The sequence below is a fragment of the Malaclemys terrapin genome, chromosome 12 (assembly GCF_027887155.1).
Source record: "Malaclemys terrapin pileata isolate rMalTer1 chromosome 12, rMalTer1.hap1, whole genome shotgun sequence".
In the NCBI taxonomy this organism is placed as follows: domain Eukaryota; kingdom Metazoa; phylum Chordata; order Testudines; family Emydidae; genus Malaclemys; species Malaclemys terrapin.
This window is the reverse complement of record NC_071516.1, coordinates 36,874,340-37,018,518: the sequence shown is the minus strand read 5'-3', so window position 1 is coordinate 37,018,518 and position 144,179 is coordinate 36,874,340. Positions and strand designations below refer to the sequence as shown.

The following is a 144,179-nucleotide window of genomic DNA, read 5'->3' as shown; positions in this document are numbered from 1 at the left end:
GAACTTTAAACAATAACTCCTAGGAATCCAGATAGTCTTTCATCCATGTAGGTTTCCAAGTTGGTCTTCCTACTCCAGTCCTATATTCCGTCACAGAGACAACACTCATAGTTGTATCTAGATTATCAATAGGTGCAAGATTCATGTCCTCTAGGTCAGATCTATCCATTTTGGACAGACTGTTTGTTGAAGACGGCAGTGTGTTGAGATCCTGGGAACACACTGACAACCCCACCTCCCCCCCACCAAAAAAAAAACCATATATGCAGAAATACATTGGGAAAATTGAGTCTCAGCTTTTAATTTTCTAATTTTTTTTTTGGTAGTTGTTTTCCTCAGCTATCCATATCAGCTGCACTGATCTGTGGTTCAGAAAGCCAACTGACATGCACACCACTATGCAAGAATGAGGCAGCATATTTCAGCGCAGGCCCAAGTGCTGATAATACAATGCTTTCACCTGGAAGAAAACCTGAGCCCCTTCCGCAGGGCAAAGCTTCAGAAAAGGGCAAAGGATTTAAAGGAATTAAACCAGGGATTGCCAACCTTTGGCACGCAGCTCACCAGGGTAAGCACCCTGGCGGGCCGAGCTGGTTTCTTTACCTGGCGTGTCGGCAGCTTCAGCCGATCACAGCTCCCACTGGCCACGGTTCGCTGCTGCAGGCCAATGGGGTTTTGGGAAGTGGCATGGGACGTGGGATGTGCTGGCTGCCACTTCCCACCACCCCCATTGTCCTGAATCACTGAACCATGGCCAGTGGGAACCTGCGGACGCGGCAGGTAAACAAACTGGCCTGGCCCGCCAGGGTGCTTACCCTGGTGAGCTGCGTCTGAAAGGTTGCCTATCCCTGAATTAAACCTTTCCATTTAAACATCAGACAGTCCCTTTTGAATCAGGTGGCATTCCTCCCTCAGGATTGCTAACAGGCATCCCGGTCACTTAATGTGAGGAACGCACAAACCAATCAGGAGAACCATGCCACATGAAGAAACAACATAAACACATGACTGTCATGTCCTTACTCCAGCCAGAGAGACAATATTCACATTAATAAATTGTGAGGCAGTGTGACTGAGTGAATAGAGCACTGGAGTGCAGGTCAGGATACCTGGGTTCTAATGGCTCCTTTGCCTCTGTTTAGTCTCCCACCTCCTCCCTGTTTAGATTATAAACTACTCTAGAGCAGGAGCTGTTTCTTATTTTCTATGTAAAGAACCTGGCAGAGTGGGGCCCTGATCTCAGCTATAGTATCAATAATGCTCTAATACTCGCACAGGGAGTTATTGGAAACAGGCTGGGCGAGGCTGGGTTTCTACCAAGCCTGGAGGTTGAGAGCAAGAGGGGTCTTTAGGAGGAGATCTGAAGTCACTCCGCAGAGAGAAAGGGAGTTGTCTAAGGACAAAGAGGAGGTCTAAGGTCTGGTGATGTCATAACTATAAAGGGAAGGGTAACAGCCCTCCTGTGTACAATACTATAAAATCCCTCCTGGCCAGAGACTCCAAAATCCTTTTACCTGTAAAGTGTTAAGAAGCTCAGGTAACCTGGCTGACACCTGACCCAAAGGACCAATAAGGGGACAAGATACTTTCAAATCTTGGTGGGGGGAAGGCTTTTGTTTGTGCTCTTTGTTTTGGAGGGAGTTCGCTCTTGGGACTAAGAGGGACCAGACATCAATCCATGCTCTCCAAATCTTTTTGAACAGGTCTCTCATATTTCAGACTTCTAAGTACAGCCAGGCAAGGCGTGATAGTTTTATCTTTGTTTTCTCAAATTTTAAATGTACCTTTTGCTAGGGTGTTTACCTCTGTTTGCTGTAACTTTGAACCTAAGGCTAGAGGGGGTTCCTCTGGGCTCTTTAAGTTTGATTACCCTGTAAAGTTATTTTCCATCCTGATTTTACAGAGATGATTTTTACCTTTTTCTTTAATTAAAAGCCTTCTTTTTAAAAACCTGATTGATTTTTCCTTGTTCTAAAATCCAAGGAGATTGATCTGAACTCACCAGGAATTGGTGGGGGGAAAGAGAAGGGGGGAATGATTAATTCCTCCTTGTTTTAAGCTCCAAGGAGTTTTGGATCAGTGTTCACCAGGGAGTTGGTGGAAGAGTCTCTCAAGGCTACCCAGGGAAGGGAGTTAGCCCATTGGGAGTGGTGGCAATGGACCAGATCTAAGCTGGTAGTTAAGCTTAGAAGTTGTCATGCAGGTCCCTACATCTGTACCCTAAAGTTCAGAGCGGGGAAGGAGCCTTGGCAGGTGAGAAACAGATGGCTAAAGTAGACACAGGGAGTAGAGGAAGCTCAGGCTGGTGAACTCAGAGGTGGGCCAGGATATAGAAAGGTGAAGTAGGAAAGAGCCCAGGGGAACAGCAACAGGATCTGAGACTGAGGAGACCATGGTTGCTGGGCATAGGATCCCATAGGGCTGGAACCTGGAGTAGTGTGCGTTGCCGGGTTCCTCTTACCAGCCACTGGGAAAGTGGCTCTGGACCTGGCTTGGACTGGAAGACTACCTGACACGGCATATGGACAGCTTGTCCAGTGGGATTTTGACACCCCAGAGAGAAGGACTATTTAGTGACCTGGCCATAGAGTTGAGTCACAATGGGGAGCACCTCGAGACCCAGAGATACAGAGAGACCATGGTGAGAGCAACTGCTGGGATGGGTGCCAGACGACGTGAGTGCTAATCCTCAGAGCCAGCCACAAGGCCACATGCCAGTGGTGAGTGATCCCTGTTACATCGTCTCCAACACCTGATCTAGAAGCCCAAAATTTGGTCCAAGACTTTGGATTTGGAAGATAGTTTTGTTTTGTTTTTGTTATTTTGTATTTTATTAACTCATGTATCCAGACTTATTCTGCTGCAAAGACATGTCTGGCAACTCTTTTATGTGATATCCTGACATGTGGGAGAGGATGGATGCTCATAGCTCAACATAAAAATGGACATACTGGGTCAGACCAATGCTCTATCTGTCCCAGTGACCCGTCGTCCAACAGTGGTCAATGTCAGATGTTTCAAAGGGAATGAACAGAACAGGGCAATTATTGAGTGACCATCCTCCGTTGGCCAGTCCCTACATCTGGCAGTCAGAGGCTTAGGGACACCCAGAACATTGGGTTGCATCCCTGACCATCTTGGCTAATAGCCATTGATGGACCTAGACTCCAAGAACTTATCTAATTCCTTTTTAAACCCAGTTATTCTTTTGGCCTTCACAACATCCCCTGACAACAAGTTCCACAGGTTTACTGTGCATTGTGTGGATAAATACTTCCTTATGTTTGTTTTAAACTAGGGTGACCAGATACCAAGTGTGAAAAATCGGGACGGGGTGGGAGACCCAAATACCAGGACTGTTCCTATAAAATTGGGACATCTGGTCACCCTATTTTAAACGTGCTGCCTGTTAATTTCATTGAGTGACCCATAGTTCTTGTGGTATGTGAAGGAGTAAACAACACTTCCTTATTCACTTTCTCCGCTCCAGCCATGACTTTACAGACCTCTCTCATATTCCTCCTCAGTCATCTCTTTTCCAAGCTGAGCAGTCCCTGTCTTTTTATTGTCTCCTCATAAAGAAGCTCTTCCATACCCTTAATTATTTTTGTTGCCCTTCTCTGTACCTTTATATCTTTTTTTAGCTGGGGCAACCAGGACTGTGCATCAGACTCCTTTCACGCTGATATTGTTTCTTTTCCTCTCTATGCCTCAGTTTTTAATCCTTTAATGTTGTTGTGTTTGTTCATTTGTTTGTTTGTTTTGCAGTGGTGGGTTTTGAGAAGGGATTTGAAGCAGGAGAGAGAGCTGTAGGTTTGGTAAATTGAAGGCCTGGGCATTCCCTTAGGTTTATCATGCCAATACAAAGGGAAGTTCTGCTGAGCTGTCTTGAGACCTTCCCCTGACCTTTGCAGAAAGGTGAAAAAAAAAGAAGCCCTTGGCATGTATAATCTTGTGAAAAGAAGACTGGGGGTGGGGGTGGGGGACAGACCTGATAGTCTACAAATATCTTACAGGTTTATAAAGAGGACATGGAGCAAGGGTTCTCCATGTCCACTGAGGAGAAAGATCAAGAAGTAATGGGCTTAATCTCCAGCCAGGGAGATTTAAGTTAGATAGTAGGAAAAACCTTTTAACTATGAGGTCTCAACCTAACTACCAGAGTCATGACTTAACCACCAAGCTATGGACTATTCTCTTAGTCCCTCCTTTTGAAGTTGTTCTCTTGCATGTAAATAATTAAATATGCAGTAGGCCAGATATAAAGCAAGAAAGACTTCACAGTGTTGTGGTTAGGGCATGCAAGAGTGGTAGGAGACCCTGTTGAAGTCCCTTCTTTATATTGCACAGAGAAAGGAATTCTCTCCTAACTCCCTGGAGAGGTTCTAACATAATTGTGTGCATCTAGGTGCTGTAACTTTACCATAAAACAGCAAATACCAAAAGAAGCAAGATAAAGTTGCATGAGTTGGCATCTCTGCTGTTGCAACACTGACTTTCTAACCCTGAGAACTTTTGAAAGGTTGGTCACTACTTCTGAGAAACAGCTTTTGAGAACAACTTCTGAAAACATCCTGAGAACTTTTGAAAGGTTGCTCACTCATTGTGGTGCTTAAATGAGAGCCAGGCCCTTCAGGACATCTGGCCTCGACTGTGGAGCCTGAAAGTCTGTCTCTAAATGCACAATTTACCCCAACAGAGAATCATGTGGAATAACAAATACAGTTGAAAAGATCATCATTTATTCATCTGCCATTCAGATGAAAAAAGGAGGTGACATCTATCGAATGAACAAATCAATGCAAACTAATCACTCAGCCACACTGCTTCATTTTCACCTGGATTAGCCAAATGGCGGTTCCAAAGGAATCATATGTACTCTACAGATCAACTCTAACCACTTCCATTTTGTTGTATCCAAACCAAATCTAGCGATGTTTTCTATGGGAAGTTTGAAATGTATGGACTGGCATCCATAGGGCCTTCTCTGTCTCTTTGTTTCTCAGGCTCTGTAGGAGGGGATTGAGCAGGGGTGTCAGGGCAGCGTATCAGACAGAGAACATTTTGTTAAAGGGTCTCAGATGGTTGCTTATTGTTAACATATAAACAATCATGATGATCAAGTAGAAAATCAGTCAGGAGACTGGCCAGCCTCCTGGGCAGCATGATCAAGGTGTAGCATAGAAGTGACATCTGTGCTTAATGTCAGCGAAGGTTTTACAGCTCAGAGACGGGTGCCGGCTGGCACTTGGGGGCTGAGCTCCCTGATGGCAGAGCTGCTTAGCATTCTGGCTTTTATGAATCCCATTCCCCGCCATTCATTGTTCAGAGAGCCTGAATGTGGCAGTCAGGCCTGGTGAGACCCACTGATTTTCTACATGCCTCAAAGTTAGGCACATCATCACTGCTTCTTCATGCCACATCAATGTGACAGAGAAATCTGGGCAGGGCAAGTGGGCCTACAATGAGGAATGCACTCTTGGGTGGTCAAAGAGGTCTATGCATAGCGATGGCATTGGGTTTGCCCTGATCCTCTCAGCCATTCTGGCTGTAGCATCCTCACGACGGGTGTGTGGAGCAGAGATGTTGCTTGGCACAGGCAGTCACGGGGCTGGTATGGGTTGAATCATCCCAGGGCCCTGTGGTCTGTGCGTGGAATTCAGGGCCCACCCAGACCAGTGCCCTGTGGTAGCCCCTTACAAAGCATAACACAGGATGCCTGTGGAGATGGATTCACAAACTTTCTTAATTAACATGCACAGCTCCCCATAAACCTGAAAAGCAAAGTGTGGTTGTGGACACTCTCAGCGGGGTGAGGGCCGTGAGAATAGGCTCGGGCTGGTTTCGGGAGGACATCCGGCAAGAACAGTCTAAGGCCCCAGAGTTATGTTTGGTGTCAACAGATCTACCGAAGGAGGCCCAGAATGGAGTGGGCTGGCTCAACACAGTCCTTTGATCCAGCTACCAACTTGCTGGTGTCTGAGGGTAACAGGACTGACCTGCCAGCAAGCTTTCAGAAAACAATACTGGAGAGTCCTCATGATAATGCAGCAGCAGAACACCTGGGGTATGAAAAGACACTGACACATTATTTTGCATAAGGGTGTCCGCAGATATTAAGGACTAGGTACTCTCCTGTCTTACCTGTCAAGTCTGCAAAGTATCAGTAAGTGGAGGCAGAACTCCTCTGGGGGAAATGCTCCAACCTAGTAAGCCCTGGGAGTTCATACAGATTGACTTGAAATCCCGGCTACCAGAGGCTCCAGTTGATAATTAGACTCTCCTTCTAGTGTACAATGCCTTCTCAAGGTGTGTGGTAGTACAGACATGGACAGATAGAAAGACTGAAACAATCACAGATAATTGATGAAATATGTAGTGTTACAGTTCCACTCACCCAGCTGCATTTGAGGTGCTCAGGGGAGGAATTTGAAGCTTAGATCATACAAACGGTTTGTAGACAAGGATTTGGATGCCCCTCAGCACCAGTATCTGTTGCTCATGGTGGCACACTGGGTATGGAGGAGGAATTGTCAGAGTGTTCCCTGGATCTCAACACACTGCCGTCTTCAACCAACAGTCTGTCCACAATAGATAGACCTGACCTAGAGGACATTAATTTTGCACTCACTAATAATCTAGATACAACTATGCGTGTTGTCTCTGTGATTGAATATAGGACTGGAGCAGGCAGACCAGCTTGGAAACCTACATGGATGGAAGACTATTTAGATTCCTAGGAGTTATTGTTTAAAGTTCTTATTTAACTAAAAGGGAGGGGGGGATTGAATTAATCAGCACATTTTTATCTTAGTGCTAATTTGTTGTCTGGTATGTTATTCTGTTTTTGTAAATGATCTGGGGGGTTTAACAGCCTGTGTGTGCTGGAGTTGGTACTTGACTGTTCCAATAAATCCCTGTGCAGGTATTAGAGTATTATTGATACTATAGCTGAAGTCAGGGCCCCACTCTGCCAGGTCCATTACATAGATAGTAAGAAACAGCTCCTGCTCCTAGTAGTTCATAATCTAAACAGGCAGGAGGTGGGAGACTAAACAGAGGCAAAGGAGCCATTAGAACCCAGGTATCCTGACCTGCACTCCAGTGCTTTATTCACTCAGTCTCACAATTTATTAATGTGAATAATGGCTCTCTGGCTGGAGTAAGGGCATGACAGTCTTGTGTTTAGCTTGTTTCTTCATGTGGCATGGTTCTCCTGACTGGCTTGTGCGTTGTGGCACTCTGGCCGCCGGGGAGAGCAGAGAGCCCCAGCCGGGCTCTCCGCCCTCCCCCCGGCGCTCTGGCCGCCGGGAGCTCTCCGCCCTGCTCCTGGTGCTCTGGCCGCCAGGGAGAGAGGAGAGCCCAAGCCGGGCTCTCCACCCTCCCCTGCCGCATTGGGGGGTGAGGGGGGAGGGGTGGCGCGTGGCTTTTCTGCCTATGGCGGCAAAAAAGCCAGAGCCGGCCCTGTTCAAAAGGGGCTGTCTGATGTTTAAATGGAATAGTTTTAGTCCTTTAAATCCTTTGCCCTTTTCTGAAGCTTTGTCCTGTGGAAGGAGCTCAGGTTTTCTTCCAGGTGAAAGCATTGTATTATCAGCACTTGGGCCTGCGCTGAAAGATGCTGCCTCATTCTTGCATAGTGGTGTGCACATCGGTTGGCTTTCTGAACCACAGATCGGTGCAGCTGATTTGGATAGCTGAGGAAAACAACTTCTGAACAAAAATTAGAAAATTGAAAGCTGAGACTCACTTTTTCCCCTTGTATTTCGGCATAAAGGTTGTTTTTGTTGTTTTTTTTTTTAAATGAACATTTTCACAAAAACAACTAGAAAATGTGGATGTTTCATTCTAAAACCAAATATCCCCCAATGATATTTTTTTTAGTTTGGAAAGGTTATCTCAGTACTACCCTGGGGCTGTAGGCAGTGGTATCTCATGCCCCCAGTCTGCCCAATGGGCCACGTTCCCCAGCTGAACTACATTTCCCATGATGCACCATGACCAAGGACACCCATTATGCATCATAGTGGCTCAGCAAGAGGTGCATCTTGGGAAACAGTCTGCCCAGGGAACGTGGTCCATAGAGGAGAATGACCCGCAAGCCAACTCCCATGAGGCATCAGGCCACATTTCAGATTTTTGTTTTGTTTTGTTTGCGGCTGAAAGGTTTTGTTATTTGTTTGTTGTTGTGATTTTGTCAAAACTTAAATTTTCCCTCAGAAAAACAAAACAGGTCAGATTGGGGAGCAGCTACAACTCCCCAATCTATCCTATACGGAAACCGGAAAGCAAATGGTATCCCACGATTGATTATAGAAGAATTAATGATGCTACAGTACTTATGGCCCCAATTGTAGTCAGCCTTCCATCTATAAGGGCCGGAGTTGTAGCCATGGCTAAATGATTCGCTGTCGCTGGACATTGCTAATTGTTTCTTTGCTATCCCATTAATCTCTGTAAATTAATAACAAGCTGAGTTATGAGAACTCCTGAGTTCCTCTTAACACCAAAGAGACAAATGCCTGAGCGGGTACAAAAGAAGGTCTGGCTGGCAAATTTGGTGCAAACAGTTACGAATTATATTTGCCAAGGGACTAGATATAAGAATTCACAGAAATAAATGCACAGTATGTATTAACATATAGGGCCAGGTTACAGGCATTGCATTTTTGTTTTTGTTTGCTTATATTTTTGCAGGTTAATCTATGCATTTATGGAAGGAAGAATTACACAGTAATGTTTGCTTCGTTTTGCTGCTTGTGGGCTCAGTTGCTATGTGACTACTGGATCTGTTTGTGTCATAGAACCCTATCTGAAGAATAAGCCATAAAATTGTTACATTATACAATGCACAAACATAATAACATAAGAATGGCTATATCGGGTCAAACCAAAAGTCTGTCCAGCCCTGTACCCTGTCTTCTAACAGTGGTCAATGCCAGGTGCTTCAAAGGAAATGGACAGAACAGTCATTCATCAAGTGATCCAGCTCTTGTTGCCCATTCCCAGCTTCAGGCAAAGAGAGGTTAAGGACAGCATCTCTGCCCATCTTGGCTAATAGCCATTAATGGACCTATCCTCCATGGCTTTATTTGGTTCTTTTAAAAAAAAATAGTTATAGTCTTGGCCTTTACAACAACCTTTGGCAAGAAGTTCCACAGGTTGACTCTGTGAAAAAAATGTTTCCTTTTATTTTAAACCTGCTGCTTATTAATTTTGGTTGGTAACCCATAGTTCTTATGTTATGAGAAGAAGTAAATAACACTTCCTTTACTTTCTCGACACCAGTTATGATTTTATAGTCCTCTATCGTATTCCCTCTTTTCGTCTCTTTTCCAAGCTGAAAAGTCCCAGCCTTGTTAATCTCTCCTCATATAAAGTTGTTCCAAACCCCTAATCATTTTGATTCCTTTTTTTCCTCTGCCTTTTCCAATTCCAATATATATCTTTTTCAAGATGTAGATGAACCAAAGATTTATATAAAAGCAATATAATATTTTCTGTCTGATTATCTATCCCTTTCCTAATAATTCCCAACATTCTGTTAGTATTTTTTGACAGCTGCTGCACATTAAATGGATGTTTTCAGAGAACTATCCACTGTGATTCCAAGATTTCTTTCTTAAGAGGCATCAGCTAATTTAGACCTCATCTTTTTATATGTGTAGTTGGGATTATGATTTCCAATGTGCATTACTTTGCATTTATCAAGATTACATTTCATCTTCCATTTTCTTGCCTAGTCACCCAGTTTTGTTAGATCCCTTTGAAATATTTCACAGTCTGCTTTGGAATTAACTATCTTAAGTTGCTTTGTATCAGGTGCAAATTTTGTCACCTCACTACTTACCCGTCTTTCCAGATCATTCATAAATATGTTTAATAGTACTGGTCCCAGTACAGACCCCTGGAAAAAGATTTGTTAGCAGATTGGGAAATCTCCCTCACATCCTCAGCTGTAAAGACGGATGTAAAAAAATTATTTATTTTTTCCACAATGGCCTAATCATTCTTTACTGTTCCAAGGTGCTAAAGTGGCCCCACTGATTGTTTAGCAGACTTCTTGCTTCTGATTTACTTTAAAAAAATAATGGAATTCTCCTGGGGGAAAGTGTATATAAAAGCCCATGAAATCTTGGAAAAACATGGGAAAATATTTTGTAACAAAATCGGAGAGATAGTGGGCCAAAAACACTTAACTGGGCATTAAGTTATTATTCCTATATGAATCAATCATTCCAAGATACCTGGAAAAGTTCAAGTGCATACATATACCATACGCCAGTGCACCCTTGGCCTTTCCGGTATAGCTAACCGAGAACTACAAGAAGTGTATCAGGTAATATATTCAAATATATTGGGAAATAAAACAGGGTATTATGAAATAGTGCCAAAAGAAAATGTGTTGAGGTTGATACTCGGAAAAGGATGAAAACAAATAAGAGAAGCCCAATTGGATTTGGGCACCTTAATTTAAAAAGAAAATTGGAATTTCAAATGAAAATTGCTATGAATTTACAAAAACAACAAAGAGTCTGGTGGCACCTTAAAGACTAACAGATTTATTTGGGCATAAGCTTTCGTGAGTAAAAACCTCACTTCTTCGGATGCATAGAGTGAAAGCTACAGATTCTGTAGCTTTCACTCTATGCATCCGAAGAAGTGAGGTTTTTACTCACGAAAGCTTATGCCCAAATAAATCTGTTAGTCTTTAAGGTGCCACCAGACTCTTTGTTGTTTTTGTAGATACAGACTAACACGGCTACCCTATGAATTTACAGTAAAAAAAAAAAGGTTAATGGGAATTCCATAAAATAAGTCAAAATATATGTTCTCATCAGCAAAAAAGGATAACGTCACAATAATCAACCAAACCTGGCTCATGAACCAAGAAATGTGGTGTACACATGGAAAAATAATTAATTTCCAATATAAACAATACCAATAGCACCCCAAAGATGACTATAACCTTTATAACTTACTCTAGATTAATATCACCAAATTTACAGGAAATAGAATGGAATGATACTGTGACAAAGTGGGACTCACCATGGTCTGCTCAATCTCAGATCCTGTTGCTGTTACCCTGGCCTCTTTCCTACCTCGCCTTTCCATCTCCTGGCCCACCTCTGAGTTCACCAGCCTGAGCTTCTTCTACTCCCCATGTCTATTTCAACCATCTCTTTCTCACCAGACCTTAGACCGCCTCTTTGTCCTTAGACAACTCCCTTTCTCTCTGGGGAGTGATTGCAGATCTCCTCCTAAAGACCCCTCTTGCTCTCAACTTCCTCGCTTGGTAGAAACCCAGCCTGGCCCTGCCCAGCTGCGCTTCCTCTTCAGTTACACTTTATCAGGCTCCAGCTCTCCTCCAGGTGCAGTGTATGAGGTTAATTGGCCCTTTTCAACCTGCTCAGGCCTGCTGGGGCTTGGAGAAGTGGACCTCTAGGGAGAACCTCTGTAGTACTTTTGCTGTAACAGTTGATTTTTTGTGTCCCCCCATGAAATTAACCATTTCTTCTATGATTTCACTCCATTGATTATACTGCCCTGCTTTTATACATGCCTGACAGAAACTGTAATATCTATGGTATCGCCTATGGAAACTTTGCCCCCGTTTCTACTGACCCTGGCATCCTATGTTTGAATCGTCACCATCATCTGGAGGATTCCTTCCACCACAGGGAGACAAAAGGCCTTTGTTACCTGCTCCTTGCACCTTATTGGGGTTACAATTCTCTACTTCCCCCTCATGATTGTTGGTTTTGGATTTTTTTATTATTATTATTATTATTTGTATATCCACGAGCAACTGAGAACCTTTAACAAAGTGTTCTCTGTCTTTACTTTTCTGGTCAATCCACTCATAACACAACAGAGGAGGAGGGGAGATATGGCTTCTCTTTATAAATACATCAGAGGAACAAACACCAGGGAGGGAGAGGAGTTATTTAAGTTAAGGGCCAATGTTAGCACAAGAACAAATTGATATAAACTGACTAGTAATAATTTTAGGTTTGAAATTAGATGAAGTTTTCTAACCATCAGAGGTTTGAAGTTCTGGAAAAGCCTCCCAAGGGGAGCAGTGGGGGAAAAATCCTAACTTCTTTTAAGATTGAGCTTGATAAATTTATGGAGGTGAAGGTATGATGAGATTGTCTACAATGGCATATGACCCATTCACAACTGCTATTAGCAAATATCTCTGGTGGCCGGAGATGGGACACTAGATGGGGACAACTCTGAGTTACTACAGAGAATTATTTCTGAGGTATCTGACGGGTGGGTTTCACTGATGTGCTCAGGGTCTTATATATCACCATATTCGAGGTTGGGAAGGAATTTTCCCCCAGGTGAAATTGGCAGAGATCTTTGGGGGTTTCACCTTCCTTTTCAGCATGGGGCACAGGTCACTTGCTGACTTGAACTAAAGAAAATGGATTCTCTGTAATTTGAAATCTTTAAATCAAGATTTGAGAACTTAGTAACTCAGCCAGAGGTTATAGGCTTATTGCAAGAGTGTGTGAGCATAAGAATATACGAACTGCCATATTGGGTCAGACCAATGGTCCATCAATCCCAATATCCTGTCTTCTGACAGTGGCCAATGCCAGGTGCTTCTGAGGGAATGAACAGAACAGGCAATCATCGAATGATCCATCCCATCGTCCACTTCCAGGTTCTGGTAATCAGATGCTAGGGACACTTAGAGCATGGGGTTGCATCCCTGGCCATCTTGGCTAATAGCCATTGATTGACCTGTTTTACATGAACTTATCTAGTTCTTTTTTGAACCCCATTATATTTTTGGCCTTCACAACATCCCTGGCAATGAGTTCCACAGGTTGACTGTGCGTTGTGTGACGAAGTATTCCATTTTTTTGTTGTGAACCTGCTGCCTATTAATTTCATAGGGTGACCTTTGGTTCTTATATTAGGTGATGGAGTAAATATCACTTCCTTATTCATGTTCTCCACACCCATCACTCTTTTATAGACATATATCATATCTCTTCTTATTTGTCTCTGTTCCAAGCTGCTTCAGACAGGGAGCAAGTATTGTAAGAGTTGTGACTTATATCGGAAGTGTAAGAGATTATTGGGACCCTGCAAAGCATGGCTGCAACATCTGCCCATCATTAAAGAGGTGTTTGCCAGAGCATCTGTAGCTATTGTGGGGCCCCCTCACTAAACCACCTAGAACTGGCAAGAAGTACATACGTGTGGTGGATTCTGCCACCAGGTGCAGTGAAGTCACAGCACTATCACTGGTGGTGGAATGGACCTTTCTTCACCTGGCTCATTTACCTGGATGCTCTATCTCTATTTGCAGTTATGTTTGCTAGTCTGTATATTGCTTCTCTTCTGCTTGACCCTACATCTAGTTTGCTATTTTCCTGGACTTGACCCCTTGCCACATTCCCCTGCTGGTCTGCTGTGCGACTGGACTCTGCAAACTGCAGCCACTTGAGCCCTGACTCTACACTGAGGGTCAGCAAAGTATTTCTGATCAGCAAGTCCTCTCCAGGTTGGATCGAAGTGTAAGGCAGTTTCTAGTTCACATGCATAACTGTTGTTTAGTCCAATTTGAATCAGATGCAAATCTGGGCCTCACTCCTTCTTGATGTGCTCATGGGAGCTCAGCAGAATGTCTCTTGTGACTGATGTGAGCAAAGGTGGGCCCATTAGATTGCAGGCTGAGGTCCTTCCAGGATAAGGACCAATAATTTCACACCCTAATTGTAACTATTTGGTTAAATTTTCTCTGGCTGCAGTGGTGGTGAAAGAGGTCCTATGCAGCCCTGCCCCCCTTTCTCCATATAGAACCTGAAAAACAAGAAAGTAGAGGAGGGTGTGAGGAAAGTTCTCAGGAAATAATCCTACCCATACATGTGTCCTTTTCCTTCCCCACTTGTTTTTTCTTCTTTCATATCTTTCTATCCTATTGCCTTCTCTCTAAGAAGAGTCTTATTTACATAGCCAAGACTGCACATTTTGCAAAACTCCTGTGAACCTGTGACCACAAAGAGGCAGCTAAATGCAGTTCCCTAAATTGGTACAAGTTTGTCAGGTCTCAGAGTGGCTGATAAATGCATGCACTGAACCTCTGTTTTACCAGAAGCGAGTCTACAAGTGAGAGTCAACACCAGAAACTGCATTTTTAATCTTTGCAGTTCTCTTCTTTCCCCTTTTGTTTTGCCTTCTTGGAAAGGCATCACCATGAGATAACAAGAACATCACCACAGGATTTGGCCCATCTCAACTAACCTCTTCCTTTTCCCCCACAAAGGACAGCCATTACTGTCTTTAATACCATCCAACAGAGTGTCAGAGCAAGTAGTAGTGGTGGGGTTCCATCTCAAAAAACTCCCTGTAACTAAAGGGAAAGGGGACAAAGGACGTTGTTAAAATGAAAGCCTGATTTAACACTTTACATCTCAAATGCTTTAACTGTTCTTCCTTCTTTCTGCATCTTTAATAAAAGGTGAGAAAAACAATGAAACAAAGAAGAAAAAGAACTTTCCTAACATTGGGATGTTTTAGTCTGTGGAATTGCCTATTTAGAGAAAGGAGGGAATCTACGTTACTAGGAATTTATAAAAAACTTGACTGGCATGGATCACCCGATAATTGCCCTGTTCTGTGCATTCCCTCTGCGGCACCTGGCATTGGCCACTGGCAGAAGACAGGATAATGGGCTAGATGGACCATTGGTCTTACACCATATGGCTGGTCTTATGATGAGCATAAGTCATAATCTCATGTGGAAGAACATGTTGCTTATAAAGTAGAGATGCTTGCTCATATTGGTACCTTTCCAGAAGAAGGCTCTGTCTCCCCTCACAGCGCTTGTGAAATAGATTTAAATGACTGAGTCTGGGGAGTTATTTCTGTGTCTTGTGTGTTGATGGCATAAACAACAGCTCTGATGCAGACAACTCTCTAATCTCCCTGCTGACATCTCATCACTGGCGATGGTCAAAAAGTTTTTGTGAAATCTTTTTCTGAAGAAAATTCTAATGGACAATTTCACACAAATTGTTGGCTTTCCTCAAAAGGTTTTGATTTTTTTACTGGAAAACCTAAAAAAAAAGTCCCAACATTAGTTTTTGGACCAATAGATAGTGGGTTAAGTAAGTATTCAGCTGAAGTTGTTTGCCTTTTGCTGACATTACAATTATGATGTATTATTTGCATTGTGCAATCAGTGAAGATCCCTTGTCATGGCCCAGAACCCCATTGCGCTAGGTGTGTTTAAAGACAGGATGAGCCGATTGCTCTCAATGGCTGAAATGTAACTCTGAGCCCTGTTATGTCCCAGTGCAGGCTAGCTGGCCTCAATCCAGCATCCTTATTCACACCAGCACCTCTAACCCCCAGGCGACAGACTCATTTTCTTTGTGATTGCTCTGTCTCTGTCTCTCTTTCTCTCTCTCTGGCCCACGGGCTCTTCATTTATTTATCCTCCGTGGAATAGCTTCAACAGGAGAGAATTCATTGAATGCTGGATCACAGCCAAAGTGAAAGGAGAGCTGTGGCCTCTAGCTTCAGTGGAGTTAACTCCTGAGTTATTTATGCCCAGTGAGGAGTCTCACACCTGCTCCATTTTACTGTTTGATATTTTCTCCTACTCACAGTCACTTGCTGCTTTACCTCAATGAACGCAGGCAGGGCTCGTCCAGAGGGGAAGGGATCTGGGGCCACCCTGGAGATCATTCCGCTCACAGGGTGCTGAAAGCTCTGTGTTTGCAATCCCACCTCCAGTTGGATTGAGCCCACAAGTGTGAGGCTACCTGCCTGAATCGGTGGGTAGAAATCGATCTCTCGGGGATCAAATTATCGCGTCTCGTTGGGACGCGACAATCGATCCCCGAATCGATGCTTGTACTTCACCAGGGCAGGTAGGAGTAAGCGCCGTCAACGGGGGAGCCGCGGGGGTCGATTTGCCGCCGTCCTCACAGCGGGGTAAGTCGGCTCGGATACGTTGAATTTGCGCATCTTAAATCAACCCCCCCCCCGTAGTGAGGACGTAGCCTCAGATCTATGAGAACATGCCATACTGCCGGTGCTGAAGAACCAGCTCCCACAGCTGAAAGTCTGCAGAAGACTCATCATTTATATGTGATCTAGTCACTAGAGGGGGACAAACAGCCTGACAGGGCTACCATGGGTTATGCAATGCCCCAGACTGCAGGAGCTCGTCCCAAGCCGCAGAGATCAATGTCAGTTCAATTCCCCATAGGGGCCAGCACTTTGTCATTCCGCTTGCTCCTTCTCAGCCAGATGGATGAAGAGGGTCAGACTTGAGAATTTGCAACATGCGGCTCTTCACATCATGAATATTTGAATCTGCATGCTCGTATAGGTACCCTTCAGCCAGGGAAAATTGGAAAATTTGGAAAAAAATTGGAAACAGAAAAAAATTGTGGACATGATTCTGTTCCCATTACATCTATATGAAACTGGACTGATTCCAGTGGCTAGAATGGATTGGAACAGAAAACTCATCATTACACCTCTTCTTTTCTTTCATTTTTATCTATGTTATTTAAATCAGAATTTACCAGCAAAAATCATGATCAAAATGTTCCATTTATCCAAAATATTGGTTTCTGTTTAAAAAGGTGCTAACTATTTCAACTACGTTTTCACAAAACGTACACCTAGAACTTAGAAATGAAAATGATTCTTCTCCCCCAAACTTGGTTCTCATTTTTCTAACTCCTCTATGTATCAAAGGTCTTATAGCGTGATAAGAGCTAGGGGAGATGGCTTTTACCACAGGTGTTAGGTGCTTGTGCCTTTGCCGGCTATTTCTAGGATGGAGGCACTGTATGCAAATGCTGTGATGTTATAGGCTTTATTGATTGAACATTAATTGTGTGGCAGGAGACAAAGGCATCTGGCATCACATAGAGCAGAGACTGATTGAACAATAATTCACAACAGCTAGCAAAGAATGATTTATATCAAGAGAGAACTTTTCTTTGACTAATGCTCAGAATCAGAATTGCTGGACTAAATAGCAATCAAGTTATGGGATTAACTCACGAGCTAGGTACTAGTGCTTTCATAGCAGAAGCTGAGATTCCTCTCCCCACAGTGATCCCAAATAATGACATTTTCCAGCCAGGTGACAATTCTGTAGTTTTCAAAATCTACTGTATGACTTCAACGTATGCAGGGCTTCCAATGGTGGCATATTGCTTCACTGCTAACCCAGCATTCATCCTGTAAGAGCGATGAAAACAATTATTTGAGTCAGAAGTTCTTCTTTCCCCATGACCTTCCCTCAAGGTTGTTTCACTCTATTACCGCTGATGTTTATTTGTCTAAAAATAAAGTCAATCCTTATTCACACGCTCTTCTCGATAATTGAAGATGCTCATTAGCAGAGGTGCCGAGGGAGATTTCACTTCTTGTTTGTAGCATAAATGATGAAAAAGAAGAGACATTCACCCTTTGCTAAGAGATACAAGGCAATTTGCACCAAGGATGTCAGCAGCACCAGAGTGTTCCATCTGATGCAGGCAGGTCTTGTTATGGAGAGAATGGTAGCCCATGAAGTAGGTGGGAATAGAAGACTGCAGGATCTGAATATTTGTCTATGGATCACTGAATGAAGCAGTCACAACAGAGATTTGGGCTTCTTATGCACCTGTGTTAAGATAAACAAACTTCCCCCATGCTTTTAACCTACAAGAAAATTACGCAGTAAAGAAAACCTTTTCCACTAAGCCTGCACGATGTAGGATTTTTCTGCTCGTGAGCTCTACGTAAGTCACAGGGTTATGTAAAGACTGAACTAGTTTGGTCCTGTTTTAGCTCTCATGAGCCTAGGTCCTACTGAAGTCAATAGGAATTAGGCACATGCATAAATTTAGACAGCACTAAAGTGATGTGCAGAAGAAGGAAGGAGTTAAATATGTTCTAAGGTGCCTAACTGAACTGGAGCCTTAATATTGTAAAATAGTTTGAAGAGGAAAAGGACTCTATACATGCAAATTGTTCATACTATTTTAGTGATAAAATGGGAAACTATCTCCTAAGAGATTCAGGCTTGTTCTATAACAGTCTTATGGTGAATGAAACTTCAACCCTCTAGCCCAGTATTCTGTCTTCCAACAGTGGCCAATGCCAGGTGCTTCAGGTACAGAACAGGACAATTATGGTGTGATCCTCCCCTGTCTTTCATTCCTGGCTTCTGGAAGTCAGAGGTTCAGGGTCACCCAGAGCATAGGGTTGCATCCCTGAAAATCTTGAGTGATAGCCATGATGGATCTGTCATCCATAACCGTATCTAGTTCATTTTTAACCCAGTTATACTTTTGACCATCACAACATCCTGTGGCAATGAGTTCCACAGGTTAATTGTATTTTATGTGGGGAAAAATACTTCCTATTTTTTGTTTTAAACCTGCTGCCTATTAATGTCATTGGGTGACCCCTGTTTTTTGTATTACAGGAAAGGGTAAATAATACTTCTTTATTCACTTCATGCACCCCATTCATGATTTTATTGACCTCTATCATATCCCCGCTTAGCCATGTCTTTCTAAGCTGAACAGACCCACCAGGTCCAGTTGATCACCAAAGTCACAGAAGAATTCATAGGCAAAGGATCTCTACAGCTGATATTTGACAGCTGGCTAAGTGATACAGATGCCAAATTTCCACCGAAATTATTGAGAACTGGTCGTCTAAATCCCCTGTGAAGATTCCAGCCTTCAATTCCGTTTATTTACTTTATTTTGATTTATAAGTTGCCCATGATGGAGTATCCACCACGAACCTCGGTAAATTGCTCCAATGATAAATTTATGCCTTATTTCCTTTCTGCATGAAGGGGCATCTGCATCTTAGAAATAGAAGGGAAAGCACATGTTGCAGGACAGATTGGGTGATTCTGGCACCTGCATTTCTCTTTAGTGAGTAATTAATTGTGTGAGAAAAGAGAGAGTGGAATCGTAATCACAGTTTGAAATATTCCAGCATTTCAGGTAAGCATCATCATCCATATTTAACAAATGTTTTGTTATATGTCAATAATTCCTATTTCCTAGAGTGAAGAAATAAATTAGAACATTAAAACTACTGGGTGAAATCACAGTCTTGTTGAACAACAAACTAAAAGAGCTTGGCTTGTTAAGCCTAGCAAAACAAAGGCTAAGATTGCTCTCTATAAATTCATCAGGGAGGTAAATGCCCGAGATGGGGTATACCTATTGATGTTGGCACTGTAACAAATGGGGATAAACTGGTCAGGAATAAATGTAGTCTAGATTTATGATTTATATTTTCTATATGAACATTGAGTTCATGGCAAGCTGGGTGTGAATTATCCCAAGCTACCCTGCTGTGGATTAACAGTCTCTGTGGACCCTGCTGACACACACTAACAGTTCATTAATGTGCTTTGATCTAGCCCTCTTTGAAAGGGGATTAGATCAAAGTGCAGTAATGCACTGTTAGTGCCCGTCAGCAGGGTCCACTCAGATAGCTAGTCCACAGCAGGCTAGTGCGGAGTAGATTCACATCAGTTTGCTGTGAACTAGTTGTTCACCTAGACAAGCCCTTAGATGAAGATTTCTAACAATCAGAAGAGGGAGGTTCTGGAACAACCTCCAACAGAAGTAACAGTTTAAGTAGATTTGAAATGGGATTTGATCAATTTATGAATGGGATTATGTGAAGGGGCTGCCAATGACAGCAGGGGGAATGGACTCCATGACTCAGTAGGGCCCTTCCAATCCTATGTCCTATGTTCCTAAGTCAATGGAAAAACTCCCCTTCTCTTCTACGGGGCCATGATTTCACCCAGCAGATGCTGGATATGAGATATCGATGAGCCACCTGAATGAGGGATATCTTGGCTGATAAGGCAGGAACCTCTAAGGGGTATGAAAGGGGCTTGTGTGACACTGATCAGTGTAGCTGTTTGGCTAGACGGGGGATATCGGTTTGTCATTCAATAACAGTGTTTGAACATGGACGTTAGGAACACCTTCTAACATGTGTGCTGGTTGTGGTTAACCCTAATGGAAAGGGGAAAAGTCATGGTTGACATGTTTTTACCTATATCCCACTGTGTCAAACCATGACTTCTTTTCTCAAATGAAGGAAGCCCTGGGATACAACATGACTAGCTCACGTGAACTTATGTGTAGTGCTGGGGAGGAGCTGGTGGTCATCATACATGTAGGTACTAATGACATAGGAGAGATCCTGGAGGCCAAATTAAGCTGCTCGGTAAGAGATTGAAGCCCAGGACCTCCATAGTAGCATTCTCTGAAATTCTTCCAGTCCCAGGTTCAGGGCCAGTAAGATAGACAGAACTGCAGGGTCTCAATACGTGGATGAGACAATGGTGTAGGGAGGAGGGGTTTAGATTTATTAGGAACTGGGGAAACTTTTGGGAAAGAGGGAGCCTATACAGGAAGGATGGGCTCCACCTAAACCAAAATGGAACCAGATTGCTGAAACTTAAAATTAAAAAGGTCATAAAGCAGTTTTTAAACTAAGGGATGGGGGAAAGCCAACAGGTGTGGAGGAGCAAGTGGTTCGGACAGAGACATTCCTTAGGGTAGTATCTATTAATAGAGATTCTCTATGTCCTAGTAAGGAGGAGAGGATGGAAGATGATAAAATACAGGTAGGATCTAATGAGAAACAGTCAAATGAAAAAGACTCCCATTCAATTACATCATGTAATGGCAGACAGCTAAAAAGTGATAAAATCTTAAAGTGCTTATATACAAATGCTAGAAGTCTAAATAATAAGATGGGTGAAATAGAGTGCCTCATATTAAATGAGGATATTGATATGATAGGCATCACAGAAACTTGGTGGAATGAGGATAATAAATGGGACACAGTAATACCAGGGTACAAAATATATCGGAAGGACATAACGGGTCGTGCTGGTGGGGGAGTGGCACTATATGTGAAAGAAAGCATAGAAACAAATGAAATAAAAATCTTAAATGAACCAAACTGTACCATAAAATCTCTATGGATAGAAATTCCATGTTCTAATAATAAGAATATAGCAGTGGGGATATATTACTGACCACCTGACCAGGGTGGTGACAGTGACTGCAAAATGCTCAGGGAGATTAGAGAGGCTATACACATAAAAATAAAACCCTCAGTAATAATGGTGGATTCCAACTATCCCCATATTGACTGGGTACATGTCATCTAAGGACGGGATGCAGAAATAAAGTGTCTTGACACCTTAAATGACTGCTTCTTGGAGCAGCTAGGCCTGGAACCCACAAGAGGAGAGGCAATTCTTGATTTAGTCCTAAGTGGAGCACAGGATCTGGTCCAAGAGGTGAATATAGCTGGACCACTTGATAACAGTGACCATAATATAATTAAAATTAACATCCCTGTGATGGGGAAAACACCACAGCAGCCCAATAATGTAGCATTTAATTTCAGAAAGGAGGACTACACAAAAATGAGGAAGTTAGTTAAACAGAAATTAAAAGGTAGAGCACCAAAAGTGAAATCGCTGCAAGGTGCATGGAAACTTTTTAAAGACACCATAATAGAGTCTCAACTTAAATGTATACCCCAAATTAAAAAACATGATAAGAGAACCAAAAAAGTGCCACTGTGTGCAGGGGTGGATTAACAAATTTGCCGCCCCTAGGCCGTCAAAAAATTGCCGCCTCTCCCCCTGCCAGCTCACCTCCGCTCCCCCGCGGCAAGCCAGGGAGGGAGGGGGGAGAAGAGGAGTTGTGGCATGCTCGGGGGATGGCGGCAGTGGAGCAGGGGTGAGCTGGGGCAGGGAGTAGTTCCCTGCCCCCCCACCCCGCAAGAGTTACTCCCCGCGCCCACCGGCCCCAGCTCACCTCCGCTATCCCCTGAATGCGCCGCTACTTGCTTCTCCTCCTTCCCTCCCAGTGCTTTCGCGCAGCAAGCCTGGGAGGGAGGGGGGAGAAGAGGAGTTGCAACACGCTCGGGGGATGGCGGCAGCGGTGGAGCAGAGGTGAGCTGGGGCGGGCCAGGGAGCGGTTACCAGCCCCCCGTTACTCCCCTCGCCCGCGGGCCCTAGCTCACCTCTGCTCCGCCTCCTCCGAGCGCGCTGCAACTCGCTTCTCCCTCCCTCCCAGCGCGGCAAGCCTGGGAGGGAGGTGGAAGGAGGGAAGCGCGGCGCGCCTGGGGGAGGAGGCGGGCCGGGGATATGGGGAAGGGGCAGAGTTGGGGAGGGGGCAAGAGCAAATTTGACGCCCTAGGTCTAGGCCTTGTTGGCCTAGGCGATAATACACCGCTGACTGTGGGTAAACAACAAAGTAAAAGAAACAGTGAGAGGCAAAAAGGAATCCTTTAAAAAGTGAAAGTTATATCCTAGTGAGGGAAATAGAAAGGAGCATAAACTCTGGCAAATGAAGTGTAACACTATAATTAGGAAGACAAAAAAGAATTTGAAGAACAGCTAGCCAAAGACATAAAAAGAAATACCAAAAATAAAAAAGTACATGAGACGTGAGCCATCTCAACATTTTAAACCAAATATATATTCAAATGCATTTAATTGCTCTCTATGGCAATAGGTTATTCTTTCTCTGACTGTTAACTCAGATAGGTGTGAATATCACTGGTCTACTCTTTCATTTTTGCAAAATCCTCTGTGTGATGATCACTGCAGCCCACAAAAACCAAAGTCTTTGTGGCGGGGTTAAACCCAGCATAGTAGTTGAATAACCCAGGATACATTCCATTTACCCACATTTACCCTCAAGTACACAGCAGGTAAGGGGCAAAATCTGACCTAGGAATAGTTTTATTGGCTACTCATGTCTCATTTTGACTATTGTTCTGATTATATAATATTATATTTATTATAAAATGTTTTGGCTGTGATATAATATAATATATAAACATTGGGCCCTAAATGTCTTTTCCCAGGTCCCACAGGAAATCTCTCGCAGAACCAGGAATTGAACCAGGCTGTCTTAAGTCTCAACCACTGAACTGTCCTACCACATAGACTATTCCCTGAGCTCAGTGTAGGGCAGAACACTTGCTTCTATTGCTACCTTTGTGTTGCCTTGTGCTCTCAATGCAATCCATGAAAACAACAACAAAAACTCATAGAAATGTCAGGCTAGAAGGGACCTCAGGACACCATTGAATTCACCCCCCTGAACCAAGCACTCCTAGACCATCTCTGACAAGTGTGTGTCTAACCTGCTCTTAAAAATCCTCCATGAGTCAGGATTTCACAACCTCCTTGGTAACCTTCTGGTAAATTGCCTTATGGTAAAGCTACAACAAACCTAACCCTGGTGAGGCTGACTCTTGAACCCCTGTCGCTCTCTGTGCATGGAACTCCCATTAAAGCGAGGATCTGTACCTCAGACAGAAAAAAGTTCCTCGGCTTGGGATTTCCAAAGGGCAGTTGGAAATGTAGGTGTTAGGCAGCCTGCTCTCCTTAGGAGCCAACCCAAAGAGACATGCCAGTCTATCACCCTATTCTTCAGAGGAAGTGTCTGTGAGCTTTGGCTGATGAGTCCTCCTGGGCAGGGGAAGAGAGCTGAAATACTCCAGTTCTATCCACAAACAAGTCCTTAGCCAGCCAGGAGAATGGTGCCTTTCTCAGAGTGAGGCGCCAGAATCTGAGCTGGCTTGGCTTCTAAATAAGCGGGACAAGGGAAGAGCTAGGAGTAGAAAGGGACAGTGCTCACAACCCTGGGTTCCATGACTAGGGCTCCTACACACTACGATAAATAACAGTAGCTCAGCCTCATTGTATTGGGGATGCAGCTCTCTGGTCTGTGTTTTCAGACTGGGTGGTCACAGTGGTTCCTTCTGGTCTTAATATCCATGAAATATCTATTTAGTAGAGAAATGTTGAAAACAGCCCTGTAGACCCTTCGGGCATGCTGCAGAGAGGATCTATGTGACAGGAAGTTTGGGAAACAAGATCCAAGGGCAAAAAACTCAAACACCACAAATTCAAATGAAAAATTAGCCACATTTGTTAACAGCAATGGTGATTAACTATCAGAACAAACTACCAAGGGAAATGGTGGATTCACTTTCTCTTGATGTCTTCAAATTCAGATTGGATGCCTTCCTGGAGGATACGATGTAGTCAAATGTAAGTTATTAGATTCAAGACAGGGCAACTAGGTGAAATTTAATGGTCCCTGTTATACAGGAGGTCAGAATAGATGATCTAGTGATCGCTTCTGGGCTTAAAAATCTGTGCATCTAGGCCACATAGACAATCAATGTGAGTTAAGCTTCCAAATCATGTGGGCACTTTTGACAGCTCTCTCTCTCTCCTCTCTCTCTCTCTCTCCCCACAGATACCCCTCTATCTATCTATCTATCTATCTATGTGTAGGATTCAGGAAAGACTTACCCATTGACTTCTCATTACTAAATTTAAACACATGCATACTTCATGAGTGCTCCAATTATTATTCTGATTATTTCCCCTCAATGTTATATCCTCAGGATGTTTGTTTGTTTAAAAATAGTCTTCATAACATAAAAGGTCTTTAAGAATAAATAAGGGAAAGCTACTGTCTGCAATGTATTCCCATAAATCACCAATAAATCCGGACCATAGGTTTGGATAGTCAGCAGTTGTTGCATTTTAGATGCTCAAATGCACTCATTCTCCATTGACTTTCCTTACAATTCCCACAGTGCCTAAAAGCGCTTTCTGCCAAAGGTCGTGGATCATGAGGTCTTATACTCCTAATGTGTTCCTGAGCTGCTCATTCACACCAACAGAGTATATTAATTATTATTATTAAAAGGCCCTGTGGGGTTAGGAAGCATTTTTTATCCCCATTCTCTCTGGGTCATCCCCATTGCACTAAAGGGGACTGACGCAAACATGTCCAGATTTTTGTAGGAATTTAGGCTCCTAATAATCCAGATCGACACCTAGTAAGATTTTCTAAAGTGCCTGTCTCCAACAGAAATCAAAGAGAGTTAGGGGTCAGGTTTTAAAGGGCATTTGTGTGCCTAAAGATGTAGATTGGTGCCTAAATCCCATTGATTTCAAAGGATGTTAGGTTCCCTGGTGCTTTTGAAAATCCCACTAGGTGCCTAATCATCGTTAAAAATCTGGCCATGGTTGCTTAACTTGCTTAGGCACTTGTGAAAATCTGACTAGGAAGCCGTATGCATCTTTAGATACCTAAATGCCTTTGACAATCTGGACCTACAGGACTTTATTAAAAAGGATTTATACTCCTAAATTAATTGGATGCATTTGAAATTCTTCCCATAAGTGACTCACCCTGGAAGTTTTTACTGGAGAAAGGAATTGAATCTTGCTTTTTTTTTTTTTTTTAAATCTCAGGATTGGGTGAGAACCATTGCATTATAGTTCCTCCAAACTACTAGATTATCTTACCTCTCTGTCTTAGATTGGGCATGTGAAATGTAGTTGCTCTTGCAGTCAAGGGGAGTGCTGCGATTGACTTCAGTGGCTTCAGGATTGGGTCCTAAATCAACCTGAGGCAAAACCCTTATTGTAATTGGGACAACCTCTTTCCAGCCACCCACCTTCACAATGCCCCCTTCATCTCCTCGTTCCTCAGGTTGTAGATGACGGGGTTCAGCATGGGGGTGACCATGGTATAGAAGAGGAACAGCAGCTTGTCATTCTCTGGCATGTGGCTGGATCTGGGACGCAGATACATTATCATGCTGGAGCTGTAAAAGAGCGTCACAATCACCAGGTGCAAGGAGCAGGTGGAGAAGGCTCTGTGCCTGCTCCCCAGGGAGAACATTTTCAGGACATGTGTGGAAGCAGAGAAAGAACTGACAGGAAGGGGATTGCAATGCATGACAGTTTGTTAGCAAGAGTCAGGCTAACTGTAACCCTAATAATGCGAGATTTGTAGAAGCGAGGAATGTGTGAGGCGAGTGGGAAAGAACTGTGTGAGAAGTTGTTGCAACCTTGTGTAGATAATATGGAATGTAGACTAAGAGTCTACATTAGTGAGCAAAACAAGATATCAGAATGACCTATGTATAAACAAAATGCAGCTGTTGCTCATTATTGTCTGTAACAAAAGGTATAAATGCTTGCTGTAATTGTTTACCTGTTGAGAGACCTGCTTAGCTCTCTCCCTCTATGTAATTGATAGAGAGAAAGAAAATAAAGTATCTGATTTGCTGAACCCAAACAAAAGTGAGAACTCTGTTATTCTCTGACAGTGGTGATGATGCGGGCATAGGAGGTGAGGATGAGGGTGAAGGGGGTGGCGATGAAGACCACGGTGACCGTGATGTTGGACATCTTGTTGCGGGATGTGATGGTGCAGACCAGCCGCAGCACTGGCACCACAGTGCAGATGAAATGGTTGATTTTGTTGGGGCCACAAAATGGTGAGGTGAAGACCAAGGTGGTTTGGATGAAGGAGATGGGAATCCCACTCAGCCAGGAGCTGGCCACGAGCCAGGTGCAAGACCTCCTCTCCGTGATGGCCACATAGTGCAGAGGGTGGCATATGGCCACATAGCGGTCATAGGCCATGGCAGCCAGGAGATGGCACTCAGCAGAGCCCAGGAGAAGGAAAAAAATACATCTGTGCTGCACAACCAATGAAGGAGATGGTTTTATCCCCAGTGAGGGAGATGGTCATCATCTTGGGCAGGGTGACTGAGCTGTAGCAGATCTCCAGGAAGGACAAGTTCCCCATGAAGAAATGCATGGAGATATGGAGGGCAGGATCAGCCAGTGTGATGAGAACAATGAGGCTGTTTCCCAGCAGGGTGAGAGTGTAAATAGCAAAACACACGAGGAAAGCAGCACCTGCCCTAATTGGCTACTCAAAAATCCCAAGATAATTAATGCACTCACGACAGTGCTGTTTCCCTGTGCCAGCTCCTCACAACTTGTGGTAGAGTTCATCTGTAAATTAACAAACACAGGATTGGATAAGTGACTTAGAAATAGCACAGAATAGCAGAGAGAGAGAGAGAGAGAGAGAGAGAGATGGGGGTGTATGGGGCTAGATAAATAGATTAGATTAGATAATGTTGGAATCAGGGATTAGAAATGGTTAAATCAACATACTAAGATCTAGAGAGATAAAAAGATGGGTGTGTATGGAAACAGAAAGAAAAACAAAGGTTAAGATCGATAGATAGCTTGCACAGTAAGATCTAAACGTAGATAGATAGAGCATATGTTTATGTAAGTAAATTTTTCTCTCTTCCTTTCCAATTCACTGACTTCTTTCTTTCTTTCTTTCTTTCTTTCTTTCTTTCTTTCTTTCTTTCTTTCTTTCTTTCTTTCTTTAACAAATGTAATTGCTGTGGGAAAGCTAATGCTATTAAATGAAGTTTGTAATTTCCTCCGAGGTTGAGGTAAAACTAGGAAATAAAGAATCAGGCAAGCCAAGAATGATGATCTGTTGAAAATTTAATAAGGATACTGCAGGTATTTTAAAGATAATTGAGAAACATCAGGCAAGAGTATCTAATGTACCTTCCAAATCAAGAGCTCTCCTCTTATCATATTCCAGGGATCTATTCTATATAGTTTTGTAGACAGTGCTCATCAATGTGGTAGTACTAATCAATGAATATGTATGTGTTTAAATGCTTCTTTTTTTAAGGCATCTTTTCCTCCTTGTGGGATGGCCTCCCCAGAGGTGTAACTCAGTTAATTAATGGATGAAAAGAACTAAACAGTAATACTGCTTTCAGAGTCATTGGGATCCATCAGACAAATACACTCTCTCTTTAAATATTCTGTAGGCTAATGATTTAGTACCTCTGCTGGAATTTCTCTCGGTAAATAAGCAATGGTTTAATTTCCATACCTGATGCTGTGTTTCTCCTTGTAGTACTCCTTGTCTCTCCAACAAGCTGGCCAAACACAGCCACTTGGTTATAGGACTGTTCAACTTTCTTAACAGCTTTCACTCCATCTGAAACCTCAAAGCTATCCACACTGGATCTTTCAAAAGGAAAGTCAGTGGATCTATTCACAACAGAAAATTTCTGGCTGTTAGGAACTGAAACTTTCTTGATTAAATCATGTTCACACCCTTCAGTTGCAGTAAACTGCTTGCAAAAACTACCATGAGGACTCCTTTCCCTAGGCCTAGGGGCTTTTCTATGCAACAATTCACCCTTCACAGAAATTCTGCCATTATCCTCTTCACCTAGGGCTTGCTCTAAAGGAACGCTTTCCTGAGCAACAACAGACTCTTTCTGGGTCTCACTTACATCCAGAATCACCTCTGGCCCATCAGGCAGATTCCTACACAGGGAGATTCCTCCCCTTTCAGGCAAACATATAGACTTCCTAGATAAAAGGTTAGAAGCATTCTTCTTCCCTTTGCCACACACAAATTCAGGAATCTTTTCCTTCAAGTTTCCACACCATCAGTAGGTAACACAATCAAATCACCTTTATGCTCTCCTTGTGTGCTAGTTAGGATATCACCCTGATTAGACAGAGTTGCTACACCCTTTCCCAACAACACACTAGCAACAGGCAAAATGCAAACACCAGAATTGTCTGGTCTCTGGGATTTTGCATAGACACTAACTGGATGTGACCTAGTTACAATGCCATTCTCCCTAGCAGACACAAAGTTAGGACCATTCCCTTCCGGGGCTTTAGTTGAATCCAGAACCAACTTTGAGACAACTGCACTATTCTCAACCATCACAGGCTGAAAGGGACCTTCTGTCTGCTCCACAGACAAAGAAGAGCCGGAGACACATTCTCCTTTACCAGATACACAACTTGGGATCTCATTTCCCTTGTCCCAGCACACATTCACCGACAACTGCTTGGAAACTGGGGTAGCTCCCTCCATAGGCAAGTCCAATACCCCTGACAGGCACAGGCACATTTCCTTCACTGTCACCATTCTCCACACAGGTAACAGGTAAGGTATAGGGACACTCATCTTCCACTATCCTTGCCTTCCCAAACTGCTGACTAGATAAAGCCATCAGCTCATAAGGCTGCCTAGGCTCATCCAAACTTTCCTTACCAGGCACATTGCCACTCTCCACAGATAAACTGCTGCTCTTCTCACTACACTGAGCCACTTCCAGCAAATAACAGTTACCCTTTTCAGGTTCACTTTTACAAGTTGTACTTGCCAATAATCCATCACCCATCAAAAATCTACACTTTCCTTCCTCAGTTAAGGTTTCAACCTGACCATCCACTTTAATCTGCTCCTGAGAAACATTTTCCTGACCAATGAGTTACTTCTGTGCTTGATTTAATTCCAGATTCACTTCTGAGACATTAGACAAACATTCAGAAACTCCATTCTTGCACAGACAGCTATTTCCCACCAGGTTAGGGTACATCTACACTACAGGGGGGAGTCGATTTAAGATACGCAAATTCAGCTACGTGAATAGCGTAGCTGAATTCGACGTATCGCAGCTGACTTACCCCGTTGTGAGGACGGCGGCAAAATCGACTTCTGCGGCTTTCTGTCGGCGGCGCTTACTACCACCTCCGCTGGTGGAGTAAGAGCGCCGATTCGGGGATCGATTGTCGCGTCCCGACGGGACGCGATAAATCGATCCCCGAGAGGTCGATTTCTACCCGCCGATTCAGGCGGGTAGTATAGACCTAGCCTTAGAATCCCCCTCTCCATGGCCATAGCAAAACTGGTTAAACACAGAAAACTGCTCAGAGTAATACAACATATCAACATGGACTTTCAAGAGGATACAATTTCTGCTGTTCTTCCATTGCTTTTTTGACTTGGAGCTGAAATCTGTCTGTCTCCTGTTGCACCTGGTGAGCTTTCTTCTTCCTTTCATCAGCTTCTCTCTCTATCTCAGCTATCTTTTGCTTTTCCAGCCATCGAATTTCTGCTAGCTTCTGTTTATGCTCATGTTGCGGTTTATTTGCTGCCTTTTGCATTCTAATTGCTTCTGCAGCTTCGGTAGCATCAGGTAAGGGCTGTGCTCCTGCCTCCTGATCTCTGGCCATTAACAGATCTCTCTGTTTTTGATTTGTAGCTTTCTTTCTAAAGCTTATCCCCCTTTCTGAACACAAATCTTTTAGGGCTTTTTTCTCAAGGCCCTCGTATGCTCTTTGCTCACCCATTGCAACTGCTCTTTAACCAACCAAAATCTCACTTCTAAAATTCAAATTTGGATAGCGTGGGGTTGTGATCCAAAGCTTAATTGACCTGGTTCTGTGGATCCAAGCATGACTCTGCCACTGTAACGATGCTGGTTCTGGTGAGACCCAACTGAGAGCGTCAATTCAGGACAAATTGTTTAAAGCAGGGCAGTTGCAGCCCAAGGCTGGGGTTTCTATGCACACCAAGGGAAACCAAACCAGCCAAACAGAGAAGACTTTGGTTTTACCCCACTGGCTATCCATAAGTCACACAAGCAATTTCCTTAGATATTCCAGTTTCCCAGTATCACCACCAGTGCCACTCGTTATGGGGATGAATGGTTATGACAAGCAATGCCTCAGTAAATGAAAAAAAGGTTCTCTCAATCCCAAAGGACCAAGCCCCAGACCCAGGTCAATATACAAATCAGATCTTACCCACAAATCACGCCATTGCCAATCCTTTAGACTCTAAAATCTAAAAGTTTATACATAAAAGGAAAAATATATAGATGAGAGCTAGAATTGGTTAAATGGAATCAATTAAATACAGTTATGACAAAGTTCTTGGTTCAGCCTTGTAGCAGTGATAGAATAAACTGAAGGTTCAAATCAAGTCTCTGGAGTACATCCACAGCTGGGATGGGTCATCAGTCCTTTGTGTGGAGCTTCTGTTTGTAGCAAAGTCCCTCCAGAGGTAAGAAGCAGGATTGAAGACTAGATGGAGATGAGTCATCAGCCTTTTATAGTCTTTTCCAGGTGTAAGAACACCTCTTTGTTCTTACTGTGGAAAATAACAGCAAAATGGAGTTTGGAGTCACATGGGCAAGTCCCTGCATACCTTGCTGCGTCACAAGGTGTGTTTGCCTTCTCTCAATGGGTCAGTTGTATAGTTGATGGTCCTTAATGGGCCATTGAGTAGGCTAGGCAGAGCTGACACCAACTTGTCTGGAATGTCACCCAGAAGCATAACATAAGTTTGAAATACAGACAGTTTAGAGCCAATATTCATAACTTCAACTACAAAAATGATACACACATTTAGACAGCATAATCATAACCAGCAAACCATAACCTTGTCTTAGACACCTCATTTGACCCACTTTATACAAGATTTGGTGTCACTACAGGACTTTGGCTGCAACAATGATCTATACGGTCCCAGTTCATGTCAATAATGTCACAGGGGGCCCTGTGTCCTTACAACAGGGAAGGAGGCTCAGTCAATCTCCCGCTCCTATAGGTGACTCATCATGGCCACTAAACTTTCAGCATCTCTGTCTTTTCTACTCCAGTGAGGGGCGGTGTGAGGTTTATGTCTCTATAAGCCAAGGGCGTTTGGTAGGGGATCTTGGGCTCTTACACTCCACCGGGATCTGACCATGGCACTGTGTCAGGCACTAGCAAGTGTCTCAAGACAGCTTCCCTCTGCCATTTCCTACCATCTGTTCCCCTCCACAGTCTCAGAGTCCAACTTGAGATAGCAAAGGGGGAAAAATAGGGAGCAACTGAACCTTCAGCTCAGCTGGGCTCAGCTCATAGTCCCTTCCTCCCCAGAGGAGACTTCTGTGGCAGCTTTGGTCACAAGTTCTCAGGACAGAGCTGCCTTGTTCCCCATCTGCCCCACTGGAGTTGTCTGGCTCCTCTTGAGCCTGGTGGGATTGTCAACAGCAGCCTATGCTGGTCTAATTCTGCTCCCACTGATTGGCGGTTTATCCATTGATGCTAGTGGGTCCATGCCCAAACTGAACCAGGTTAAAATCCTATCCCCTGTGTTCCTTTTTGCTGGGTCATGTTCTAGGTCCATTTCTTGCTCCCTTTGAACTCAGTGGAAAATAACCTTTGCAGTTAACAGGTCAGGAATGGGTCCTACAGCCATATAAGAGCTGAAGGAGAGGACAAGAAAAAAGAGAAGGAGACAGGAAGGTCAAGAGAATAAGATGGATCAGTAGAGATATGTGGACCTGATTTGGCATCACCAAGCACCCGTGGAGTCCTTTCCAAGTGCAAAATAAGCTCAAGATAGCTTGAATGGCCATGTACTATTTACACTCTCCTTGCACAGGTGCCAAGTTACCAATGTGAAGGAAGAAATAGACTAGCCTAGACTATATGAGACTAGACCCGTGTGTTCTTGTTTGGACTAGACTTGACTAGAATCAAAATGAATAAAATAGAATAGACCCATGTGTTCTCATTTAGACTAGAATAGAACCTGTTTTAGAAGAGAAGAGAAGAGAAGAGAAGAGAAGAGAAGAGAAGAGAAGAGACCCATGGATTCTAGTTTAGAATAGAATATAACCTATTTTAGAACAGAATAGAATAGAATTGAATCCATGTGTTCTAGAATACAATAGACTCTTCTGTTCTAGTTAATAGAATAGAATGTACCCACCTATTCTAATTAGAATAGAATAAATAGAATAGAACAGACCCATCTGTACCGGTTAGTAGAATAGAATAGAATACTGCACAAGGTGCAAGGCAATAGACTATCAACCTCTTGATCCTATGAATCCTAATCCTTGGATGTCCAGCCATTGACGCTATGGTGTTATGCCTGAAACGTAACATTTACAGTCTAGAGCAGCGGTTCCCCCACTTCTTTTCCCTGAGGCACAATGGTGCAGCTGCAATAGGCATTGCGGCCAACTGTTAACACTTTTTGAGGAAAATTATTGATTTTAATTATTACATACATATAACTATAACACTGTAAGTAACCAATGTACATCTTTCCTCTGCATTTTAATATAAACAATTATAATCTTTCCACAGCTAAAGAGAGAGAACGTCTATTGCCCTCTCCCCAATGGTACTGACCAGCTCCCCTCACATCTGACACCCTATGGCACCCCGGGAGCAACTGCCCTAACCCCCAACTGCTGCTTGACCCAGCTCCCGTTTCTGATAAGTTCAATTGGTTCCCTGCTGCCTCTTTTACTAGCCCTGGGAAGGAGCACAAAGAGGGAGAGCAGTGATGGGGAAATGCCCCCAGCCGCTGCCTATGTGTAGGGAGCTGGTTGGGCAGCCTGACATGCTCTGCTTAGGTTACTATTGTTAGGCCCAAAAATATGGAGTATAGAACATTGTTTGGCCAGCTTAGCCAAAGTTAGGCTAACAGTAGTTGCTGGGCCATTCCTGTCTCTCTGTGAAACCTGAGGGCATGCTTGCTTGAGCTGCAGAGAATGAGATAAGAGGTGGGGGCCGCATTCTTGTACCAGAAGTGCTAGGAACAATTTGTTTGGACATATGGAAACTTGCAGTCTCCACTCCCTGTTTCTGTTCTTCATCTGTTCTTAACTCCCTCCTTTCTCCTAGTTTCTGGTGCATGACAACAAAGCTCATAAGAAGTTGCTGAGGCATCACGAATTGTTTGTAGTGTCAAAGAAGATAGATATGCATGAATATTAGAAGCTTTCTAACTAATAAAGAGGGCCTGGGTTGTTTTAACTATGACGCGACGGAACTGTCTATATAACCTTACTAGTTATTGTAATCAGGGCTGGTTCTCAGTGGAGACGGGCCGCTCTCTATTGTTGTGTGCGCTCTACAATAAAGAGCTTGTATTGGACCTTGCTGGTGTTGCCTGTCTCTCTCTCTGCGGTCAGACAACAAACGGTGCTGTCTGGGTTAAATGTCCCCGACACTATCAACCCAGCAGGCATTTTGCCAGGTGCTGGAGAGAAGCTGTTTTGTGCTCCCAGGGACTGCAGCTGAAACTCCATCTTCTCCCAGTGCAACCATCAGGACCCAATGAAACCAGTACAAGCTACACACATTTGTGGGGAGGTAGGAGGTGTTGCAGGGCCATTTTCCCATCTCCCTCTAGATTGTTCCCTAGGAATTTGCACTAAAAAAAAAAAACAGTTTCCAGTGCAAACTCTTCTACTAAAACTACACTTTAAAAAAATGTCGAGAGCAAAATTTACTGGTCAAACTGGGAGAACACAATTTTGTATAAAATTGAACAATAATCATCACAACACTGTTAACAAAATTGTTAAAAAACAAATATTGTGTTATTATTTGTTGTTTTTGAAACAAAATAGTTGTCCGAATTTGAACACTATGTTGTGTTTTCAATTTGTTTAGTGTAAAACCTGAATTTCTGTGCAGTGTATTTAAAGACCCAATCCTACTCTCTACTAATTAGAAAAGAATTAAATACTGCAAACAAAAATATAAAATAACAGTTATATTATAACACTGAGGCAATGGGTACTCATCCAATTTGGCAAAGGAGAATCCAAACTTCCAGTATGTGTCATCATATTTTCTTACCACTTTCTTTATTTTTTTGGCTGGCTCATTTCCTTTCATACAAAACCTTCACTTGCAAACTACGGATTGAATTTACATTCTGTACTCTTTGTTTTTGCTAAACTGCATGACCTAAACAATCAATCTGACAGGCCTCAATTTTCTGACCCATTCTTACTTATGGAGTTGATCCACTGAAGACAACGGGACAACTGACATGCGTAAAGATTATACAGCAGCATCAGTGTCTGCAAGGCCATGCACTCCATGAGCAATGTGTTACATTTCAACTGTGCATAGCAATGATCTCCTACGGCTGGGATCAGAAAGGGGAGTCCTCTGGCTGTGGGAGGTTGGTTCCATCAGGACAGTTGTTTGTATTGACTGCACAGAAAACACAGTGCCAACTCCCCAGGCTCAGCCCCTTTGGAGATGGAATCAGGGGAGACACAGCCTGCCACAGAGAAGGACTGTGTAAATAGAGGGGAAAGAGGATGTTCTAGGACAGATCACAGCAGCTGTTTGTCCATTCACGTAGATGCAGGTGTCTTTGCTGAGAAGATCCAGATTTTTCAGAGTGAGAAGAGACAAGAACTTTAGCTTATGAATCTGTGTCCTGGGTGCTGAGCACAGAGAAAAAAGAGCTCATTGCTTCAAGCTTTGGCTGTTCTGTGGTTACAGGTGAGCACCATCTTCCTGACTGCATTTCTATCCCACCTTCCAGACAGGGGCATGAATGGGCTTTGTGAATATGAACAGTCTTAGCCTCACCTTCCCACAGCAGTAAGTCAGTGTTCATAGCACCATTTAACAGTGAGAAAATTGAGATACATGTCTTGTGAAAGGTCCTTAGCTAGAGATCTGGCCCATTGAGTCCAATGGAATTATGGTTCATTGACACCAGCCAGAGCTCTGGGTCAGTGTGACTAGGCCAAAGCCTGGAGTAGCATAATGGGAATCCAAACAAAGTGAAGCAGATAGAAAGGACCATAACAATGACATGTAAAATGTAAGGAGGAAACTAGCAGGATGGGAAAGGGTGGCTTGGCCCTTGGAAGGAGCTGGGCTCTGCCTCCACCTCTGCCTTGTCCTCTGAACCCAGCCAATAAGTTTAGGTTTGGGTGACAAGACGGTAGCTCAGGGATGGGGCTTCCTAAAAGAGGGAGGCAGCTGAGCTCCCCTGCTCAAAGAGATGTGGGGACCTGTCAGAAAGCTGGGCCTGACACCCAGGGAATAAGGTGAGGGCTGTAGGGTGATTTCTGCAGTGGATAACAGAGGGGATGCAGAGTCAGAGTGGAGTGGGAAAGAAACTCTCCCTAGCAGCAGTGAGGGGTAGGAGCAAACCCTCAAGAGGGAATGAGAGGACAAGGACAGGCTTACTGGGAGATTCTGGCTCTGAGTGAAACCCTTATTTCAGGTCAATAGAGAAGACCTTGGAAGGGGAGGGTAATTCAAAGGCACCAACAGCGGAAATTTGTTTGATGGAGGGACGGGGGAAATGGAGGCAGCAGCAGGGTCTGATATGAGAAGAGGTTCGACTGCCAAAGGGAATTTGAAGAACAAGTGCTCCGAGTTAAAAGCAAGCAGCAAACTCTTTCAGTTTGTCTGAATCAGGAAACTGCAAGACTTCGTGGATCCACTGAACTCTCAGGGAATAACGATAAGGACTAAAGCTGGTAGGAAATTTTCCAAAACTCAGTTGCATCAGAAAATGGCAATTTTGCAGAATGAAATGTTTCATAGAATCATAGAAGTGTCTGGATGGAAGGGACATCAAGAGGTCATCTAATCGAGCTCCCTGCGCCTAGACAGGACCAAGTAAACCTAGCCCATCCCTGACAGATGTTTGGCCAACCTGGTCTTCAAAACCTCCAGTAATAGGGAGTTCACAACTGCCCTTGGAAGCCTAGTCCACAGCTTAAGAACCCTTAGAGATAGAAAGATTTTCCTAACATCCGACCTAAATATCACTTGGTGCAGACAAAGTCCATTACTTCTTGGCCTACCTTCAGTGGACATGGAGAACAATTTATCCCCATCTTCTTTCTAACAACCTTAACGTATTTAAAGACTGTTATCATGTCCCGCCTCAATCTTCTGTTCTCAAGATTAAACAGAGCCCATTTTTGTCACCTTTTTTCATAGGTGAAGTTTCCTAAACTCTTTAACATTTTTGTTGCTCACCTTTGGACTCTTCTCATGGTTCTCCACATCTTTCCTAATGTGTGGTGCTCAGAATTGTACCCCGTACTCCAGCTAAGTCCTCGGCTTCACCACATAGAGAGGGATAATTACCTCTCGTGTCTTACATATGACAGTCTTGTTAATACCCCTAATCATTTTCATTGTCCTTCTCTGCACCTCTACTAATTCTAATATATCTTTTTTTGAGATGGGGTGACCAGAACTGCACTCAGTATTCAAGGTGTGGGTGTACCATGGATTGATATAATATCATTATAATATATTCTGTTTTATTATCTATCCCTTTCCTGATGGTTCCTAACATTTTGTTAGCTTTTTTGACTGCTGCTGCAGATTGAGCGGATGTTTCAGAGAACTATCCACAATGATTCCACGATCTTTCTTGAATGATAACAATATATATGTGTATATTTGGAATTATATTTTTCCAATGTGCATTACTTTGCATTTATCAACATTGAATTTTATCTACCATTTTGTTGCCCAGCCAGATCCCTTTGTAACTCTTGTGACATCCGTTGTTTGTATCACCACTTTCCTGAGAACCTCTTCACCACAGAGAGACAGAAGTCATTTTTCAGTGCTCCTCTCACAGTGTGCAGTTTTAGGCCTGAGACACATGGCCCAATGTCTAAATTTAGACAATAATGTAAAAGCTGGTCACCAGGAGAGGGAAAGGAGATTTTGCACCTTTATGGATTTAACTGATGACACTTGATGAACTGCTAAATCTGTGTTCTTTTGATTCGATGGCAAAGTTTGTTTTTTTGTTCCTAATGTCATCCCATGGTCGACACTGAATGGAGAAATCAAATGGCCATCACAGAATTCATCTTCCTGGGATTCGGGGATCTCCCTGAGCTGCAGCTCCTTCTCTTCCTGCTCTTCCTAGTGATCTACATCGCAACCATGGCTGGCAAAGTCCTCATTGTTGCTCTAGTTGTGACTGATCAACACCTTCACACCCCCATGTACATCTTCCTGGGGAACTTGTCCTGCTTGGAGACCTGCTACATATCCACTGATCTCCCCAGGATGCTGGCCAGCCCTGACTGGGGACAGGACCATTTCAGTCCATTACACAATTGTACTTCTTTGGTGCTCTGGTAGGTATGGAATACTATCTGCTAGCAGCGATGTCTTGTGATCGGTATTTAGATACACCGAGAGTGCTAAAGAAAGTGTTCTTGCTTTGCTACACGGTCCTGACTCCCCTGGTAAACCCCTTCATCTACAGCCTGAAAACAGATATTTCAAGGAAGCCTTGGAAGCCTTGAGCAAAGTCGCCAGTAAATATGTGGCTTTCACAACGAATTTAGAGAATGCTAGATAATAACTAAGGTCCTGGTTTTTAAGGTGTTTAGACACCAAGTGGGATTTTGAAGTCAATGTGTTATGCACTAAGATTCTTTTGAAACTCCCACTAGGCATCTAAGTTACCTTTAATAATCTGGCCCTTAGCCAGAGGTTCTCAAAGCTCCCTGGGTGATCTGGGCAAAAAGCCTCTATTGAAATTAATTTGAAAATTCCCATTGAAAATCTCAGCATTCATGTTAAAAAATAAAGCAGATTATCTACATGGAGTTACTGAAGCAGAGTTTTTTATGGTCCCTCCCTGTCTCCATTTAATAGCGGGCACAAGAAAGTGAGGTTGTGGACAGCTCTGTCAGCCTCTCGTGTCCAGCACTGACACATACAGGATGGTGGTGTCTTTTCTTTTTGGGGTGGCTTAACATTCACGCTGGGTGAGGAGGGTATGTAGCATCTGAGAATGCACAGAGCTGACAAGGAATGTAAGTTACACAAACCACTAAATAGCTAAGCAAATCCCTGGCTGTAACCCCAGCTGTACAATGTTACTCTATTGTTTGCAGTGTTGTTGTAGCCATGTTGTTCCCAGGATATTTTTTCTCTCTATTCCATAAGAAAAGCTTGTAACCAATGCCGGAAAATGTAATACAAATAAAACATAAGGAATGATGTTATCATCAGGTTGGTTGCTTCAAATGATATCTTATGGCTCTAAAGACAAAATAGAGAATCCAACCAATGCTCAAGTCTGTGTTGTCCAATTAAGGAAAAGGATCGGTCTGGGATCTGGCTAAACATTTTTGTCCCATCATCAGAGTGAACAGAAAATTTCCATGACATTTTTATTTTCAGGGAAAAAGTCCATTTTTTTCATCAAAATTAATAATTGGGCAAAATAAAAAAAATAGTCCCTAGATGTAACATATCCACCACCATCTCCCTTGACTCTTTGTAAGGCAGGGGAAGTGCTCATGCATCCTTTCCTCAGGCTGCACACTGAAAGCTACTGCTTTGCTGGAAAATTAACCTAAATTTGAATTAAGACACACACAGTGAATGGCCTGAATTCGTGGATTCATGTGACTTCATCAGAATCTTGGCTTCCATTTAAAATCAAGTTTCTAGGGTTTTTTTGTTAGAATGAAAAAGCTTGAAAATGGCTCCCAAATGTAACTGAGACAGTGATGTCTGCCTGAGTGTGCAGAGAGCCTTGGGAGGACCCCACCAACCATATCTTATCACAGGACACTGTGAGTGCAGAAGGAGGTGAAGATCACAGTGCGCCCAGCCTCACCCCCACTCCCAAGGCCAGTGGGTCCAACATGCCACTGAAATAAATCGTGCAATTCTCCCCAAAGAGAGCTATTGTCTTAGGATCTCTGAACGCTCTGGCAGATATCACTGTCTAAGTTACACTTGGGACTGGGAGTCATCCTCAAGCTTTTCATTGTAACTAAAAAAGCTACAAATATGTTCTTAAATTAAAGCCAAGATTCTGTTCTAACCATTTGACTCTGGGAATTCAGGTAATAGAATCATAGAATCATAGAAGATTAGGGTTGGAAGAGACCTCAGGAGGTCATCTAGTCCAACCCCTTGCTCAAGGCAGGACCAACAGCAACTAAATCATCCCAGCCAGGGCTTTGTCAAGCTGGGCCTTAAAAACTTCTAAGAATAGAGATTCCACCATCTCCCTGGGTAACCCTTCCCAGTGCTTCACCACCATCCAAGTGAAATAGCGTTTCCTAATATCCAACCTAGACCTCCCCCACTGCAACTTGAGACCACTTCTCTTTGTTCTGTCATCTGCCACCCTGAGAACAGCTGAGCTACATCCTCTTTGGAATCTCCCTTCAGGTAGTTGAAGGCTGCTATCAAATACCCCCTAATCATGTTTGTTGCCCTCTGCTGGACTCTCTCCAATTTGTCCACATCCTTTCTGTAGTGGGGGCCGAAAACTGGACTTAATATTCCAGATGTGACCTCACCAGTGCCGAATAGAGGGGAATTATCACTTATGTCGATCTGCTGGCAATGCTCCTGATAATGAAGACCAATATGCCCGTTAGCCTTCTTGGGAACAAGGACACACTGCTGACTCATGTCCAACTTTTCATCCACTGTAATTCCCTGGTCTTTTTCTGCAGAGCTTCTGCTTAGCCAGTCAGTCTCCAGCCTTTAGTAGTGCTTGGGATTCTTCCATCTTAAGTGGAGGACTCTGCACTTGTCCTTGCTGAACCTCATTGGATTTCTCTTGACCCAATCCTCCAATTTGTCTAGGTCACTCTGGACCCTATCCCTACCCTCTGGCATATCTACCTCTTCCCCCCCCCACCCATCTTAGTGTCATCTGCGAACTTGCTGAGGGTGCAATCAATCCCATCATCCAGATCATTAATAAAGATGTTGAACAAAACCGGCCCTAGGACCGGCCTCTGGGGCACTCCGCTTGATACTGGCTGCCAACTAGATATTGAGCCATTGATCACTACCAGTTGAGCCTGACAATCTAGCCAGCTTTCTATCCAATTTATAGCCCATTCATCCAATCCATACTTTTTTAACTTGCTGGAAAGAATACTGTCGGCGATCATATCAAAAGCTTTGCTAAAGTCAAGATATATCACGTCCACTGCTTTCCCCATATCCACAGAGCCAGTTATCTCATCACAGAAGGCAATCAGCTTGGTCAGGATTGACTTGCCATTGGTGAATCCATGTTGACTATTCCTGATCACCTTTCTCTCCTCCAAGTGCTTCAAAATGGTTTACTTGAGGACCTGCTCCGTGATTTTTCCAGGGATTGAGGTGAGGCTGACTGGTCTGTAGTTCCCCTGGTTCTCGTTCTTCCCTTTTTTAAAGATGGGCACTATATTTGCCTTTTTCCAATCATCCAGGACCTCCTCCGATCACCACAAGTTTTCAAATATAATGGCCAAAGGCTCTGCAATCACATCAGCCAACTCCCTCAGCACCCTCAGATGCATTAGATCTGGTCCTGTGGACTTGTGCATGTCCAGCTTTTCTAAATAGTCCTTAACTTGTTATTTCACCATTGAGGGCTGCTCAACTCCTCTCCATACTGTGTTGCTCAGGACAGCAGTGTGGGAGCTGACCTTGTCTGTGAAGACCAAGGGAAAAAAAGCATTGAGTACTTTAGTTTTTTGCACATCATCTGTCACTAGGTTGCCTACCACATTTATTAAGGGTCACACACTTTCCCTGCCCTTCTTCTTGTTGCTAACATACATGTAGAAACCCTCCTTGTTACCCTTCCATCCCTTGCTAGCTGAAACTCCAGTTGTGTTTTGGCCTTCCTGATTACAGCCCTGCATGCTCGAGCGATATATTTATACTCCTCCCTAGTCATCTGGCCAAGTTTCCGTTTCTTGTAAGCTTCCTTTTTGTATTTAAACTTGCCGAAGATTTCACTGTTAAGCCAAGCTGGTCACCTGCCATATTTGCTATTCTTTCTGCACATTGGGATGATTTGTTCCTGCGCCCTCAATAAGGCTTCTCTAAAATGCAGCCAGCTCTCCTGGACTCCTTTCCCCCTCATATTAGCCTCCCAGGGGATCTTGCCCATCAGTTTCCTAAGGGTCCTTCCTGTATAATGAGTTACATATTCATGATCCCCTAAATTTTTCCAGTTAATGGCCAACTAGAACCTGCTTCCCAGAGTCAATAATTCAATTTGGATTCCTCCCAGTTAGAGCTGTTGAGGGGGATTTTTCTGTGAAAAATTGTTGAAAGAAAACAACTGATTTTGTCTGAATATTTCCTCTTGTTTCTCTATTTTTGTTGAAAAAAAAAATGTTTTCAGTTTTGGGGTTTTCCCCCATCCACTTTCACATTTCAACTTTGTCCGCCTTTTGACCCTGTCTTTAGGGTGGGTCAGCTTGTTCCTTGTTATCTGTGTGGAATGTTCCAGTATCAGAGTGTCCTGGTACCATGTTTATATTTCTAGTGTCCAATACACTATAGGTATATGTTTATGCAGCGTCAGCCCTATCCTTGCCAAATTCTGTGAGCAGGAGCCTCTGGCTCACAGCCTTGCTTTGCTTTATGCTAGCAAAGTCTTGAATATTACTTTAGTTCAAGCCTCAGGCCTCATACCAGGTCTCAGATACCAAAGTTTAGATCTCAGGGCCTCCTCTCACCACAAATGCTTTGGCTTGCATAGAGTGCTTCCTCCTTGCAGTCATGGCTTATGACCATTACCTAGCCACATGCAACCCACTCAGCTATACGATTATGATGAGTTTCAGGATCTGCCTTCAGCTGGTATCTACCGCCTGGGTTACTGGTTTCTCAGCCACTGCTTTAGTAGTGGGGATGGTTCCCCAGCTAAGCTTCTGCTGCCCCAATGAAATTAATAATTTCTTCTGGTGGAAATGATCATTCTGGTCTCCTGCTCCCTGGTATGCCTTGCCCCTTTCCTCTTCCTCTGCTGCAGACAGGGGAATTTGAGAGGGAGTTTGACAGAGGGAGGCTTACGATGGTTAGGAAGACCCGCAACACCTGTGCCAGCACTGATTCTGTCTCCTCCACCTGCGCCTGTAGCCAGACAGAGCGCCTGAGCATGGATGCTTCTACCCAGATCCTGGTGTGGTTTTGGAGAGACTATAACTTGCAATTTCCACTTACTGATATCCAGCCTGGGGGGACCATCCAATGTGAAAGGTGCCTGCTGGTGGAATTTCTCAGGCAGCAGGTGGGAGAGCTACAGGAGGAGGTGGCTAGGTTGAGGAGCATCCGAATCCACGAGCAAATCCATGAAGTCTTGCAGTTTCCTGATTCAGACAAACTGAAAGAGTTTGCTGCTTGCTTTTAACTCAGAGCCCTTGTTCTTCAAATTCCCTTTGGCAGTCGAACCTCTTCTCATATCAAATTTGCTAAAAAAACCCACTTCTGGTGTATACAATCTTTGTTTTATACGTTTAAAATAAATTGTGTTGCTTTGGGGTGGTAAAAACAAAAAATACTTTTGCCAAACAAGGTAAACTAGTGTTGTTTAATTTTGGTATTTAGCATTTAATCCTTAAAGTAACAATGCTTTATACAATTTAAATTGTTTTAAATAAACCAAAGTTGTGGCTGCAGCAGGGCAGCCAAAGCCAGGAAAATGGTAAGGGTTCTTGGACGGGTTGCAGCAACAGTTTGGGCAAAGGTGTTTCTTGGTTTGCCGGAGCTGTTGTGGAGCTTGGTTTAGGAACTTTGTGCCACAATTTGGCATACCTAAACAAACTGTAACAAGTTGTGTGCATCTTTATCAATATGGCCAAATGCCTTTTAAAAAGCACTCTAAATAAAAAAAAAACTGAACTCAGCTCTCATAAATTTCTAACAAAATTGCCCAATGTAACTACCAGCAGTGCCCTGTTGGCCCTGGCTCAAATGAAAATTTATTTAATAAATAACACAATGCTTAATTGTTGCTAGGCACGAATGAAATGTGTTAGGTTTTTATATACAGCAGCCCTGCCACTCACTGATACCAGAAGACTGGGTCTACATAGAGGTCCATCAGCATAAAACTGCCCTGGCCCCATGCTAAGGAACTCTTATCAAGTCCTATTAATTATCAACACCACTGTAAAGGACTGAAAATTAAGTATCCGCCCATGTTTTTTATTAATATGGCTCTTCGACTGATCGGTCTATTTTTCCTTGTGGCATTGTTGCTACTTCTGGACGGCAAAAGTGAAGGACAAGGTAAAGGGCTGGTAACCTCTCCTTTGTCCGCTGACAAACCCACTGAGCCTTTGGATCTTGCTAAGAAAACAACTTCTCCATCTGAGGACATAATAAAGCCTCCAACCAAGCAAGGTGATTGTGCTAGTAACCCCTCCCTTGCTGCCTCATTGCTGGACAGCTAAGTGAACTAAGACTACGAAATCTCAAAAAATAGCTTGCGGAAGTTAGCCAAACTACCTGAAGATGAAACTTTTAATATCCCTCAGCCTCTCCTCCTTAATGAACTTGGGATGGGGCGGGGAAAAGTAATATTTTTCTAAATCTTAGCCAATCAGTAGCCTCCGATTTAGCCTGTATCATATTGCAATATACCCCTACTTATACCATTAATATTAGTGCCTCTCTGCCCTTTGTAAAGGTGTTTAGCCAACAAATGTGGTATAATTATTCACAGGAAAAATTGTGTTAGCGTGTTGAAACACTAATAAACTGTAATTAATGCCACATTAGGGACCATTAAGTTCACGCTGTCCTTATCCAGTTTTCAAATTGCATATCATCTCCGCCCTTAGTGCAATAACCCAAAAACGTCTAACAAAAATTGTATTAAGTATCAGCAAGTCTAAAAAGGCATTGCAGTGGGATCTGACATGTTCAAAAGTTCAGGATTTTCTGAATGACCAGCTCACAGCAGTTCGGAGCAATCTTGAACATCAGATGTGGCCTACTGCCCTTATAGACACCTTGAAAGTACCATCTAATCTGTTGCCATGAAGACATACTTAAACATTTTCTGGGTGAAAGTGCAAATGTTCGCAGTGCTCCTTCCAAGCATATAGGTTGTTAAAAGGATGTGGGCTTCCGCATACCAAATCCTATCAGGTTCGTAAAAAGAATGCATGTAACCAATTTATAGTCAGTGCTACCGCACTACTATGCTTTGCACTAAACTAATGTTCTTTGTTTTCTGTCTAAAGACCCCCGCCCCTTTCTCAGACCCTGCTTTTCCCCATCACCCAGCCCAAGAAAAATAAAGCTGGTTTCAGGGAGGTACGGTATGCAATGGGGGATGGGGCAAAGGTTGTAGGCCCACTTATTTTCAGTACCCCTAGCATTAACTCCCTTAAACAGGCCGGCACCAATCTTGGCACTGCCAAGCTGACCAGTTCACGATCCTCGGCTGTGTCCAGCAAAAATGAATCTTGGTGATGCCTACACAGCATCAGAGGAGGGAAATCGTGGGGGAATAGGCCTGGCTGGCCTCCCTTGCACTGATCAGAACATCGGCGAAGACTCGTCATATAGGCCCGCCCTGCAGGCCACAAGCTGGAACTAGGCTAAGTGACACAGCCTCCTGCCAAACTCGATCAAGAGTCATGACCAGAGGAGGGGGGGGGCAAGGAGGGAAAAAATAAAAAGCCCCAGCAGCAGTACTAATGAAATATGTTCATGGCTGATGAAATATAATAACCGCTTGTGTGAAGCAATAGATAACTTTAGCTGAATGCAAACTGACTAAATGCAGCTTCTCCTTTGGGTGATCTGTGACCCACGCCGTGATTCCAGCTAAATACAAGGTAGCCAAACATGGTTCTCTTCTGGGTGCTCTGTGACCTCCCCGAATTTCTAGCTAAATGCAAAACTAGCCAATTAGATACCTTCTTTGAGCATCCTGTCAACCACTCCCCGGTACACTGACCGTAACACCCCAGAAGGTACTATGAACCCTGCCGAGAATATACCCCAAATGAATGCCAAGCACTGCCCATATCGGAAACCACCAAGAAACCCCCCCACCCAATAGGCATCCAATTCTCGTAAATAATGAAAAAGCTACCGGGAAAGAGGGACAGACCCCTACTCTTATTTTTGCATAAATCACATATTATTTGTACTATGCTTGAGGTTTGACGAAATAAAGGCAGCCTGCGCGCTGCTGCTAGGGGTGGCAGTCTTCGGACTGTTATCCCAGCGCGTTGGTATGTATTGCAATAAAACTGGCCTCAGGCTTGAGTCTGTGAACTAAAATCAATGCGTGGGTGGCTTTTTCCACAACAGTAAGGTCCCATGGGAATCAAGACTGAGGGGAAAAACAACTGAGGAGAGTTGGCAGTTTTTCAAAGGGACACTATTAAGGGCCCAAAAGCAAGCTATTCCGCTGGTTAGGAAAGATAGAAAATGTGGCAAAAGACCACCTTGGCTTAACCACAAGATCTTGCATGATCTAAAAAATAAAATGGAGTCATATAAAAAATGGAAACTAGGACAGATTACAAAGGATGAATATAGGCAAACAACACAGGAATGCAGGGGCAAGATTAGAAAGGCAAAGGCACAAAATGAGCTCAAACTAGCTACAGGAATAAAGGGAAACAAGAAAACTTTTTATCAATACATTAGAAGCAAGAGGAAGACCAAAGACTTCATTGCTCAGTGAAGAGGGAGAAACAGTAACAGGAAACTTGGAAATGGCAGAGATGCTTAATGACTTATTTGTTTCGGTCTTCATCGAAAAGTCTGAAGGAATGCCTAACCTAGTGAATGCTAATGGGAAGGGGGTAGATTTAGCAGATAAAATAAAAAAAGAACAAGTTAAAAATCACTTAGAAAAGTTAGATGCCTGCAAGTCACCAGGTCCTGATGAAATGCATCCTAGAATACTCAAGGAGCTAATAGAGGAGGTATCTGAGCCTCTAGCTATTATCTTTGGAAAATCATGGGAGATGGGAGAGATTCCAGAAGACTGGAAAAGGGCAAATATAGTGCGAATTGCCTCCTCTGCCAGGAGTCAGAAGGCCTTTTCCACCTGCTGGTGGTCTATAAAACTATGACTGGTGTGGAGAAAGTGAATAAGGAAGTGTTATTTACCCATTCACATAACACAAGAACCAAGAGTCACCCAATTAAATTAATAGGCAGCAGGTTTAAAACAAACAAAAGGAAGTATTTCTTCACACAACGCACAGTCAACCTGTGGAACTCATTGCCTGCAGATGTTGTGAAGGCCAAAAGTATAACTGGGTTCAAAAAAGAATCAGATCAGTTGATGGAAGATGCTGATGGAAAACAAGAGTTACTGTATTTTCAAACTTCTACCACTATTAACCAGTAGCATGCAGATCATATGGATATCAAGTTGGGGCAGAAAAATTGTGGAAAAATAGCCAGTTGAGGTAAAGCAGCAGATTATGACACTGAGTGCAGTAGCAAGTGCTTAACCACAGTGTTGGCACATGTCCAAAATCTTAACTATAAAGATAACAAGAGCAAGGAAACCACAGAGAGACAGAGTGAGAGAGGGAGAAGATACTGCTTGAGAATTGCTAGCAAAACATTCTCCCCAGACGACCCGCAGACGACTGGCCATCGGAAGAGGGACGCTGCCGATTCAGCATCACCTCTGATTGTATGTAATTGCAATTCATGGTTCTTCTAGCTAACTGCAATAGGGATTTTTGTGTTAATAAAAGGTGTTGTGTGTTTGAACTGTGACCACCCTACTATAGTGAAACTCTTGGAAGGGTAACAAAGGATATGTCCATCAATGGCTATTAACCAAGATGGTCAGGGATGCAACCCCAAGCTCTGAGTGTCCCTAAACCTCTGTTTGCCAGAAGCGGGAATGGGTGACAGGGGATGGATCACTTGATGATTGCCTGTTCTGTTCATTCCCTCTGAAGCACCAGGCATTGGCCACTGTTGGCAGACAGGATACTGGGTTAGACGGACCATTGGTCTGACCCAAATAATGTGAACGGCTGTTCATATGTTCTTATGTCTCACTACACCTGCAACAGGGAGGGGCTAGCAGGGGAAAGACCTGATCAATTGGAGGGGTCGAAGTGGGATGCAGATCTCCAGCTCTCACCCTATAAGAGAGATCTGTCTGGAAGCAGGACCTGACTATAGATGGGTTCTGGCCAGACCCTCTCTGCGAGAGGTGGGAATGACATGGGCAGAGCTGGCCTAAGGGAAAATGGCTCCCTGGGTGAACTTGTACTTTGGTGTCCCTGGTCCCCGTGGGTGCTGCCCCATCGCCCTTGGCTCCCCTGAACTCCCTGGGCTCCCTAACCCCCATCAACTGTGGGCCCCACTTCCTCCCCTCCGCCAGTGGTTAATTTGTATTGGAAGGAGTGCTAGAGCTCAGCCCCAGCACAAATTAAGCAGTCGCTGGGTGGTTGGAGAGCGGCAGCTGATGGCCAGATGCCCAGCTCTGAGGCTATACCGCTGTCGGCAGCAGCAGCAGCACAGAAGGGTGGCATGGTATATGGTGTATTGCCACCCTTACTTCTGTGCTGCAGCCGCAGCACATGATGCCTGGTGTTTGGCCTGTGGCTCAAGGCGGGCTCCGCACTGTCACACAGAGCCTGCATCTTGCTGGCTGATGCCAGGGCCATCCCTCAGCCTTCTGGCCACTTCTGGCTCACTAGAGGTGCCATTTCAGATTTTGGGAGTAGGGGAGGGCAATTTTAACCATGATTCCAGGGGCTACTTAGGCACCTGAAAACTCTAGTGGTGTTTTTGAAGAAAATAACTTAGAAATTAGCTGAATGGAGCACTGTATCCAATTTCTCATATTTTAAGTTTATATGTAAGTTTAGAACAATCAGGAGATAATATAACAAGATATTCCCAATCCCAAACCTTGAGGTATCAGTTCTGGAGCTTTATCACAGAGATCAGAAACACAAGTTTGATACTTTGTACACTATCTTTAGTAGACATACATAAAATAAATGAAATCTGCTTAAAATCTGCTTACTTTTTCTAACAGACACACTCTGTGTTACTGTCATTATATACTCTACATTAGTCAATTGTTTTTTACTCCATTAAAAAGTATTTACTTAATTTTAACATACAAAATTAAGGTTTTCTTTTCTCTTTTATTAAGAACAGACATTTATTTTTCTAATTATTTTGGCATTTATGTTTACCAATCAAAATTATGTACATGATTCACTAATATTTGACTCCATCATTACTGTTACTATTCGACTTGGAACCACATTTATTTTTGTATGAATTTTAAGCTATAACTAAAAATACAATTTGAAAATAAGCGACCTTAATCTGCACAGTGTTGAAAGCTATGTGTTTAGCTACTTTTTTTTTAAACTGGCATTGCTAAGGTGAGTACAAGCTTAAGTTACTTTCTAAAAGATATTTATTTGATTGTACCACTTTAAATAATGAATGACAAAGCACAATATGGTGATAAAAGTAAAAAATGATAATTACTCCATCCAGGACAGGTCAGGCATTTAAGAACTCAGAAAATTAAATTTAAGCATAAGAGAGAAACAAAACTATGAAATGAACAGACCAGTCAAAAAACTAAAATAATAGGATTGTAACCCTTAATGAACTTTGAAAGAATAAAATTACAGGGAATATATATGCATGTATGCACTGCACATTTCATAGAATCACAGAATCATAGGATTAGAAGGGACCACTCTCTATACCTACATCCAGGTCATTAATAAAGATGTTAAATAACACAGGACCCAGAACAGATCCCTGTGGAACCCCACTTCAGACCTCCCTCCAATCTGACATAATTTCATTAATAATTATTCTTTGTTTGTGGTTGTTTAACCGATTATGTGTCCACTTAATGGTAGGTCCACCAAGCCCACATGTCTCTAGCTTACTTGTCTGGATGTCATGTGGCACTGTGTCAAAAGCCTTGCTGAAGTCCAGGTATATTATATCCATTGCATTCCCCCTATCCACTAAATCAGTTACCCTGTCAAAGAAGGAAATCAAGCTGGTTTGGCATGACTGGTTCCTGGTAAATCCATGCTGGCTGCTAGTGCTCACCCCTTCATCCTTCAGGTATCCACAAATTGAATGTTTTATATGTTGCTCTAGGAACATCCCAGGTACTGAGGTCAGTGTGACTGGTCTATAGTTCCCGAGCTCCTCCTTTCCCCCCATTTTAGAGATGGGCACTATGTTAGCTCTTCTCCAGTCTTCTGGGAACTTTCCTTCCATCCATGAGTCTGTAAATATTTTTTGCCAGTGGCTCTGAGATTTCTTCAGCTAATTCCTTTAGAATAGCATCCAGCCCCTGTGATTTGAATTAATTGTTTTTGTTTTTTGCAATGTAGATGTACCCCCAGAGTCCTTTAAACGTATCAGCCCATGATGAGTGTGGGGATGACCTGTATAATTTTTAATCTGTATCCCAAAATGTGGCTTTCTGTGAGGCTATCAGAGGGCAGCAGACAGTTACAGCACACTCATCCACAGGGAGACACAATAATGAATGACAAGTCATTAAGGCCAAATGGGTCTAATTAGCCAAAAAAGCAAAGCTTCAGATACGGTCTCCCACAGTATTCTTGCCAGTAAGTTAAAGAAATATGGGTTGGATGAATGGACCATAAGGTGGATAGAAAGCTGGCTAGATTGTTGGACTCAATGATCAATGACTCAATGTCTAGTTGGCAGCCGGTATCAAGTGGAGTGCCCCAGGGGTCGGTCCTGGGGCCAGTTTTGTTCAACATCTTTATTAATGATCTGGATGATGGGATGGATTGCACCCTCAGCAAGTTCACAGATGACACTAAGCTGGAGGGAGAGGCAGATACGTGGGAGGGTAGGGATAGGGTCCAGAGTGACCTAGACAAATGAACAAGAAGCAATCGTCTCAAGTTGCAGTGGGGGAGGTCTAGGTTGAGTATTAGGAAACACTATTTCACTAGGAGTGAAAAGGAAAAGGAACAAAGAATGGTATTAAACTAAAGGTCTTAGTATTTTATATTTTAAATGCGTAGTGTTTTCTTTTTCTTCTTCTGTATCTTTGATAAATGGTTCTAACAAGTCTTAATGGTGTGTTTGCCATGGAACTAATCAGGCTGAGGGTTCTGTACTCAAAACTCATACCATGCTTAGCTATTTAGTGTCATGCAGCAACAGGATCATGTGAACACCTATTACTCTCTTGTCCCATTTATTCTAAACAACGTTTGTTTCTGTACCGTCCTCTTAAGAGTGTCTAACTTAGCTTGTCCCACCACACCTGCAGGGTGATCAGGGATTCCTGTATACAGGGTACTGTATCCTAGTCCTGCAATAAGAGGGAAAGAATTGCACAAAATTCCACTCCAAAACAGGGAAGGGCAAGGGGCCCAAGATAGGAGGAGTGTGTTTTTGTAGGGTGACAAATGTCATTGCCTTGTTGCGGCCTCTCTTCACCTTGGAAGAAGCCCCACGTGAGCCACCTCTCACTATCCATGCTAGTTACCTGCTCTCCTCATTGCAAACATGTCCCATGCCATCCACCTTGTATGTAATTTTCTGCAATACTGCGAGCTGGGTAGAGGGAGGGTAATTCTGTGTGGCAGAGGATTTAGATACTTCACAATGAGGAATAAACCTATAACATTTCAAAATATTCCATGGGAGGGAATGGAGTCTAGCTCAGGAGCAGTCTGCTGGGAGGGCTGCCCCAGACCTGCGTACTCTCAGAATCCTGGACTCCCTGCTCCAGGGGGAATCTGCATGGTACGGTGCCAAGAACCTGGACCACTGAGGAGTGGTGAACCAGGACTTCCAAGCTGTCACCTTCCTGTTTTCCAACCAGGCAGGATACCTGTGGATCCAGGACTCTGAAAGGCTGGCCTGTACAGGGGCCAAGTGCTAGGTTGCTACACCACTTTCTGAAATTAGGCCTGGCTGCCCCTTTGACTGTACAGAAGGGTGGCCAAATCAAATTTCAATGGCATTGCACCCATGCCACCAGAACAGGTGTACTGATTTACTACAGGGCCATTGCTTAAAAGTAATCGGGCCATGCCCCTTCCCCAACGACCCTGTGGACTATGCAACATTGAGCAAGTGCAAAAACTTATTTGGGGGGGTCACCCTCCCCATTCCCCCCAAGTGGCACCACTGGTCCAAATCCCACATTTAGACCTCACTGAGATTCATAAATCTCCTGCTCAGCACCTACATTTTTGTAGCAAAAGTTCCCTTAGTGCATATGTTTCTGCCTCTGGGCTTGTGCACAGCTACCTCACTCTGTGTATCAGATGCCTATGCCCCAGAGTGATGCAAAACCCAGCAGAAGACAGGTGTTCCTCTGCTTATCTCACTTGCAGAGGAAAATCCAGCCGGTGCACTCTGAGCTTGCTGAACACCACACAAAATATCCCCTAGGGGTAGGAACTCAACTGCTTCCCCCCTCACTTTTAGTCCAGTGGTTCAGGGAGTCACCTGGGATGTGAGAGAGCCCTTTTTAAGTACCTGCTCTGCCTGAGAGAGAAGGGATTTGCACAGGGCTCTGCTACCTCTTACACGAGTGTCCTAACCATTATAGCACGGGCTGATCTAGGGAATCCTCAATCTCACCTGTTGAAGCTGTTTCACTTTGGATAAATAAAGCAGGTGAGGGGGAAGTAGAGTGAGAAAGAATAACTCTATAGCCCGGTGGCTTGAAAATGTACCTCTTGCTTCCCTGACAAATTATTCATCCAGAGTGGAACCACTTCAGGCAGGGATGCCCTGCCTCATAATGCCCCATAGCTCAGTAGTTAAGGCACTCACCTGAGAGATGCAGATCCCTTCTTCTCCTCTGGCAGATGGGGTAGTCCTATATCTGTGGTGAGTACCCTAGCTGTGGGGCCAACAAGTATGAGTGAGGCTCAACTCCTCCCCACCCCAACAGCTAGCATGAAATGCCTTAGGTGGTGGACTCCAGGTGAGGGCTCACAGCCGACAATCTTAAGCCGAGGTGGGCACCGAACTCCTCGGCTTAGGGGGGGCAATGTTTCAGACATGCCCTCCCATTGGCTATCTTAATGGGCTGGCTTTTGTGGATCCCATTCTGAGGCCTCTCGCTCTTCTCATTCAGGCTTTGTGAATCCCACTGATTTGTCAGGTGCCTAAAACTGAGGTGTGGTGATGCTCAGCCTCACGATGACTATGTCCCTTTGTCAGTCTAGCTCCAGGAGCCTCAAGGCCCAGCTCATTCAGCACCATGTTGAGGAGGTGGGTTGGCAAGCTGGCAGGAAACCAGGAAGTTCTGAAACTTGCCGGCTTTCCCCACATGTGTTAATTTTGACAACAGTGGCAAACTTCAGCAAAACACATCTCTCATCAGAATTTTAACAACCAGCTCTAGCAGTTTCCCATGCGCTGTGGCTGCCATTGCTTGCTCATTATGACTTGCAGTCCTGTATCATTGGGTTAATAACAATGCAAGAGCTACCATGATAGATAACAGAGTGGCCCAACTGCTACTCAGCATGATATATACTGTGACTGAGCATCTACTCGGTGCTAAGGGGAACATTGCACAAGTTCACCCTGACTTCTGTTAACCACAACCTTGTAACCGCACTGTCCCCAGCCAGCAGACACTGATGAATCTGAGAGTCTGCTTTTCCAATGGCATCTCTTGAAAAGCATCTTAACAACAACAACTGTTTCCATCTTTGGTTATAACTAACTGTATCGGAAGGGCAGGTTGGGGAACCTGAGCCATCATCACATTTGGTTGTAGCAGGAGAGAAACGTTATTACTAGGGTTTGCCTTTTGTTTTGTTTTTTTTAAATCTGAACCTGACACAAAAACAACCATATTCCCTCTCTTCTTATTTATATTTGGAACGTGGAACCTCTGAACCACCAAGCTCCAGGTTAGCTTATTTTCTTTTACATTTCCAGGCTGAGATTCTGTAGGATTTGAGCTCCTAACTCCCTTAGACTCCTTTGCAATTCCCACTCGATATCCCAATGGGGCTATACTAAATGTTCCTTTTCTCTGAAACAGATACAGAAAGAAGAAAACAGCTATTAGAGGTTGACTTGATCCTCCCATCTGGGTGCTCCCTGAAGAGTCCATTTGCCACTGAAGGAAGAATTCCACATCACCAGGAGCTCTACGGGGAAATATGGCAGAAGCTATGGAGAGGTCTCAATTCAAAAAGGTAATTTATTTGTCGTACAGAAACTTATTTTGTTCATCCCATAGTAGATTTCTTTCAGTTTAACAAAGCTCATCACAATTTTTGGATTTGTTTTGACCCAGTTTCTCAGAACTTCCAGTGAGACAAAAAATAAGACATTCACCCAGCTCTACTTCTGACTTTGGCTGAGGTTTCTAGGTACAGCCACCATACACATATAAAGAGTGAATCCTAGTTAACCTCTGAGGGACCAGTGATATCTGCACCCAGACTCTACATCTCCACTCCCTGGCAGCCTTTGGAGAGATGAGGTATTTTATTGGCATTTTATTTTTGGCAGGATGATGGACGTGTCCGGCTTTCCCATGAGCTCTCAGAGGGCGAGAAAGAAGCCACTGGGAACAGAAAGGCAAAAGTCCTGGAGTGCCTCAAGAGCCTTAACAGTGCCTGTGCTGAGGTAGGGGCCCATGCTGCCCATAGTGCTAAGGAGAACAATCTAGCATATTAGCCACGTGGATGGTGATTGAGATGCCTGGTACAGTGGGAGGAAACGCCTATAAAATTCTGCCCCATGGAGATAGTTGCCTTGAAATACAACATTCCCAAAGCACCAGGGGAACCAATGGACACAGACGTACAAACCTTATGACTTTTGGCAGGGCTCAGACTTGGGGGCCTTCTGTTCTATAAGCACAAGCTCCAACCCCTTCGGCTCAAGGAGTAACACCCTTAGAATGCAGTAAGGGACTTGCTGGGGCTAACTTTTAGAGGGCTCCATGCTCACGTGAATTCAGTCAGTGCTTACTATAGCCCCTTTGTAATGTGTGTGTGTATATACTGCTGTGATTTTGAAGCCAGACAAAGCCTGCAGCAGAGAACAGAGGGGAAGGGGGCAGTAGAGCCGTCACTATAGTGCACAGATTGCATTAAAGCAGTGGTTCTCAACCCCCAACCCACATAATACATAGAGAGCTGCATATGTGGCCCACAATGGTAAATAGGTTGAGAAACAATGCCTTAGAGGGATAGAGAATTGAGTGAGCTATTTATACTTGTCTGATTTAGTATTAATACCAGTAATGAATAGTGACTGTGTAACATACTTTCTACATGTATCACAGCCCCATCTGCTGATTGAACTGCACAGAGGGTAAAAGCCAACTACTGCTGCCCACCCCTTGTGGTTACTCTGTTAACTGGCATGGTGGAGACATGTGAGGAATTTCCCAGGATTGTTACCCATCATTGAAAAGTGATGGTCCTTGGAACGATGCAAACTCCCACGGGTCTGACATATTTGGGAACATATGCCCTCTGAGGGCTTTGCAAATGTCAGCCTAAGAGTCTTCCACTGCTTCCTCCTCACAATATTCTTCCTTCAGCACTAGGGAGAGTGACCTGGGTTTTTTGGTGCTCAAGGTTCAGTCTCCACTGGTGACTCACTTGTCACTAATCTTGTTAGTGCATTAGTACTACAGCGGGCTGACTTTTTGCATTCAACACATTTTAATGAAAAATTGCTATTTTGTGAACACAGAAATATCCATTTTTAACAAAAAAATTTAAAAGTTTTTAAAAATTTACTGGGGATTAGACAGGTGATGGGGTGATCATTTTGTGGGTTTTCATGTTTTGGACAGACCCCACCCCTTAAATTTTTGATGAACAATTTGTTCCCTCCAAAAAAAGAAAGCAAATTTGTGTAGGAATAAAAATCATTTCTTGAGCAGCTACATTTCATATATTATTTTTTTGGACACAAAGAATAGTCCTTCTACATTACACACATTTATTCAAACAAACAAACTCACTCCCGTGAATCATGGAAAGTAAGGGGCGTGAACATAGAGCACAATAAAGAGCACTAGTAAGTTTGAGCCCTATTTCAAGTCCAATGGAAATCAAAGGTGCTTTTGAAATGCCCTCTAGGCCCTTACCTGCGTCCCTTTGAAAATTCTGGTCCTGGTCTGTATGTTGGTGCATAGGATTTTAAGCACAAAGGCCCAGAGTTGCAAAGAGCCCTAAGGGATTACTGTGCTGGCACTGTGTGATTATGGCTGAAAATGCAGATAAAGTGTATTTGCTCTTGACTGAGGATGGGACACAGGTCATTGGGCACCCGATAAGGATGCTTCCTAACATCAGATAAACAAGTCTTGGAACTTGAGGCTTTCTCTGTGAACTTCTTGAATGGATCTGTACCAAGAGCTGCATATCAGAGATCACTCAGCATTCCTAGTTCATTTGTCATTCCCTCTTTTCTCTCCCCCAGGATAACATGCCCAATATCGCCGTGCTAGGATCAGGCGGAGGTCTGCGGGCCATGATAGCCCTTCTGGGAACCTTGGTGGAGATGAAGAAGCAGGGCCTGTTGGATGCTATCATGTATCTGTGTGGGGTATCGGGTTCCACCTGGTAGGTGCATGTCAGTAGAAGGGAGAATGTACCAATTTTTCCCAGCTCGTGGTCACTGGGGCATTCTTATTATCAATTAGCTCTGTACCTTTTCAAGGCATTATGAGTAAGATTTTCAGAAGCACCTAGGTGTATGCCTACCCTGCAATCAGAGCGCATGATGTAGCATGCATAGACATACCTGAGCTAGCTTTAACCTTATTACTTTGGGAACCAATAGCAGTGAAATTCTGGAGCCACAACATGGGCTGTACCAGCCTCTTTTGGACTCTGAGTATGTACACATGCAGCTCACTCACAGTGACATCCATGCTGCTGCAGCTTCACTGCAATTGGCACTTGAGCTAGCTTGAGCAAAGCTAGCATATGTCTGAATACACATGCTGCTGTCACACCTATGAGTGCAGCGCAGACACACCATAAATGACTCACCCTTTGACTTGCAATGGGATTTGTGCTCCTAAGTCACTTTTGGAAATCCCACCTTTAAGTAGACAGGAAATGGGTGCAAAATGAAAGAGAGGTTAAGTGACACATGCAAGGTCACACAGCAGATCAGTGGCCGAGCTGGGGCTAGAACGCAGGTGTTTTGAGCCTTAACCCAGTGCCTGCTCACTGGGAATCTGCCTCCTGGCCAGGCATGGAGATCTGATCTTGGGGACCCAAGCGCTGGATGACATGGTTAGAAGATGCAGGGACATTCTGGACAGACTCAAGAGCTGGAGAAGCGAGACTCAATGGAGACTAGAGAAGCGATGTTTACAGCAACCAAGGTGACAGAGGATAGGCTTCCAGCAGTGGGAACAGTGAGAAAAGGGCAATCTGTGGGAGCTGTTAAGGGTTTGAGGTTCATTGGAGTTTACCAAGAGATGGAGAATACACAGAGGGAAGGACAGGGAAGAGTCAAATGGGACCCCAGTATTGGGGCTTGGGAGGAAGGAAGAAGAGTGGAGTTGTCCATGGAGGACGAGATGGGAAAGAAAAACTTCTGACACTTCTAGCTGATCAACCAGGGCCAGAATCAGTTTCTGTGCCTGCTGTGTAGCACCTTGTTCTGAGAGTCACCCCATCGGGGTGAGTGAGAGGGGCAGAAAATGAGACAGGTGAGTGAAGGTGGCCTAGTGAAATGGGCAGAGTGTGTGTGTGTGTGTGTGTGTTACCATTGTCCTCTACTGGGTGAGATCTTAATTGCTTCTCCCGATGTCATACACCCTGTACTGCCATGTAGTTTCCTCATTGGCTCAAGAAGGGCCCTGGGGTCTCGTCATACTTACAATGGCCGGATTAGTGCGCTCACCACTGCTCTCTGTTGGGTGGAATCAGAATTACTTAGCAGGCATCATAGGTCCTAGAGAAGCAGATAATGGAGTTTCTCCATAGCTCAGAGCAGCAGGGGCTTTGGCTTTCAGCAGACGATCTTCGCTCTATCCCTGTTATTACCATAAATTTCCCAGTGGACATGGTGACAGAGAGCCGTGGATGAAGTCCTTGTTAAGTCACAGATTTGTTACAATGCCAGGATGATAATTAGAATCCCATGCATGAAAAATAAAAGGTATGAAGATTAAAAGGTGGAGGGGGAACTCCCCATCCTAGTTCCTCAGTCTCAGACATATCTGTTCTGGTTCATTGAAAGGTGCATGTCTTTCCTCTACCAAGAGAATGACTGGACAGAGAAAGTGCAGGTCTTGGAAGAACGTCTGTGTGATACACTTTCCAAACCTCCATGTGATATTCAAGAGGAATTTACTATTTCGACACAGGCGGCTGAAGATGAACTCTTCTCTCTGACTGATGTCTGGGCCTCTTTCTTTGTCTATCCTACATTGAAGCTGGTGGGTCGCTGTGTAAATCCAGAGTGGTTCCACTGAAAAATCACTGCATTTACTTAATATATTCCTTTGGTTTTGTTTCTCTCTTACACGCTCTCTCGCTCTCTCCGAGTACTTGGGATTCAGGAGCAAAAGCGTGGAAGCATATTAACTCCTGCTAATATTTTAAAGAATGAGAAGTACTTGTGGTACCTTAGAGACTAACAAATTTATTTGGGCATAAGCTTTTGTGGGCTAAAACCCACTTCATCGGATGCATGCAGTGGAAAATACAGTAGGAAGATATATATACACAGAGAACATGAAAAAATGGGTGTTGCCATACCAACTATAATGAGACTAATCAATTAAGGTGTGATATTATCAGCAGGATAAAAAAAACTTTTGTAGTGATAATCAGAATGGCCCATTTCCAACTGTTGACAAGAAGGTGTGAGTAACAGTAGGGGAAAAATTAGCATAGGGAAATAGTTTTTACTTTGTGTAATGACCCATCCTCTCCCAGCCTTTATTCAAGCCTAATTTAATGGTGTCCAGTTTGCAAATTAATTCCAATTCTGCAGTTATTCAGATTATCAGAGTCAGAAGAATACCCAGAAGTCACCTACTCCAGGACAGACCCAGCAAAGAAAGTAACAGAACGCCACTGGCTATCACCTTCAGCCCCCAACTAAAACCTCTCCAGCACATCATCAAGGATCTGCAACCTAATCTGAAGGATGATCCCTCACACTCACAGATCTTGGGAGACAGGCCAGTCCTCATTTAGAGACAGCCCCCGAACCTGAAGCAAATACTCACCAGCAATGACACACCACACAACAAAAACACTAACCCAGGAACCTATCCTTGCAACAAAGCCCGATGCCAACTCTGTCCACATATCTATTCAAGGGATACCATCATAGGACCTAATCACATCAGCCACAACATCCGGGGCTTGTTCACCTGCACATGTACCAGTGTGATATTTGCCATCATGTGCCAGCAATGCCCCTCTGCCATGTACACTGGCCAAACTGGATAGTGTCTACGCAAAAGAATAAATGGACACAAACCAGGCATCAAGAATTATAACATTCAAAAATCAGTCGGAGAACACTTCAACCTCCCTGGTCACTCAATTACAGTCCTAAAAGTCGCAATTCTCCAACAAAAAAAACTTCAAAAAAAGACTCCAATGAGAAACTGTAGAATTGTAACGTTTGTTCATGTTCTTTGTGTATATATATTTTCCTACTGTATTTTCCACTGAATGCATCTGATGAAGTGGGTTTTAGCCCACAAAAGCTTATGCCCAAATAAATGTATTAGCCTCCAAAGTGCCACAAGTACTCCTCATTCTTTTTGCTGATACAGACTAACACGACTACACCTCTGAAATATTTTAAAGCTATCTAAGCCCTATGGCAGCTTTATAAATCTCAGCCTCTTACCATGAGCTTTCAAAGATCACTACAGTATCTGAACATTTCCAAAGTGAGGACTTCCAGGCTGTTTAAGGGATTTGGTACCCCTTTTCTCTTAAAACAAATCCCTTAGGTTGTTTTGAAAATCTCAACCTAGCATCTGATCCCAAAATCCTCCACTCTCCAGAATATGAATTGATAACAGGGAGCTCAAAGGTATGAAAGTCTCAATCACGGTCTTGAATTTTTAATAATGGGCTCTTCAATCTAGCAGAGAAAAGGTCTAACATGATTCAATGGCTGGAAGTTGAAGTTAGAGAAATTCAGACTGGAAAGAAGGTGTATTCTTGTGTATTTTTGACAGTGAGAGTAATTAACTATTGATTCAACTCATCAAGGGTTGCGGTAGATTCTTCATTGTTGATAATTTTTAAATAAGTATTGGATGATTCTCTAAAATATTATTCAATCCAAAACTATTTTTGGTAGGTTTCAGGTCATTTTTAAGGTTTTTTTGTTTGTTAGTTTTTGTTTTTTGTTTTTTTTTTTACTTTTTTTTTAATTTAGCTAAATTTTTCAAACGAAATACCATTTCAAAACAAAAAAAGTTGAAATGTTTCATTTCAAAGTAGCTGAAATAAACAATTTAAACTTTTTCACAATTTTTTTCTCAGATGAAAGAATTCACCAAATTTGACCTGAATTCACAAATAATTTCAGTGCTCTAAAAAATTAATTTTTCATTGAATTTACTAGTCACTAATTTTTATTTTATTTTATTTTATTTTTTGCCTGGCTTTGCTGCTCCCTAATTGCTATTAATTTTGATGGAACTGAGGTTCTGTCTCCACTGGAGCTGGAAGTGTAATTCCCAGCTTAAGGAGACACACTCACGTGAGTTCTGATGGAGACCCTAGGTATCAACCCAGTGGGGTTAGCCCCTCCCTCTGCTCCTGCTGCTGCAGCTACACTGATATTCTTACCATGCTAATGTGGCTATGTCTCCTCAGCTGGTAATCTGACCTTCCTTCTCCAGGATAGATATATCCTAAGGCTCTTATCTTGCTTAGGTGCTTTTGAAAAGCCCTTTATATGCCGATCTGCCTCTTTAGGTGCCTAAATATTGTTGGAAATCTGTGCCTAATTCCTTTTGGCCCATTTGAAAGACTCCACCGTGGACTGTAAATACTCTGTTGTTTGTCCATACAGTGCACACTAGAATGAGGGAACAATGACAAAGGTGATGATGGTCTCAACAAAAAGGTTCTTTGTAATTTCTAGTCTGAACTAATTAGTCAGGAACGAATTGCTGGGAATATCACCAAAACGTGTGTCTTTCTGTGTTAATCAATTCTTACCTTTCCAGTATGATGAGACCAAATTATCTGAACATGATGATTCCTCCAAAAATGGGAAAAATCCTTACCCCATCTATGCGGCAATAGAAGCAAACCAATTGGGTAAAGCAGGTGAAAACAGCCCAGGTAAAAAAAAAATGTGTTTTTTATTTTTATTTTTGTACATAAACCTGTCAACTCTCTCTCTCTCTCTCTCTCTCTCTCTCTTATTTTCAATTGAATTTTTTATCAATGACTTTACCAAAATGGTTATTGATGTTCTTCATTTTCCAAAAAAAACCCAGGTTTGTCAATAAATGAAAAAATCCCAAAATTGTTTCAGTAGTCATTTTGAAAACGTTTTCAATACAAATGTCTATCAAATAAGTTGTGATAGATTGCTCAATGAATTTTAAAAAAAGCTCAGTTTTGAAAATGAAAAGAACTTGGAAAAATTCAGAAAATGTTATGAAATTGTTTGCCTTTTTGATTAGCTCTACAGTTAAATTTATTGCTTTTAGATTTGACTAATTTTTTCTTTATACCTTTGGTCCGAGTTAGGGATGGGTGGTTAGAGGGTGGGTGGAGAGGGGCTATGTTTACCACAAAAGGAATTCTGGGATATCCAAGGACAGCACCTGCTGATTTAGGAGGGAAACACCAGATAGAGGAGGTCACTATAGAAAATAGCATGAAAATGACCGTGGGTGAAGGAACAGATTGAAAAATTAGGTGGGATTCACTGGTGGAGCAAACAAATTGAGGGGGTGGGGACTGAGAAATTATTGCTATCAGCCAAGAAAGGGACAACAAGAAACTGGCACTTGAAAGGCCCCTTTTTACAAACCTTATCTATATTTCACAGGGACATGGTTTGAATTCACCCCCCATGAATCTGGCTTTCCCGGCCTGGGGGCATTTGTGTGCACCGAAGACTTGGGAAAGAACATCAAGGATGGGAATTCGCAAAAGAGGGATGAGAAAAATATCTGCTACCTGCAAGGTAAGCTTTGAAGCCCCTTATTCTTAGCCGATCAATAGATATGTATATAACCCAGGTGGAGTTGGCAGCAGCAAGAGCTGGGGTCAATATCCAGGGGTCCCTCTTAACAATATAACACAGAAACCAGCTCAAGCCCCACCCAGCAATCTGGGAAAATTACAAACCACCCCTAGGTGCTTCTAGGAGGCAAAACTTCCCCTCCCGCTGGCACCAAGCCTGTATATAGCAGAGAAAACTTTTAGTAAAAGGGGAAAGGAGCTCAGCATTAATTTGGGAAAACACCACCACCATGATTTGAACACATCTGACCATGAGCAAAACTCCCACTCCAGAGTTAGTTGGGCAGTGTCCTGAGCCTCCATTTCTCACCTTGCCGTACGAAAGTCCAACAAACAGCTGTCCCATTAACACACCACTGCCCTCTCCCTCCACCGCACCCTGCTCACAGCTGCTGTCCTTGGTCCCTGGAGACCCAGAGTTCAGAGGTGTGTTCACATGAGCTCACCTCCCAGCTGGGGAGAGAGCAGGGTGGGAAATGTAGAGCAATGACTCAACTGCTGCTGTCACTACTACTGTCTCACAGTTGCTACCCTTCACTCTGTGCCGCTGCTGTCGTTCATCATGCCACAGTTCACTGCACTGCACCATCCTCTGCTCTGTTGCCGATGGCCCTGTGTCCTCACCTTCTGCTGCCTTCTGCCTCCCCACTGTGACCTCTGCGAGTCGGTCTCTGGGGTTCCACCTAGCTCTCAGTGATTTCAACAACTAGTGGGGGAACCTCCCTGCTAGTGCAGACTGGGCAGTCTCTTCCCCCAAACAGTGTCCCACAGCAGCTCTAAGGCTGAGTACTTAGACCTTATCAGTGATTTAGCTCTAGTGATCACTTACCAAAACAAAACATTCTCAACTGAGGCTAGGTCTACACTACCCGCCTGAAACGGCGGGTAGAAATCGATCTCTCGGGGATCGAATTATCGCGTCTCGTCAGGACGCGACAATCGATCCCCGAATCGACGCGCTTACTCCACCAGCAGAGGTAGGAGTAAACGCCATCGACGGGGAGCCACGGAGGTCGATTTTGCCGCCGTCCTCACAGCGGGGTAAGTCGGCTCCGATACGTCGAATTCAGCTACGCTATTCGTGTAGCTGAATTTGCGTATCTTAAATTGACCCCCCATGTAGTGAAGACCTGCCCTATGTCTAATCAGCTCTACATTTAAACAGGGGAGAGGGGCAGGTCAAATGTTGCCTATGACTCTTAGACAGAGCCCACCCCTCTAGGCAGAAAAACATGTCCCCCTCCCCCACTCTCTTCCCACAGGGATCTGGCATCGGAACCCCCTGCTTAGCGAGTGCAGTTCAGTTCATTTGGATTTGACCCCCTCAATAAGGGCCGGCTAAGCACAGTTCTGCTGCCCTTTACTCATACAATCATGATAACAACATGACCCTTGCATTCAATACTGAAGTGATTTGGAATCCAATACCAGACAAAATTGGTCACTTGGGCAGGATATCTTGGCAGATTAGGTGTGTTCATGTAAATATAGTCTGGTCTTGGAGCATTTTCCCCCCAACTTATCACTAGCTGTCAGGGGAGAGCTCATTCAGACCTTGCTGATAGATAGATAGATAGATAGATAGATAGATAGATAGATAGATAGATAGATATTGCAGGTCCACCCTGTTATTCTAATGCAGCATATTATAGACCTGCTTGGAATGTTTCCAGCAACTCAACCCTGTAGGTCTCATCCCAGTCTCAGAGCTCTCTTCCCAGCTGCTTGTATCTACCCAGCTTTTCTTCCCCCCACAAATCTTCCTTCTATACCCTCACTCTTATTTCCACCTCACTCATGACACTCGCTCACATATAACCCCTTTTGCTCACCCTTAGCCACCATCTCATCCTTTCTTCAACCCAATTAGCTCCTCCTGAAAGATGGTTAGCTTTTGTATAGATAACGCATCTTATCCACAGATCTAAACACGCTTTTCAATAGTTTAGTGAGCATCAACATACCCATTTTACAGAGAAGGAGACTGAGTCATCGAGAGAGGAAATGGCTTTTCTAAGGTCATAAAGGTTGGGAAAGGGAGGTAAAGGAATAGAAGTCAGGTCTCCTATGTATAAGCTACTGCCCTGTCACTAGAGCTGGGATTTTCTAAGATGCCTAGGAAAATTAAGAAGCCCAACTTGCATTGAATTCCAGAGGGATTTGGACACCTGACTCCCACAGTCTCCTTTGAAAATCCCAGTAAGGAACATTCACATTCCTATTAGTTAATATCCAGTGTTTGCATGTCTTGGACTTTTATATTTCTTTATTTATTTAGATTGGGAATTTCCAAAGTGTTTAAAAGGGTTTGGCAATTGTGTTGGGGGCGGGGGAGGGTGGATTTTCAAAGGGAAAAAGAATAGTTATGTACCCAACTCCCAGGCAAATTCCATGGGCTTTGAATTTGTGATTTGCTGAAAGGACATAAGTGCTTTAGGAGCATAAGGATCATTTGAAGTGATGTGTGATGTGTGCTCCTAAGTCACTTAGATACTTTTTAAAATCCCATCCCTTATTCCCTTTGAAAATTCCAGCTTCATTCATTCATTCATTGAATCATTCATTTGTACTATACCAATCAAACACAGCCCATCCTAGGCTCTGGGTACCTTTGACGGTACTTCAAAATGCATCTCCTAATGTAAGACAAATCCAGCAATTAATTATCCTTAGAAAACAAACAAACAAACAAACAAACAAACAAACAAACAAACAAACAAACTCTAAGGGTAGTTAAGCTCTGGAACAGGTTTCCAAGGGAGTTTGTGGAGCGCCCGTCACTGGAGGTTTTAAAGAAGTTGGACAAACATCTGTTAGGGAAAGTCCAGGTTTACTTGGTCATGCCTCAGTGAGAGAGGATGGACTAGATGACAGCTCAAGGTTCCTTCCAGCCCTACATTTCTATGATCCTGAAATAACAGTAAGCCTAACAGGATTTAACACACCCACTGTCAAGACTACCACTGCCTCCTGAGGCTGCCCTGTCTCACCTACCTCTCAACTCACTACTGGGCAGGAATGTTCCAAAAGTTTCAAATGCTCTGGGCAGGGAATGTCTTTCTGTCTTGTGTCTGTACAGTGCCTAGCACAATGGGGTCCTGCTTCATGGCTGGGTCACCTAGGCATTGTGATACTACAAATACCAATACTCATAATTAGGATTGGTCAAATTTTGGTATTACCATTCCACAGGAAATTTGAACATTAGTTTGTATTCCGAATCAGGACTAAAACACATAGTTTCAACCTTTCCCACAAAATGATTTCCATTTCAGGTCAATCGAAATGTTCCATTTCTGTAAAAAAATCGAAAGGTTTCCTTCCTATTTCTACTCTTTAAATGTTGTCTGTTATAGTTTCCTTTACATTGTATTATACAATCCAATCAATTTGGAAATGAAAGGTTACTTCAAAATGAAAAATTGAAATGTTCTGTTCTGATAAGGTCAACCTACTTCATTTCATATTTATTTTTAAAATGAAATGTTAAAAATCAACAAATTCCCATGGAAAGTTCAAATTTTGACAAAAGAGTATTTGCTGATGCAAAGAATATTACATTTGAAATCTTTGACCACCTCTACTCACAATAAACTTTTTTCAGTTATGGATCAATATGTGAACAAAGTTGCAAAAATACATAAGCTATGAGAGACTGGCCTGCGAGTGCCCCTTGACTTTTCTGCTAATGGGGATCCTATCCAGGCAACTCCTTACGTTATATTAAAGGGAAAGTCCTTGATGCTTTCTTAGCTCCACTATGGTAAATAAGGTCTTTTTCTTCTTGTTTTCAGGCTTATGGGGAAGCGCCCTTGGAAGCATGGCTGCAAACAAGAAATATTTAATAGGTACTGACATTTCTGTGTGTTGAAGGTACGGTCGGGTCATTGGTGGAATCGGAACACGTCCCCAATGGAGGCACCACCGCACCATTCTGTAGCAATGATTCCAATGCCCAACTCTTTATCACAGTGATACTGTCATGCGTCAAACAGTCACCGAATTAGCAGTAGCCGAAAGTAGCCCATGGGTGTCTGCCAGTTGTGGATGGGCTGGATTTTCAAGAATGCCAAAGGGAAACTGAGCACCCACCTCTCATTTTTGCCTTTCATAATCTCCAGAATTCCAGATAACTTCCAGATTATTATATCTAGGGCTGAGATTTTCTTAACTGATGAGGAGATTTGGATCCTAATTTCCATTATTGTTGATAAGAGATGGGCATAATCTAATCTCATGCTTCAGAGCTTCAGCCAGTCACTGGCAGCAATCAGGAAGGATTTTCTTCCCTTATGCACAATTGTAATTGGTTTTATTTATTTATTTTCCCACCGCTAAAGATGGGATACAGCTGGGGTAGGTCAATGCTCTGATGTGGTACTGAGAATCCTCTTTTTAGATGCCAGGTTGGTGAGTCATGTCCAGAGTCCAATTGATCAGCAGATTTGGGGTCAGGAAAGAATTTTCCCCCAGGTTACACTGGCAGAAACCATGGGGTTTTCTTAACATTTCTCCACAACATGGGGTGCGGATCGCCTGCTGAGATTATATGAGCATGTCTCACCTAATCATTTCCTGCCATTGCCAGGACCTCTGCCTCAGGTGCCCCTCAGTCTTTCCTGTTCTCTACCTGTGGCACACAACAGCTCAGTCTCCTGAGCAGTGCCTTACTTTAACTGAAATTTCTATGTGAAATTTCATGGCCTCTTGATCTCAAACTATATTAATCCATTAAATTATGAGATTCAACTCCTTTAGGCATCTTTGAAACTCTCCGTTTAGATAAAATCCTGATTTTAAACTTCAATCTGATTTAGCAAAGATTTAGCTCTGGGGCAAATTCTGCGAGTGAAATCAGTGGAGTTACTTCTGAATAGAGCCACATCAAACTTTTTGACTAAACAGTTTTCCACCAGAAAATCATAATCAAAAAGTTTTGTGGGAATGTGTCAATTCCGATATAATTTTTGATGGAAAATATTCAAAATGCTTCAAAAACCAAAATAGAGTATTTTGTTCTGACTTAATCATTTTATTCAACTTCATCTTTTCATTTGTATTTATTTTTTAGCTAGGTAGCTAAAAATTTCACATATTACCTTATATTTTATATTATATAGTTATATAATTTTCTATTACCTTATAATGCTTCACTGTTGTTGAAAGAAAACATTTTAGTAAGGTCATTTTGATAATTCTGAATTGAAATATTTCACAATTTCAGTTCTCCAAGATATTTTGATATTTTGACTTTTCTGAACCAATTTGAGATGAAAACAAATCCCACAGGTTAGAAATTCTGTTTTCTTACCCACTCTCCTGAGTTACACCAGTTCAAATCATATCAAAATCAGCTTTACATTTCATAACCCAAATGTGATTTCCTATGGTTAGCATCCTTAGCTGTGAGAAAAGACTTATAACACGTGTTCTGTTTTCCATTGCTGAGACTGTCTTAAGGAAAAATTCCGAAAACTAAGAGAACATCGGTATGCAGTAGGTGAAGCAGGTGGGTCATTGTATTTTTGGAATCATGGACTGTTTTTTTTTAAAACTCACACTGAGTTTATCTTGAGATGACTCCAATGACATGAAGAGAGCTAGTTCTGATCTGCACCACTCTGAGAGGCTACATCTGCACTACAGCCCCCGACCCCGCCGCAGTGTGGACACAGCATACACTGACAGAAGGAGTTTTTCTGCCAGTATATGATGAATAGATCCCCCATCAACATTAGCTACGTTGACAGAAGCACTCTTCCATCTTCATAGCTGCGTCTACACTGAAGGTTTTTTTGGGCGGGGGGAGGAGTGGAATTGGCATAGCGATGTGTGTGTTTTTTTCACTCCCGTGACCAACACAGGGATGCCTTATAAGCATAGATTGAGTCAGAGGGGAATCAAGCCATTTCCATTAATGACATATGTGATTTTCATGAGTATCATTCCCCCTTTGTAATGAATGTTAACACTCATAGTCTCTGTTTGACAAATGCTTGCCCAGAATGAAATCACCTTGAAAGCTCATATGTGACTTTCTCTACATGGGAAATTTTACACGTTATCCAGCTATAGGTATACCAGAATAACCCTCATGTGGACACTCTTGTTCTGGTGTAAGTGTGGTTTTCTCACATTAGCTTCAACCACTTCCAGTGAGATATATGTTAAACCAAGAAAAGACAGAAATAACTATCTAGAAGAAAGTCATAGACTACAAGGCCAGAAAGGACCATTGAAACCCAGTAGTCCGACCTCCAGTATAACAAAGGCAAAATAACTTCCCTAAAATAATTACTAGAGCAGTTATTTTTAGGAAAAAAAATCATCCAATCTTGATTTAAAAATTGCGAGAGATGGAGAATCCACCATGGCCCTTGGTAAGTTTTTCCCGTGGTTACTTACTCTCATTGTTAAAAAAAATATATGTATTCCTTATTTCCAATGTGAATTTGTCTAGCTTCTATGTCCAGCCATTGGATCTTGTTATACTGTTATAAATATCTATAAGTAACTACATGGGGAGCAAATCCCAGATGATTCCATAAGTTCTCTTATGGCCTGTATTATACAGGAGATCAGAATGATCCTTCTGGCCTAAGAAGCTATGAATAGTAATGAAAGAGACCTGCTCTCCTTCAGATACTACCTCACCCACCTAGTCTCTTTCGTATCCTGGGGCCAATGTGGATATAACAATACTGCCAACAACAATGAAGTTTAATGAAAATTAATTAATTTATGTATTAAATCACACTAGGCACCTCTTTTCAAATTTAGGCATATCAATACCTTAAAAATCCTGGCCAACTGTCCAGTTCCCATTGGTGCCTTTGAAAGTCTTCACCTTAAGTCATTTGGCTGTGATTTTCAAAGAAGACCAAGAGAGTTAGGTGCCCAAATGCCACTGACCTCCATGGGTACCTAGCTCCCTTAGTATTTGTTCTAAATTTCAGCCTACAGTCCAGATTTTTAAAGATATTTAGGCACCAAATGGGATTTTCAAAAGCATCTAGGTGATTATCTTCCATTGAAATCCATTCCAATGAAAAATGCTTTTGAGGCAACTAGGTACTTCTGAAAATATCACTAGGTGCCTAAATACCTCTAAAAATCTGGCCCTAACTGACTACCCCAAGGCCAGACAGGGAATCAGTGGGGAGCCAGGAAAAGAGCCCAAATGTTTTTCTGATGTCCCTGTGGTGGGAGGTTTGCAAGCAGAAGGCATTTTGAAGGTGTCCCTGTGAAGTCCAGCTGGTTAAATCTTCTGCAGAAGGAAAATTCTGACATTTCAAAATTTAATCAGAATGAAACCAAATAATTTCAAAATGTTTGGAAAAAATATTTTCAGGTCAATCAAAGCTTTCCCTTGTGATAAAGTGGACACGATTTGTTCTGATTTAGACTTTTTAAAAATGTGACCTTATATCCTATACCAAATAAATATTGGGGGCTAAAATTGAAACACTCCATTCTGATCAGGTACATTTCAACCTATCAAAACACTTTGTTTCAATTATCTTTTCACCAAAAAGAAATGTCATCAAAAGCAATGTGTTCCAAATTTCAATCAAAATAGATACATTCCAGTTTGTCAAATTCAACATGTTCCCATGGAAATTTTAAATTTTGACTAAATGGCCATTTCTGATGAAGAATGTGCTGTTAGGAAATTTGTAACCAGGTCTACTGTGAAGTCATGAAGTGCAGGCTTCCTTCCCAGCCCTCATGACCAGATCTAATCCCAAAATTCAATTTATTAACTTCTACCCTGCAAACCGCTTGCTGTATCCAATGGAAGACATTTCCTTAGATGCACCAAGTGTCCAGAACAGGTGTCCATTGATCCACAGGGGGCTTTGGGTGTCTCCTTAGCATGCCCCAGTCCCAAGCAGTTATACTCTAAAGTAGAGAGCACTGGAACATGAATGGGAATAACCATTCATTAGCGAGATTCAGCAACTGCAGGATTGGCAGTGACTTCTTATGGGCTCCATCCACCATTGCAACCCAACTCCACATGGAGTTTCTGAAACTGGGATCCTGAAACTCTTCTAGGAGTTGACCAGAGTGGAGTTATGGGTGAGGAAGAGAAATTTAAACTTGATGCAAGGGAGAGCTAAGGGAGTTCAAACAGGGTGCTGAAGTAATCTGGTGGACAGGTGAGGATGCCTGAATTTTTGATGGGCTGGAGGGTGTGTGAGGTGGTAGTCAGAGAGATGGGAATTCAACAGTACTAATGGGCTGTTTGTTTGCTTCTTATAGAGGTCTACAAGGACTGTTAGGGTCTATGCCTTTTCTTGGTAGGTGGACTTATCCCAGTAGGCAAAAATTGCCTCCTAAGAGTTTAGTCAGCATGAAACCCCAAACCAGCTAACACTAGAGCATGGGGGAATTTTCCCTTACCCTTCTCTGCTTGTACCTCTGGAGAATCCAATGACTGCAGGTTTGGCAGCGTGGCTGTAGTTACTTCTCCACCTCCACTGCCTGGGAGATGGAGCTGAATTTTTCTTGAGAGCTGTAGGTCCAGGACCAGGTGGGATGATGCTTAGTAGTGGTGGATGCATTTATCCCAGGGGCCCCAAATGACCTCCTCAGAGCTTAGTCGGCACCAAGCAGCTCAAACCACAAACCAGTTACCAATTTGTTTGAACAACCATTTTTCATTCAATAAATAAAAAAAAAATTGTGAGAAGCCCACATCAGCCCCAGGTAGCTCACACCATAAGCTAGGTGTCATTGGGAGGTGAGTTCTAACCATTGTCCTCCTCCTTCCACTGACATGGGGCCTGACATTCTAGGACACCAGGTAAAGACAGATTCCACAGCCAGATGTCTGACCCTACACTGGCTGTTGCATCCCTGCTCCCAAGGGACTTTGGCTACTGGGGAGATGAGTTTTTCTTCTCTTCACCCCCAGGGGCTCACAGAACAAACAGCTGCCTGCTGGCCACATTATGTTCTCTTTCCTCCCAGATACTGATTACACTAGTGCACTTCATCAGGGTGTCCTCCTCCTCCTCCAGAAGCTTCACGCTCATGCCTCAGCTGGGGAAGACTGCGAGGGAATCTTCAGGCAGCTGAAGGAAGTCCTGAAAGGCAAGTGGACCAGCAGGACTAAATTTACCACCAGTCCCCATGTCTAATCATTTAGAATGAGATTTTCAAAAGGGGTCCAAAGTCTATTTCCTTTGGTGCCTTTGGTAATGCCAGCTGCCATGAATTGCTGTGAATGAATTGTGACATGCTCATTTCCATGACAACATCCATGTATTTGCCAGTATTTTCACAAATCCCCAGAGCTGTTCCAACACACACAGGCTGAGGTTTTCAAAAGAGCCTGAGGGAATTGGGACCCCAAATCCTATTGCTTTTCAATGGACCTGGGCACCAAAACTACCTTAGCTCCCATTGAATGTCCCTGCAACCCTAAACATATCTAATGAGCCTTCCATTGCTTGTCCCAAACTTCATTTCATCCATTATTTATGCAGAGGAGAATAGCAAGAATTCCTACCTGAAGTGCTGTGACGTGAGTGAGACCCAGGATTTGAAGAGCTGGGAAGAAAGAATGGTGGAGTTCGCTGAACTCATCCTTATTTTTGAAAAGGAACTTGGAGGCAAGTTTTATAGAAACTTTTTTCAGTTAGACGGGGCTTCTCAAAGCCATCCAGCTCATTGGCTTTCCAAATTATTGCTCCAGATGTGGGAGCAAAGAACCAGATGTGCTCTAAAAGGAAGAAAATTTGTCATTTAACTATTTCCCTCCATAATTCATTATTTCAAGTGTGTCATCTCTTTCTTCTACTATTTTTCCCCCTCACATTAAGAGGGAAAAACAAAAATTCATGATAACCAGTATCTGGTTAAAGGTTAGGAAACAAAGACTAGGAATAAATAGTCACTTTTCACAATGGAGACGGGTAAATAGTGAGGTCCCCCAAGGATCTGTGCTGGGACCAGGGCTGTTGAACATATTCATAAATGATCTGGAGACAGGGGAAAAAAGTGTAATGGCAAAACTTGCAGATGATACAAAATTACTCAAGATAGTTAAGTCCAAATGAGACTGGGAAGAGTTACAAAGAGACCTCACAAAACCGAGTGACAGGGCAAGAAAATTACAGATGAAATTCAATGTTGATAAATACAAAGTAATACAAATTGGAAAACATTATTCCAACTCTATATGATGGGGTCTAAATTAGCTGTTACCACTCAAGAAAGAGATCTTGGAATCATTATGGATAGTTCTCTGAAATCATCCACTCAATGTGCACCGGCACTCAAAAAAAATAACAGAGTGTTGGGAATCATTAGGAAAAGGATAGATAATAAGATATAAAATATCATATTGACTCTATATAAATCCATGGTACGCCCACATCTTGAATACTGCATGCAGTTCTGGTTGCCCTGTCTCAGAAAAGGTATATTAGAATTGGAAAAGGTTCAGAAAAGGGCATCAGAAATGATTAGGGGTATGGAATAGCTTCCGTCTGAAGAGAGATTAAAAAGAGGGAGAATGTTCCGCTTGAAAAAGAGACAAATGAGGGGAGATATGACAGAGCTCTATAAAATCATAACTTGTGGGGGACAAAATGAATAGGGAAGTGTTATTTACCACTCCACATAGCACAAGAACCAGGGGTCACCCAATGAAATTAATAAGTAATTGGGTTAAAAAAATAATTAGAGCAGTTCACGGAGGCTAGGTCCATCAATGGCTATTGGGCAAGATGGTCGGAAATAGAACCCAATGATCTGGGTGTCCCTAAAGCTCTGACTACTAGAAGCTGGGACTGCATGACAGGGGATAGATCAGTCAATAAATTGCCCTTTTCTGTTCATTCCCTCTGTCCACTCATATGTTCTTATGTAAGGCCCTCAAGTCCTTTGCCACCAAAATCCTATTGAACGTCTATGGGATGTGTCTCCTAATATTGACATTCAAAAAGTTCAACCTTTATAACAATTAACACAATTTGTCACATCACACATCAAAATATATAAAGTAAATATACTCAAATCAAACTGGGAATTCCCACAGTATTCTTGCCAGCAAGTTAAAGAAGTATGGGCTGGATGAATGGACTATAAGGTGGATAGAGAAAGCTGGTTAGGTCGTTGGGCTCAACAGGTATTGCTCAATGGCTCCATGTCTGGTTGGCAGCCAGTATCAAGCAGAGTGCCCCAAGGATCAGTCCTGGGGCCAGTTTTGTTCAATGTCTTATTAATGATCTGGAGGATAGCATGGACTGCACCTCAGCAAGTTTGCAGATGACACTAAATCGGGAGGACTGGTAGATACGCTAGAGGGTAGGGATAGGATACACAGGGACCTAGACAAATTAGAGGATTGGGCCAAAATAAATCTGATGAGGTTCAACAAGAACAAGTGCAGAGTCCCACACTTAGGATGGAAGAATCCCATGCATTGCTACAGACTAGGGTCCAAGTGGCTAGGCAGCAGTTCTGCAGAAAAGGACCTAGGGGTTCAGTGGATGAAAAGCTGGATATGAGTTGACAATGTGCCCTTGTTGCCAAGAAGGCTAACGGCATTTTGGACTGTATAAATGGGGGCATTGCCAGCAGATCGAGGGACGTGATCGTTCCCCTCTATTTGACATTGGTGAGGCCTCATCTGGAGTACTGTGTCCAGTTCTGGGCCCCACACTACAAGAAGGATGTGGAAAAATTGAAAAGAGTCCAGCGGAGGGCAACAAAAATGATTAGGGGTCTGGAGCACATGACTTATGAGGAGAGACTGAGGGAACTGGGATTGTTTAGTCTGCAGAAGAGAAGAATGAGGGGGGATTTAATAGCTACTTTCAACTACCTGAAAGGGAGTTCCAAAGAGGATGGATCTAGACTGTTCTCAGTGGTAGCAGTTGACAGAACAAGGAATAATGGTCTCAAGTTGCAGTGGGGGAGGCTTAGGTTGGATATTAGGAAAAACTTTTTCAATAGGAGGGTTGTGAAGCACTGGAATGGGTTACATAGGGAGGTGGTGAAATTTCCTTCCTTAGAGGTTTTTTTGACAAAGCCTTGGCTGGGATGATTTAACTGGGGATTGGTCCTGCTTTGAGCAGAGGTTTGGACTAGATAACCTCCTGAAGTCCCTTCCAACCATGATGTTCTATGATTCTATGAAACTCAAATGAGTTCTCAAGAAGCATTTTTCATGTTTTGCCTCTCTGTAAATTTCTGTTAGCATAGATGGGATTTTTTTTATCCACGTGAGTGTCCTATGAAATTGACATTTACTGATAACAATCTAATCCTTCCAAGCCTAATAATAGTTAAGAAATAAGGAATCCCACAAAAGAAATAGAGATGCTGAATAAGGGTATGTCTACACTACAAAATTAGGTCGAATCTATAGAAGTCGGTTCTTTAGAAATCGTTTTTATACAGTTGATTGTGTGTGTCCCCACACAAAATGCTCTAAGTGCATTAAGTCAGTGGACTGCATCCACAGTATTGAGGCTAGCATCCACTTCCGGAGCGTTGCACTGTGGGTAGCTATGAGTAGCTATCCCACAGTTCCCGCAGTCTCCGCTGCCCATTAGGATTCTGGGTTGAGATCCCAAAAAACGGTGTCGCAGGTGGTTCTGGGTAAATGTCATCAGGCCCTCCTCTCCCTCCCTCCCTCCGTGAAAACAACGGCAGGCAATCATTTTGCGCCTTTTTTCCTGGGTTACCTGTGCAGACGCCATACCACGGCAAGCATGGAACCCGCACAGCTGACCGTCACTGTAAGTCTCCTGGGTGCTCGCAGACATGGGACCGCATTGCTACACAGCAGCAGCTCATTGCCTTTTGGCAGCAGACGGTGCATTATGACTGGTAGCCATCATCGTCATATTCCTGGGTGCTCTTTTAACCGACCTTGGTGAGGTCAGTCACGGGTGCCTGGGCAGACTCCTTCTGCTGAGCACCCAGGAGACGACAATGGCTAGCAGTCAAACTGCACCATCTGCTGCCACCCTAAAGATGTAAAAGATAGATGGAGTGGATCAAAACAAGAAATAGACCCGATTTGTTTTGTATTCATTTGCTTCCTCCCGCACTCCGTGAAATCAACGGCCTGCTAAACCCAGGGTTTTGAGTTTGATCCTTGAGGGTGCCATTCTGTGTGACAGTTGTTTGTGTTTCTCCTTGATGCAAAGCCACCCCCTTTGTGGACTGTAATTCCCTGTAAGCCATGTCGTCAGTCGCCCCTCCCTCCGTCAGAGCAGACAATCGTTTCGTGCCTTTTTTCAGCCCAGACGCCATAGCACTGGGATCAGGTAGCCCGCTGAGATCACCGCGGCAATTATGAGCACTGTAAACACCACATGCAGTATCCTGGAGTATATGCAGAACCAGAACCTGCCAAAGCAAAACCAGGTGAGGAGGCGACGGCAGCGTGCTGATGAGACTGATGAGGACATAGACATGGACATAGACTTCTCGCAAAGTGCGGGCCCCGGCAATGTGCACATCAAGCTGTTAATGGGGCAGGTTCATGCTGTGGAATGCCGATTCCAGGTGACCATGAATGATATCACTCTCCTGAGGATAACACTAGAGAGAGATAAGGAACAGATGTTGTCTGAATGCCAGCAAACACCTGGATTTGCACTCCATCCCCATACACGTTAACAGACTTTTGCAGTAGCTGTACTGGCCGCAAATGCCAGGGCAGATTAATCATTAAATATGCTTGCTTTTAAACCATGTGTAATATTTACAAAGGTACACTCACCAGAGGTCCCTTCTCTGCCTACAGGGTCCGTGAGCATGCCTTGGGTTGGTTCTGGGGGTACTGGCTCCAGGTCCAGGATGAGAAACATATCTTGGCTGTTGGGGAAACCGGTTTCTCCACTTCCTTGCTGTGAGCTATCTTCCATCTCTTCGTCATCATCTTCCTCATCCCCAAAACCTGCTTCCTTGTTGCATGATTCTCCATTGATGGAGTCAAAGCACAGGGTTGGGGTACTGGTGGCTGCACCCCCTAGCATGGCATGCAGGTCAGCATAGAAACGGCATGTCTGTGGCTCTGCCCGGACCTTCCGTTTGCCTCTCTGGTTTTGTGGTAGGCTTGCCTTAGCTCCTTAATTTTCACGCAGCACTGCTATGCGTCCCTGTTATGGCCTTTGTCCTTCATGCCCTTTGAGACTTTTTCTAATGTTTTGGCATTTCATTTACTGCAACGGAGTTCAGCTAGCACTGATTCATCTCCCCAGAGGGCGAGCAGATCCCGTACCTCCCGTTCAGTCCATGCTGGAGCTCTTTTGCAATCCTGGGACTCCATCATGTTTACCTGTGCTGATGAGATCTGCACTCACCTGCACCTTGCCACGCTGGCCAAACAGGAAATGAGATTCAAAAGTTCACAGGCCTTTTCCTGTCTATCTGGCCAGTGCATCTGAGTTGAGAGCACTGTCCAGAGTGATCACAATGGAGCACTCTGGGATAGCTCCTGGAGGCCAATACCGTCTAATTGTGTCCACACTACCCCAAATTCGACCCAGCAAAGCCGATTTCAGCGCTAATCACCTCGTCGGAGGTGGAGTAAGAAATTGATTTAAAGAGCCCTTTAAGTCGGAAAAAAGGGCTTCATCGTGTGGACGGGTCCAGGCTTAAATCAAGGTAATGCTGCTAAATTCGACCTAAAATCGTAGTGTAGACCAGGCCTAAGAGTGCTTGTCAGTTTCAGGGCCAAATTTTTAATGGCATTTAAGCATGGAGTGGGATGTTTGAAAGCATCTAGGCACTTAACTCCCACTGATTTCAAAATCCCACTAGGTGCTTAAACATTTCTTTTAAAATCTGGCCTGGAAGGACTTTGCTGTAATTAAAGAGAACACAAGGCCATTTAGAACTTATCCTGAAGTAATACAATATTGAAGGAGTGTGGCCGTTAAGTATCTAGCAGCCTTCGAGGTCTTTCAGTAAACAAAGGCTAATCCTACTTTTGGAGAAAGTAAATTCAGTTACTATTTTTTTATTAACGATCAACAGAATTGGTGACAGTACAATTATTTATTTATTTATTTTTTACAAGCATAGTGAGAAGCACAATGTCAGGTGTTCTAGGTCTGGTAATTCAACCAAGGTAAAAGAGTTATTTCTAAAAAACAATATTTTCCATCAGTTAATCCATTTTGTTCTTGATTCAGAACAAATCCCAAAATTTCAAATTTCTCTGTGAAAAGACCCTGGAGTTGTGGGTTCCCCCTGATCCAGGCAGTCTTCTGGCCAGCCCATTCACTCCCAACTCACCACTCTCTCCTCAAACTCCATCCCCATTCCAAGTCCTGTCATACCAAAACTGGTCCTTAGTTATGCCTGTGAAAATGCGAAGAAACATCCATTGTCAGCGGGGCCTGCACCCACTCCTAACAGCCCAGCAAGTAGGAGTCCCTCCATCCTGCCAGTCAGTCTGGGAGCTAGAAAATCAGACAGGCTGAGTCCAGCAGCCACGAAGCAGAATAACCTCTGTGTTTACTGCAATTGCCCTGCAAGGGGCACTACGCTTCCTGAGTGCCTTTGGATCAACAAATACCTGTCTTTGCCCCTACTCACACCTAATAGCAACTGAGAGGAAAAAAGGAATTCAGTCTGCAGACTTCCCCTAGCTATTTCTTTGTACTTATTTTCAGCTTTGATTTTTATTGTGATTTTTTCTTGCCTAATAGAAAATGTAAGGAGTGTATGGCAATTTTTATGGAAAACTGTGACCTGTATCTGTTACTGGACATGGGGGTACACCAACAACTTTCTGTACACAAATGGTAAGCAAAATCCATTTGAATTGCACGTTCCACATTTGTTTCTACATCTGTGGTATGAATTTCCCTGTTTTTCAAGGTTCTGTTTTGACAGAGAATAGATTAAATAGAAAGTAATGAGAAAAAGGCAGCTGTGTTGTATAATGGGCAGAAGAAGGCAGCAGAGGGTGGGAGACAGGAAAGGGGCAGCTATACTGTGTAATGTGTTGCAGGGGGCAGCAGAGGGTGAGAACATAAGAACAGCCATACTGGCTCAGACCAATGGTCCATCAAGCCCAGTATCTTGTCTTCCGAAAATGGCCAATGCCAGGGACTTCAGAGGTGATGAACAGAACAGGTAATCATCAAGTGATCCATCCCCTGTCACCCATTCCCAGCTTGAAGGGGTGGGAAGGGGTAGTTAAACTGTATAATGGGCACTGGGGGAAGCAGAGGGTGTGTGGGTGGGGAAGTGGCAGCTATACTGTATAATGGGCACTAGGGGCAGCAGAGGGTGGGGGTGGGAAAGGGGCAGCAGTGGGGAAGGGATTGGAGAGGGGTAGCTATCTTATAGCCCACAAAGAGCTTTAAAGATAGTGTCATGAAAGTTATCACAAATTCTGTATCTAATAACCTGTTTATCGGCCTCCACGATACCATATTACCTGATTGTCTGGTGATAGCTGAGAATTTCCTGAGGTGCAAAAATGAGAAATGACTTTCTCAAGGCCCCAGAGGGAGGATGTTGAGGACTATGAGAATTATCACAAACCTATGAAAATAATTGTGCACAGGAGAGAATAAAAGCAGCAGTAAAAATGGAATTTCTGCTTTTTGTTCCAACAAACTTTTCAGGATATTTGTTTTGGTTTGGTTTGCATTATCCACTCACCACTGTTTGAGAGCTAGTGTGGCAATGTATTTTACAAGGTTTTAAAACAATCAGATTGCAAGGTGTCCCCCACCATCATTAGGCAAGAGGTATTCTTTACAGCTGGTCAACATTTATCAAGTGATATTTTTATTCTGAGTAGAAAATGGCCATTTTCTAAAATCAACTTTTCACAGAACAAAATCAATTTTTTCAGGAAATTATTGGATTAAAATCTCTGTTGTTGTTCATGAAAAGGAGAAAATGAGTCAGCTTCCATCCCTGTAGAATGAAACAATTTTAAAATTTCAACTCTTTTTTTGTGGCGGGGAGGCAGATCTTTTTCATTTTTTAACCAACTAGAATTGCCTTTTTGAGTGTTCATGGGAAGTAAATAAAAGGGACTTCATATGAAATCAGAAGGGAATGTGGGGATTTTGTTTGGACAGATGATTGTCAGTGCATTGTTGTTGTGAGCTACTGTCAAAGCAAACAGTAGATGTGCTATGTATTAATATGATTCAGAATTTGTCCTGAGTCAGAACGTCTTTATAAGGCAGCCGGGATTCTCCTAAAATGGAGATTTACCAAACACTGGCTCAAATATGTGTTTGTTGATGATGCCCATGTGTCACTGAGGTGGTTTAGATGCTAATTTCACAAAAGTAGAGCTGAAGTTTTTCAAGGAGCCTCAGGGCAAAGTTTTGGTGCCTAAAGATATTGATAGACATCTGGGGTTAATGGGATTCAGACACCGAGGCCCAGATTGTTAAAGGTATTTAGGCATTGATGTGGTCAGCATTGCAACACCAAACTGATTTAGGACTATAGGGAGCCAATTGGATTTTGGCTCCTAAGTGCCCAAATCCCTTTGAAAAATTGAAATTAGGCTCCAAAATCTGTTAGGTGCTGAGGGCAGAAGTGCGTAAATACCTTTATCAATCTGGGCCCTGGGAGCTTTTGAATACCCACTGGGCCTCTCTCTGTATCTCTAGGCAGCAACCTACCTTTGCAAGTCTGGCATCTTGTGGTAATTACAGAAGCACGCAAGCAGGGTAGGCACCTAACTCCCACTAGTTTCAAATGGAATTCGGTACCTGACAGTGACCATGATGGGGGACATCATGCCTAACAGCTAGAGCAAGAGTCATGCCAAGTGGTGACAGAAGGCATCAGTAGCCAGGAATTAGAGCCGATGGTCAGTGCCAGAATCAAAAGCAGGGGGCCAGTGCCGAGGGTCAAATGCAGAGTCAGAGGCCAGGAATCAGAGCCGGTTACCTGGAGCAAGGCAAGGTGGGTGCAAGACTGGGCACAGGGCAGAAGCAGGAGCTCTCCCAGCCATGGGTGATTGCTTTGAGCTGCCAGCACCCTGCCACTGGTCATAAGATCAAGTCTGCAGATCCCCACAGCCAGTCGGGTGGTTGGGCTAATCAGGTGGCTCAGTGGGGGCCCAGTAGCACTCATTAGACTGCGGGGGGGAGTGGGGGGCGTTAAGCTAGCATGTAAGCAGGATGGCTGTGGGTCCTTACTCCTGACAGTGCCTAACCTGCTTAGGTGCCTTAGGAAATCCCACTAGGAGTTTATCTGCCAGCTTAGGCACCTTTGAAAAGGCACATGGAATTCAGGGGGATTTGGGCACCTCACTGATTGTGACCCCTTAGAAAAATCACAGCCTAAAACAATATGTGGATGCACTTTCGTAGGTAAAGCCCAATCTACTGGATTGACCAACGAAGAATTCATCCACTTGATCGATGCCGGCATTGCCATAAATTCCGCCTACCCCCTCGTTCTGCGCCCAGAGAGGAAAGTGAAACTGATCCTCTCCTTCGACTTCAGTGACGGGGATCCTTTCGAGGTAACGACTGTTATTTATTGTGATGTCTCCCAACATCCCAATTGGGATCAAGCACTACACAAATACCCAGAACTTGAACCATGACCCAGTGAGGTTACACTGTTGTTAGCAGCAGTAATTTAGATTCCCTGAATGTTCTGTTGGAATCACAATTTGAGATGTGTGTACATATAGGATCCACTGGGACTATTTCCCTTATTACCTGCAAGGTCACTTGGGCTTGGGGTAAGGGCATGTGACCAGTCATGACATTTCTTTCCCTTTGGATATCATGGAAGAAGAGGAAATTCCTTGAAGTTCAGTTTTATTCTGTGTAAAAATGGCATCTGCTTACTCCACAGATGTGCCCCTGTGTGTATCACAGTCTTATCTGATGTGCTAAATGACAGCCATTAGGTTTGACCATTTTTATTTCTGTTAGCACCAAAGAGCCAAGAGCACTCTAGCAGGAGGAGACGGGGTCAGTAGAAATGTGAACTGAGTTCCAATAAGTCAGTTAGAACTCTGCAATTTTGCTAACCTCAGCCTCACATATGACTAGTGCGCCATAGGTGATATTGTCTCCCTCTAGTGGCCACACTACTATAACACTTTGCTACTTTGTTTACATCGAGTACGAGTTTTCCTATAGGTGAATTTGAAAAAAAATGAAACAAAACAAAAATCAAACTTTGCTTTTGGAGCTAAAGTTCTGGGTTTTGATTTCTGTTTATTACCATGGGCTGAGGTTTTCAAAGGCATCTAAGGGATTAATTTTAATGGGAACTGAGCATCCACATCCCTTAGGAGCTTTTGAAAACCTCAGCCACAGTATATGTATGCATTGTTATACAAAGATTCTGGCTACACATATATGGCAACAGGGTCATGTCTGGTTTCCATGGAGGCCCTCAATTAGCCAGTTCCTTAGAGGCTTCTTGGAATGTTTGTACACTGTAGGTTAGGGGTATTTTTAACTCTCTAGCCTGGCCATATTAGTGATATCACATTTTATTAGTGTAGATGGTCATTTATTTATTTATTTACTTGTTTATATTTAAATCACTTTTCCCTCCTTCCCAGACCATCAAGAAAACTGCCAAGTATTGTCAGACAAATAACATCCCATTTCCCGAGATAAAGCCAGAAGAGATTAAGGACATTGATAACCCCTCTGACTGCTACATCTTCAAAGGAATAGCTGTTCCTGCCTTCAAAGGAAAAGATGTTCCTACCGTCATGCACTTCCCTCTCTTCAACAACAAAAATTGTCCAGGTAACTTAATTGTACACCACTCTTCTAAAACTCTACAGGCTAGATTCACAAAGGGACTTAAGTGCCTCATTGCTGGTTTAGCCACCTAAATGTCAGGATCAGGCCTCATTGGGGATCACAAACCCCCTGCTCAGCTGCCACCAGACTCTATAGGAATCTACATTTGCTCAGGGCCTAAGATCTGCAGAAAAGTTCTCTCAGTGTCTGTGTTTGTGTCTCTGGGCATGTCCACTGCTGCCCCATCCCAGGCTCCCAGATGCACGAAGAGAGGCATTTCTCCTCACTTGGCTCTGGCAGATGTGCTGAAGCATTGCCTGCAGGATCAGGCCCCTGTGTGCTGTCTCTCAGGCAAATGCCAAAACCAGTGGGCAAGGGGATATTGTGATGTGGGAGTCCCTCAGTATCTCCTGTTGTAGCTGTTACACTTTGGATAAATAATTGAAGAGTCAGCAGAGCAGGGGGACTGGATGCTGGGCCCTCCACAGCCCGTGTAAGTGCTGTAACCACCAGGCTATAGAGTGTCTGTCGTCACAGCTGCGAACCCCAAGCAGAGACAGGCGCCTTCCTCCAGCCTGGACTTGGGTGCTGAGTTTGTGGATCACTTTCCCAGGAGCCTGTCTCTCTTCATTCATTGCACCAGGATCCTGGGCGCCCAACTCAGCCCGTGTGAATCCCAGTGATTTCATAGGGGTCTAAAATTTTATAGGCGCCGTGACTCTCAGTATCCCAACACCTGAGTTCCACTGTGAACCTCACCCCATGTGTCTGGTCGGAGCTCACTGACTGAAATGGATTGACTGACACTGGTGGACATGAGCAGAGGAGCTCAGGTATTGCCACTGTCTACCAAAGCAGGGTCCATCTAGCCTTCTGTCCTGACTCTGACAGTGGCCAACACCACATGATTCACAAGGAGGGGCACAAAACCCCATAATAAACAATTACAAATAAACCTTTCCTGGAGAAGTAGTTTTCATATGGGCTAATGCAGGCAGGTTTATATCTTTTGCATTGTCTTTAATCCAGGGATGTTTGCATAATATCCAACACTTCCTACAATCCTATTGTGACCGGCCCATGGTAGTCCCTGCAGCAATGAGTTCCATAGGTCACTTGTGTGCTCAGCAAAATAATCCCCCATCACCTGTTTTAAATGTGCTGCTTTTCAATTGATTGAGAATCACCCTGCGGTGAGAAACTAGGCCCTTTGGTTCACACTAATCAAGACAAAGGTGCAAATTCTTTTTGATCAATGTTTTAAATTGTTTTATATATATTTTACTCAAATGAAATGGATTTCTCTAGATTTTCACTCTCTGTAACTGAGAGGAGATGTGGCAGAACAGGCCACCTTCAGTGGGGAGTGGAAAGGGACCTTACACTTGGTGTCACTTACACTTCCTCTTGGCCTGTCAACATGTGAATTACATGAGATACAGACTCCCTTGGACTCATTGGGCAGATTCAGCTTTGACCTGCTGCACTGGTCATGTAATTGCAGATCCTGAAAAGGATTTGGACACCTAACTCGCATCAATCTTCCAGCTGCCCAGCAAACAAAGGTGTCTGGAAGATGTGTGTTTTTCCTAGTTTGCAAAGGGAACGAAAATACAATAGATAAACTGAGGATGGTAGGGAAGATAGGGGCGGGGACTCATCAATAGAGCATCTCCTTGTGGCCAGGTGTGAGCATAACGTCTGTCTCTCCATCTGGAGCCCCCAGCTGATGGTCACTCTGGTGGACTGCCTTTTCCCAGGACTCAGCCCTTGGGTCAGGTCATAATGTAAATCCACCCATTCCGATGTACCAGGGTCCCAGAAAAAAGTCTAGTGTCCTTATATCAGGTCTCTGGCACCAACTCTAGATCCTAGGGAGCTTGAGCAACCTTTCCACATGACGTCCAGTCATCCGTGTCCCCTTCTCAAGGACTTCATGCCACTTTCTCCTGTGGCTGGTAAGGGAACCCTGGCCCACGCACTCCACCGGGTTTCAGCCCAGGGGCCCTATAACCAACAATTAAGGTCCACTCCTTTCACAGGCCTTCTCCCTCCAAACCTCTCTAGGTTCAGCCTACTTTCAGGGCCAGGGCTCTCCCCTGGAATCCCCTAACAAAAACCCTAAGATAAAAGGATGAACTCAAGCCAATTTCTATCCTTCTCAGGCTTGGCCTCTCATCGTCCCTACTGCTTTGTTCCTCTGTTGAGCAACTCCCAGGGCTCTTTCCCTGATTCTCCAAATCCTGCCCTTTGATCAGGGCTTAGTACTGGAGCCTGCTTTGTTCCAGTGGATGCTTTCTCTCACTGCCTCTTGCCAGATTTCCAAACTCAGGAGACCATCCCTGGGGCCAGCTCTCTTCCATATCTCTCCACTCCCTAACCCAGACAGAGGTCCTCCTTGCAGCCCCCTTCTTCTGTGAAATTCCTGCCTTCATGGAGCTCACCTAGCACCCACCTCAGCTGGCACTTACCTTCAGTTAAGTCTGACTCTCCCTCCAGGTGCAGCCAGGTAACATACAGTCAATCACACCAGTGTATACAGATAGATAGATAGATAGATAGATAGATAGATAGATAGATAGATAGATAGAGTAAGTGAGTAAGTGAGTGTATGGGGATAGCCTATCTATCTATCTAGCTAAGCTCCCTTAAAAGCATGAGATGGGCTTAAAATCATGACATTGTTAACAAAACAATAAGCGTTTGGTTATTTGTATTTGTTTGCTGGTCTCTAAGCCTTTAAAGTGCATCAGTGTCATATTTTCCGGATTTACTCTGAAACCTAAGGACTGGAAACTTACTTTTGAAAATATAAATAACAGCTGTGATCCTCATCTAATCCTGATAACAGTCTTCAAATATGTTAAGCGCTTTATAAAGAGGATGGGATCAACAATTCTCCATGTCCATTGAAGATAGGACAAGAAGTCATGGGCTTAATGTGGAACCTGGGAGATTTAGGTTCACTATTAGAATCATAGAACTATAAGGTTAGAAGGGACCGCAAGGGTCATCTAGTCTAACCCCCAGCCAAGATTCAGGATTTATTTTGTCTAAACTATCCCAGACAGATGGCTACCCAGCCTTCTTTTGAAAACCTCAGTGAAGGAGGTTCCACAACCTCCCTAAGCAGTTTGTTCCATTGTCCTACCATTCTTACAGTTAGGATTTTTTTCCAGAGATTCAGTCTAAATCTACTGTGCTGTAGTTTGAACCCATTGCCTCTTATCCTGCCCTCTGTGGCAAGAGAGAATAACTTTTCTCCATCTTTTTTATGGCAGCTGCTAGGGTTCCCTCCCAACTCTGAACTCTGGGGTACAGATCTGGGGACCCGCATGAAAGACCCTCTTAGTTTATATTCCAACAGCTTACGTTAAAAACTTCCTCAAGGCACAAATTCCTTTTCTTATACTTGGACGGTATTGCTACCACCACCAAGTGATTTAAACAAACATTCAGGGAAGGGCCACTTGGAGCCCTATCTCCCCCAAAATATCCCCTGAAGCCCCTCTCCCCCTTTCCTGGGGAGGCTTGAGAATAATATACTAACCAAATAGGTAAACAAAGTGAGCACAGACCAAATCCCTGGTTTTTAGGACACTGAAAATCAATCAGGATCTTAAAAGAAGAATTTTATTTAAAAAAATAAAAGAATCACAGCTGCAAAATCAGGATGGAAGATACCTTTACAGGGTAAATAAAAAGATTTAAAACACAGAGGATTCCGCTCTGACTCTGCTTCCCAGTTACAAAACAGGAATAAAATTACCTCTTAGCATAGGGAAAATTCACAAGCTAAAACAAAAGCTAATCTAATGCATTTCCTTGCTATTACTTACAATTTCTGTAATTTTAGATGTATAATTTCAGGATCTTATTAGGAGCTATTTTACCTACTTGGTCTCTCTCTTTGTCCTGAGAGGGAACCAACAAAGAGAGCACAAACAAAACCTCCCCCACACCCAATTTGAAAGTATCTTTTTTCCCCATTGGTCCTTCTGGTTAGGTGCCAACTAAGTTAAATGACCTGATTAACCCCTTACAGGTAAGGGGATTCTGTACCTCTGGCCAGGAGGGAGGTTATGTTACTGCATACATAAACGTTGTTACCCTTCCCTTTATATTTATGACAGCAGCCTTTTAAGTATTTGAAGACTGCTATCATGCCCCACTTAATCTCCTCTTTTCCAAACTAAACATACCCTGTTCCTTCAGCCTTTGCTCATAGGGATTGCATTCCATCCCTTTGATCAATTTGTTGCTCACCTCTGGAGCCTTTCCAGCTTCTGTATATCCTTTCTATACATTAGTGACCAAAATTAGTACTCCAGATGAGGTCTATCCAGCGCTGAGTACAGTAGTACTATCACCTCCTGTGACTTGCATTCTATGCCTCTGTTAATGCAGCCTAAAATTGCATTTGCTTTCTTTGCAACAGCATCACATTTCTGACTCATATTGATCCACCACAACTCCCAGATCCTTCTCAGCAGTGCTGCTGCCAAGCCAGTTACCCCCCATTCTGTATTTGTGCATTTGGTTTTTCTTCCCTAAGTGCAGAACTTTACATTTGTCTTTGTTGAATTTCATTTTGTTGTCTATAGCCCAGTGCTCCAATTTATCAAGATCCCTTTGAATTTTAACTCTATCCTCCAAAGTGTTGGCAACCACTCTAGCTTTGTGTCATCTGCAAACTAGATAAGTATATTCTCTAGTTCTACATCCAGGTCATTAATTAAGATGTTAAACAACATTTAACACAGAACAGATCCCTGTGGAGCGCCACTTGAGAACTCCCTCCAATCTACATCATTCCATTAATAGTTACTCTTTCTTTGAGGTTGTTTAACCAATTATGTATCTGCTTAATGGTAGTTCTACAAAGTCCACATTTCTCCAGCTTACTTATGAGAATGTCATGCAGGACTGTATCAAAACCCTTGCTGATGCCCAGCTATATTATGTCCACTGCATTCCCCCTATCCACCAAATCAGTTACCCTCTCAAGGAAGGAAATCAAGCTGGTTTGGCATGATTTCTTCTTGGTAAATCCATGCAGGCTGCTAGTGATCACCTCTTTGTCCACCAGGTATTTGTAAATTTAATGTTTTAGACATTATTCTAGTAGGTTCCCAAGTTCCCTGGCTTTTCCTTTCCCCCCTTTTTAAAGATGAGCTCTTCTCCAGTCTTCTAGGACCTCTTCTGTCATCCATGAATTCATAAATATTATTGCCAGTGACTCCAAGATTTCTTCAGCTAATTCCTTCAGTACCATCGGGTAAATAGCATCAGGCCCTGATGATTTATTTGAATTCATTCAAATTGGTCAGAAAATCTTTGATGTGTTTTTACTTATGCACATTTGCATCTCTTTCCCTTTATTGTCTATGTTGCTAGTCATCTGGTCATTTTGCGGGGGGGGGGGAGGGAGAGGTGGGAAAAACTAGGAAAAACTTTCTAACTCTCAGGGTAGTTACACTTGGAATAAGCTTCCATGGGACATAGTAGAATCCTCAACTGAAGATTTTAGGAGCAGCTTGGACAAACACATGTCAGGGATGGGCTAGGTTCACTTGGTCCTGCCTCAGCACAGGAAATTGGACTTAGTGATGTCTCGAGGTCCCTTTCAGCCCCACATTTCCATGATTCTAAGTAAACCTTAGGAGTTGGCCATGTTGTTCCCCTGCCTGTTTAGGTACCTGGATTCTATGGTTCTGGGAGCAGTCAAAGTGTAAAAGCAGTACCATTGTTTCCCTTTATTTGGCACTTACCAACCTGTTTTATTCCTAGATAAAATAAAGGACTTCAGAGACACATTTACCACCTTTACTACATCCTACTCAGAGGAAAATGTCAAAGTACTCCTCAAAAAAGCCAAGATGAATGTATCCAACAATAAGGATAGGATTCTGAAGGAGATCCAGCAGATTGTGTCCTCCCCCAAGGAGTTTTAAAATCACATCTCTGTTTGGTTCCTGATCATGAAGGACAGAAATTCTGTGCCTGGCTCTGAATCTCACATTTCCCGAGAGGCTGTTCACTGTGACCACTTAGAACCTAAGTGCAGCAGGGAGGAGTTTGTTTCCCTGTGTTAGGGCTTGTCTACATTACCTGCTGGATCGACAGGTAGCAATTGATCCAGTGGGGGGGTCGATTTATCGCGTCTAGTCTAGATGCGATAAATCGACTGCTGAGTGCTCTCCTGTCGACTCTGGTACTCCACCAGGGTGAGAGGCGCAGGCGGAGTCAATGACAGAGCGTCAGCCATCAACTTACCACAGTGAAGACACCATGATAAGTAGATCTAAGTACGTTGACTTCAGCTACGTTATTCACATAGCTGAAGTTGCATAACTTAGATCGATCCCTAGTGTAGACCAGGCCTTCGATTCACAAAGGGATTTAGGCACCTAACTGCCCCTGTAGGTGCCTGAGTCCCAGATTTTGGCATCCCTGGGATTCACAAAACTCTTGCTCAGCTGCCGTGGAACCCTGTAGCACCTAAACTCCCTCAACACCGAAGTTGTTTCAGTGAAATTTCCCCATGTGCCTATGTTTCAGCCTTGGGGCATGTGCACTGCAGCCGCCATCTTGGTGTCCAGGTGCCTAAGCCCCAGAGTGATTCCCAACCCGGGAAATACGGGTGTTCCTCTGCCTACCTCACCTGTGGAGCCTGAGCTGTGGTGTGAGAAGGAGGAAGATGGCCTCCCTCAGAACTGTTAGGCCAGTACTTAGCATACTCAGCTGGGATGGAGGAGACCCCTGTTCAAGTCCCCTGGCTGCCTCAGGGGGAGAAGGGATTTGCAGAGGCATCTGCTACCTCTGAGCGAGGGTCCTCATCACTGAGCAGTGGGATAGTGTCATGGTGCGAGGGAGGGGGGAATTGTGGCTTCGCATGAGAGAGAGCAAGGGTAAGAAGCCTGATGGATGCTTCACTCCCCTCTGAGTTCACAGACCCAGGCTCTAGTCCTCCAGCTCTAGAGCCCGCAGTGGTAGGCCCCACAGGCGAGCTATGCGGAGGAACACCTGTCTTCTCTTAGTTTGTGCATTGCTGTGAGGCTTAGGCATCTGTATGCCTAGAGCAAGGCAGCTGTGTGCACGCCAAGAGGCATCTAGGGAACTCTTACAGCCAAAACGTGGGTGTTGACTGAGATAAGGCATCTACAGGATTCAGCGACAGCTGAATGGGGATTTGGTGACTCCTAGTGGGGCCTGATGCTGGACTTCTGGTGTGTAATATGGCAGCTAGGAGCCAAGTCCTTTTGTGAATGTAGCCCTGACTACGGGATGATGAATTTGGTAAAATGTTCCTAGATAGATAGATAGATAGATAGATAGATAGATAGATAGATAGATAGATAGATAGATAGATAGATAGATAGAGATGATTATTAGACACATAAGTAGATGCACAGTAGATAATAATCACTTAGCTAGATAGATAGATTTATATACAATAGCTTTTGATGATAGATAGATTCATATACAATAGGTTACAATAGATAGATAGATAGATAGATAGATATGATTATTAGACACATAAGTAGATGCACAGTAGATAATGTTATCGTAGCTAGCTAGATAGATTTATATACAATAGCTTTTGATGATAGATAGATTCATATACAATAGGTTATGATAGATAGATAGATAGATAGATAGATAGATAGATAGATAGATAGATAGATTCTTAGACACATACATACATTTATGTTGGTTTGTCAATGCTCACATGGCATCACTCTAGATTGACCAGACATCCCGATATTATTGGGACCATTCCGATATTAGGGGCTTTGTCTTATATACACAACTATACCCCTACCCCACCAAAAAATTGTTCCAATTTTTCACACTTGCTACCTGGTCACCCTACACCAGTGTCACACAGAAATTTACACTGTGCAGAATTATAATATTACAGCTGCCTGGCACACAAATGTGTCTGCACGTTTTCTTTGTCAGTTCTCCTAGTATAGAAAAGGAATGGAAGTAAGAAAGGAATTTTGTGCCGAGCTGTGATCCATGATACAATCTCATTTACACCCCTGGTAAGAGTGGAATAACTTTACCTAAGCTGATGATGTTATTCCACATTTACACGGAGGCTAGAATCTGGCCTGTTATTTATAATGGTGAATTTCTTACTGCTTCTTAATTTACAAATATTTTTTTCTTGTGCTGTGTGTGACAATAACATTTTACAACCTTCTTTCCTTCTGTGTGATGAATATTACATAAATAAATAATGTCCCATCATTTTTCACCTCATGTGCCTCAATGCTAGAAATAGCCTGGCTGTGTTCCACCACCAGCTGATTGTTCCACAGTAAGTGAGAGCACAAAGGAATAAATTCACAAAGGGATGTAGGATATGTCTGCACTTGCAATGCTACAGCAGCACAGCTGTAGGGTTTCAGTGTAGACACTCACTGCAGTGACGGGAGGGGTTTTGTAGGTAATTTACCTCCCCCCCTGAGGCAGTAGCTAGGTCGCTGGAGGAATTCTTCTGTCGACCTAGCGCTGTCTGCACCAAGGGTTAGCTGGGCATGGCTACACCTGAGAGTTGTAGCGCTGCTGATGTAAGTTTTCAGTGTAGACCAGCCCTTAGGCACTAAGCATCACCACTTCTAACTCTTAGGTGCCTAGAAAATCACTGGGATCCACAAAGCCTGAGTGAGGTGCCCAGGCCTCTATGTAATGAATGAGGAGGGATATGGGATCCATAAAACCCAGCCCTTGCGAGGAGATGACCAAGCTAGCCCATGGGAGATGCCAAGGAGGGGGCTGTGTGCTAAGCCCTGCCCCTCTTGCCTCTTTGTGAGAAAAAATTACTTGCCTGAGTAAGGGGCAGCTTTGGATTCTCTTGCTCACACTGAATTGTACTTTACACCATAAGTCATTTCAATGGCACTATATGTGGAGCAGCATGCTACCCAATGGCAGCTAGAGGATCAGATGTCTGTTGGAACAGTAACAAACAAAGATGTGTCCAGCACTCAGGCAGCTGTTGAAAGAGGTGGACACTTCTCCTCTTTTATTACTTCCCCATCCCGCCGTCCCCATCCCCCCGCCCCAGATATGCTATGTCTATGTAGCATTGTCTGCCTTTGTATTGTCTCACCTGGCTCCTTCGAGATGTTGTAAAATTGTGTAATGCCATAGTTCTACTGGAGTAGAGCCCTGCGCCTGACCCAAACTTGATGGGACACGACTATAGGTGTTGGGTTCGGGATGCTTTGGTACAGTACCCAAAGACAAGTGTCAGGTTTGGGTTGGAGATGAAAAGTCATACCCATGAGATAGGGCAGCCCAGACTCTGCACCTCCTCCAGTCCTGCTTAATGATGGGGAGAGGGGTGCCTGGAGGTGGGGTCTGGAAATGGGTTGGGTGGCAAAAGGGTGGCCGGGCAGGGCCATGTCATTTTGGGCAGGGTTAAGAGGGCTGTTTCTCCTCCAGGACAAGAGGTGCTACTGGTTGTGTATAAGCAGCTGCAGACACAGGCAGCAGGGAGCCAGGCAGGCAGCTGGTTTGGGTGGGCAGGGTGCGGGCTTGGCTTCCCTGACCATGCTGCTCCCTCAGTCTATCATGTGTCTCTGAGGGTAAGGTGGGGGGGTCTTCCCCCTCACCTCCTCCACATCCACTGCCTGAGCTCCCTCTGCACCCCAGACTCCTCAGCGAACACCCACAGCCCCAAACCTCAGCGCACCATTAAAGGCAACCTGAACCCATTATAAGGGCAGTCCTGGTGTCAGTGCCTTTTAATTTTTACCACCACCAGGCTGGTGACTGCAGACAGGAGGGTTGACAGGTAGGAAACTGCTTTGGGAGTGAAAATTCAAGCCGCTGTAACTCAAAGGCTTCAGGGATAGAGACTGTTCCCCCCAGAGCCAGAAGTGGGATCTCTGGATAAGTTAATCCTACCACAACTTCAGGTAAGGCAGCTGAATATTGGCTGTTTGTTTGGGAACAAAACCCCATTGTTGTGTTGTGCTTTGATTCCTGCTGTTGAGATTAAATGATACTTGGTTTCAAAAAGGCTGGTTTGGGACACTATGTTCACCCCTGGTCACAGCTCCCCATGGGAAATATTGCAAGGACAGTTGAACCTGGTTGAGCCTGATGGTTAAATGGGGATGCAAACTGGGGACTGGGTCTAAGGACTGGGAGAATTTACCTAAATAATGGGAGTTGCAGTGCCTCCTGGGAGTTGTAGTTTGTTCCAAGTGTCCCCATTCTCCTCTACAGGCTGGGCTTCCTCATCCATCCCACATAATGCATCATGATCTCCTCATCTCTTGAGGAAGTTTTTGGAGAGTTTTGGGGACAACTTCCTGGTACAAGTGCTGGAGCAACCAACTAGGGGCCATGCTCCTCTTGACCTGCTGCTTACAAACAGGGAAGAACTGGTAGGGGAAGTAGAAGTGGGTGGCAACCTAGGCAGCAGTGACCATGAGATGGTTGAGTTCAGGATCCTCACAAAAGGAAGAAAGGAGAGTATCAAAATACTGACCTTGGATTTAGACTCCCTTAGGGAACTGATGGGCAGGATCCCCTGGGAAGCTAATATGAGGAGAAAGGAGTCCAGGAGAGCTGGCTGTATTTTAAAGAAGCTTTATTGTGGGTGCAGGAACAAACCATCCTGAAGTCCAGAAAGAATAGCAAATATGGCAGGCAACCAGCTTGGCTTAACAGTTAGATCTTTGGTGAGCTTAAACTGAAAAAAAGGAAGCTTAAAAGAAGTGGAAATTTGGACAGATGACTAGGGAGGAGTGTAAAAATATTGCTAGAGCATACAGGGGTGTAATCAGGAAGGCCAAGGCACAATTGGAGTTGGAGCTAGCAAGAGATTTGAAGGGTAACAAGAAGGGTTTCTACAGGTATGTTAGCAACAAGAAGAATGTCAGGGAAAGTGTAGGACCCTTACTGAATGGGGGAGGCAACCTAGTGACACATGATGTGGAAAAAGATGAAGTACTCAATACTTTTTTTGCCTCGGTCTTCACAGACTGCTGCACTGGGCAACACAGTATGGGGAGGAGGGAGTAGCCCTCAGTGGTGAAAGAACAGATTAAGGACTATTTAGAAAAGCTGGACATGCACAAGTCCATGGGTCCAGATCTAATGCATCCAAGGGTGCTTATGTGCACAGCCATTGGTCATTATCATTGAAAATTGGTAGCTATCAGGGACGTCCCAGATGATTTGAAAAAAGCAAATATATTGTCCATATTTTAAAAAGTGAAGAAAGAGAACCTGGAAAACTACAGAGCAGTCAGCCTCACTTCAGTCCCAAGCAAAATCATGGAGCAGATACTCAAGGAATCCATTTTGAAGCATTTGGAGGAGAGGAAGGTGATCAGGAACACTCAACATGGATTCATCAAGGGCAAGTCATGCCTGACCAAGCTGATTGCCTTCTATGATGATGTCAGGGTTCCCTCCTCACTCTGAACTTTGGGGTACAGATGTGGGGGCCCTCATGAAAGACCCCCTAAGCTTATATTCCAACAGCTTAGGTTAAAAACTTCCCCCAGGCAAAAATTCCTTTCCTTGTCCTTGGACGGTATTGCTGCCACCACCAAGTGATTTAAACAAACTTTCAGGGAGGGGCCACTTGGAACCCTATCCCCCTCCTAAATATCCTCCAAGCCCCTTCACCCCTTTTCCTGGGGAGGCTTGAGAAGAATCTACCAACCAAATAGGTTAACCAGGTGAGCACAGACCAGACCCTTGGGTTTTTAAGACATGAAAAAAACAATGAGATGCTTAAAAGAAGAACTTTATTATAAAAAAAAGTAAAAGAAGCACCTCTGTAAAATCAGGATGGAAGGTAATTTTACAGTGTAATAAAAAGACTTAAAACACAGAGGATTCCCCTCTGACTCTGCTTCCCAGTTAAAATGCAGGAATAAAATTACTTCTTAGCATAGGGAAAATTCACAAGCTAAAACAAAAGCTAATCTAATGCATTTCCTTGCTATTACTGACAATTTCTGGAATTTTAGATGTATCATTTTAATAGGAGCTGAATTACCTGCTTGGTCTCTCTCGTTGTCTCAAGAGGGAACAAAACAAAGAGCACCAACAAAACCTTCTCTCTCCCACCCCAGATTCCTCCCCCCCATTGGTCCTTTTGGTCAGGTGCAAACTAGGCAAATTGAACTGATTAACCCCTTATAGGTAAGTGATTCTGTACCTCTGGCCAGGAGGGAACTGATGTTACTGCATACATAAAGGTTGTTACCCTTCCCTTTATATTTATGACAGATGAGTTAACTATCTCTGTGTATATGTGAAAAGTGGTGGATGTGATTTATCTTGACTTTAGCAAAGCTTTTGATATGGTCTCCCACAGTATTCTTGCCAGCAAGTTAAAGAAGTATGGACTGGATGAATGGACTATAAAGTGGATAGAAAGCTGGCTAGATTGTTGGGCTCAATGGGTAGTGATCAATGGCTTGATGTCTAGCTGGCAGCCGGTATCAAGCAGAGTGCCCCAGGAGTCAGTCCTGGGGCCGGTTTTGTTCAACATCTTTATCAATGATCTGGATGATGGGATTAATTGCACCCTCAGGAAATTCACAGATGACACTAAACTGGGGGGAGAGGTAGATATGCTGGAAGGTAGGGATAGGGTCCAGAGTGACTTAGACAAATTGGAGGATTGGGCCAAAAGAAATCTGATGAGGTTCAAAAAGGACAAGTGCAGAATCCTGCACTTAGGATGGAAGAATCCCAGGCACCGCTACAGGCTGGGGCCGACTGGCTAAGCAGCAGTTCTACAGAAAAGGAGCTGGGGATTACAGTGGGTGAGAAGCTGGACATGAGTCAGCAATGTGACTTTGTTGCCAAGAAGGCCAACGGCATATTGGGCTGTATTAGTAGGAGCATTGCCAGCAGATTGAGGGACGGGTTCATTCCCCTCTATTCGGCATTGGTGAGGCCTCATCTGGAGTACTGTGTCCAGTTTTGGGCCCCACATTACAAGATGGATGTGGACAAATTGGAGAGAGTCAAGCGGAGGGCAACAGAAATTAATAGGGGGCTGGAGCACATGAATTATGGGGAGAGGCTGAGGGAACTGGGGTTCTTTAGTCTGCAGAAGAGAACAGTGAGGGGGGATTTGATAGCAGTCTTCAACTACCTGAAGGCGGGTTTCACAGAGGATGGACCTAGGCTTTTCTCAGTGGTGGCAGATGACAGAACAAAGAGAAGTGGTCTCAAGTTGCAGTGGGGGAGGTCTAGGTTGGATATTAGGAAACACTTTCACTAGGAGGTTGGTGAAGCACTGAAATGGGTTACCTAGGGAAGTGGTGGAATCTCCATCCTTAGAGATTTTTAAGGTGTGGCTAGACAAAGTCTTGGCTGGGATGATTTAGTTGGTGTTGGTCCTGCTTTGAGCACAGGGTTGGACTAGATGACCTCCTGAGGTCTCTTCCAATCCTAATCTTCTATGATTCTATGATCTTAGTGAGGGCTAGCTTTGCAATATGGAGTCCCTGTTCCTGCTTCATAATGGAAGATGTAGTCCAGATGGGGGAATCCTAGCTTCTTGAGAATGGAGACATGAGGTGCAAACTACATATCCCAGGAGGCATTGCAACTCCAATTTTTGGCCAAAATCTCTCTTTTCAAGTTTTTTTGGCTAAAAATTTAAAATGTCCATTGAAAAAAAATGTTTTGTATCAATTCCACTAAGACCCCATTATGCCAATACAATGGGAGTGGAGTGAGAATCTCATCCATATGTGCTATATTTTAGATAAGTTGCTCGGGGGTTTGCTGACATATGCCTCTGTTATTTTTTTCTCTTTACAGAGGTAACAAAAAGTGCCCTTCTGTGAAGTTCTGTTGTCATGTTAGCAGATATATTGTAGTGTTGTAACAACTCATATGTCATCAGGTCAGGTGAAAAAGTATTATACACTAAGGGCCAGATTTTCAAAGGTATTTAGGTGCCTAAAGATGCAGAGACATTCCTAGATGGATTTGCTAATGCTCTTAAAAAGGTTATGGGCCAGATTTTTGAAGGTATTTAGAGCCTAGTGGGATTTTCAAAAGCATCTTGTCACGTAATATCTGTTGAAATCAATGAATTTTAGGTACTGAGGTGTTGTAAAATCCCACTAGGTGCCTAACTGAGGCTATGTCTATGCTGCACACCTTACAACGGCGCAGCGGTGCTGCTGCAGCCACGCCCTTGTAAGGTAAGCAGTGTAGTCACCTCTGCCACCGGGAGAGCTCTCTCTTGATGACCAAATAAGCCCCCCCTCCCACAAGGGGCGGTTGCTTCATTGACGAGAGAGCAGCTTCCGAGAAAACGCTGTCCGCACCGGCACTTTTCATCATTAACACTTTTGTTGTTCAAGAGGATGTTTTGTTCACACCCCTGTGCAACAAAAGTTTTAACGACAAAAGTGCAGTGTAGAGAAACCCTCAATCTTTTCAAAATCACTTCTTAAATAAATACTGAATAAAGTTAAAAGGGATGGTAGAACAAGGACATACGTGGAGATCTGGGGAGAGAAGTTCTTTCTTTCTTTCTTTCTTTCTTTCTGTCCAGAGAACACATGGGACACATGCAATGGAAAAATCAAACATCCATCACCAAGTTCATTCTGCTGGGATTCAGGAACCTTGATGAAGTTCAGATTCTACATTTGTGCTGTTTCTAGTGATCTACATTGTGACCCTGGCTGGGAACATTTTCATTGTTGTGCTAGTTGTGGCTGATCAGCATCTTCCCACCCCCATGTACTTCTTCCTTGGGAACTTGTCCTTCCTGGACACCTGCTACACCTCAGTCATTGCCCCCAAGTTGCTGGCTGGATTCGTGGCCGAGGACAGGACAATGTCCTTCAGGGACTGCATCACGCAGTTGTTCTTCTTCAGTGCTTTGGCTTGCATTGAGTGTTTCCTACTTGCAGTCATGGCTTCTGACCGTTATCTAGCCATATGCAACCCACTTAGCTATAATGTTATGATGAGCCTCAGGGTCTGCCTTCAGCTGGTATCTGCCTCCTGGATAACTGGTTTCTCAGTCAGTGCATTAGCAGTGGGGATGGTTCCCCAGCTAAGCTTCTGTGGCCCTAATGAAATTAATAATTTCTTCTGTGATATGGAGGAGCTGCTCAAATTGTCCTGTTCAGAAAACCCCATGGCAGAAATGATTATTCTGGTCTCCTGCTCCCTGGTATCCCTGGTCCCATTCCTCTTCATTGTTGTGTCTTACATTTTTATCCTCTCGGCCGGCCATCCTGCAAATTGCCTCCTGTGCCAGGAAGCAAAAGGACTTTTCCACTTGCTCCTCTCACCTGTTGGTGGTGAGTCTGTAATACGGGACCATCACTATCATGTATATCAAGTATCAGAGGGGTAGCCGTGTTAGTCTGGATCTGCAAAAAGCAACAAAGAGTCCTGTGGCACCTTATAGACTAACAGATGTATTGGAGCATAAGCTTTTGTGGGTGAATACCATATAATGTATGTGTCGCCATTGGCTGAGTGGTCCCCAGCCTTCCATAAAGCTCTGTCTCTCATGTACACGGTAATCACCCCAATGTTCAACCCCATCATCTACAGTCTGAGGAACAAAGAGGTGAAGGGGGCCTTCAGGAAAGTCATGCTGCAGAACTTAGGCATGATTTATCCTGTCATTTTCAGAATGGCCTATGGAAGTTTGGCACCGAACTCCCATTGGCAGATTAGTGCCTAATTACTTTAGGCCACTGTGAATAACCTAGCACAGATCTCAATAGAATTTGGTTATGCAAGTCACTTAGATACTGTGATACTGTGATACAAACCCACTGCCCCACTCCATTGTGACTATTTAAATCCATGGCATGTCCACACCTTGAATCCTGTGTGCAGTTCTGGCCATTTCAATTAAAAAAGATATATTAAAATTGGAAAAGGTACAGAAAAGGACAACAAAAAACAATGGGGGGCCTGGAACAGCTTCCATACGAGGAGAGATTAAAAAGACTGGGTCTGTTCAGCTTGGAACAGAGGTGATTAAGAGGGTGTATGATAGAGATCTATAAAATCATGACTGGCATAGAGAAAGTGAAAAAGGAAGTGTTACTTACCCCTTCACATAACACAAGAACTAGGGGTCACATGATGAAATTAATAGGCAGGAGGTTTAAAACAAACAAAGAAAATGTACTTCTTCACACAATACACAGTAAACCTGTGGATCTCATTGCCAGGGATGGTGTGAAGGCCAAAATGTTGGCTCGTGTCCAAAGTCTTAACTGTAAAGATAAACAAGAGCCAGGCAACCAAAGCAGGAGAGAGAGGGAGAGGGAGAGGAGACACTGATCTAAAACTGCTAGCAAGAGGCAGGGTCACAAATCATTCTCCCCCGATGACCTGAAGATGACTGGCCATCGGAAGTGGGAAGCTGCCCATTCAGCATCACCTCTGATTGATGTCACTGCGGTTCGAGTTTCTAGCTTCTAGCTTCTAGCTAACTGCAATAGGGATTTTTGTGTTAATAAAAGGCTTTGTGTGTTTGAACTGCTTGTGTCAGTCACTTATTGGACAAAGGTGTCGTGTCCTCAGGGAATTCCTGAGACTACCCCTGTACAGTGAAACCCTTAGAAGGGTAACAGAGGATGGGGACCATCAATGGCTATTAGCCAGGATGGTCAGGGATGCAACCCCATGCTCTGGGTGTCCCTAAACCTCTGACTGCCTGAAGACTGGACGACAAGGGATGGTTCACTCAATGATTGCCTATTCTGTTCATTCCCTCTGAAGCACCTGGCATTGGCCACTGTTGGAAGACAGGATACTGGGGTAGATGGACCATTGGTCTGACCCAGTATGGCCGTTCTTATGTTCCTATGCCCCATTACTGGAGGTAGGGGCTAGCAGGGGAAAGCCCAGCTCATTTGGGGGCTGGCAGGGAGTGGGGACCGATCTCCAGCTCTAACTCTATGAGATAGGCCTGGCTGGGAGCAGGAGCTGACTACAGATGCAAAAACAGACACATTGCTAAGAAGTGCTAGGTACAGGGCAGTCAGGCAAACACATTCCCTACCAGAACACCCCAATACCAAGGATGGTAGGGAATGTGTTTGCCTGAAGTTAAAGGGACACACTGACCCCTCCTAAAGATATGGTCAGTATGACAGTGTGATGGATAGAGATGTTTTGATGGAACCAAGAAGTACAAGGTAAAGGGTGGTAACTCACCACATCAGAGGGGCAATATGTAACTTGTTTGAATCAGTGCAGCAAAAGGGGTTGCAGAAGGGGTGTCTTGGTCCAGCCGAGGGTAGAGTGGAAAATCCCACTTCTCACTGAACTGAGTGCATTGTAACAAACATACATGTGCTTGTGTACCTGCAGCGCACAGAGGGTGCTAGGGCCATGCTTCGTTGATAAACCTGGCTGAGTGCCTTCACCACTGAACCGAGTGTGGCAGACTATCCTGGGGTGCAACCTGGAACTAGGGAACCGCTGGCCTTCTGTCTCACCAGTCTGGACTCCCTTCCTCTCTTACTCACTGTGATGTTGTGACAAACTGCAGATCTCTCCAGGTCTGGCACTCACACAAGCATTTACACAGGCAGGGGCACACCTGGCTGCAGCTACATGAATGCCTTTGCCTGTCACTCAAAAATAGAGAAGCTTCAACCCCCACTCTAGGACCCCAGAGCTGTTCCATCTTGCCCTGGTCAAAACCCTGACCAGTGTAAGTTTATTACCCAGTCCACCCCTCCCTCAATGTAGAGAGGATAATGCACCGGCCCCTGTTCCTGAGCAGATTTCCCTTTGCACTTCAAACAAGACACTGTTTTAAGTAAAAAATATAAAACAAATTTATAACTACAGAAAGACAGATTACACTGGTCTACAATTTTTGAGAAGTCATCTGCTTCAGAGATAAAATGTGCTATTGATTATGTATTTTGATGTGCTGAATTCAAATATGACAATTAAAACAACTGATTGGCTACTGTTTCTAAGATATTTAAGTTTTTACATTTTATGTCTATGTATATTGTGTAGATAGTAGAGTTTTAATCATAAATTGTAAACCTAAGGCTTTTCATGTGTTTATGGTTGCATTACATGATAATATTTCCCTGTCCTGTTTATGTAACACTTTAAAAATCAACAAAAGGGTTATATAAATAAATGTATTATGAAACAAAAGGCAAAAAACTATTATGTACATAGTTTAGTCCTATTCAGTGTCTTCTTGCCGCTTCTTGGCTTGTCTCTTGTATTCATTAAATGGAGCATCTCTTGTCACTGTCCAGCAATAGTCTACAAGCATTGATGGGCTCCATTTGCCCTGATAGCGTTTCTCCATTGTTGCAATGTCTTGGTGAAATCGATCACCATGCTCATCGCTCACTGCTCCGCAGTTTGGTGGAAAAAAATCTAGATGAGAGGGCAAAAAATGTATCTTTAGTGACATGTTGCAACCAAGGCTTTTGTATGCCTTGAGGAGGTTTTCCACCAACAACCTGTAGTTGTCTGCCTTGTTGTTTCTGAGAAAATTTATTGCCACTAACTGGAAGGCTTTCCATGCCGTCTTTTCCTTGCCACGCAGTGCATGGTCAAATGCATCATCTCGAAGAAGTTCACGAATCTGAGGACCAACAAAGACACCTTCCTTTAGCTTAGCTTCACTTAACCTTGGAAATTTTCCACGGAGGTTCTTGAAAGCTGCTTGTGTTTTGTCAATAGCCTTGACAAAGTTCTTCATCAGACCCAGCTTGATGTGTAAGGGTGGTAACAAAATCTTCCTTGATTCAAGAAGTGGTGGATGCTGAACGCTTTTCCTCCCAAGCTCCAATGACTGTCGGAGTGGCCAATCTTTCTTGATGTAGTGGGAATCTCTTGCACGACTATCCCATTCACAGAGAAAACAGCAGTACTTTGTGTATCCAGTCTGCAGATCAAGCAAGAGAGCAACAACCTTCAAATCGCCACAAAGCTGCCACTGATGTTGGCCATAGTTTATGCACCTCAAAAGTTGTTTCATGTTGTCATAGGTTTCCTTCATATGGACTGCATGACCAACTGGAATTGATGGCAAAACATTGCCATTATCCAGTAAAACAGCTTTAAGATTCGTCTTTGATGAATCAATGAACAGTCTCCACTCATCTAGATCGTGAATGATGTTGAGGGCTGCCATCACACCATCAATGTTGTTACGGGCTACAAGATCACCTTCCACGAAGAAGAATGGGACAAGATCCTTTTGACGGTCACGGAACATGGAAACCCTAACATCACCTGCCAGGAGATTCCACTGCTGTAGTCTGGAGCCCAACAGCTCTGCCTTACTCTTGGGTAGTTCCAAATCCCTGACAAGGTCATTCAGTTCACCTTGTGTTATGAGGTGTGGTTCAGAGGAGGAGGATGGGAGAAAATGTGGGTCCTGTGACATTGATGGTTCAGGACCAGAAGTTTCATCCTCTTCCTCGTCTGACTCAAGTGAGAATGATTCTGGTGCATCAGGAACCAGCAGTCCTTCTCCGTGGGGTACTGGGCGTATAGCTGATGGAATGTTTGGATAATGCACAGTCCACTTTTTCTTCTTTGACACACCTTTCCCAACTGGAGGCACCATGCAGAAGTAACAATTGCTGGTATGATCTGTTGGCTCTCTCCAAATCATTGGCACTGCAAAAGGCATAGATTTCCTTTTCCTGTTCAACCACTGGCGAAGATTTGTTGCACAAGTGTTGCAGCATATGTGTGGGGCCCACCTCTTGTCCTGATCTCCAATTTTGCAGCCAAAATAAAGGTGATAGGCTTTCTTAACCATAGTGGTTATACTGTGCTTTTGTTATGCAAAAGTCACTTCACCACAAACCTAGCAGAAATTATCTGCACTGTTCACACAGGTACGAGGCATCTCTGCTCACTTTGGCTAAACAGAAATGTGTCCCTTTGCAAAATCAAACACTGACAGATAAGAGAGCATGACACTGTATGATTTCTAGAGCTGATATAGGGCAATTTGTTCAGCAGAGTGATGTAAGCTTCGTTATAATTGCATCATCCATGACTTCTAGGAATAACGTGATGCAATTCATATCATGTAAGACGCAATACCAGCTTCAGATTGCATCATTCATTGTTTTGCCTAAAAGGAAGTACTGTCCAAACCCAGTCATAGATTTATTCATAGATCCAGTCAAAGATGTATTTTAGTCATTTCTGGTTTAAATTGAGATCCCTTCCCTTTGTAACTCACTTATCCTCCGCCATTCCCAAGTCAAAGGTCGTATATACTGACCCAATAGCATATCTTGAAAACTAGAGCCAATCAACAATTTTAAGCATCATTTTCGTTCTCAGTGACCCAGAATTAATAAAGTTTGAGCACATTTATTTCAGAAGCATTTTGGCTGTAGAGCAGTGTTATAAGTAATAGAATACAGATCAAAGTAGATCACCTAAGAAATAAAACAAAATTGCAATCTAAGTTCTATAAACTAGATTTGCATCGAGCAGTGTCTCACCCTGATGGAACTAACAGTCCACCAGTCTTCCATACACAGGCTAGAAATCCCTGCAGTCTGGTCCACATCCCCAGTCAGGGCAGGCTTTAGGTAGATTCAGCCGATTCCCCTGAATCGGGCCCCGTGCCTAAGAGGGCCCTGCACCCTTGCCGCCACCGGCATGCTGTAATGGGGTGGTCCAGCTTCCCCAGGGGGCAATTTAAAGGGCCTGGGGCTCCAGCAGGGGCTAGGGCTCCAGGCCCTTTAAATTGCCACCAGAGCTCGGCTTCCAGAGCCCTGGGGTAGCGGCGGTGGGACTCTGGGGGCTATTTGAAAAGTCCAGGGCTCCCTTTGCTTCTACCGCCCTGGCCCTTTAAATAGCCGCTGGAGCCCACTGCTTCCCCTGGGCCCGGCAGCTATTTAATGGGCCAGGGGGGTAGACGCAGGGGAGTCCTGGGCCCTTTAAATAGCCCCCAGAAATTTGGGGTAGCGGGGGCTCTGGTGGCTATTTAAAGGGCCGGGGCTCCAGCTGCCTCTGCTGGCCCGGTCCTTTAAATCGCCTCTGGAGCCCCGCTGCTTCCCCAGGGCTCCCTCGGCTATTTAAAGGGCCGGGGCAGTAGAAGCAGGTATGCCCCGGGCCCTTTACATAGCTCCCGAGCTCCGGGCTGCTGCTGCTACCCCAGTGGAGGAGGGGGCACTTACCGTACAGGGTGGGCTGGGGCTGGCTCTGACCCCCTCAGCCAGTGGTGAGCTGGAGCCAGTTCATACGAACCAATGGTTAAATTTTGAAGTGGTTTTAGAACCGCTTGCTAACCGGTTTCCCTGCGAGGAGGGGTCGCTGCAGCTTTGATGGGCTCTGACCGGGTAGTGTGTAATTCCTCCTCCGATGGCCGGGGGTGCTGTGCTGCCTGTGGGAGCCATGTGGGCCACCTCCTGGCCCTGGTGCTGCTGCTGCTTCTCAGACCTCCGGCCCTGGGGCTCCCCGCTGCTGCCTGGTGGGTCCGCGGCTGCTTTGCTGGGCCGGGGCTGCGTCCTTCTGCTTGGGCTGCTCTGAGCCGCTCTCCCCGTGAGTACCCCCGAACCCTGCCCGCAGCCAGCCCCGGTCTCCAGCCAGACCTGCACCCCCTGCCCTGCCCACACCCAACCTCTGTCTCCAGCCCTGCCGCACCCCCTGCCTGCAGCCCCTGCCCTGCACCCGCCACCCTGCCTGCAGCCAGCACTTGTCTCCAGCCAGCCCTTGCCGCACCCCCTGCCCTGCCCACAGCCAGCCCCTGTCTCCAACCAGCCCCTGCCCTGCCCACACCCAACCCCTGTCTCCAGCCAGCCCCGCACCCTCTGCCCTGCCTGCATCAGCCCCTGTCTCCAGCCAGCCCTTGCCGCACACCCTGTCTGCACCCCCTGCCCTACCTGCATCAGCCCCTGTCTCCAACCAGCCCCATACCCCCTGCCCTGCCCGCAGCCAGCCCCGGTCTCCAGCCAGACCCGCACCCCCTGCCCTGCCCTCAGCCAGCCCCGATCACTAGCCAGCCCCACATCTCCTGCCCTGCCCACACCCAACCCCTGTCTCCAGCCCCTGCCGCACCCCCTGCCTGCAGCCCCTGTTACTGGCCTTTCTGTATAGCCTCTTTGAGAAACACGATGGGAATGTAGAATACAAAGCGTCAAAGCTCTCTGGTACCAAACAAGGGAGTTTTATGATGCACTAGTAGAGGTAGCAGAAACAACTGATGATGCTCAAGCAAAAAGTGAAGCTGAATCGCTGGCTATTGAAATGAAGAAGTTTTTGGTTTTTGGTTTCACTAGTTTTCTGGCATGATTTACTTTTTCAAGTGAATTTTGTGAGCAAAGAGCAACAGAGTGATCCAATGGATATTTCTGCAGGAATTTCTTCATTCAAAAAGCTTTGTAAAAGGTTAAAAACATACAGAGAGAAGGGTTTTCAAGAAGTGTTAATTGGTGCCAATGAACTTGCCAAAGATCTAGATGTGCCTCCAGTATTCCAGGCTAAAAGCTTGCACAAACGAAAAAAACAATTTGAGTACAAGTCTGCAGATGAGCCTTCTTCTGATCCAAAAGAAGCTTATAGAGTACAATGCTTCAATCGAGTCTCAGGGTATGTCCAGACTTATTGATTTATCGGGGATTGATATATCACATCTCGTTAAGACGCGATATATCAATCCCTGAACACACTCCCCGTCGACTCCAGAACTCCACCGGAGCGAGCGGCAGTAGTGGAGTCGACGGGGGAGCTATGGCCGTCGATCCCGCGCCATGAGGACGGGAGGAAAGTTGGAATAAGATATGTCGACTTCAGCTACAGTATTCCCGTAGCTGAAGTTGCATATCTTATATCGACACCCCCCTCCCCCAGTGTAGACCAGGCCTCAGACAAAGCTTTACAGTCACTTGAACCAAGGTTTCAACCGTTACAAAGGCATGTGAGTTTATTTGGATTTTTATGCAAATTCAAAAATCTTCCCAAGGACACTATATGAAAATCTGCTGCAGATCTGGAACTTGCATTGACAGATGTGAAACTAGTGCAGGAAAACGAAGAAGTTTCAACTGTAAAATCAGTTGACATAAATGGCTACATGCTTTGTGAAGAACTGGAAGCATTAAAGCCAATTCTTCCATCTGATTGTAGAAACCCCCTAAAAATGGTTCAATTTCCTGCATATAATAACCAATCAACAGCATTCCCAAATTTATTTATAGCAATTTGAATCATCCTGACTATTCCAGTAACTGTAGCCTCAGGAGAGAGGAGCTTCTTGACGTTAATTCTAATTAAAACATATCTGCAATCAACAATGCAGGAAGACCGATTAAACAGTTTGGCAATCAAGTCAATTGAATGCGAAGTAATGAAGAGCTTACAATTAGGCAATATACTGAAAGATTTTGCTGAACAAAAAGCAAAGAAGATAAAGTTTTAAAAACATATAGGTCAGGTGTACAATAAAGTACCTCTTAACCAACTTGATATTTATAATATATGATGCAATGTATGTAATATATAATGTTGTTATTATTGATATAGTTATGGAAAGTAAATAATACGTGGAAAAAATGAAAGGGGGTTTTTTACGTTTTTTTTTTAGTCATCCCTGCCGGGGCCCCGCCAAAAATGTTCGAATTGGGCCCCGCACTTCCTAAAGCCGGCCCTGTCCCCAGTTCAGTCTTTTCTTCCAAGGTGTTCCCAAGTTTTGAGTTGTAGGGGGAGTGAGACCCAGTGATGATGTCACTTTCCCCTTTTATAGCTTCTGCCATGTGGAGGGAACGTCTTTGTTCCAAACAAAGTTCCTGGCACAGTTTGTGGAAAAGTACAGGCACAAGATGGAGTCCAGAATCACATGATCTAGTCACATGCCCATGCACACTTTGATGAGTAATAGCAGCCATTACTTATATACTGGCTGAAACATCCACAGGAAAGCCCATCAGATGAGGATAAGCTTATCCCATGACCCATTGTTTTTGCCAATTGGCCATTACCTTCAATAGTCCACTCACAATGTGCTGACTAGACTGGATGTAAACTAGCTTGTGGGTGTCACCTAGGAGTAAGCACATTTGAAATAAAGATGCACAGTCAATATTCATAACTACAGATACAAAAATGATACATGCACACAAATAGGATAATCCTATTCAGCAAACCATAACTTTCGCATTGACACTTCACAGGACATATTTTGTACAAGATGCATCATAATAATATCGTAATCATATCACTATGGTGAATATGGGGTGCAGAGTGTCATACTGAGTCTGTGGTCTTCTTGAGCAGTTAGACTGAGGTTTACTGAATCAGCTACCTGCGCAGAGCTGGTATGGCACACAGAGAGAACACACAAATGCAGCCGCCAACTGACAACAGCTCCCAGTGTCTTGCCTGTGGCTGCTGAGTGAAATGGCTGAAGGGAGCACCTCACCTGCAGCAGGCGATGCTAAATAAAACCCTTCTGTCTTTTGCACATGATAAGGACCACTGAAGTAACCCAGCCTTTGTTTAGGGAGATTATTTACTGACATACATTGCCATGGTTTACATTTAAAAAAATACCATTTACTTAATTTCCATCACCAAATAACTATCATCTCAGTGATACAACTTACAGAAAGATTTAAGTAATTTTAGTGATTTGTTTTTTTGCCTGAACGCCTTGCAGAATAAGAAACCACTCTGTAAAAATAGGGTTAAGAAGCTCAGGTAACCTGGCTGACACCTGACCCAAAGGACCAATAAGGGGACAAGATACTTTCAAATCTTGGGGGGGGCGGAAAGCTTTTGTTTGTGCTCTTTGTTTTGGGGGTTCGCTCTTGGGACTAAGAGGTACCAGACATCAATCCATGCTCTCCAAATCTTCTGAACAAGTCTCTCATATTTCAAACTTCTAAGTAACAGCCAGGCAAGGCGTGTTAGGTTTATCTTTGTTTTCTCAACTTGAAAATCTTCCTTTTGCTAGAGTGTTTATCTCTGTTTGCTGTAGCTTTGAACTTACGGCTAGAGGGGGTTCCTCTGGGCTCTTTGAATCTGATTACCCTGTAAAGTTATTTTCCATCCTGATTTTACAGAGATGATTTTTACCTTTTTTTCTTTAATTAAAAGCCCTCTTTTTAAGAACCTGATTGATTTTTCCTTGTTTTAAGATCCAAGGGGTTTTGGATCGGTGTTCACCAGGGAATTGGTGGAGGAGTCTGTAGAGGCCTGTAGGGGCAGTGTGCTGGGAGGGTCGGGATATTCTGCAGGGAGACTTGAATGACCTTGTAAATTGGAGTAACAGAAATAGGATGAAATTTAATAGTGAATTTAATAGTAAAAATATCATTTGAGAAACATTGACCAGCTCTAGAGAATGCCTCTAGCCTTAAAGAGAATTTTGGACTCCTTGCAATTTCCTTCTAAAAAAGAACCTTGTAAAATACATTTCCACACTAGCTGTCAAATAGTGATGAATGGATAATACAAAACAAAAACTATTCACAAAAGTTTGTTGGAACAAAAAGCAGAAATTGCGTTTTTACTGCCACTTTTATTCTCTCGTGCACAAGAATGTTCATACATCTGTGATAATTGTCATAGACCTAAACACCCTTCCTCTGTGACCTTGAGAAAGTCTTTTCTCATTTTTGTAGCTCAGTTCTCGATCTGTTCAATGGGAATAACAATATTTCTCTGTCTTGCAGGGAATTCACAGATGTCACTGGGCACTAAGGTAACATGGCAATGAGGTCTAGCGTTGCCAGGTGTCCTGTTTTCGACCAGAATGCCCAGTCAAAAAGGGACCCTGGCGGCGCCGGTCAGCACCACTGACTGGGCTGTTAAATGGGGCTAAGGCAGGCTCCCTCCCTGCAGTGGCTCTGTGTGGCTCCAAGAAGCAGCGGCATGTCCCCACTCCGGCTCCTACGCGTAGGGGCAGCCAGGGGGCTCCATGTGCTGCCCCCGCCCCAAGTGCCAGTTCTGCAGCTTCCATTGGCCGGGAACCATGGACAGGGCAGTGGGCAGAGCTACCTGGTCACGCCTCCACATAGGAGCCGGAATCTGGATATGCCACTGCTTCCGGGAGCTGCCTGAGGTAAGCACCACCTAGAGTCTGCACCCTGACCCACTCCCGCGCCCCAGCCCCCAGCCCTGATCCCCCTCCTGCCCTTTGAACCCCTCAGTCCGAGCCAGAGCCCTCACCCCCTTCCACAAGCCAAACCTCGGAGCCAGTCAAGTGAAAATGAGCAAGTTAGTGAGGGTGGAGAGCGCGAACAACAGTGGGGGGGGGGGGGTGGAGTGAGTTGTGGTGGGGCCTCAGAGAAGTGGCAGGTCAGGGGCAAGGCCTCAGAGGAGAGGCAAGACTGGGGGCCGGGCAAGGGTGTTCAGTTTTGTGCAGTTAGAAAGTTGGCAACTCTACAATGGGGAGCCGATAAGTAGATTACTAGATACAAAATTTGTGATAATTTTCATGACACTATCTTCAAAAGTATTTATGGGCTATAGTATAGTCATGCCCTCCCCACCCCTCAGCCTCTGCTGCCCCCAGTGCTCATTGTACAGTATAGCCGCCCCTTACCCACCCCCACCGTCTCCTGTGCCTAGTGCCCATTATACAGTATAGCCACCCCTTCCCTGCCCCCACCCTCTGTTGCCCCTAGTGCCCATTATACAGTGTAGCCGCTGCTTCTTCACCGCACCCTCTGCTGTCCCTAGTGCCCATTATACAGTATAGCTGCTCTTTTCTCCTTCTTTGAAGGCCATTGGTCTGACCCACTATGCACTCACCCTATGCTGCCTTCTATACCCTATAGCTGCCTCTTTCCTGTTTCTGCTGCCTCCTTTTGCCCATTATACAACACAGCTGCCCTTTTCTCATTCCTTTCTGTTTAATCTAATCACTGTCAAAACAGAACCTTAAAAAACAGGGAAATTCACTCCAGGGATGTATATACAGATGTGGAAAGTGAAATTCAAATGCATTTTGCTTACGACATTTGTACAGAAAGTTGTTGGTTCTCCTCCACATCCAGTGGCAGAAACAGATCACGGTTTTCCATAACAATTTACATGCGCTTGATACAATTCCTATTGGGCAAGAAAAATCAGGCTAAATATCAGAGCAGAAAATAAGTAAAAAAAAATAACTAAAGGAAATATGGAGACACGTTCTTCCTTTTTCTCTCTCGGTTGCTAGTAGGTGTGAGTGGGGGCGGAGATGGGTGTTTGCTGATCAAAAGGAACTCAGCATAGTGCCACTTGTAGAGTAATTGCAATAAACACAGATGTGATTTTACCTCGGGGGCTGCTGGACTCAGAAGAACAGGGCGTGCTTTTCTGGTTTTCTAGCTCCCACACCGACAGCCTGTGCTGCCAGAACATCAGGATGCAGGGACTCCTACGTGCTGGGTCATTAGGAGTGGGTGCAATACACACTGACAATGGGTGTTTCTATACATTTACACAGGCATAACTCAGGAGCAGCTTTGGGATGGGGTTTGAGGAGAGAGTGCACCATCGACAGAAAGAAGGTAGCGAGGACATGAAAAACCACAATAATTACTGCAGTGGCTGTAAGTCAACCTAACCTAGACAGGGCGACCAGTGGAGTGAAGGGTTAGGGTGGGAGGTTTATATAGCTGTCGGAGAAAAACACAGTTCTCACTCTCTTTTTGGGTGCAGCAAAGCTCTGCTTCCACATAGCGAATCCCCCCAGAACTTGAAATTGAAGCAGACATTGCAGAGAATGCACTGCTCTTTGACATACCGACAATGTTGTGCTCATTGGAGGAATTTAAGATGTAGCTTCTCAGTGTAAGAGAGGGAGATGTTTGGAAAGATTCAACAAATCTATTTTTTGGTTTTGGTTTTTGTTTAGGCCAGAAAGGATCATGTCTAATCTGATTTACTACATAACACAGGGCAGTGAATTTCACACAGTAACTCCTGAATCAGTCCCATAACATCTTTACAAAAGTGACTTCTAATCTATATTTAAAAACTCTAGCTGATGGAGAATCCACCACATGGATAGATACATTTTCTAGTGGTGAATTTCCTCTCTGTTAAAATTTCACACCATACCTCTAGCCTTCAGCTGCCAGCCAATGAAGCTGGGTCTGCTGCTATCTTCTAGAGCAAAGAGCCATCTGCACTAAGAAATCTCCTCTCCAGGTGTTTATGGACTGTGGTCAAGTCACTTCTTCTTTTCTCTTTGTTACGCTAAATAGACTGAACTTCCTTAGGCTATGTCTACACTACAGTTTATGCTGGCATAATTTATGTCGCTCAGAAGTGTGAATAAATCACCCGCTTGAGCAAGATAAGTTACACCAACATAAGTGCTCGTGCACACCACGCTATGTCAGTGGGAGAGCTTCTCCCACCAACATAACTTCAGCCATTCGCGGAGGTGGTTTTATTATGCCTATGGGAGAGTTCCGTCAGCATAGAGCATCTTCACCAGGTGCACTGCAGCAGTGCAGCTCCTTCGGTACAGCTGCCCCACTGCAGTGCATGTACATGTAGACATGGCCTTAGTCTCTCCTTAAGAGGCTGATTTTTTTTCAGGCCTCAGGTAATTCTCGTAGCTCTTTTCTGACCCCTTTTGAATTTGTCAGCACCCTTTAGTAAGGTCTCTCCATTTTTGCACCCAACTGTGCCCATAGCAAAACTATCGTTGGACCTTCTGCAAAGCTCATTATTGCAGAGCTGTTAGCGGTGGAGTGCTGTATGAGTCACTATATGTTGTTTTATATTTGGAATAATTGTCAAGGGTGCCCAGACCCCATTTTGTTCTTACAGAAACCAAAATAAATCAATGACAAATATATTTTTTAAACTTACTCAGAGAAGATGCCAAATTATTTACTTGCTTGACATTCCTCTTGAGCATAAACTGGCACTATATTCGAACACAGCTATTATATCATAAGAGCTATCAGAACTCTCTGGTTTTTCCCCTTTAAGTGAGGGGGAAATAGAAGAAGATAGAACTGAAACACTTGAAATGGTGAATTATGCAGGAAAATGGTTAAATGGTGAATTTTCTTCCTTTTAGGACACATCTGGTTCTTTGCTACCACCTCTGGAGCAAAGACATTTGGAAAGTCAAGGTGTTGGCTGCCTTTGAAAAGCCCCATCTAAGTGACAAAAGGTTTCTATATGACTTGCCTCCAAGTTCCATTTAAAAAATCCTGACAAGTTTAGTGCACTCTGCCATTCTTTCTTCCCAGGTCATTGAACCCCAGGTTTCATGCACTTCACAGCACTTCTTGTAGGAATTCTTACTCTTCTCACCTGCTTAAAATAGTGGGTAAATGAGGTGAGCTTTGGGACAAGCTATTAGATATGTTCAGGGGCACAGGGATGTTCAAAGGGGGAGTAAGGCAGTTTCGGTGCCCAGCTCCGATTGAAAGGCAACAGGATTTGGGGTCCTAATTGCCTCAGGCCTTTTTGAAAACCTCAGCCTCTGTGTGTCAGAACAGCCCTAGGGATTTGTGAAAATATTGGCAAATACACGGATGTTGTCATGGAAACAAGCATGCAGCGATTCATTCACATGGTAGCTGGGTTTATGTAAGGTGCTCAAGGAGTGCACTTTGGACCTCCATTTGAAAATCCCATCTTAAATTATTAGAAACAGAGACAGGTGATAAATCTAGTCCCGCTGGTCCACTTGCCTTCCAGCACTTCCGTCAGCTGCCCAAAGACCCCCTCGCAGTCTTCCCCAGTCGTAGCATGAACGTGAAGCTCCAGGAGGTGGTGGACACCCCTACAATGTACACAAGTGCAAGCAGTACCTGGGAGAAAGAGAACATAATGTGTCTAGAAGGCAGCTGTTTGTCCTGTGAGCCCCTGGGGGTGAAGAGAGGAAAGACTCATGTCCCCAGTGCCCAAAGTCTCTTGAGAGCACGGATGCAACAACCAGTGTAGGGTCAGACACCTGGCTGCTGAATCTGTCTGAACCTGGTGTCCTAGAATGTCAGGCCCCATGTCAGTGAGAGGAGGAGTGCAGTGGTTAGAACTCACCTCCCAATGACACCTAGCTTACAGTGTGAGCTGCCTGGGGCTGACAGGGGCTGCTCAAAATATTTATTTATTTATTTATTTATTTGTGTATTTTATAATTGGCATTTTGGTTAAAAAGTAATTGGTTCTTAGATGAAAATCTGGAAACAAAAGTTTTGGTTAAAAATATTGTCTTGATAGGTTCCCAGGCTGGAAGGGACCATTGGGGTCACTGAGTCTGCCCACTTGTGTAACCCAGCCTGTATTCAGTTTGGTTTTACATAAAATATTTTGATTTTTTTTTTAATTTTGAAAAGGAGCAATTTTTTTCTCTCAAACATTGTACCAAAAAAGGAAACATTTTACCATATCCAGGTTTTGAAAACTGAAAAAAAAATCTGTCTTAGTTTTGATTTATTGTCTGAACACTCTCCCCCGCAAGTAAAACACTTTTCAGTCTGCTCTAGCACTGATGTGAAATCAATCTGAGCCCTGTAGAGATAAATGCACATTCCAGTTAGTGGTGCATTCCCTATGGATACCCACCTTATAGATCTCGGATCAGATTTTCAAATGAGCCTAAGGTATTCAGGCACCCACAGGTACTGGAATTTAATGGAAGTCAGGCATCTAATTCCATTAGGCTCCTTTAAACATCCCACTATTGATGCTGAAGTTATTCATCAGCACCTTGAAGGACTGGGGCTACGATTTCAAGGAAACCTCAGGGAGTTAGGTACTTGACTTCTATTGAATTTCAAATTCTTTTGAAAATCCAGTCATTAAAGAACAGCCTGCCATCTGGCATGGCAGCGCTGTGTGAGGGGCTGTAGTTAACAAAGACTGTGAATGACGACCTGTGTATCCAGGAACATAATGACCTACTTCTTCCAAGTGGAGGCATGGTCATTTCTGTCTGTCCAAAATTCAAACATTGGCAGTATTTTCCTCACCTGTCAACCTGACCCCTCTTTGGTCCCACCCTGCAGCTCCTTCTTGCATCAGACTGAAACATCCTCAGACCCTAGCACAACTCCACCCGGCCAACTATTATCAGAGGTTTGGGGTCACAAGGGTTGACATTCCCATGTGGTGTAGGATTGCAATGGAACAAGGAGCCCATAAGAAATGCCGCTTTCAACCACGCTGTGAAACTTACAGTCATCGGATTCTCCACAGGTACAAACAGAGAAGGATAGAGATGCTCAAATGCCAAAGGTCATTTAGGCTCCTGGGGAAAATGCACCCACCACTACTAAGCATCATCCCGTCTGGTCCTGGACCTACAGCTCTAAAGGAAAGTTCACCTCCATCTGTCAGGCAGTTGAGGTGGAGAAGTAGTTACAACCATGCTGCCAAACCTACAGTCATTGAACTCTCCAGAGGTACAAGCAAAGAAGGGTAGGAGGAGATTCCACAAACATGCTCAAGTGTTATCTGGTGTGGGGTTTGGTGCTGAGGAGGCAATTTGTGCCTATTGGGATAAGTCCACCTACCACTGAAAGGCACAGAACCTGGTGGTTCTTCTAGAGCTCCTATAAGAAGCAAACTAACATCCCATTAGTATTGTCTAATTCCTACCTCCCTCACACTCATGTCACACACTCTCCAGACTGCCAAAAATTCAGGCATCCTCACCTGTCCACCTGATTAGTTCAGCATCCATTCTAGCTCCTCCCCCTAGCTCTCCCTTGCATCAAGCTTAAATTTCTCTTCCTCGCCCATAACACCACCCTGGCCAACTCCTAGAAGAGGTTCAGGACCCCAGTGTCAGAAACTCCATGTGGAGCTGGGTTGCAATGACAGACAGAGCCCATAAGAAGTTGCAGCTTAGACTACACTGCCAACCTACCAGTAGCTGGATCTCCCTAGTGAATGGTTATTCCCCATTCATGTTCCCGTGCTTTCTGCTTTATGGTATAGCTGCTTGGGGCTGGTGCATGCTCAGGAGACACCCAAAGCCCATTGAGAATCAACGGACACCTGTTCTGGACATTTGGTGCATTTAAGGAAATGCCTTCCTTTGGATACAGAAAGCTGTGTGAAGGATAGATGTTAAAAAAATGAAAGTTGGGATTTTGGGCTGGTGATGGGGACTGGGAAGGAAGCCTGAACTTCATGACTTCACAGTACACCTGGTTACAAATTTACTAACAGCACATTCTGCACCAGAAATAGCCATTTAGTCAAAATTTAAACTTTCCATGGCAACATGTTGGTTTTGACAAACTTTGGAATGTGCCAATTTTGGTCAAAATTTGGAACATATTGCTTTTGATGGGAGTTTTTTGGGGGAAAATAGAACTGAAACAAAGTGTTTTGATACATTGAAATGCACCTTATCAGAATGCAATGTTTCAGTTGCCCCTCCCCAACATTTATTTAATTTTATATAATATAGAGTCACATTTTAAAAATGTCTAAATCAGAAAAAATCATGTCCACTTTATAAAAAGGGAAAGTTTTGATTGACCTGAAAAGATTTTTTCCAAACATTTTGAAATTGTTTGGTTTCATTCTGATTAAATTTCAAAATGTCAGAATTTCCCTTCTGTAGAAGGTTCAGCTATCTGGACTTCACAGGGACACCTTTGAAATGCCTTTTGCTTGCAAACCTCTCACCGCTGAGAGATCAGAAAAAAACATTTGGGGGTCTTTTCCTGGCTCCTCTCTGATTCCCTGTCTGGCCTCGGGGTAGTCAGTTAGGGCCATATTTGTAAAGGTATTTAGGTACCTAGCGATTTTTTCAGAAGTATCTGCTTTCCTAAAATCATTGATTTAAAGGGGAGTTAATCAGCTAGATGCTTTTGAAAATCCCATTAGGTGCTTTAATACCTTTAATAATATAGACCCTAGGCTGAGATTTACAATAGAGACTAGGAGAGTTAGATATCCATATATGTCAATGGCATTTGGGAATGTAACTTTCTTGCTCTTCTTTGAAAATCACAGCCAAATGACGTAAGGTGAAGAATTTCAAAGACACCAATGGGAATTGGGTACTTGGCCAGGGTTTTTAAGGTATTTATGTGCCTAAATATGAAAATAGGTGGCTCGTGTGATTTACAAAAAACACCTAACTTAAATTAAAATTCATTGTTGTTTGCAGTGCTGTTATATCCATACTGTCCCCAGGATATGAGAGATCGAAGGTGAGTGAGGTAGTATCTTAAAAAGAGCTCGGTGAAACTCAAAAGCTTGTCCCTGCCACCAACAGAAGTAGGGTTAATATAACCTCAGCCTTCTTGTCTCTTTCATTAAAATTCATAGCTACTCAGGCCAGAAGGGGCACAGGCCATAAGAGAACTTCTGGACTCATCTGGGATTTGCTCCCCATGTAGGTACTTATAGATACTTATTATGATATAACAAGATCCAATGGCTGGACGTAGAAACAAGACAAATTCACACTGAAAATAAGGCATACATTTTTTAACACTGAGAGTAATTAACCATTGGAAAGACTTACCAAGTATTGTGGTGGATTCTCCATCTCTGGCAATTTTTAAATCAAGATTGGATTTTTTTTTCTAAAAAGATCTACTCTAGGAATTATTTTGGGGGCAGTTCTGAGTCCTGTGTTATACAGGAGGTTAGACTAGATGGTCTTAATGGTCCCTTCTGGCCTTGGAATCTATGACTTCCTTGTGGATAGTCATTTCTGCCTTTTTTGGTTTAGTGTATATCTCACTGGAAGTGGTTGAAGCTAATGTGAGAAAGCCACACTTACACCAGAACAAGAGTGTCCAGATGAGGGTTATTCTGGTATACCTATAGCTGGGCAACTGGTAAAATTTCTCATGTAGAGATGGTAACATATGACCTTTCAGGGTGATTTTGTTCTGGGCAAGCGTTTGTCAAACAGAGACTATGAGTGTTAACATTAATTACAAAGGGGGAACAAGACCCATGAAAATCACATGTCATTAATGAAAATGGCTTGATTCCCCTCTGGCTAGATTTATGCTTATAAGGCATACCTGTGTTGATCACGGGAGTGAAAAAAACCAGAGACATTGCTATGTCAACTCCCCCCCACCCGAAAACTCAGTGTAGATGCAGTTATGAAGATGGAAGAGTGTTTTTGTCGATGTAGCTAATGTTGTTGGGGGAATTAGTGATCATATATTGGCAGAAAAACTACACGAGGGGGGCTGTAGTGTAGACATAGCCACTCACAGTGGTACTGATCAGAACTAGCTCTCTTCATGTCAGTGGAGTCATGTGAGGATAAATCCAGGGTGACTTTTAAGAAAAACAGGCCCATAGTTCCAGAAATACAATGACCCACCTGCTTCACATACTGCATTCTGCTATTCTCCTCTCAGTCTTTTGAATTTTTCCTTAATAAGGTCTCAGCAACGGAAAACAAAACACATGCATTATGAGTCATTTCTCACAGCTGAAAACACTAACCATATAATCTAGGAAATCACATTTGGGTTAAAAGATTTAAAGATGAGTCATTTTCTTTAAGTTTTGAGGTTCTCTTATTGATCCCCGATCGCTCTGCCGTCGACTCCGGAACTCCACCATGGCGAGAGGCAGAAGCGGAGTCGACGGGGGAGCGGCAGCCGTTGATCCCGTGCCGCGAGGACGCAAAGTAAGTGATTCTAAGTCGATCTAAGATACGTCGACTTCAGCTACGCTATTCTCGTAGCTGAAGTTGCATATATTAGATGAATTCCCCCCCTCCCCCCAGTGTAGACCAGGCCTAAGGGAAGACACAATTTGTCACTCTGGGGTTACACCAGTGTAAAACCAGTCTAAAACCAGAATCAAGCCTTAGATCTTATCATGATCTAGGTTTTATAATCTAGACATTACCTGATCACTATTGTTTTCAAAACACCACCACAAATCATGAGGCTAGTTCTTGAGCATTTTGTACCCTTTAAATAAATAGTAAACAATTATCTAGTTTGGGGTTTGACACCTCCATACAATGGGTGTTACAGTGTTATCAAGTTGGGGTAATTCCACCCCTTGCTAATCGTTTGCTCCTGATTTATGCAGATGTAAATGAGGCCAGAATTTGCCCCAAAGGCTAAATCTTTGCAAAATCAGAATGAAGTTCTAAACCAGGATTTCACCTAACAGAGAGTTTCAAAGCTGCCTAAAGGAACTGAATTTCATAGTTTCATGGACTCACAGAGTTTGAGACCAGAAGGCTGTTACATTTGAGAGACTGAGGAGCACCACTGGCAGAGGTCCCGATAATGGCAGGGAATGATTAGGAGAGACATACACCCCATGCTACTGAGAAAGGTGAAAAAATTCCCAAGGTTCCTGCCAATGTGACCTAGGGGAAAATTCCTTCCTGACCCTAAATCTGGTGATTGGGTGGACTCTGAACATGACTCACCAACCAGTCATCAAGAAAGAGGATTCTCGGTACCACCTCAGAGCATTGGTCTACCCCAGCCTGTGTCCCACCTCTAGCGGTGGCTGATTTCTCATGCTCCAGAGGAAGGTAAATAATAAGTAATATTAATAATATGATTAATTATAATTAATAAAAGAGTTTACAATTGTGTATCAAGGAATAATGTCCTTTCTAATTGCTGCCAGGCATTGGCTGAAACCCTGAAGCATGATATTAGATGATGCCCAATTCTTATTAATATCAATGGAAATTAGGATCCAAACCACCTAGTCAGCTTTGAAAATCTCAGGCTTAGATTTAATAATCTGAAAATTATCTGGAATGCTGGAGATTTTGAAAGGCAAAAATGAAAGTTGGGTGCACGGTCTCCCTCTGGCACCCTTGAAAATCCAACCCATCCACAACTGGCAGACACCCATGGGCTACTTTAGGCTACTACTAATACAGTGAATGTTTGACACATGACAGTATCACTGTGATAAACAGTAGGGCATTGGGATCATTGCCACAGAATGGTGCGGTAGCTCCTCCATTGGGGACCTGTTCCAATTCCACTGATGACCCAACCCTACCTTTAACACACAGAAATGTCAGTACCTATTAAATATTTCTTGTTTGCAGCCATGCTTCCAAGGGCACTTCCAAATAAACCTGAAAACAAGAAGGAAAAGACCTTATTTACCATAGTGCAGCTAAGACAGCATCTAGGCCTTCCCCTTTAATACTATGTAAAGAGTCATGGTCAGGAGCCCCATTAGCAGAAAAGTCTAGGGGGCACTGGCAGGCCGGTCTCTCATGGGTTATGTGCTTTTACAGCTTGATTCACACATTGATCCATAACTGAAAAAGTTTATTGGAAGTAGAGGTGGTGAAAACATTTCAAATGTAATATTCTATACATCAGAAAATACTCTTTTGTCAAAATTTAAACTTTCTAAGGGAACTTGTTGATTTTGACAAAATTTCATTTTAAAAAAATAAATGTGAAATGGAGCAGGTTGACCTTATCGGAACAGAACGTTTCAATTTTTCATTTTGAAATTACCTTTCATTTCCAAATTGATTGGCTTTTATAATACAGCGTAAATGAAACTATAGTAGACAATGTTTAAAGAGTAGAAATAGTAAGACAATATTTTGATTTTATAGAAATGGAACATTTTGATTGACCCATAATGTAAAACATTTGGTGGGAAAGGTCGAAATTTTGTCTTTTCATCCTGATTTAGAATACAAACTAATTTCCAAATTCCCTGAAGAATGGTAATACCAAATTTTGACCAATCCTCATGAGTATTGGTATTTGCAGTATCACAGTGCCTAGATGACCCAGCCATGAAGCAGGACCTCATTGTGCTAGGTGCTGGATAGACACAAGACAGAAAGACAGTCCCTGCCCAGAGCATTTGATAACTTTTGGAACATTCCTGCCCAGTAGTGAGTTGAGAGCAAGGTGAGACAGGGCAGTCTCAGGAGGCAGTGGTGGTTTTGTCAGTGGGTGCATTAAATTTATTGGCCATGTTTACAATCCTGCTGGGCTTACAGTTATATCAGGATCTGGAAGGCACCTCATGAGGTCATCTTGTCCAGCTCCCTGTGCTGAGGCAGGACCAAGTAAATCTGGACCATCCCTTATGGATGAATGTGCAACCTCTTCTTAAAAGCCTCCAGTGAGTGGGATTCCTCAACCTCCCTTGGAAGCCTGTTCCAGAGCTTATCTACCCTGAGAGTTAGGAAGTTTGTTTGTTTTCTAAGTATAATTAATTGTTGGAGTTATCTTATATTATGAAATGCATTTTGAAGAATTATCAAAGGTACCCAGAGCCTAGGATGGACTGTATTTGATTGGTATAGTACAAATTTGTAGGAATGAATGAATGAATGAATCAATCAATGAAGCTGGAATTTTCAAAGGGAATAAGGGAGTTAGACACCCAGCGTGGGATTTTCAAAAGCCCCTAAATGTCTTAGGAGCACACAGCCCCATTGACTTCTAATGATCCTAATGATCCTAAATCACTTAGGGATTTCACAACCCCAAAGCCCATTGAATTTGTGTGGGAGTTGGTTGCCCAACTGTCCTTTTGTCCCTTTGAAAATCTCCCCCCCCCCCCGCACACACACACACACACACACACAATTGCCTAACCCTTCTGACCCTTTGGAAATTCTCAATCCAAATAAATAAATATAAAAGGCCAAGACATACAAACACTGGATATTAGCAAATAGGAAGATGAATGTTCCTTGCTGTGATTTTCAAACGAGACTGTGGGAGTTAGGTGCCCAAATCCCGCTGGAATTCAATGCAAAATGGGCTTCCTAACTTCCCTAGGATCCTCAGAAAATCACAGCATTAGTGCCAGGGCAGTAGCTTAGACACAGGAGACCTGACTTCAATTCCTGCACCTCCCATTTCCAACCCTCAATGACTTTATACAAGCCACTTCTCTTCCTGGTGCCTCAACTTCTTTCTCTGTAAAATGGGTATGTTGATACCCACTAAACTTTTGAAAAGCACACTGAGATCTGTGGATGGGATGCACTACCTCTACAGAAGTTAACCATGTTTCAGGAGGAGTGTGACGAAGTGGGACTGGTCTTAATGTTTCCTCTCAATACTGTGTGGGTGCCTCAGTTTCCCCTATGCATTTCTTAAGTCTCTAGGTGGTGGGATAAAGGCCAATGTCTATAAATCACCTACACTCTGTATCCTGGCAACAAATGGCTGGGGCCCTTCCCCCCTGCAAGGGGATAGCTAAAGGTGAACAAAGAGATCAGGTGACCTCCTGGCCCAGGAAAGAGACAAAGGCCAGAAAGGAAGGGCTGGAGGGGGTTTCAGTTTGGGGCTGGCTGGGGACGAGGAGTGAGTGCAGATGTGGGTGTCTGGCTCACTGGGCCCCAGAATGGACCCAGCTGAGGGGTCCCATTCTCTGTACCTATAAGCTCTGTTTTAGACTGTGTTCCTGTCACCTAATAAACCTCTGTTTTACTGGTTGGCCAAGAGTCATGTCTGACTGCAAAGTGGGGGTGCAGGACCCTCTGGCTTCCACAGGACCCCGCCTGGGCGGACTCACTGTGGGAAGTGCACGGAGGTGCAGAGGATGCTGAATGCTCCAAGGTCAGACCCAGGAAGGTGAAGCCGTGTGAGCTTCTTGCCCTAAAGACAGTGTGCTCCAAGGGAGAGAAGGTTCCCCAAAGTCCTGACTGGCTTTGTTGGGAGCAGTTCCAAAACATTGCCTGGGGACTCTGTGACAAGGAGCTTTTAATTTTATTAAATATTCTATCTAATAGAACTGGAAGGGACTTTGAAAGGTCATTGAGTCCAGTCCCCTGCCTTCACAACAGGACCAAATACCATCCTTAACAGATTTCCCTCCCCCAATCGGCCCCCTTCAAGATTGAACTCATAACCCAGGGTTTAGCAGGCCAATGCTCAAACCATTGAGCTATTCCTTCCTCCTGGGGTAGCAGTTAGGTTGAAGAAAGGATGAGATGGTGGAAGAAGGTTGAGCAAAAGTACACTACATGTGAGCATATGTCATGAGTGGGGTAAAAATAAGAATTAGAATTCTAGCAAGGAGGTTCCCCCACTTGCTACTGAAATCACTTGAGAACTGGGTGGAACATCAAGAGACCGACTCACAGAGGTCACAGTGGGGAGTCAGGTGGCAGCAGAACATGACGGTGCAGGACCATTGGCGACAGAGCAGATGATGGCGCTGTGGAGTGAATAGTGGTACGATGAGCGACAGCAGTGGAGTGAATGATGGCACAGTGTCGCAGAGTGAACGGCAGCAACTGCGAGCCAGTTGCAGAGACAGCAGCAACTAAGACATTGCTTGACATTTCCCACCCCAACCCTCCCCAGTTGGGAGGTGAGCCCACCTGAACGCACCTCTGAACGCTGGGTCTCCACAGACTGACAGCAGCTGTGAGCAGGGTGCGGTGGAGGGAGAGGGCAGTGATGTGTTAAAGGGACATTTGTCTGTTGGACTTTCACACGACAAGGTAAGAAACACAGTTTTCTCTGCTATACACAAGCTCGGTGCCTGCGGGAGGGGAAGTTTTGCCTCTTAGGTGCACCCAGGGGTGGTGTGTAATTTTCCCAGTCTACTAGGTGGGGGCTGTCAAGGCTGCTTCCCCACTTTGAACTTTAGGGTACAAATGTGGGGGCCTGCATGAAAACTTCTAAGCTTAACTACCAGCTTAGATCTGGTCCGCTACCACCACTCCCAAATGTGCTAATTCCCTTCCCTGGGTAGCCTTGAGAGACTCTTCACCAATTCCCTGGTGAATACAGATCCAAACCCCTTGGATCTGAAAACAAGGAGAAATTAACCATCCCCCCTCCTGCCTCCCACCAATTCCTGGTGGATCAAGATCCAACCCCCTTGGATCTAAAAACAAGGACAAATCAATCAGGTTCTTAAAAAGAGGGCTTTTAATTAAAGAAAAAGGTAAAAATAATCTCTGTAAAATCAGGATGGAAACTAACTTTACAGGGTAATCAAACTTAAAGAGCCCAGAGGAATCCCCTCTAGCCTTAGGTTCAAAGTTACAGCAAACAGAGATAAACACTCTAGAAAAAAGGTACATTTACAAGTTGAGAAAACAAAGATAAAAACTAACACGCCTTGTCTGGCTGTGTACTTACAAGTTGGAAATATGAGAGACTTGTTCAGAAAGAATTGGAGAGCCTGGATTCATGTCTGGTCCCTCTCGGTCCCAAGAGCGAACCACCCCCAAAACAAAGAGCACAAACAAAAGCCTTCCTCCCACCAAGATCTGAAAGTATCTTGTCCCCTTATTGGTCCTTTGGGTCAGGTGTCAGCCAGGTTACCTGAGCTTCTTAACCCTTTACAGGGAAAAGGATTTTGGAGTCTCTGGCCAGGAGGGATTTTATAGTACTGTACACAGGAGGGCTGTTACCCTTCCCTTTATAGTTATGACAGGGGCTTGAGCTGGTTTCTGTGTTATATTGTTAAGAGGGACCCCTGGATATTGAACTCAGTCCTTGCTGCTGCCCACTCCACCTGGAAGAAGAGTTACATATCTATCTATCAGCTAAGAATAAGGGGCTTCAATGCTTACCTTGCAGGTAGCAGATACTTTTCTCTTCCCTCTTTTCATTCAGATTCCCATCCTTGAATTTGCTTCCCAAGCCTTTGGTACACACAAATGCCCCCAGGCTGGGAAAGCCAGATTCGTGGGGGTGAATTCAAACCAGGTCCCTGTGAAATATAGATAGGGTTTGTAAAAAGGAGCCTTTCAAGTACCGGTTTTTGGATGTCCCCTTCTTGGCTAATGGCAATAATTTCTCAATACCACCCCTCCTCCCACAATCTGTTTGCTCCACCTATGAAACCTACCTCATTTTTCAGTCTGTTCCTTCATCTATGGTCATTTTCATGCCATATTCTATGGTGACCTCCTCCATCTGGTGTTCCCTCCTAAGTCAGCATGTGTTGTCCTTGTATATCCCAGAATTCCTCTTGTGGCCACTACAGCCCCTCTCCACCCACCCTCCAACCACCGATCCCTAACTCGGACCCAAAGGTATAAAGGAAAAATGACTCATAACAAGTCAAATCTAAAAGTAATAAATTTAACTCTAGAGCTAATCAAAAAGGCAAACAACAATTTCACATTTTCTATAGTTTTCCAAGTTCTTTTCATTTTCAGAACTGATCCTTTTTAAAGTTCATTGAGCAATTTATCACAAACTTATTTGATAGACATTTGTATTTAAAATGTTTTCAAAGTTGCTATTGAAACAATTATGGCAATTTTTCATTTACTGTCAAACCTGTTTTTTTTGGAAAATGAAGAACATCAATAACCCTTTTGGTAAAAACTTTGATAAAATATTTGATTGAAAATTATATATATATGTACTGTATATATATATATGGAGAGAGACAGAGAGAGAGAAAGGTTTATGCAAAAAAAAAAAACCCTCTTTTTTTTTAACCTGTGCTATTGTCACCTTCGCCCAATTTGTTCACTTCTATTGCAGCATAGATGGGGTAAGGATTTGTCCCACTTGTGGAGGTGTCCTCATGTTCAGATAACTTGGTCTCATCATACTGGAAAGGTAAGAATTGATTAGCACAGAAAGAGACAAGTTTTGGTGATGTTCCCAGCAATTCTGTTTCTGAATAATTAGTTCAGGCTAGGAATTAGAAAGATCCTTTTAAGTGACAGTATCATTTTTTGTCATTGTTGCCTCATTCTAGTGTGCACTGCATGGGCAAACATATTTACAGTTCATGGTGGAGATTTTCAAATGGTCCTAAGGGAATTAGGTGCGGATTTTCAAAATTTTTTAGGCACCTAAAGATGAAGATTGGCATGTAATGGGCTTTTCAATAGCACCTAAGCAAGATCAGTACCTTAGAATACATCTATCATGGGGAAGGAAGGTCTGATTACCAGCTCGAGGAGACATAGCCGCACTAGCACAGTATGAATATTGGTGTAGCTGCAGTGGCAGGAGCAGAGGGAGTGGCTAACCTTTCTGGGTTCATACCTATGGTCTCCATCAGAACTCACATGGGTGTGTCTCCTCCAACTGGGAATTACACTTCCAGCTCCAGTGGAGTCAGAGCATGAGTTCCATCAAAATTAATAGGATTTAGGGAGCTGTAAATCCAGGCAATTTTCTTTCTGTGAACAGTAAATTAAACAAAAAATTCATTTTCAGAGCATTGACATTATTTGTGAATTCAGGTCAAATGTGGTGAATTCCTTCACCTGGGAAAAAATTTGTGAAAAAGTTTAAATGCTTTGTTTTGGCCAATTTGAAATAAAACATTTCAACTTTTTGGTTTGAAATGGTATTTTGTTTGAAAATTTAGCTATTTAAAAAAAAAAGTTAAAAAAAAACCTTCCAAAAATGACCTGAAACCTACCAAAAAAACAAAACAAAAAACAGTTTTGGGTGGAATAATCTAGGAGAAAAACATTCAATGCTGATTTCAAAATTGTCAGCAATGGAGAATCTACTGCAACCCTTGGTAAGTGGTTCCAATCATGAATTACTCTCACTGCCAAAAATGTATGTCTTTTTTTCCAGTCTGAATTTTTTTAACTTCAACTTCCAGCCATTGGATCATGTTAGACATTTTCTCTGCTAGATTGAAGAGCCCATTATTAAAAAAAATCAAGACTGGGATTGAAACTTTCATGCCTTCTACCTCTTTTTGCATCCGTTAATATTCTGGAAAGTCAAAGATTTGGGGATCAGATGCTAGGTTGAGATTTTCAAAACAACCTAAGGGATTTAGAGGCCAAATTCCCACTAGATTTAATGGGAACTGGGTATCCAAATCCCTTATACAGCCTTGAAGTCCTCACTTTAGAAATGTTCGGATACTACAGTGATCTTTGAGAACTCATGGGAAGAGGCTGAGATTTATAAAGTTGCCTGAGGGTTTATATAGCTTTAAAATATTAGCAGGTGTTATTATCCTTACACTCTTTTGCTCCTGAATCCAAGTACTGCCGAGAGAGAGAGAGAGAGAGAGAGAGAGAGAGAAACAAAGGGATATATTAAGTAAATCCAGTGACTTTTCAGTGGAACCATGCTGGATTTATACAGCAACCCACCTGCTTCAACATTTTATAGACAAAGAAAGAGGCCCAGACATCAGTCAGAGAGAAGAGTTCATCTTCAGCCGCCTGTGTCGCAATAGTAAACTCTTCTTGAATATCATGTGGAAGTTTGGAAAGTGTATTGCACAGGCGTTCTTCCAAGTCCTGCACTTTCTCTGTCCAGTCCTTCTCTTGGTAGAGGGTGGGCATGCACCTATTAATGAACCAGAACAGGTATGGCTGAGACTGAGGGAATAAGATGGGGAGTTCCCCCTCCCCCTTTTGATTTTCATACCTTTTATTTTTCATGCAGGGAATTATAATTGTCATCCTGGCATTATAACAAATCTGTGACTTAACAAGGACTTCATCCACGGCTGTCTGTCGCCATGGCCACTGAGAAATTCATGGCAATAACAAGGATAGAGCTAAGATCATCTGCTGAAAGCCAAGGCTGCTGCCACTCTGAGCTATGGAGAAACTCCATTATCTGCTTCTCTAGGACCTATGGAGCATGCTAAGCAATTCTGATTCTACCCAACAAAGGTGGTGAACACATTAATCAGGCCATTATGAGTGTGACCCAAAGCCCAGGGCCTTTCTTGAGCTAATGGGGAAACTACATGGCAGTATAGGAGGTACAATATGGGGAGGAGCAATAGAGATCCCACCTAGTAGAGGGCGGTAGTAACACACAGACACACACACTCTCTGCTCATTTCACTAGGCCACCGTCACTCACCTGTCTCATTTTCTGCCCCTCTCGCTCACTCTGATGGGATGACTCTGAGAACAAGGTGCTACAGAGCAGGCACAAGAGACTGATTCTGGCCCTGGTTGATCAGCTAGAAGTGTCAGAAGATTTTCCTTTCCCATCTCTTTCTCTGTGGATAACTCCACTGTTCTTCCTTCCTCCCAAGCCCCAATACTGGGGCCCCGTTTGACTCTTCCCTCTCCTTCCCTCTGTGTATTCTCCATCTCTTTATAAACCCCAATGAACCGCAAAACCTTAAGAACCCCCATACGTTGCCCTATTCTCACTGTCCCCAGTTTTGAAACCCTATCTCCTGTCTCCCTGATTGCTGTAAGCATCACTTGTAGGGTAGACACACACCTAGGTGCTTTTGAAAATCTCACTCATAATGCCTTGAAAATGTACAGAGCTAATTGATAATAAGAAAGCCCCAGTGACCACCAACTCTGTGCAGGAAAACTGGCTCATTCTCACTTCTACTGACATGCACCTACCAGGTGGAACCCGATACCCCACACAGGTACATGACAGTGTCCAACAGGCCCTGCTTCTTCAGCTCCACTAAGGTTCCCTGAAGGGCTATCATGGCCCGCAGACCTCCACCTGATCCCAGGACAATATTGGGCATGTTATCCTGGAGGAGGGAAAAGAGCGAATGACAAGTGAACTAGGAATGCTGAGTGATCTCTACTTTTCAACTATTGGTACAGATCCTTTCAAGAAATTCACAGATAAAGCCTCAAGTTCCCAGATTTGTTTGCCTGATGTTAGGAAGCATTCCTTATTGGGTGCCCAATGACCTGATCCCCATCCTGAGCCAAGAGCAAATGCATCTTATCTGCATTTTCAGCCATAATCATACAGTGGTAGCCCAGTAGCCCTTGGGGCTCTTTGAAACTCTGGGCCTTTGTGCTTAAAATCGTATGCACCAACCAACAGACCAGGACCAGAATTTTCAAAGGGATTCAGGTAAGGGCCTAGAGGGCATTTCAAAAGCACCTAAGCAAGTTAGGTGCCTAACTCACTTTGATTTCCGTTGGACTTGAAATATGGCTCAAACTTACTAGTGCTCTTTACTGTGCTCTATGTTCATGCCCTTACTCTCCACGATTCACGGGAGTGAGTTTGTTTGTTTGAACAAATGTGTGTAATGTAGAAGGACTATTCTTTGTGTCCAAAAATAATGTATGAATGCAGCTGCTCAAGAAATGATTTTGAGCACCACAAAACCCAGGTCACTCTCCCTACTGCTGAAGAAAGAATATTGTGAGGAGGAAGCAGTGGAAGAGTGTTAGGGCGACATTTGCAAAGCCCTCAGAGGGCACATGTTCCCAAATATGTCAGATCCACGGGAGTTTGCATCCTTCCAAGGACCATCACTTTTCAACGATGGGTAACAATCCTGGGATATTCCTCACATGTCTCCACCATGCCAGTTAACAGAGTAACCACAAAGGGTGGGCAGCAGTGGTTGGCTTTTAACTTCTGTGCAGTTCAACCAGCAGATGGGGCTGTGATACATGTAGAAAGGATTACACAGTCACTATTCATTACTGAGATTAATACTAAGTCAGACAAGTATCAATAGCTCACTCAATTCTCTATCTGTATAAGGTATTGCTTCTCAACCTATTTACCATTGTGGGCCACATATGCTGCTCTCTATGTGTTATGTGGGTTGTGGGTTGAGAACCACTACTTTAATGCAATCTGTGCACTATGGTGATGGCTCTAATGTCCCCTTCCCCTCTGTTCTGTGCTGTAAAGGGGCTATAGTAAGCACTGACTGAATTCATGTGAGCATGGAGCCCTCTAAATATTAGCCCCAGCAAGTCACTTACTGCATTCTAAGGGTGTTGCTCCTTTAGCCGAAGGGGTAGGAGCTTGTGCTTTTAGAACTGAAGACCCCCAAGTTTGAGCCCTGCCAAAAGTCATTAGGTTTGTATGTCTGTGGCCATTGGTTCCCCCTGGTGCTTTGGGAATGTTGTATTTCAAGGGGAATATCTCCATGGGGCAGGATTTTGGAGGTGTTTCCTCCCACTGTACCAGGCATCTCAGTCACCATCCACGGGGCTAACATGCTAGACTGTTCTCCTTAGCGCTATGGGCATGATGGAGCCCCTACCTCAGCACAGGCAATGTTAAGGCTCTTGAGGCACTCCAGGACTTTTGCCTTTCTGTTCCCAGTGGCTTCTTTTTCACACTCCGAGAGCTCATGGGAAAGCCGGACACATCCATCATCCTTCCAAAAATAAAATGCCAATAAAATACCTCATCTCTCCAAAGGCTGCCAGGAAGTGGAGATGTGGGGTCTGGGTGTTGCCGGCCCAAAGGGCCCCAAGGGGGCAACAGGGTTCGTTGCTCGGCGTGCTTCGCACTAATGAACACACCAAGGTGGAGAAACAATCCAAGTTTATTCGAGATCTCGAAAAGGCACTCAGGAGACCAGCATGTCTCAAATCAGAAGCACAACAAATACAAACAAGTTTCCCATTTTATACTCCAGGCTGTTTGTGTGCAAGTCTTTGTTTGATTTTACCCCTATCCCTCCCTCCCAAACAACAGTTACAATAGGCACTACATTGGTATGTGAGAAAAGCTCTTGTTCATCTGTTTATCTGTGGCCTTGTAAGCTTTGACGCGTGTGAACTTCCCCCTCTCCCTTTCCCCCGTTCTTATCACTACAGCGTTTGCTAGTGTGAGCGATACTGCAGCCATCTGTGTTACAGGCTTTGCTTTGCTTTTTAGGCTGTCAGCATTTCAGGTTGGTTAAAGTTCACAAGATGGAGTTACTGTGGCTCACTTAGACCCAGAGCAAGAGAACTTCATTGACACTTATGGTCTTCCACTCTCCCGAGTTACCTGGTAGCTATGTCTAGTGATGCCAACAATTCCCTCCTTTGAGAACACTCAACAAACCTTTGGCAGAGTTTTCTCATACTCTAAAGACAAAATGCAATTAAGCTCCATGCAATTAGGATCATCAATGAGAGGGTATAAGGGAACTTCTGAGGTATGGGAGATACAAATCTTATGTATGAGCACTTTACCACAAGCGAGCAAAAGAAAAAGAACAAAACATATCACAACACCTGTGAGCAAAATGCTAACATATAATGCCTCCCCCTAGTCCCCCTAGACTAGGTAACGAACCCTAAAGGGAATCAAGAATAGTGGGCTCTCCTTCCTGGGTCTTCCACTGGTTCAAGGCCTGTTCAGCTGACAAGATGTGCTTGTTAATATCCTATGAAAACTCTGGGACATAGGTACAACACTCTTCTTCAATAAGGGCACAGACCCTGCCCTGTGAGGCTAACACATAATCTAGGGCCTGGCAGTTTTGCAGAGCCAGCAATCGAAGCTGGTACAGGTCGGAGCTTATGCCTTTTTCTATGGCTAGGGTATCATTGGCAAACTGGGTGAGAAATTTAGACAGTCTCCTGTAGAGTTGGGCTAGCCATTCCGCCCCATAAGTAGGGAGGAATATCATCCCAAACCTGTCTCCTTCACCGATGGGTTCAATGGTAGCTCTTAGGGACTGGTAATATCTGGGGCGACCTGAGAGAGCCTGGGTTAGAACACGGAGGGGAGGAACGAGATAGCCTTTATAACAGCTACCATGCCAACCATGAGGAAGCCATCTGTAGGCACTAGTACCACAAACCCAAAATGCTTCACCATAATTAGCCTTTCCATTGTTACCTTGTAGGTCCTGTAGGGTGGCTTGTGGGGAAAGGGCAAAGAATGCAGCGCCGGTTTGCCAACCGGTGGCATTTAGTACAGGAACAGTGAGACTTATACCAGGAGCAATATAATATCTACATGTACTAATGCCGGCAAACCAGGTATGATTACTTGTTGTTACTGGCTTGCTGATAACATATGAGACCAGTGGGTGGAGATCGTAAACGAATGGGCTGGGGCTTACGAGTGCTACTATAGTGGGAATTCCAAGAGCCATTGTGTAGGCCATACGGCGCTTCCGCAGTACAGTTAGATCATAAACTTAAAATGTCAGAGGTGCTGCTGCTGGTAACCATCCACCTTTGACAAAAGTCTGACCAATTTTGGGGAACTACTCTCCAGGGCAATCCAGCCGAATGGTGGGGAGTCTGGGCACATATCCAACAGCTGGAGAGATTGAACTCACGGGCAAAGGCAATTTTTAGGGCCTCATAGGTATTGGTAGCCATGTCTGCAGGGATGGCTTCCCATCCTGCATGTGATGTGGGTGAAACAGTATGTAACAGAAAGAGTGCTTCTGTGACAAAAAGGAATGTTGTGAGAGACCCTAAACCTGAACCCATATTGTGATTACAACAACCCAATTGCCCAGAAGATAAAAATTATTGACACCAAACAAATAAAAAAATAAAAAGACCAGGACCATAGGTTAGGTCGGCCTTCTGTGAATAGACAAAACCAATGCTCCGGGTTCTCGTGGGGAGAGTGCTGTGGCTGTTTAGAGAGATCACTAGGCATTCCCAGTGACCCTTACTGTCTTTTGAATAACAGCTTAAGTCCCAAATCATCTCTAGAAGCTTTCTCAGCAGGTTGGACAGTCCACTGTTCAGGAGTGGGTACTGCTTTCAGTCGAGAGTGATGAATCCAGTTCTTGTGTCCTTCGACCTTTGCCACTGTGTGGGTAACAAGCAGGACAGTGTGGGGTCCCTTCCACTTCTCTTGGAAAGGCTCATCCTTTCAGGTCCACAGGAGTACAGAATCGCCTGGCTGCAAGGAGTGGACCGGGGTATCCAGAAGAAGAGGCTGTGACTCTTTGGTGTATCTGTGAAGAGAAGAAAGAACAGCAGACAGAGAGCACATGTACTGAGACAAGAAACCACACCCCATTTCCCACTCCCCTGCCAGAACTGGGGTACCATTCATAGGCCATGCCCTTCCAAACATAATCTCAAAGGGAATAAGCCCTAACCTGCCCTTGGGGAGAGCACGAATGCGGAGTAACACAAGGGGCAAAGCATCAGGCCACCTAAGAGAGGGGTCCTGACAGACCTTTGAGAGGTGTCGCTTGAGTGTCTGATTTGTGCACTCCACTGGCTTGTGGTCGCCATGGTGTGTGGAGCTTCCAGGGGATTTGCAAGGCACTTGGTATCTTTTGAACAACTTGAGATGTGAAGTGTGTTTCGTTATCAGATTCCATCCACTGGGGAAGGCCGAAGTGAGGAATGATCTCCTTGACAAACTTAAGAGCCACAGGTTTTGCAGTGTTGTTAGGACATGGGAAGGCTTCAGGCCATCCACTGAATCGATCCACTAAGACGAGGAGGTACCTGTACCCTTGGGTCCGGGGAAACTCAGTGAAGTCTATTTGCCACACCAATCCTGGGCCTGGGGTAGGTTCCAAGGTGGCTGGCAACACTGCTACTCCTGGTCGAGGGTTATTCTTTTGGCAGATTAAACATTCAGCCTGTACCTGTGATGCTAGGGGTTTAAGTCTAGAGGTTAGAAAATATTTATTCATAAGCTGGGTAAGAGCCTCTCTGCCTGCGTGGGTGGTTTGATGCAGTTTCTGCAACACTGGTCAGATTAGGTCCTTGGGCAGGAGGATTTTTCCCGCCGTGGAATAAAGCCATCCCTCCTTTTCCTGGAGACCGAGACTGTCAGCCAGGTTTCTGTCATCATGGGAGTACTGAGGGGCTGCAAGCTCACCTACTGATGGGATGAGGGCATGCATTTGGGCACTCTCCTCTGTTGGTGATTTCAGGGTAGCAGCACACTTGTCTTCCCTGTCTGCTCTGGCATTGCCCTTGGTTACATATTGATCTTCCTTTTGATGGTCTCTGCAATGCACCACTGCTACTGCTGAGGGGAGTTCTAAAAGCCAGAGAATTTGAGACCCATGCTTGACTGGGGAGCCTTGGGCTGTTAGCATCCCCCTTTGCTTCCACAGACCAGCGTGAGCATGCAATATCCCAAAAGCATACTTTGAGTCAGTAAAGATATTGACCCGTTTGTCTTTTGCCAGTTTGAGTGCATGAGTTAGGGCCACTAGTTCAGCAAGCTGGGCAGATGTCTCAGCAGGTAAACTCTTAGCTTCCATGGTATCTTGGAGAGACACAACAGCATAACCAGCCCTCCTTTGCCCATCTATAACAGCACTACTGCCATCAGTATACCATTCCAAGTCAGCATTTGGGAGTGGTTGATCTTCTAAATCTGGGCGGCTGGAATATTGGACATCTATGATTTCCAGACAGTCATGTTCCTGCTTTTCTGTTTCTGGTAGCAGGGTAGCTGGATTAAGGGAGGGACAGGTTTGCAGGGTAACTTCAGGGTTCTCTAACAGTTTTGCCTGGTACCGAGCAACCTGAGCCTGTGTGAGCCAGAGACCACCCTTAGTATCCAACAGGGTTTGGACCATATGGGGAATATACACTTGCACAGTTCCTCCCAGTGTCAGTTTTTCAGCTTCCCCAAGCACTAGAGCAGTGGCTGCGACTGCTCGCAAGCATGATGGCCACCCCTTTGAAACTCAATCCAGTTGTTTAGAAAAGTAGGCTACGGGACGTTTCCAGGCACCTAATAGCTGAGTAAGCACTCCCAGAGCTACCCCTCTCCTTTCATGCACATACAGTTGGAACGGCTTAGAGAGATCCGGCAGACCTAGGACTGGGGCTTCCATCAATTTCCTTTTCAAGATTTTAAATGCTCTGTCCGCTTCTGGGGACCAGTGAAAGGGGTCATGATCCGCTCCCTTAACACATTCATACAGAGGTTTAGCCCACAGTCCAAATTCTGGGATCCATATTCTGCAAAAGCCTGCCATGCCCAGAAATGCTCTGGGCCGTTTATGGTTGCTAGGGATAGGAAATTGGCAGATAGCCTCCTTTCTTTCATTTGAGAGCTGTCTCTCTCCCTGCCTTATGTGAAATCCCAGATACTGTACTTCTGAAAGAGCAATTTGAGCCTTGCTTCGAGCTACCCTGTGTCCTCAGAGTCCAATAAAGTTCAGGAGACTCACAGTGGTATTGAGACAAGGGATCAGACCCACAGCAGCAATTAGTAAATCATCTACATATTGCAGGAGTAGGACTCTGTCTGAATTATTCCACTCCTCCAAGTCTCCAGCCAGAGCCTGACCGAACAGAGTGGGGGAATTTTTAAATCCCTGGGCCAATACTGTTCAGCAAAGCTGCTTCTTAACCCTTCGTTTGTCCTCCCACTCAAAGGAGAATATCTCTTGAGATTGGGTGTCGACTGGAATTGTGAAAAAAGCATCTTTTAAATCTAGGACCGAGAAATGGGTATATTGCTCCCCTATAGAGGCCAACAGTGTATATGAATTTGGAACCAGGGGGTGCAGAGTCTTAACCCGCTCATTAACTGCCCTAAGGTCCTGTACCAGCCGATACATGCTATTGGGCTTTTGTACGGGCAGAATGGGGTTGTTCCACACTGACTGGCATTCTCATAGTACACTGTACTCTAGGAACCAATCTATAGTCTCTTGCAGTCCCTCTCTGGCTTCCTTCTTAATCGGATACTGTTTGATTCGCACTGGGCTTTTTCCTGGGAAGAGCTGAATATGAATAGGGATTTGATGGGTTGCTTTCCCTGGGACCCCTGATGCCCAGACAAGGAGATACACTTGGTCCTCCCACTGACTCCACTCTGGGGCTTGCATAGTTCCCACAACTGCAAGGGTCATTATTCAAGCATTCTCAGGGGTTAAGGTGAGAGTTATATCATCTTGGGTGAAATGCAGGGTGGCACCTAAATGACAAAGCAGGTCCCGTCCTAGTAGTGGTGTTGGACAATCAGGGAGGTAAACCAGTGATACAGTTCTGTTTCCCAAGGCACATTCCGCTGGGGCATACACTGGGCACGTAGTTACTTTCCCTGTGGCACCCACCACTGTGAGGGAGTCTGCCACTGGCAGCTGAAGGGGTTGATTTACAGCTGTCCGTGCTGCTCCAGAATCTACTAAAAAGTCTATTTCTGAATTTCCCACCCTCATTTTTACTCGGGGTTCCGGGGGCAGGATGGTCCGTCTCCCCTGACATCCCTAGTCTTGATCCTCCGCTGCCATCATAGGGGTACCTTCCCTTTCAGGGCACTCATTTTTCCAATGTCCCTCCTTCCGGCATATGGCACACTGGTTGCGACCCAGACGCCTTTCCTGGGGACCAGGGCGCCCACATCTATGACCTCTCATTCCCTGGCCCCTTCCGCCTTTCTGTGACCTTCCTCTGCCACCGGCCTGCACCGCTGCTACCATCATTTTCACTTGCCTTTTTTCCTTCTCTCCCTCTCTAAGGGTATAAGCCCTATTTGCAGTCTCCAAAATCTGAGCCATAGACTTTCCCATTAAATCCTCCTTTTTCTGCAATTTCCTTTTAATATCAGGGGCCGCACGGCTGGTAAAGATACCCTTTATAATTGCCTCAATTGCCTGATCATCTGGGTCTGCACTGGTAGTTTGCCTGATGGTATCCCGAATATGCTGCAGAAAAGCCACTGGACTTTCATTTGCTTCCTGGATTAGCTCATAAGGCTTTGCTCAATTGTTATGTCGGATAGCTGAGTGCTGGAGGCCATGTATAAGCAGTTCCTTATAGGAGTTAAGCAGCTTCCAACCCTCCTTCTCATTCGGATTCCATTGGGGGTCCACTAGGGGAACAGCGACCTGAGGCAAGGGCTTGCCTTCTCTTTCCTCATTATGCCTTCTCTGTGCTTCCTCCTTAGCCTTAGCTATAACTTGATTCCACTTCATCTCAGACAACAAGGTTCTCATAAGTATATTGCAATCATCCCAGTCAGGCTTACAACTAGCCAGACACCCTTCAAAGATTGAAATAAACCTACTTGGATTTGTAGAGAATTCACCTGCCTGTGCCTTAAAGGCAGCTATGTCCACTGGGTTAAAAAGAACATGAGAGTACACAGGCACAATCTGGGCTGCACGATCCTGAGTTCCTGGATGGGCTACCACATTCTCAGTAATCAACAGATACAATCCCACCAAGGGGGTACTCTCTGGAGCCTGTGGGGGTGGAGGAGTCGAAGGGGACACCAATTCTGGCATTACAACTGTGGGAGGGTTCTGGGGTTTAGCAACAGATACTACCGAGTCTGTTGGAGTCAAATGGCACTTGTGCAAAATATCAGTCCTATTTCTTAATACCATAAATGCATATGCATAGAGATGTTCATTCCATTTACCAGTTCGCTGACAAAACAAAAGTAATTGAAGGATTGTGTTGAAATTAAGTGATCCTTCTGGTGGCCACCTTTCCTGGCACTCCAGCTGGTATTGAGGCCATTCAACTGTACAGAATCTTTTTAATTTACTTCTAAGCATCAAATCTGACCCAAACACATCCCAATTTGCTAGGATGAATTCTAAGGGCGTACACTGTGCCCCGCCGGCTGTACTCTGTCCCTGCCCCATACTCTAGGGAGACATTGGGCATCCCCAGGTCCAAACAGGTAAAGTCCCTACTGGACTGTTCCTACCTTATCCAAGGGTCTGGTTCTGCTCCGTCGCCCACAGCTGCTTCTCCACTGTCCGTGTGCGTTGCACCGTTGTGCCCTCCGGGGTTGATCAAACCACGTCTCCGCCAAGGCCCCCGATGAAGTCACCGGTGAGCTCTGGGCGTTGGTCGTTGTCGTAATCCGTCAGCCACAAGGAGGGATCCAGGCAGGGCTAAATTTCAGCCTGGAGCCCCATGTTGGGCGCCAAAACTGTTGCCGGCCCAAAGGGCCCCGAGGGGCCAACAGGGTTTGTTGCCCGGTGTACTACGCACTAATGAACACACCGAGGTGGAGAAACAATCCAATTTTATTCAAGATCTCGAAAAGGCACTCAGGAGACCAGCATGTCTCAAATCAGAAGTGCAACAAATACAAACAATTTTCCCATTTTATACTCCAGGCTGTTTGTGTGCAAGTCTTTCTTTGATTTTACCCCTACCCCTCCCTCCCAGACAACAGTTACAATAGGCACCACATTGGTATGTGAGAAAAGCTCTTGTTCATCTGTTTATCTGTGGCCTTGTAAGCTTAGACGCACGTGTCAAGGCTGCTTCCCCACTCTGAACTTTAGGGTTCAAATATGGGGGCCTGCATGAAAACTTCTAAGCTTAACTACCAGCTTAGATCTGGTCCACTGCCACCATTCCCAAGTGGATTCACTTCCCTGGGAAGCCTTGAGAAACCTTTCACCAATTCCCTGGTGAATACAGATCCAAACCCCTTGGATCTTAAAGCAGGGAGAAATGAACCATCCCCCCTCCTTCCTTCCACCAACTCCTGGTGAATACAATTTCAACCCCCTTGGATCTAAAAACAAGGAAAAAATCAATCAGGTTCTTAAAAAGAAGGCTTTTAATTAAAGAAAAAAGGTAAAAATCATCTCTGTAAAATCAGTATCTGGCCAGGAGGTATTTTAGAGTACTGTACACAGGACAGCTGTTACCCTTCCCTTTATAGTTATGACAGCATGTGAACTTCCCCCTCCTCCTTTCCCCCGTTCTTATCACTATAGCGTTTGCTAGTGTGAGCGATACTGCAGCCGTCTGTGTTACAGGCTTTGCTTTGCTTTTTAGGCTGTCAGCGTTTCAGGTTGGTTAAAGTTCAGAAGATGGAGTTACTGTGGCTCACTTAGACCCAGAGCAAGAGAGCTTCATTGACACTTATGGCCTTCCACTCTCCCGAGTTACCTGGTAGCTATGTATAGTGACACCAACATGGGTGCAGATAACACCAGTCCCTCAGAGGTTACCCAGAAGTCACTCTTTATATGTGTATGGTGGATGTACCTAGAAACCTCAGCCAAAGTCAGAGGTAGAGCTGGGTGAATGACTGATATTTTTGGCTCACTGGAAGTTCTGAGAAATTGGGGGGAAAACAATCAGTTTGGGTCAAATCGAATCCAAAAATTGCGACAAGCTTTATTAAACTGAAAGAAATCTACTTTGGGTCAAACAAAACAAGGTTCTGTATGACAAAGAAATTACCTTTCTCAATTGAGACCTCTCCATAGCTTCTCCCAGATTTCCCCGTACAGCTCCTGGTGATGAGGAATTCTTCCTTCAGTGGCAAATGGACTCTTAAGGGAGCACCCAGATGGGCGGACCAAGTCAACCTCTAACAGCTGTTTTCTTCTTCCTGTATCTGTTTCAGAGAAAAGGAACATTTAGTATAGCCCCATTGGGATATCGAGTGGGAATTGCAAAGGAGTCTAAGGGAGTTAAGAGCCTAAATCCTATTGAATCTCAGCCTGGAAATGTAAAAGAAAATAAGCTAACATGGAGCTTGGTGGTTCAGAGGTTCCACTTTCCAAATATAAATAAGAAGAGATGGAATATAGTTGGTGTTGTATCAGGTTCAGATTTAAACAAACAAAACAAAAGGCAAACCCTAGTAATAACATTTCTCTCCTGCTACAGCCAAAAGTCATGATGGCTCAGGTTCCCCAACCTGCCCTTCCAATACAGTTAGTTATAGCCAAAGATGGAAACAGTTGTTGTTGTTAAGATGCCTTCCAAGAGATGCCGTTGGAAAAGCAGACTCTCAGATTCATCAATGTCTGCTGGCTGGGGACAGTGCAGTTGCAGGTTAACAGAAGTCAGGATGCACTTATGCAATGTTCTCACATAGACTCAAGTAGCTACTGAGTCACAGTATAGATCATGCTGAGTAGGGGTTGGCCACTCCGTTATCTATCATGGTAGCTCTTGTATGGTTATTAACCCAATGATACAGGACTGCAAGTCATAATGAGCAAGCAATGGCAGCCACAGTGCATGGGAAACTGCTAGAGCTGGTTGTTGAAGCAGGCGGTGCATGTTCAAACCACCAGGCTATAGAGTTATTCTCTCTCACTCTCCTTTCCCCGCCTCCTCACTTTATCCAAAGTGGAACAGCTTCAACAGGCGAGATTGAGGAGCCCCCAGATCAGTCCATGCTATAGTGGTTAGGACACTCATGCAAGAGGTAGCAGAGCCCTGTGCAAATCCCTTCTCCCTCAGGCAGAGTGGATACTTAAACAGAGCTCTCTCACATCCCAGGTGACTCCCTGAACCACTGGACTAAAAGTGTGAAGGGAGTCAGTTGAGTTCCTCCCACCAGGGGATATTTTGTGTGGAGTTCAGCAAGCTCAGAGTGCACCTGCTGGATTTTGCCCTGCACGTGAGTTAAGCAGAGGAACACCTGTCTTCCACTGGGTTTTGCATCACTCTGGGGGATAGGCATCTGACACCCAGAGTGCAGTAACTGTGCACATGCCCAGAGGCAGAAACATATGCACTAAGGGAATTTTTGCTACAAAAATGTAGGTGCTGTGTGAGTTTAGGTGCCTCACGGATTCAGCGGCAGCTGAGCAGGAGGTTTATGAATCTCAGTGAGGTCTAAATCTGGGATTTGGGCCAGTGGTGCCAACTGGGGGGAATGGGGAAGGTGACCCCCCCACCCAAAGTTTTTCACTTGCATCACCATCCCCCCACCCAAGTTTTTGCACTTGCTCAATGTTGCATAGTCCACAGGGTTGGGGAAGGTGCATGGCCCAGCTACGTTTAAGCAATGGTCCAGTAGTAAATCAGTACAGCTGTTCTGGTGGCCTGGGTACAATGCTATTGAAATTTGATTCAGCCACACTTCTGTACAGATGAAGGGGCAGCCTGGCCTAATTTCAGAAAGTGGTGTTGCGACCTAGCACTTGACACCTGTGCACGATGAATCATTCCACAAGTAGGTAATATGATTAGTTAACATACATGAGCTAGTATTAATGGGGGATTTTAACTTCCCTGAGATCTGTTGGAAGACTATTGTAACAAAACATAATACATCCTGCAAATTCTTAGTGTGTGGAGGGGACAGCTTTCTGATTCAGAGAGTTAAAGAAACAACTAAGGTGTCATCTATTTTGGATCTGGTTTTGACCAACAGGGATGAATCAGTTGCGAACGTGAAGGTGGTTGGGAACTTGGGAGGAACTGATCATGATCTGATAGAATTCAAGATCCTATGGAAAGGAGGGCATGAGAAGAGCAAAACAAGGACACTGGAATTCAGAAAGGTGGATTTCACCAACTCAGAGAAATTGTAGGCAAAGTCCCATGGAAGCCAATTATGAAGAAAAGGAATCGAGGGGGGCTGGCAGTTCCTAAAAGATGTAATACTAGAGGCTCAGCATCAAGCTATTCTGATGGAGAGGAAAGATAAGAAGAGCCACAGGAGGTCAATGTGGCTGAATAAGAACATTTTGTTTATCTAAAATCCCAAAGGGATACATACTGGAAATGGAAGAAGGGGCATGTCACCAAGGAAGTCTACATGGGAATAGCATGAGTGTGTAGGGACAAAATCAGGAAAGTCAAGGCAAAGAATGAGTTACAGCTGGCAAGGAATGTTGGAGATAACAGGAAGGGGTTCTTCAAATATGTCAGACAAAAAAGAAAGATCAAGGATGCTGTTGGTCCTCTGCTCAATGGAGGCGGTGAGCTGGTAATGGAAGATGATAGGAAGGCAGAGTTGCTCAATGCCTACTTTGCTTCAGTCTTCTCACAAAAAATAACATGTGACCAGATGACTACCGAAGTTCCCATAGACAATAAAGGGGAAGTGATACAGATTGAGGTAAGTAAAGAACACATCACAGATTTTGTGACCAATTTGAATTAATTCAAATCAGCGAGGCTGAATGCTATTAAAAAGGAATTAGCTGAAGAAATCTCAGAGCCACTAGCAAAAATATTTACAAACTCATGGATGACGGGGAGGTCCTGGAAGACTGGAGAAGGGCTAACGTAGTGCCCATCTTTTAAAAGGGGGAAAAAGGAGGAGCTGGGGTACTATAGACCAGCCACACTGACCTCAGTACCTGGGATGTTCCTAGAGCAATGCATAAAACATTCAATTTGTGGATACCTGGAGGATGAAGGTGTGAGCACGAGCAGCCAGCATGGATTTACCAAGAACCAGTCATGCCAAACCAGCTTGATTTCCTTCTTTGACCGGATAACTGATTTGGTGGATAGGGGGAATGCAGTGGACATAATATACCTGGACTTCAGCAAGGCTTTTGACACAGTCCCACATGATATTTAGATAAGTAAGCTGGAGACATGTGGGCTCGGTGGACCTACCATTAAGCAGATACATAATTGGTTAAACAACCACAAACAAATACTATTGTTGGTATTAATGGAATGATGTCAGATTGGAGGAAGGTCTCAAGTGTGTTTTCAAAGGGATCTGTTCTGGGTCCAGAGTTGTTTAACATCTTTATTAATGACCTGGATGTAGGTATAGAGAGAACACTGATCAAGTTTGCAGATAACACAAAGCTGGAGGGATTGCCACACTTTGGAGGATAGAGCTAAAATTCAAAGGGATCTTGATAAATTGGAGAACTGCGTTATAGACAACAAAATGAAAATCAACAAAGACAGATTTAAGATGGGTTTCAGAGTCGCAGCCGTGTTAGTCTGTATCCGCAAAAAGAACAGGAGTACTTAGAGACTAACCAATTTATTTGAGCATAAGCTTTTGTGGGCTACAGCCCACTTAATCAGATGCATAGAACATGTAGTCTGATTTGGGGTGTGTTAGTAGTGTTGATTTAATTTATCCACTTAATTTAAATTTAATTAATTAACTAATAAGTTTATTAATTTTAATAATGATTATTGTGAATATTAATTAGTATGGGTTTCAGCCCACCAATTTGTTTCATCAGAAGATAAAGTTCGTCCTGAATCAGGCTTCACACAGTTTATAAAATGAATTTCGGGGTTGTGACAGGAAGTTTTACACAGAGACAGATGTAGTCATAAAGACTTTTATTAAAATCAATGAAGATAGTAAGTAAATGGTAAAACAGTTAGAATTACGGAGTTACACTTGTATCACAGAGTTACACTTGTATCACAGTTCTTTAAGAGAATATAAAATTATAAACTTCAAAATGGATTAATACTCACACCCTGTTTTGATAATAATCTGGTGTTGGCAACACCTTGGGAGATTTTCACACCTCTGGTAGAGGAAGCTACTGCAAAGTTACTTGCTTTCGAAATTAACTCTATATGCCTTATCTAAATAAAATATACATGAGATTAAATCCCTTTTTAACTTACAGTCTTGAAAAGAATGAAGAACGACCTATCAATAGTTAATAGCTATGTGGAAGATGAGTAGTATCAATACATAGTTGAAAGGTGGAGGCAATGAAGAGTAGACAGGAGCAGATAGGTGGGTAGATTGCCTGTCTAAATGGTGAGCTGTCTGCCTTTTTATAGGGTATTTAATTGGAAATCCTTTCTCTTATGCCCATATTTCATTCCTCCCCCATGGAAATGTTAGGGTACACTTACCCCATAGGCTAGTATGCATGTGCGTATAGATGACAGGTATGTACGCACTTGTGGTAAATATGTTAGAATGTGGGCAAAACCCCTCACTTTTCCACCCCATATTACTATTGGTTTAGGTAAAAGTCTCTAGACATCTGCGTGGGTGTTTTTGTCTAATTTTACTTTTCCTGGGAAGGGTCTTCAAAAAGGTGTTAACTACGCATTAGCTTAACATACAGAGTTTTAGCCTGTAGGTAGGTCTCTTGCATTACAGCTAAACTTACTTTTAATATAAAATCTATACATCAATACATCAAATACTCATTTTATAAGAAAGATATATTTATACAGACAAGCAGATTAATCATTAGGGCTACAAATGGAACCTATAGTAAGAAGATCATGTTCTCTGTATGTATATATATCTTCTTACTATATGTTCCATTCTATGCATGTGATGAAGTCGGCTGTAGCCCACGAAACCTTATGCTCAAATAAATTGATTAGTCTTTAAGGTGTCACAAGTACTCCTGTTCGTTTTGCAGATTTAAGATGCTACACTTATGGAAGAAAAACCAAATACAGAATAGGGGATCACTGACTTGGCAACAGAACTGCTGAGAAGGATGTGGGAGTTGTGGTGGACCATAACCTCAACATGAGTCAGCAATGCAATGCTATTGCAAAAATAGCAAATGCCGTTTTAGGTTGCATAGCGTTTAAGTCACAGTAGGCGATCGTAACGCTCTAGTTGGTGCTGTCTAGACCTCATCTGGAATACTGTATCCAATTTTGGCCACAAGTATATAGAAAGGATGTAGAGAAACTGGAAAGGAGTCAGAGATGAGCAACAAAGAAGATCAAAGAGATGGAATGCAGCCATATGAGCAAAGGCTGAAGGAACTGGATGTGTTTAGTTATAAAAGAGGAGATTAAGGGGAGGATATTATAATGGTCTTCAGATACTTGTAAGGCTGCCATAAAAAAGATGGAGAAAAGTTGTTCTCTCTTGCCACAGAGGGCAGGACAAGAGGCATTGGGTTCAAACTACAGCACAGCAGCTTTAGATTACATATCAGGAAAAGCCTCCGAACTGTGAGCATGATAGGACAATAGAACCAACTGCCTAGGGAGGTTGTGAACGTTTCTTCATTGGACATTTTCAAAGAAAGGCTGGAGAGCCATCTGTCTTGGATGGTTTAGACACAACAAATCCTGCTTCTTGGCAGGGAGTTAGAAGACCCTTGCGGTCCCTTCTAATGCTATGATTCTGAGATTCTATGAAATGTGCAATACACATGTATTTTCTGCAATTTTATTCTTTCAAAGTTCATTAAGGGTTACAATATTATTATTTTAGTTTTTTGACTGGTCTGTGCATTTCATAGTTTTGTTTCTCTCTTATGCTTAAATTTACTTCTTTGGGTAGTGAGTTCTAAAATGCCTAACCTGTCCTGGCTATAATAATTATCATTTTTACTGTTATCACCATATTGTGCTTTGTCATTCATGATTTAAAGTGATAAAATCAAAGAACAGTATCCTTTTAAAAGTAACTTTAACTTGTACTCACCTTAGCAGTGCCAGTTTTAAAAAAAAATAGCTAAACACATAACTTTCAACACTGTGCAGATGACGGTCGCTTATTTTCAAATTGTATTTTTAGTTATATCTGTAAAATAGCTTAAAAATTGTATGAAAATAAATGTGGTTCCAAGTCTGATAGTAACAGAATGATGGATTCAAATGTTAGCAAATCACATACATGATTGTAATTGGTAAATAAATGCCAAAATAATTAGAAAAAATAAATATCCGTTCTTAATAAAAGAGAAAAAAAACTTAATTTTGTATGTTAAAATTAAGTAAATACATTTTTAGTGGAGTGAAAAATAATTGACTAATATAGAGTAGATAATGGTAGTAACACAGAGTGTGTCTATTGGAGAAAGAAAGTAGATTTTAAGCAGATTTCTTTTATTTTATTTATCTCTACTAAAGATAGTGTACAACTTGTGCTTCCGATCTCTGTGATAAAGCTCCAGAACTGTTACCTCAAGGCTTGGGATTGGAAATAGCTTGCTATATTATCTCCTGATTGTTCTAAACTTACAGATAAACTTAAAATATGACTTTAATTGGTGTTTCCGTATATATATATATATATAGATGCAGTGCTCCTTTCAAGTAATTTCTAAATTATTCTCTGCACAAAAAAACCCCTAGAGTTTTCAGGTGCCTAAGTAGCCCCTGGAATCATGGTGAAAATTGCCCCCCCCCGCCCCCGCAAAAAATCTGAAACGGCACCTCAGGTGAGCCAGAAGAGGCTAGAAGGCCCGGGCATCTGCCAGCAAGATGGCCCGGGCATCTGCCAGCAAGATGCAGCCCCTGTGTGACAGTGCAGAGCCTGCCTTGAGCCGCAGGCCAAGCGCCAGGCACCATGAGCCGCAGCTGCAGCATAGAAGTGAGGGTGGCAATACACCATATACCATGTCACCCGTACTTCTGTGCTGCTGCTGCCGACGGCGGTGTCACCTCAGAGCTGGGCACCTGGCCATCAACTGCCGCTCTCCAACTGCCCAGCTAGTGCTTAATTTGTCCCGGGGCTGAACACCAGCACCCCTTCCAATACAAATTAACCACTGGGAGAGGGAGGCAGTGGGGCCCATAGTTGATGGGGGTTAGGGAGCCCGGGGAGTCCACTGGGGCCAGGGGTGATGGGGGGGGCACCGCGGGGGCCAGGGACACAAAAGTACAAGTTCACCCAGGGAGAATCATAGAATATCAGGGTTGGAAGGGACCTCAAGAGGTCATCTAGTCCAACCCCCTGCTCAAAGCAGGACCAATTCCCAACTAAATCATCCCAGCCAGGGCTTTGTCAAGCCGGGCCTTAAAAACCTCCAAGGAAGGAGACTCCACCACCTCCCTAAGCTAGCCATTTTCCCTTAGGCTAGCTCTGCCTATGTCATTCCCACCTCTCCCAGGGAGGGACTGTCCAGAACCCATCTATAGTCAGTTCCTGCTCCAAGCCAGATCTCTCTCATAGAGTGAGAGCTGGAGATCTGCACCCCACTTCAAGCCCCCAGTAGAGCTGGTCTTTTCCCTGTTAGCCCCTCCCTCTAAGTCTGACACCTGTTGCAGGTGTAGTGGGACATAAAAACATTTGAAGAGCTGTTCCAATGATTTGGGTTAGACCAATGGTCCACCTAGCCCAGTATCCTGTCTGCCGACAGAGGTCAATGCCTGGTGCTTCAGAGGGAATGAACAGAACAGGAAATCATCAAGTGATCCATCCCCTGTAGCCCATTCCCAGCTTCTGGCAAACAGAGGTTTAGGGACACTCAGAGCTTGGGGTTGCATCCCTGACCATCTTGGTTAATAGCCATTGATGGACATATCCTTTGTTACCCTTCCAAGAATTTCACTGTAGTAGGGTGGTCACAGTTCAAACACACAGCACCTTTTATTAACACAAAAATCTCTATTGCAGTTAGCTAGAAGCACCACGAATTGCAATTACATACAATCAGAAGTGATGCTGAATTGGCAGTGTCCCACTTCCGATGGCCAGTCGTCTGCAGGTCGTCTGGGGAGAATGTTTTGCTGGCTGTTCTCAAGCAGTATCTTCTCCCTCTCTCACTCTGTCTCTCTGTGGTTTCCTTGCTCTTGTTATCTTTATAGTTAAGATTTTAAACATGTGCCAACACTGTGGTTAAGCACTTGCTGCTGCACTCAGTGTCATAATCTGCTGCTTTACCACAGCTGGCTATTTTTGCACAAAGTTTTCTGTCCCAACTTGATGTCTATATGATCTACACACTATTGGTTAATGGTGGTAAGAGTTTCAAAATGTAGTA

The 144,179-nt window shown here is 43.9% G+C and overlaps 1 protein-coding gene and 2 pseudogenes across 1 annotated transcript; 2 read left to right on the top strand and 1 right to left on the bottom strand.

Annotated features, from left to right (window-relative positions):
- The first annotated feature begins 53,415 nt into the window (after positions 1-53,415).
- LOC128847018 (cytosolic phospholipase A2 gamma-like) lies at positions 53,416-87,238 on the top strand. Its single transcript, XM_054046335.1, has 15 exons — positions 53,416-53,511; positions 53,831-53,947; positions 55,763-55,905; positions 57,542-57,740; positions 60,513-60,630; positions 61,349-61,486; positions 65,340-65,393; positions 66,995-67,054; positions 69,813-69,848; positions 70,522-70,644; positions 71,040-71,165; positions 77,232-77,327; positions 79,878-80,032; positions 81,095-81,287; positions 87,075-87,238. Exons 1-15 carry the CDS (start codon positions 53,476-53,478, stop codon positions 87,236-87,238), a joined length of 1,758 nt encoding a protein of 585 aa, XP_053902310.1. The 5' UTR covers positions 53,416-53,475.
- An 8,619-nt stretch (positions 87,239-95,857) lies between these two features.
- On the top strand, positions 95,858-103,899 carry LOC128845955 (olfactory receptor 1020-like; annotated as a pseudogene).
- A 536-nt stretch (positions 103,900-104,435) lies between these two features.
- Positions 104,436-136,005, bottom strand: LOC128845954 (cytosolic phospholipase A2 gamma-like; annotated as a pseudogene).
- Between the last annotated feature and the right edge of the window lie 8,174 nt (positions 136,006-144,179).

Excerpts from the sequence above, each read along its gene's own strand:
- LOC128847018 (XM_054046335.1), top strand. The coding sequence starts at position 53,476 with ATGGCAGAAGCTATGGAGAGGTCTCAATTCAAAAAG. Across the intron at positions 70,645-71,039 it reads GCTGAAGGAAGTCCTGAAAG|AGGAGAATAGCAAGAATTCC; the intron begins GCAAGTGGACCA and ends TTATTTATGCAG. Across the intron at positions 77,328-79,877 it reads CAACTTTCTGTACACAAATG|GTAAAGCCCAATCTACTGGA; the intron begins GTAAGCAAAATC and ends GCACTTTCGTAG.